This window comes from Neofelis nebulosa, chromosome 17, assembly GCF_028018385.1.
Source record: "Neofelis nebulosa isolate mNeoNeb1 chromosome 17, mNeoNeb1.pri, whole genome shotgun sequence".
In the NCBI taxonomy this organism is placed as follows: Eukaryota; Metazoa; Chordata; class Mammalia; order Carnivora; family Felidae; genus Neofelis; species Neofelis nebulosa.
Genome location: NC_080798.1, coordinates 61,935,105 through 62,073,531, shown reverse-complemented (window position 1 = coordinate 62,073,531; position 138,427 = coordinate 61,935,105). Strand labels below are relative to the sequence as shown.

The window sequence follows — 138,427 nt, the reverse complement described above, 5'->3', positions numbered from 1 at the left end:
TGTGTAAGGAGAAATCCGTTATCAAGTCTCACTGATGATCCTTTGTACACTGTATCCTTTCTTTCTTGCTGGTTCCAAGCCTCTCTTCGGCTTTAACAGATGATGATGAGTCTCGATGGATCTTAGAGTTCATCCCTACTTGAAATTCACTGAACATCTCGGGAACGTAGATTCCTGTCTTTTATCCAATTTGGAAAGTTCTGACCCATTATCTCTTCAGATATTCTCACTGCCCCTTTTCCTCCGTCCTCTCCTTCTGGGACTGCCATAATATGCATGTTGGTAGTGTCCCATCTGGTCCTAGGTTCTGTACATTTTCCATTCCTTTTTCTTCCTGCCCCTCAGACTGGGTAATATTAGCCTATCTCCAAGTTTGCCAATATTTTTCCTCTGCAGCTCACATCTGCTATTGAGCCCTCTAGTGAACTTTTCATTTCAGTCATGTACTTTTCTGCTCCAGAATTTCTATCTGGTTACTTCCTGTAATTTGTTTTCTTACTAATATTCTCTTTGTTGAGACACACAGTTCTTCTGGTCCCCTTTGGCTCTATAGGCACGCAACTTTAAGACAGGTGACATTAGTATTTTTTGAGTAACCCTAATGTCTGGGCTACCTTGGGGACAGTTTCTGTCCATTTCTTTCTCCTGTGAATGAACCACACTTACTGTTTCTTTGCATACTTTGTAATCTTTTGTTGAATCATTAGCTAAGTTTTAAAATGTCTTTTTTCTCATTTACTTTTGTTACTACATTATAGCGCAAAGAACGAGCAAAAATGTTAAAGGAGAACTTTACACGTCAGGTTCCCAAGGAACATTCAGGTTTTATTTATTTTTTTAATTTTTTTAATGCTTATTTACTTTTGAGAGAGACAGAGACGGAATGTGAGTGGGTTAGGGGCAGAGGAGAGAGGGAGACACAGATCTGAAGCAGGCTCCGGGCTCCGAGCCGTCAGCACAGAGCCTGACGTGGGGCTCAAACGCACGAGCTGTGAGATCACGACCTGAGCCGAAGCCGGACGCTCAACCGACAGTCCCCCACGCGCCCCAGGAACATCCAGGTTTTTAAAAAAACTGGATCTCCCACACAGGGGCCTGAGGCGCACGCGGAGACGAAGGCTCAACAACATGAGAACCACAGAGCGCCACAGCTTGCACTTACTTATGTGCCTCTCGAAAATGTATCAACAGTTCTTTTCCTCTAAGAATTCTTGTGTCCCCTTCTGTGTGTGAGGACAGAGAGACCATTCTCTGTCCCTGCGATGTCGACATTCACAAAGGCTGGGTCTGCCTCTCGGGGACAGCGGAACCCACATGAGCAGCCTGAGAGAGGAGGGCAGTTCGATGAGGGAGCTGCCGCAGGAGGCTGGTGAGGTCCTAGGTCATCCTGCTGAGTCTGGGCAGCCTCTAATGTATATCTGGGACGAGAGTCTGGGAGGCCTATTCAAGTTTCTTAACTTTGGTGTATAAGTGGACATGGGAGTCACAAGGAGGAAGAACAGAGAGCACATTCTTTGCAGGAAAGAGACCGGCCTGGTCGGATGAGAACACCTCACACATCATCCTGTGGCCAACAAACGTGCACTCCTATGTGTGACCTGACCCCAGCCCTCACCCCGCACTGGGCAGAACACCAGGGAGATGGCAGATGGCAGCACAACAGTGGGAGGGGACAAGGCTGCACAGCAGAATGTTCCGGGGATGGCAGGGCTCATCACAGTAATCACAGTAATCATTAGGCTTCCAAAGGGCTGCTGAGTAGACGATGACCTGGGCAGGAAGCCCCCTGGGAAAACCCTAAACTCCCAGGGCTTAAACCACCCTGGTGGGGAAACAAGTTTCCTAGTACAGGACCTTGGTTTCAACTACAAAGAAAAGAGAAAAGCAAGGGGAGCCCCCAGGTTGGGAGCTGACGCCCAAGACCGTATAATACAGCAACGGCTCCTCACTGCGGTGGGTCTGTGCTCGGGCATTAGGGAGGCCCCTGCACTAACTCACCAAGTCTAAACCGAATTAAACTAGAACTTCAGATGGCTACAAATCAGCTTTGGGGCTAATCATCTCCGAGGCCTTTGATGTCTCTCAACAGATTCAAAGTTCCAAAGACAAAGGTGGGCACATGCCAGCACTGAATCCTACAACCAGAAACCACCTACCAATCGCATGTAACACCCGAGGCCATCCCCGGCCTGGCCAACACTCACCTGTGAGTGAGCACCGTGACAGCCCAAAGGGAGCACCGCGAGCGTCCTTATGGGGGTCTCCCACCCAGCCCAAAGGGAGCACTGCGACTGTCCTTACAGGGGCTTCCACCCAGCTTCAGTGGGTGTAGGTGGGCTGTGAAAATGGACAATCTGCCTCTGATGTCGGGGCCTAACAAAGACAGAGACACACAGACGGTCAGAGCAGGGTCACTTGTAGCCACTTTGCAAAATCTACAAGGACAGCCTGGGGCTCCAGGCACCTTCCCTGCTTCACACTTAGTTATCTGGAGTCAGGAAGCAATGATGAAGTATCCCAAAGGTCAGGTACACTTACCTCCTGTTTTTTGGTTGTTTTTTTTTTGAGAGACAGTGCGGGGGGGCGGGGAGGCAGAGAGGGAAAGAGAGTCCCAAGCAGGCTCTGTGCTATAAGCACAGAGCCCCACAAGGGACTCAAACTCACAAACTGTGAGATCGTGACCTGAGCTGAAACCAGGAGTCGGAGACTAAACCGACTGGGCCACCCAGGCGCCCCTACGTGAAATACTTTCAAAATAACAATGTTGATAGTACTATCTGTGATACAACTAAAGAAAATCTGAAATGTTCTCTGTAATTCCTTTTGTCCTTGGAAAGGCTCCCATTCAGTGGGTAAAGTCAAGATAATGCACTGTTTCTTCGTCAGTAATGAACTATTTAAAAATGGTGTTGCAATGATAGGATACTTATTTGAAGAAAGATCAAATTTATGCAATATCTCAAGCTATATATCAGAATAAAGTACAAATGGGTCAGAGACGTAAATGTAAAAAAAATAAGTCATAAACATGATAAAGATATGTCCATAATATGAAAATAACGAGAGATTCTTTTCTAACTATAATTCGAAACCCAGAAGTTGCAAGAGACCCATCACAATTAAAGTGTTGAAAGCAAAAGACAAAGAGGAAATCCTGAAGCAGCAACAGAAAAGATTCATCACATAGAGGATAACAGCAATATGACGACTGGTGCCTGGCACCTCATCAGAAATAGTAAAATGAAGGCAGTGGAACAAAATATTCAAAGCAGTGAGACAAGAAAAATTTTTTAAAGTCAAACACGAATGCTATATCCAGAAAAACTATCATTAATCAGAGCAGGGGCACCCGGGTGGCTCAGTCGGTCAAGTGTCCGCCTTCGGCTCAGGTCACAATCTCATGGTTTGCGAGTTCAAGCCCCCTCGTACACTCAGCTCTTGAACTCATTAAAACACCTTCATGACTGTGCTGCCTCTAACATCATATCCATTCCCAGGGCCATGAGCCGACAGTGAGCAAGATGAGGACCACCCTGGGCAGCAGGGCAAGTCCACGCGGGACAGACGCGCTCTCAAAAACGGAAAGGGCCAGGGAAGAGGTGATGTCAGTTGTCAGAGCAAAAGGTGAGGGTGAGCTCTTCTTGTCTACCCTCTAAGTTTTTACAACACCGCGCCAGAAACATGGATGTATCACAGCACTCCCACCTGTATGGTGAAGTGACGTTTCTGCAGGCCCAGCCACACCTGTCACTCCCAAAAGTGGATTGCCGGGAGACAGCAACTAGCACCACCCAAGGGCATCCACAACTTCCACTTTTTCCAAATGTTAATATTAACCACTGCAGGGACCTGATCAAACGAACCACCCCCAGGGGCACCTGGGTAGCTCGGTCGGTTAACGGTCCGACTCTTGACCTCAGCTCTGGTCTTGATCTCTCAGGGTGAAAAGTTCAACCTTTGCATTCGGCTCTGCACTGGGCATGGAGCCTGCTTAAAAAGGAAGAAGTAAAAAAAAAAGAAATCGCCTCCAAATACACAGGTAATGATCTAACCAACCTAACCTTTAGCACAAGGGCATGAAGCCCCAAACCTGAGCGCCATGTGACCGGCAGGCTTGCTGATGTAGATCAGTCAGTCACACCGGCCAGGATGCATCAGAGCCGGGTCAAGGAGGTCAGGGCGGTTGGTGCCAGCCACCACCACGACGTTCGTGAAAGAGGTGAACCCTGGACGTGAGAAGCAAGGGCGCCCGAGGAGGGGGCTCGGCTGGCACCCACTGGGGTAGTGCTGTATCCCCAGACAGCTCTCCTCCTCTCTCTGGTCCTGACGCCTTGTCCTCTTCTGCACACCTGCTCATCCTACTAGGGACCCTGGCCTCCCTGAGCCGCCCTGCACTGGCTCTGCTCTTCCTCTGCTCACTCCAAACAGACTACAGAGGCCATTCAGCGGGGCCAACGCTCCTGCCCGGGGCTGGCTCTGGGGCCCCTCCCTCTGACCCTTCACGGGCAGGACACAAACAGCACACCACTGGCTCTGGTTCTCACAGACCCCATTGCTCTGGCTGAGACGCGTCTCCATCAGAGAGCAGTCAGACGTTCCCCGGCTAACTGGGACCCCCCAGGACCTGAGCCCACGTGTGGACCTCCATCTTGACTCATCACTGGTTCCTGACAGCTTGACACTACCCGATGCCACCCCCCAACCCCTGGGGAGCAAGGAGACTCTCCACGGTGTCAGTGCCCCAGCTACTTCCCAAGGTCTCCATCCACCCAGCCCTAGTGGGCTCACAAGGCCCAGGGAACTGGAATAGTCAAGGGCAGGCAGGACTGCAGAGAACAGGGGCCGCCAGGAGAGAAAGTGGTGGTGTTCCCACCCTCTTTCCCCCTGAATGCTCTCTCCCATCAGCCCCTTGAGACATGAGAACAGAGTACTAACCTAGTTAGAATCACGGTTGGATACGAGCTATGACAAAGGGTTTTGGGACGTCTTGTCTGGGCAGAAAGAATCTAACACAGTAAGCCTCTCAAGCTCTGCTTATAAGGTGGCCCCCAGCTGGCTCTGGGACCTGAGATTTGGGGAGGGTCTCCACTGCTCCCTGATAAGAGGGGCTCCCTAGGCCTAATCTGTTTGTACAGTGTGGTTTTGCTGCACACCTGCCTTCCTCCCGGGAGGCTGGGATTCTGGTACATACTGGGCAGAGAGTGCCACAGGACCAGCCCCCACTGAAAACCTTGGTCAACTACATGCCCACATGTCGTCACAGCTCCATGCCAGGAAAAGTCGGTGCCTCCTGCACGTCCTGCCTCCTGCCAGCTTCCCTGGACCACATTCTTCCCCGCATGGATTCTGCTCTGTGTCTGTCACCAGTCGTGGTCGTGGGTACAGCTACACATGGGGTCCTAGGAGTCCTCCTAGTGAATCACCACACCTGGGGTACTCTTGGCAGCCCCAAGATGAAGACGAAAACTTGCCACGGGACCACTGAAAGCATCTCCAAATTTGAAAAACGTTCACCATGTAGACATTTCCAGTGAAATATCAGCACGCCTGACAAGCTACCAGACACACTGAGCTGGAATCACTTTGAGGAAAAGTCTGAACTGAAAGAAAGAGAGAGATTTTGGTACATGGAGTGGGCTCACACCCATGAGATTCTGTGTCAGGAAGGGCAGCAGGAGAGAGGTTCAGAGGGGAAGGAGCAAGGCTCCAACCACACCATCCTGCAGGCACCAAGGCCTACACTAGGAGACGTGGGGGAGCCCCTCATCTACCTGGTCCACCTCCCCAGGAGGGCCTCACCTCTCCTCATCTCACCACCCCATCTCCACTAACCCCTCCTGCTGGTAGGGAGGGGGCAGTGGGGGGCCTCTGTGGATCTAACATAGCTTTCTCCATTAAGTCTGCCTGAGAGCAGCCTTCCTACAAACAGAACCATCAGGGACGCTCACGCACCCAGGGAGTTGATAGAAACAAAAGCCGGAGGAGGGTCACGCGAGATGTGGCAGTGCCGACAGGACAGGCCTGCTCTCGGCGGCTGTCAGCAGCGTGCACTCACCATCCATCCCTCCACAAGCATCTGGTTCAGTGTGCTCTCCCGGTCACTCTGGCTTCCGAAATGCCCCCGGCCTCGCTTCCTGCCAAACGCATCAATATCATCAATGAACAAGACACAAGGAGCGTTTCTTTGGGCCACTGCAAACATGTCACGAACCTAAAGTAGGAATCCACACAGAGAGTCTATTTTGCTCCTGGTATGAAAACAAAAATGAGTGTTTGTTAACCCAAGTCTCTGCTTCTCTTCTCCGGAACCCAACCCTTATCTCAACATCTGCGGCGTGCTCTGTGCTCACTGCCGGGTCCACACAAAGACCGGGGCTGTCTGACTCAAGGACAAGCGCCCACCTACCCTTGCTGGCCCAATGCCGACAAATGTTTCCAGGAACTCTGACCCATTCACGGTGATGAAAGGCACACTGGCCTTCCCCGCAGTGGCTGTGGCAAGAAGCAGCTCCAGTGCCAGGAGACCAGTGGGCATGGCTCCCTGAAACAGAAAGGTGATGCCGGGCTCTTAAAGGGGACAGATGGGACCCAAAGACAGGCCTGTTTCTGATTTAAACGGGTGACTTCCAGGCGTCACTAACAAGAATCCCGTGAGATGATGCACCATTCTTCTAGTCCGAGGTTCTCCTTCTAATATTTTCTTAGAAAATTAAACCACGTTCACCATAAAAAGTTCAAATACCACAGACACACGAAAGCCCATCCACCTAAGGAGGCCATGTCTTCACAAGAGCTCCCGAGGGCAGGGCTTGCTGGGTCAAAGGGTCTGAATGTCTAACAGGTGCCGTCAAACTGTTCTACAAAATAGTGACACCAATTCACACTCTGGTAACACACCTCGGTGTTCGTCTTATGGATTACCATCACACCTGAAAATTGAAAAGAAATTTAAAGCAGGGAATTTCTACTGCCCCATTTCCAGTCAAGGGTGTGGGTTAGCATCTGGTTACCTCAGAGGAGACCATACAGTGTTTTTTCCTTGAGTCTTTAAAAACAACAACAGGGGCGCCTGGGTGGCGCAGTCGGTTAAGCGTCCGACTTCAGCCAGGTTACGATCTCGCGGTCCGTGAGTTCGAGCCCCGCGTCGGGCTCTGGGCTGATGGCTCGGAGCCTGGAGCCTGCTAACGATTCTGTGTCTCCCTCTCTCTCTGCCCCTCCCCCGTTCATGCTCTGTCTCTCTCTGTCCCAAAAATAAATGAAAAACGTTGAAAAAAAATTTTTTTTTAAAACAACAACAAAGCACTCACGAAGAGGTAGGGGGAAGGAGTCACAAAACTCAAGTCCACAACATGTTCCCGTGAATGTGGGTAAAGGTCACGGTGCGCCATGAATCCACCTCTGCCAGTCGCGTGACCACACGCACAACTGAGAGTCCAGGGTGCATGTGTCCACATCTACTGTAGGCCTTTACGCCCAGGAGGAGCCCACACCCATGTGGGTCCTAATGTCCTCGGCACCACACAGAATGACAGAGACGCCTCCCGCAAGCCCACACACTGCTGGAGGGTCGCACTCCAGGTGAGAGGCCCTTCTTGGTGACCTGACCGCCACACCGCTTATCACACCCACTTTGCAAGCACGTACAAGCAGCTGGACATCCTAAGAAGCAAAGAGAGGCACCCCCTGCGGCACCCAACCACAAAGCCTAGAGGACCAGCAGCTGGGCCAGGTGCTGGCAAATCTCCAGTAGGGAGCACCAGGGCGAGCTGCACCTCTGTCGCACACACATGCTTTCCAGCAAACACTCCCCAGCCTGTAAGACAGGACAGCACCTCCTACCCTCTAGTCCCCAGGCTCACAGCGGTCACCTGTTGCTGTTGTTCAGAACAAACTGTCTAGGGGCGGCCACACTACGGGGAGGAGCTGGAGAAAGCAAGGGTTCCTACAAGGGCCTGTGTCCAAAGAGCGGTCTACACTAGGCGCTCTTAGCCTGGTCCACATAGCCCGGGGATGACTGAAGGGTCTGTGATTCCATTTCCTTTAAGATGCAAATCATTCTGGGAAAAGGACTCGCAGTTTGTCAAGCCATCAAAGGGTCCATGACACAAACAGGCACCAGCAGAAACACACAGCAGCCAGAATCACAATGGCTGTACAACAACCCTGACCCACACCAACCCCACCCCTCTGTCCAGAGCAGGGTCAAGGGCTCACCATAAGGCAGCTGTATCTGATCCCAAACCTGTTTATGCAAGCTGTACTTCTATTTTAATTATGTAATTTTTTTTTTCAACATTTTTTTTTATTTATTTTTGGGACAGAGAGAGACAGAGCATGAACGGGGGAGGGGCAGAGAGAGAGGGAGACACAGAATCGGAAACAGGCTCCAGGCTCCGAGCCATCGGCCCAGAGCCTGACGCGGGGCTCGAACTCACGGACCGCGAGATCGTGACCTGGTTGAAGTCGGACGCTTAACCAACTGCGCCACCCAGGCGCCCCTAATTATGTAATTTAACACTGTGTGAACTAAAAAAAAAAACAGGAATAAAAAAAGGTTGTTTCTTCAAAAACTAAGTTGAAAGCTTTGGAAAATAGAGCAATAAAGGCAAACAGCTAAAAAAAATGTCAAATTCATAGGAAAGAAAACTCTAAGAAAAACGTCATAAGAAAATACACGGTTCTACACTCAGACTGCTATGCTTCTAAGTTCTCACTTCATTTAGAGAACAAAACTGTAGGTAACGTGTGGTTTATGCAGGACATTTAACAAAAGATTCTGATCATTGGCACCAAACTAGACGGACAGACTGGCCTCTAAATGAAAAGCCAATAATGTTTGTGCTTCAAGTGAACACAAACACACTTCAGTTGGGTATGGACTGTTCCTATAATTGCACAAGCTCATAGTTCAAAAAAGTAAACTCACAGAGGTTTCAGTTAAGAGGATCTTCACAATTCTACCCTGGCAAATGCTACTTCCCATGATTAATAAAATACACAATCTCTAGAAAACGCTCAATTGTCCCGTATCTGTCCACACTGACCCACGGTGATCTCTGACTGTGACCTGGAGCTCAGAGCATTATCATGTTTTCTGAAATCAATACCTTTGGAATTTGGGTTCCTAAGTCCTGACATTGCTTGGGATTCTTCAGGAAATTCACAAACTCCATCATCTCCAACCTGGCCTCTTCACAACCAGCTACATCTGCAAACCACACATTGACACTGTACTTTAAGACCCTGGCAGGTGTCTCCCCAGCACTGAAGAGGTGGCCCCCGTCCTCGCCTGCCACGCCCAGCCCCCATCGGGCCCCCTCCTCACAGCACAGAGGAAGATGCCCACTAGGAGAAGGGCGGACACCAGATTCGCAAGGGAAACCTAGAAGATCCAAGAAAACCACTCATCAGTTCCCTCGGGAGAAAGGCTGTGAAGGGCAGACTGATGCTACACAAGGGAGCAGTATCTTTTAAAAACATGTCAGAGCCTGGACACAGCATCCAGCCTTCCCCAGTCCTGAGCCTCTCACCCCACACACATCTGTCTGCCCAGACACCTGAAACTGGGGGTGAGGAGGACGGACCCCAGCACACCCAGCACAGCCCCCTCACAGTTGAGCCCTATTATACTATTTCTTAAGGGCTGCCTGCCTAAATATTTCACCAATCGATTCTTTCCTCCATGAAAACAGAATTTATTTATTTTACTATATATAGTAAATTAGCAGATGCCTACAATATGCTCAAAGGAAGCACACTCCAAAACTGGTAAAAAAAATTTTTTTAAGTTTTTATTTATTTATTTTGAGAGAGACAGAGAGAGTGAGCTGGGGAGGGGCAGAGAAGGAGAGAGACAGAGGATCCCAAGCAGGCTCCACACTGTCAGCACACAGCCCAACAAGGGGCTCAAACCCACAACCCGCCAGATCATGACCTGAGCCGAAACCCAAGAGTCGAGCACTTAACTGACTGAACCATCCAGGCGCCCCTCCAAAGCTGATTAAACACTGAACTGTTCTGTATTCAGAACCACAGACTCCAGACTGGAGCCCGACATTCACCCGTCGCTCTCGGTGGCATAGACCACTGCCGTCTGGTTGGGGGAGTTCAATGCCCAGTTCCCAGTGAGCAGTCTCCAAGTTCTGCTCAAAGGTGTCAACACTGCTGATGTTAAACCATACAAACTTCTGCAGAGACCAAGATCAAAAGCAGCTTTAGGCTCCCCCTCCAGCCACCCCCCCCACCCCCCCCACCGGTGCTCCTCCAGCAAAGCCTGGGTCTGGCCTCACAAAACCACAGGCTTTGGGTCTTGGATGAAACTATAAGAAGCTCCCACAACTGCGAAGGTTTGTCTGTCCCTTCTTTGTGTCCCTGTGCTGTTCTCCTCCCAGCTCTCAGATCATGGTTCTTACATGTTACTTGACAAAACCGAGTCACAGTTAAGAGTCCTACACTAGGCAGGTGTGGGGTGCCTGGGTGGCTCAGTCAGTTAAGCATCCGACTTCGGCTCTGGTCATGATCTCATGGTTCAGGAGTTCAAAGCCCACGTTGGGCTCTGTACTAACAGCTCAGAGCCTGCAGCCTGTTTCGGGTTCTGTGTGTGTCTCTCTCTCTGCCCCTCCCCCACTAACATTCATTCTCTCTCTCTCTCTCTCTCTCAAAAATAAATGAAAATTGTTTAAAAATTTAAAAAAAGAGCCCTACACGGGGATTCTATTCTACTTGGAACACTGCTATTGCTACACACCAATGTGGTAAACGATCCCCTTAACACGGGTTATTAATCATGGGAAGTAGCATTTGCCAGAGCAGAATTGTGAAGATCCTCTTAACTGAAACCTCTGCTGTTGGGTAGTGAAACCAAGAGAGGCATGTTTTTGAAAACACACACACACACACACACACACACACACACACACACACACAGAAAACTACACTTGACTTTTTCAATTCTTTTTTAAAGTTTATTTATTTATTTTTGAAAGAGAGAGGAAGCGGGGGAGAGAGAGAGAAAGAGAAAGCATGCACCAGAGGAGGGGCAGAGAGAGAGGGAGACCGAGAATCCCAAGCAGGCTCCAAACTATCACAGAGCCCAACGTGGGGCCCAAACGCAAGAACCCATGAGTTCATAGCCTGGGCTGAAATGAAGAGTCGGACGCTTAACCAACTGAGCCACCCAGGTGCCCCTACACTCTACATTAAAAAAAAACCCTACGGAGGAACACTCAGCCTTGAACTTACCCCTCACCTCAGATGCCGTCCAGGAGCAGGAATACCACGCACAAACTGTTCACAACCTCCAGCCAGTCCACCTCGGAAAAAGAACGCCACACCTGCAGAGCAGGGCATTCGGCAGCAAACCACGTGCTTCTGTGCTCAGACGTGCTCCACAGACCCAGACTGTGGCTCTACCTCAGCCTACGCTCTGCAGAACAGATCCATTTTGTTTTTCTACTAACATGGATACTTTCAGCCTGGGGTATGAACCTATTTCCATTTTAATAAACAGAAACCAATTCAGCAACAGGAGTTAAAATTTGGTACATCCAGGCACTAAGATTCCACACTGCCTTGGAAATCCAGAAGGCACACAAACAACAGTCTTACACTGACTACAGGGCAGTCCTAAGATACAGAGCTGACTCGGGAACATTCTGTCCACCCAGCCGCAGGTACCACAAGAAAACAGTGCCGGGGAGAATGAAAACGTAATCCCCACGGCCCACAAGCTATTGGTGCAGACATGCTCCTCTGGGAAGCTCTTCAAAGACACAATTCAGGGGTGTGCCCTGTTTCCTTCTGCCATCCACCTGCTCTCGACAGCATCTCAGACCACTACAACAATGCTCCTTCTGGAAAGTAAATAAAGACTTGGGGTTGTGTGATGAGGACGTGTTCCCAACTGTGGCATCTTATGACCACCCCACAAAGCTCAATGCTTCCATAGTACAGCCTAATGCTCGTCAAAGAAACGCCTCAGAGCAGCTGAACATCCCAGCTTTTCTGCAACAGAGACCCCAGAGACTCCACCGACTCTCACATTAAAGAGGCAAGAGCTTGGGACATCCTTACAGCCCCCATCATGTTTCAATCTCTTTTTTTTGGATCACCGCCCGGCTGGCCAGTCTTGCTTTCTCCGACACAATTACACTACCACCTGGGTACACAGCTCAACACGGTGAAGCCCGAGGGGCAGGGTGTAGACCAGTGCCCACCTGTGTAACCTTACTCAGAGCAGGCCAGGGACTTCCTTCTTTATATTCTTATTCACTTCCCATTTTTTGCAAATATACTTTCTCCTCATTTTAAAAATGGGAAGGAAACGTTCTCCCAATTTTAGTTAGGAGAAATAACAAAGCTATTTTACAACAAAGTTTGCTACTTAAGTTTCTGGATACTGTGTTTTTTTTATTCCCAAATGCATGAGGCGCTCAGGGAGGGCTGCGCTTCAGCTTACTTACTTCTGTGACACCCTAAGATGTCATCAGGTGATCTCACAACAGCTGCGGAGGAGCGGGGAGACGGTGCAGCACTCACAAGCTGGACTTTTCCAGCCAACCTGAAAGTCCCTCTGGGTGAGGAAGATCAGGTTTCTGGTCTGAGCCTGGGGAGAGGCTGCCCGTCCCCTGTGCACCACGGGGGCTGAGCGCAGCGCTGAGTGAGGTGAGCCAGGGAGGGAACACGTCCCCGTTCAGTGCTCTAGGCTGTGCCTCAGAACAAACACGTCACTGTCAGCGGTGCCAGAGCTTGAGGGAACTCTGGAATCTGTCCAGAATGCAGACACAGGAGGACCCCCGTCTCACCCCTCCTCCCCAGCAGGAGGCAGATCCTTGGGAGAGAGGAGAGGCAGCTGCCATTCCCCCACCCAGCAGGGAGCAAGGGCCTCTCTGAGGACAGACGTGCAGGCAGACAACAAAGGCCTCAGCCACAGACCCTGGTGGGAAACAATGGTTTTCTACAAACATCATCACACAGATGGAAGTCCGGATCTTAACTGCGTGTTATTTAGGGCGATGGGCAGAGGGGGAGCAAGTCCTCTGCTCCTACCTAAGCTTACACTTAAGCTGGAGGGGCACTCCACCTGACTTCAGCACTCAGAAGGACAAGCCAAGGAGGACCCTGCGAGCACAGCACAAAGCCTGGGGTGGACAGTGCTGGCCCACCCTGCTCAGGGTCAGGGTAGGACCACACTAGGAGAAAAGCTTTCAATCAGACAGAAGATTGGAGTTTACAGAAAAAGAGAATGAGGTCTTAGGAGCAAAAGCTAGTCAATGATGAAGTTAGGCCATGATGTTACAGGGACCGCCACCCAGCAAGAATGTGGGCATGACAGCGTTCAGTGAGGGAGTTACTGGGAAAAGTGAAACTGGTCTTGTCTATACCCCAAGGCTGGGATGCTCAGGACCAGAGCTTGCAGACCACAGGGGTGGGCACGCCGCCATAGGTACCAGCTCCTTCCTGGGTGGACAGACTGTAAGTCCCCTCACCAGACCCCTCACCAAGTAATACTGCATGAACTGCTTCCGGGTGATTTCCTTCCCAGGATCTCGAAAATAGATGTAGGAAAATCCCATAGCAACACCTGCCCCCAAAACAGCAAGATTGTGGAAACCCTGCTTGTCCCAGGGGAATGCCCACCCCCCCCCACCTCCTCCCCACCCCCCCCCCCCCCGTGGGACAAGAGAACACATTTTACTGTTAAACGAGGGTGGTTTCCTTCATGAAACAGCGACTTCTTTTATCAGATATTATGAGAGACATCATCAAATGCTCCCTCCTCACACTCCACCATGCTGTGTGCGTGGTGAAGCCAAAGCCGGGGTCCTTGGGAGGAAAGGCCTCCGCTTGGCACATGTAAACACAACAAACACAGCAGCTCAGCAAAGCACCTGGGAGAGGCAGAAGACCCACAAAGAGCCAACACTTCTGTGGTTATCTCTTATCTGGGTCTTTTAAAATTCAGATGGAAATCTCCACGTTGTCATAATTTTAAGTTTGTTTCTTAGAATCTTTGAATCAGCTTGCTCCAAGAACAAGCAGAGCGACTGCACAAAGTCCAAGCACAGCAGTGACTGGCCCCCTGGGTACCTGATGGGCCTCGTGGGGTCTATGACCGTGACCGGCCCCCTGGGTACGTGATGGGCCACGTGGGGTCTATGAGCGTGACCGGCCCCCTGGGTACCTGATGGGCCTCGTGGGGTCTATGACCGTGACCGGCCCCCTGGGTACCTGATGGGCCACGTGGGGTCTATGAGCGTGACCGGCCCCCTGGGTACCTGATGGGCCTCGTGGGGTCTATGACCGTGACCGGCCCCCTGGGTACGTGATGGGCCACGTGGGGTCTATGACCGTGACCGGCCCCCTGGGTACCTGATGGGCCACGTGGGGTCTATGAGCGTGACCGGCCCCCTGGGTACCTGATGGGCCACGTGGGGTCTATGACCGTGACCGGCCCCTGGGTACGTGATGGGCCACGTGGGGTCTATGAGCGTGACCGGCCCCCTGGGTACCTGATGGGCCTCGTGGGGTCTATGACCGTGACCGGCCCCCTGGGTACCTGATGGGCCTCGTGGGGTCTATGACCGTGACCGGCCCCCTGGGTACGTGATGGGCCACGTGGGGTCTATGACCGTGACCGGCCCCCTGGGTACGTGATGGGCCACGTGGGGTCTATGAGCGTGACCGGCCCCCTGGGTACGTGATGGGCCACGTGGGGTCTATGACCGTGACCGGCCCCCTGGGTACCTGATGGGCCTCATGGGGTCTATGACCGTGACCGGCCCCCTGGGTACCTGATGGGCCACGTGGGGTCTATGACCGTGACCGGCCCCCTGGGTACGTGATGGGCCATGTGGGGTCTAGTCCTTGGATGCACACACACCTTCTGCAGCCGGCTCCACCAGGCAAAGTCACCCTGCTTTCCTCTTCTCCTGCCTCCTCTGTTCCAGCCCCAACATCCTTTGGCTCACCAGTTCCTAAGAGAAAACAGAATCTGACACCAGGTAACAATAATTACAACTTCCTAGAGAAAGAGGCTTCAGAGAACAAAAAAATGCCTTCTAACATACAATCTTCCTAACACTGGTGCCTTCTGGAGGTAAGCAGGGAGCAGGATAGGAAGAGGCTGGGCAGAGCTGAAACATAAGTATTTTGTCCAGAAGTGTAGGAGAAAAGCCTGCTGTGCCCTTCCCAGCTCAGGACACAGGTTAGAGTGGAAAAGACTACTAGACCATACCAACCCCAGACATTTCCAGACAAGATGGAAATTTTGAAAAATTTCTTTAAATCTCCAGGTAATCACCAGTGAATGGAACATACATACCAGGCACGATCCAGGGGGCATTACTGTTAAACAGCTGGCACTTTGGGCACGATACCCCTTCTCAGAACACTGACCCACAAACTAGATGACTGAATCCAGCCTTGCAAGCCTCTTCCTGCAACACACACATAAAATACAAAGCAGTTCAGAGTACACAAATCCAGCCCCATAAGCACCCCTGTCCCACCATTCTGTCGGGTGCAAAGTATGTATTGGGAGAGATGGCTCTGATTCAGGACATGCCCACCTAGGGTTCCTCCAAGTACACTCTGAGGATCAGGAGGCTTGAACGGTCCTAGAAAGCTAGGCACACCCAAAGAAACACTCTCCCCTCCCCATGTAACTCCATCAAGTACAATTTCCAGTTAAAATTTCCAAGAGGTGCTTGAGCACACACAAAAAGACAAGGGGGAGAAACAAAAACGAATAATTGTTATCACGGAGTCTGCCAGGCATTTAGCTTTGTTTGACCTGTATGATATTCGATTTATAAGAAGTATGCATTTGGTCCTCCTGGTACAGAGCTTTAACAACCCTTGGAATTTCCTAGGTGGTAAAGGCGTCTTTGGTTATTCATAACCAGCCTCTTTCAACCACACTTGAGTTTGTGTCAATGATGTGACTTTTGGAAAACCCTTAAGGATGGAGGCAGGTTGCTAGGAGAAGCAACCAAGTGATTAGAAGGTTAGAAGTTTCAGCCCCACCCCTGACTCTGGGGGAGAAGGGGGGAGGGGAGGGGAGAAGAGCTGGAAGTCGAATTAATCACAGCAGCCAATGATTCAATCAATCACATGCCTTTGCAACAAAGCCTCCATATAAACCCAAAAGGGCAGGGTTTGGAGAGCTTTTAGATTGGTAGACAAGAACGTACCCACATTCTGTGCTAAACCCCAAGGGGACAGAAAGCTCCTATACCAGGGAATCTACCAGAACTTGCCCTACATATTTCTTCATCTAGCTGTTCATTCATATCCTTTAACATCCTCTGTAATGAACTACTGGTAATCTAGTAAGTACATTGGTTTCCCGAGTTTGTGAGCAGCTCTAGCAAATTAAATGAACCCAAGGAGAGGGGGTCATGGAAACCTGATTTACAGCCAGTCAGTCAGAAGCACAGGTAACAATCTAGAAGTGGAAGGCCATCTGAAGGCAGGGAGTGGGAGGCGGAGGCAGTCTTTCAGGACGGAGCCCTGAACCTGTGGAATCTGGTGCTAATTCCAGGTACATGATGTCAGAAGTGGGTTAAACTGTAGGACACCCAGCTGGTGTCCCAGAACTGCATGGTGGGGAAACCACCCCCCCCCCACCCGCCCACACATTTGTGACCAGAAATGAAGTCGCAGAGGTGCCACACAAGAATGCATGTGTTCCTGGGGCGCCTGGGTGGCGCAGTCGGTTGAGCGTCCGACTTCAGCCAGGTCACGATCTCGCGGTCCGTGAGTTCGAGCCCCGCGTCAGGCTCTGGGCTGATGGCTCGGAGCCTGGAGCCTGTTTCCGATTCTGTGTCTCCCTCTCTCTCTGCCCCTTCCCCGTTCATGCTCTGTCTCTCTCTGTCCCAAAAATAAAAAAAAAAAAAAAAAAAAAAGAATGCATGTGTTCCTAAGAACCTGGGAAACTGACCCAAAACTTAGGAAAACAATCGTTCCCCTGAGTAAGGGAAAGGTGGTCTCACAGAGGCTTCTAAGGCAGCGATCCATCCATGGCCATGTTTCTCCACAGCCAGGCAACAGGAAATGGAAGGGCCTAAGCAAGAAGCCCAAAAAGTCGCAGGACAAACAAAGCCACAGTCCTGCCCCGTCACATGCACACCACTCCAATAACCCCAAATCAAAGCCATGGAGGCCCAAGGCCTAGGTGACCCGGAAACAGACAAACATATTACAGGATAGAGTAAAAATTTGCATAAACGATAATGTTGCAAAAAACCAACTGCTATATTTGTAAAGCATGTAAACACACCTCCCAACATGCTTCTATGGGCCTCCTCCTATTCCTCACTTACAGGTAACTGAGCAGAAGACGTTCCACAGGAGAACCACACCTGATAAATACCCACTTCACCAATCCACATCACCAAACTGTGAGGCTTCGGATCCGAATAAGGAAGGGGGTGACTTGGAAGCGATGGGCACGACAAGCAAAGGAAAGAGAAGGCCAACACCACACGTGCACGGGCCGCCTGCTTGTCACCTCCCAAGGAGATTAACCCCAAAAGCAGCGAAGGCCTTAAAAATGTAAAACTCTCACAGTTTTAAAACATCAAATTGATGGACACCTGGGTGGCTCGGTCCATTAAAATGCCAAATTGACCCTTGTACCTTTTCTTGGAGTTGCTGCTTTTTCTAAGTCTCTGTTTCTTCTAAAGAATTCCTCAAACCCTTAGGGACAAAATGATGAGGTTCTGGTACTTTAAAAGCACAGACCACACTCACATAAGCAACCATCCTGTAAGACGAGGAAAGAGAGTACAAGAGAAACCAGTTTTCTGCCCTGACTCCTTGCTTGATGCAATCAACACGCACCTACAAGCCTCACATACAGGGTGTCCAAGGGGACACTGAGCACAGTCCTACAGTCCACTGTGAGGGGCAGATATGCTCCAAGCTCTAACTGTAGTCTGCACATCATCTCTGTTGTGCTTCCCAAACATGAGGCTCAGCCTGGCTGTCACTCAGATATGTAGAAACAAAGGTTTGTTCTCATGCATCCCAAAAGATTCGCCTAGAAACTTTATGAGACTTTCTCTTTCACTGTCCTATCAAAACCATAAAGACAGGCTGCAGTGACCCAGAAACGGGAAGACTGAAGTAAGGCTCAATATGGAAACTAGAAAAGGGAGGAGGCACGGGGCATCCTGAGTCAACACACACCCTGTCCACTGGTTCCCCCACTACAGGGGAGACACTGAGGAAGCCTCACTTGGTTCTCGTAACGTTATGCTAATGATGGTAGAAGAAAGATGGGTACCTTTGGGTGGTTTTGAACACAGCCACTAAGAAAATGATGTCAGTCTTGCCCGAAGAGCCAGCTGCTGAAAGCAGGTCCCCTGGAGGCAGTGAAAAGTGAGAGAAGATGAACACCTTCTGCCATGTGATGGGCCATTTTCTCATGGTGGCATTACAGGTGGGAAGGGACCCGGATGTGAGCTAAAGGGCTAGCTTGCTGCCTTTGCTTATCCGCTTAAATGTCCCATTAAAATAGGATTCAAACAGGATAAACAGGAACTAAATTCACTGCAGAAACACATAAAGAATTTTCACAGCTATTGCTGTCAATGCCTCCACTCCCACCCCCACCAATTCCCTAACCATTTCTTGCCTGAGACAATTTTGGCCACTGAAACTATCACAGCCTCAAAAACAAACATGATTCTAAGATTAAGCCACATAAAATTTTAAAACCAAAGGATACTATAATTTATCTTTGATCAACCAAGGATTAGTATTTTTGTCAGGCCAAAGAAAGCAAGTGCTCTTCCAGATCCTGTATTTTCTTCAGTCCTCAAAAAAGAAAATGCCAGTTTTCACCATAAGCTAACAATATTTAACACCAGCTAAGGACAAGACCAAAGACGACTTAGATTTTTCACTATTATATGTCAAAAGCCATTAGAACAAAAATAAGCTCAAGAAAAGCCACCATATTAAGACAACAAAATCTAAGTACAGTCAAGAACCCAATATTGATTATATTGATAAAAAAAAAAAAAACCAACATAAGCAAAGATTTGGATCATCCCCAATATTCTATTATAATGAAAATAGACATACAGGTGACAACACCCGTGTTATTTCAACCATGCTGTCCCTCATGATGAGGCAGGCCATTCCCCACGGTAAATTCATTGCCAATGGTTATTAACTTGCTAATAAGCCAAATTATTCAAACATCCCTATGAAAAGCCAAAGTGGACTCACAAGTAAGGTAAGCTGTAAGAAAGATATTAAAACCAGGGAGAAACCCAAACGGGGAAGCTCAGAAAGGAGATGGACCAGGAAGGGTGATGAGGCTACGAGAACTTCCACACCGTGAATGAACCCGCCTGCTGCAGGGATTCAGCCCGCACAAAGGACCAGAGCCTGATGTGGAGGAATCATGAGACCATGAAGACATCACAAAGGCATTTTACTGCAACAGGAGATTTAGACAAAGGAGCACAGAAGGTGGTGCACCTGCTGGGTAGGTGCTCCTCTGTCACCTCCTCCAATCCTCAACATCAGTCCTAAAAAAGTAGGTGTGACCGTGCCCCCTGCAGAGGTGGAAAAGTTTAGAGAGGTAAGTGAGTGCCTGAAGGCAACTGGGAGCCGGAGGCCAAGCCTCCCAGGGTTTCTGCAGCTCCACGCCAAACAGAGCAGGGCTAGTGGCCTACAGCCCTAGAAGTGCTAAGTACTGTGCTTTAGGCCTCCAAAACTTGATAAAACTCCCAATTCCTTTATTTCAGTTCATGACTTAATCTTCTTCTGACATGGGTTAGGGAACCACGTTAGGTCAGAGGCAGTTCTCAGAGACACAGTCTGTTACTGGTGTTTGGCTGTGATGAGCATACGCAATGCCAAGACGTGGGGCTGGGCACAGTAAGACCCTTCAACAGGCAAAGTGCCACTGTCCTTTTTTTCCCGTCAGATCATCAGCCAGGTTACCCTGGGGTCTCAGACTCACGCAGACACAAGCCCGCCAGGCAGTGGCTCTTCAATCTGCTGGCAGCTCACTTCCTTCAGCACTCAACTATCCCACCCACATTGATATGGCATTTATGCCTCTCCATTCCCTTCTCTTCCTTTTCTACTTCCCTTGTTCTGCTAGTCCCGTTCTCCTCCTTGCACAGCAGGGATGGTGCGGCAAGATCACTGAATGAGAAAATAACTGCATGGAAGCCTCCAGAACATAAGCTTCCCTTGATGAGTGTTAACTGATAGGGTACTTTTGACTACACTGTGGCGCCTCTCCAGCTTTTGCAGGCCCCCCCCCTCAGCCTACAAATCCAAGGAGAGCAGCCAAGGGACAGAGCCCTTGCCTGTGGTTCACTTCTTGACTCTCAACAGATGAACAACTCAGTCTGGGGGGAAAAACCCTCAAAGATCATCCAACTTCCTTCGTAACTGAAACCACTGAGGCCACGGAGGTTCAGTGACTCAGGACACAGCTGTGTCAATTACTGACTTCCACCACGTGTTAACAACCAGAACAGCCTCTGCAATGCTGAAACGTCCCAGGCAAAGGCTCTGCTCTCATCGATAGTTCCAGAAACGGAGCTCACTTGTACCACCTCCAAAATGAATAGGGATAGGAGGGAAAAGCTCATTCCTGAAGACAAGACAGGAGATAAATCCACGGAATCCTTCTTCCTCCTTCACTACTGTCTGGAAACCAAGATGCCTTTCTTGGACCAAAAATCAGAAACCTCACATTTATGCAGGAGAAAAAATTAAGCCAATGTGATCACTGCACCCTGGGATGTATCAACCAATACAGAAACAGAACCTTAAAATACGGAATCCTAGGGGGCGCCTGGGTGGCTCAGTCGGTTAAGCTTCCGACTTCGGCTCAGGTAATGACCTTGCAGTTCCTGGGTTTGAGCCCCCAGCCAGGCTGTATGCTGACAGCTCGGAGCCCGGAGCCTGCTTCAGATTCTGTGTCTCTGTCTCTCTCTCTGCCCCTCCCCTGCCCACACTCTGTCTCTCAAAACTGAATTTAAAAAAAAACATTAAAAAACAAAACCCACGGAATCCCATTTCATAGTATTTAACCAGAGGAAAGGCACACAACCCAGAAATACCTAAAAGTGAAGGCACTGGAGCGAGATGGCCCTGAGCTGCAAGCGGCCAGTTTTGCTTTTACATTTTCTCTTCTATAAAGAGGGTTATGGCAGCGCTTTCGTGCAGGAAGGGTTTAGGACTTAAATGAGAGGATTCGTGTAAAGCCCTTAGCACGGAAGGCTGGAAGCAGTACTAGCTGCTATGAGAGTGGTGAAACCGGGCTCCACACGTGAGAAACACTAACAGCCCGCAAAACTCTTCCACGTGCAGTATCACATCCGGCTCAGAGAGCAACTCTGAGCTACAGCAAGCATTACCTCCGGGCCCAGGAGGAAACGGGCTCGCAGTCGAAGCGAGGTGCCCGAGGAGATGCTGTGGGTTTGCAGGGACTCGTGACTCGAACGCAAATCGCTCCACGAGGGGGCTCTTCGGAGAGGGGACTGAGGAGGCAGAGGAGGGAGCCAGCACTGCGCAGGGCCCGGGAGGCGGCGGGAAATTCAGAAGGCGGCAAGAAGCCGCGAGGAGAAGGGCAGGGACGCGGAGGGCAAGGGACGGCCACCTCAGCCGCGGGGACAGAGCCGCCGGCTGGGGATGTGGTGGTGGCCGCGGCCAGGCCCCTCTAGTCCGTTCCCCCGGACCCCTACCCCGCGACAGCCGGCGCAACCGGGCGGCGTCACCAAGGCGTCGAGCGGAGCCCCCGCCCCCGCCTCCCGACACCCGCGGGCAGAACCTCCCCGCTCACCTGCCGGGCTGTTCCGAGGGCTCTCACGCCTGCCCTGACCGTCCCGCCGCCTCCTGGGCCACCGCCGCACGGCCCAGACCGCTCGGCCGCCGCCCTGAGCGGGTGAGACACTCCCCGCCCCCGCCCTCGCGCCGCTGGGGCGCGCGCACGCGCAGAACAGCAACAAAGCCAGAGAAGCGCCACACCCCCGGAGCCGTCCCCGCGGGCGCTGGAGGCGTCGCTCATGCGCGGTAAGGACTAGGCGCCGGCTTGGGACCTCTCATCAGCTGTCTACCCTACCACCTGACTTTTTAAAGATCTGAACGTGAGCGCTGTCGGGTCCTGTCCACACAGCGGAGCGCAGAAATCCCAGCGACCGACTCGGGCTAGGTGCTATGAGGATAACCAGCGCCTTTAGACTTATTTTAAGTCGGGCATCTCCAAGGACACATATTTCCCGGGTCCTCCACAGGAAGCGGTTCACAAAAGACACCACCAGTCCCTGGTCCGCCCCCCCCACCCCCACCCCCGGCCGCTGCTACCGGCGCCTCTCGTGAGCCCGCTGCCCGGCTACCTGCTGCTTCGATGTCCCTCTAGAACGGAGGCACTGACTCGGTGTGTGCTATGCAGCGTTACTAACTTGCACGGATTTTTTTCTGTTTTCTGGATCCCAGAAACCCACGCCGGTTTTAATGTTCCTGCAGATGTGCTGTCTGGGGGTTGGACACTCTGATTGACACCAGAGGCCTACGCTGCCTGCCTTCCAATCGAGAGTGGACCAGCCTGTTTCTGGCAAAGGGGGCCGGGCAGGCCTTCGGTGACCTTTTTCTCATCTGCCTGCACTTCTTGGCAGCCCCGTTTTCTCTCCCACGTTTTGCAAGGGAGCAGAGAATAGCCACGGGCCTTCTGGCTCCTGAGACTGGTGTGATTTTATTACATGCTGGAAGGGAAAATGCCTGGGAAAAGGTCCCTAAATGCATCGGCCATCCCAAGTGCCAAAAGGGAACGGAAAGCAATTACCCTCGACATAAAATTGGAAGTGTTAAGACGATTTGAAGTTGGTGAAAAGCTCAGCCAAATTGCGAAGGCCTTGGGCCTTGCTGTTTCTACAGTGGCTACAATCCGAGATAATAAGGAAAAAATTAAAGCGAATTCGCAAATAGCTACTCCTTTGAGAGCCTCCCGGTTGACTCGGCATCGGAGTGCAGTCATGGAGACCATGGAGCGCCTGCTGCATGTGTGGCTTGAAGACCAAAGCCAGAGAAATGTGCCCCTGAGTGTCACAGTTATTCAGGAGAAGGCTAAGAGTTTGTTTGATGACTTACAGCGTGAAAGAGGTGCAAGCTCTCCAACAGAAAAGTTTACTGCAAGTAAAGGGTGGTTTGTGAGATTCAAGGAGCGCCACTGTTTGCCCCACTTCAAGATAAACAGCACGGCTCCTGGAAACAAGGACATATATCCAGAAGCACTAAGAAGCATCATTGAAGAAGGTGAGTATACCCCCCAGCAGGTTTTTAACGTAGATGAGACGGGGCTTTATTGGAAGAGAATGCCTGAAGGAACGTTTATTTCTGTGGAAGAGAAAGCTGAGCCAGGCTTTAAATCATCCAGAGATCGCTTGATGCTGCTTCTTGGTGGCAATGCAGCTGGGGACTTTAAGTTGAAGCCCTTATTGGTGTACCACTTGGAAAACCCCAAGGCTCTGAAAGGATACTCCAAGCCCAATTTGCCTGTAATTTGGCGCTCAAACAAAAAGGCCTGGGCAACCAGGAGCATCTTTCAGGAATGGTTCACATACTTTTTTTGCCCAGCCGTTGAAAGATACTGTGCCCAGAATAATCTCACCCACAAAGCGTTGCTCATCCTAGACAATGCCCCATGCCACCCGGTAAATTTGAGTGATCTGTCTGATAATGTAAGAGTGGAATATCTTCATGACAGTACAGCTGACTCCATCCAGCCCATGGGTCAAGGCATAGCCTCCGCCTTCAAAGCTCATTACGTGAGAAGAACTTTTGAGCACATCCTAGAAGCAACAGATGGGGAGGATACGGCCACGATCAGGGAGTTCTGGAGAAACTACAGCATCATGGACGCTGTAGACAACATTGCGCTAGCTTGGGAGGCGCTGAGACCGGCAACGATGAACAGCGTGTGGAAGAAGATCTGGCCTGAGTGTGTTCGGTTCCAGAGCGTTTCCCGAACAGATGACATTGCACAGCTTCAACAAAACATTGTGAGCCTTGCCAAGGATGTGGCTTTCGAAGAGGTTGTAGAAGCCGACGTGGACCAGTTGCTGCGGTCCCACGAGGAGGATCTCTCGAACAAGGAACTGATGCAGCTAGAACAGGAGGAGAGTGAAGATGCCCCACCTGCCCTGCGGCAGCTAAGCACAGGGAGACTCTCAGCAGCCTTCTCACATTTCGAGGCAGGCCTACAGGTCCTTACAAGTGACGGCCCTGATGATGCTTGGAAACTGAAAGTTTCGGGAGCAATCAATGATGCGATCAACTGCTACAGGGAATTGTACAATGAGGAAAAGCGGCGCTCAAAGCAACTATCTTAGGTCGTTTTTCAGCGTGTGCGACCAAACGTTAATCAAAATAAAGCCAGAAGCAGCAAGATGACCTCAGCGGATGAGATCCAGCCACGCCTCTCTACTTCCACATGCTTTACATCTTTGGAAACTCTTGTTTCCGGTATTTTCATTTTGACACCTGAGAGTACCAAATTTTGTCATTAAAAGTTCACTTAAATATGTGCTTTAGAATAATCACGTGCAAGAATACCCAGGAAAATGCTGCTTCAAAAAGGGAAAACTGCAGGGTGCCTGGGTGACTCAGTCTGTTAAGCGTCTGACTCTGGATTTTGGCTCAGGTCACGATCTCACAGTTTGTGAGATCAAGCCCCACGTTGGGATCCACACTGACAGCGCACAGCCTGCTAGGGATTCCTTCTCTCCCTCTCTCTGTCTGTCTCTGCCCCTCCCCTGCTTGTGCGCATGCTCTCTCTCAAAATGAATACCTTTAAAAAAAGAGAAAACTGCAAGGAGGAGACTAGCTCTTCTAAGACATTAAAGCAAACTATAAAACTTCAGTGAGTAAGTCAGTGCAGTAGTCAGACCTGTGGAATAAGTTTGGAAGCCCCGATTTTTTTTTTTAATGGTGGGGGACAACTGGTTAATCATTTGGAAGAAGATAAAATTAGATCCCTGCCTCACAGCATACATAAGACTAAATGAACAGATCGTGGATCCAAAAATAAAAATTGAAACCATACGAGTACTACAAAAACACATAGATGAATGCCTCTTTGACCTGGGTGCTGGGAAATTTTCCATGACTTAAGATCCAGATGAAATAAGAAAAGTTAATTTGACTGTATAAAAATGTAACAAAAGAGCTTTTCCATGGGAGAAACACTACAAAGTCAAAAGCAGCTGATAAATTGGAAGAAAATATTTGCAACATCTCACAGACAATGGGCTAATCCCTGCTATATGGAGAACTCTTAGGATTGAGGAGGAAAAAATACCAGAAATCCAATAGAAAAGTGGACAAAGGATATAATTCATAAATAAATAAATTAGGTCTTGAAACAAAAAAAGTTCAACCTCATTCATGATTAGAGAAATGCAAATTAAAGCTACACAGATACTGTGTCTCACTAATTAGATTGACAGATAATCAAAAAGTATGGCCACACACTCTGTTGGTGATGTTCTGGGCTAACAGGGACCTCCTACATTGCTGATGGGAATGCAAATTGCTACAACGAATATGGAGGGACATCAGACACTCATAAAAAATACATTTCTTTTGATTTAACAATCCCACTTTTAGGAGTATACTCTGAAGACACACCTCCAACAAAAGAAAATACATGTGCACAGATTACTTGTTGCATCCTTGTTTGTTACTGCAAAAGTGAGGAGACAGCCTGAATATTCGTATATAGAAGAATGGTCAAATATGAAATGGTTATTATATACAACGGGATATAATCTAGATGTAAATGATGATAACAGTAATAAAGGAGGAAGAACTCTGGACTGATAGAGAATGGTTTCCAGGGTATACTATTATTTGAAAAAAGCAACGTGCAAAAAAACAGTATGCTATCATTTTTGTGGAAGAAAGAAGGGGGAGGGGCTCCTGGGTGGCTCAGTGGGTTGAGCATCGGGCTCTTGACTTCAGGGCTCAGGTCATGATCTCACAGGTCATGGGTTCAGTCTCCACATCAGGCTCTGTGCTGCAGTGCAGCCTGCCAGGGATTCTCTCCTCTCTCCCTCTCTCTCTGCTCCTCCGCCATTCACACGCTCTCTCTCTCTCTCTCAAAAAACAAACTTTAAAAAAAAAAAAAAAGGGGGGGGGCACGCCTGGGTGGCTCAGTTGGTTAAACGTCCAACTTCAGCTCAAGTCATGATCTCGCGGTTCATGGGTTCAAGCTTTGAGTCGGGTTTCGTGCTGACAGCTGCTTCACCTGCTGTGTCTCCCTCTCTCTGCCCCTCCCCCACTCATGCTCTGTCCCCATCTCTCAAAAATGAATAAATGTTAAAAAAAATTATTTTAAAAAAGGGGTAAACGAAGTAAGAAAATAGACATGTATCATACTCATTTTTGCAAAAAGAAACCCAGAAAGGAGAAGCCAGAGACCAAAGACATTGGTTACCTGATGGGAAGGGGTGGAAAGAAGCAAAGAACGGGGGAGGAAGATATTTGACGAACCTTTTGTAAAGGTTTTTATTTTTTAAAGTGCCTTTAAAAAAATTTTTTTTTTAATGTTTATTTTTGAGAGAGAGAGACAGGCAAGTCTGTTGAACCAGCCAGGCACCGTGGCCTCTTGTGAAGTTCTGACTTTAGGAACCATGTTAATATATCACAACAATAAAATAGGCAAATAAGAGGTGCCCAGGTGGCTCTCAGTTGCTTAAACTTCTGACTCTTGATCTCAAGGTCGTGAGTTCAAGCCCCATGTTGGGCTTTGCACTAGGTGTGAGGCCAATTTAAAAAAATAAAAATAGGGAAATAAAATGGAGTACATGAATGGAACCATATTTCTCATGAATTACATATGCACAGTGAAAGGGGAGAAACACCCAAGTGAATTTTGAATGCTGTGTTTTGACTGTATTCCCTCAACTAAATACAAAAAGGAACTAAAAAAAAAAAATTAAACTCTAGGCTTCTTTTTCACAGAGGCATAGGTTGGCAATGCTGAAGGTACTCTCTGCGTTCTAGGATTGAGCAAATAAATAATTATAGATAACGGAGCCAGGTTTCTGTCAAGGAAGGGAATCACAAATATTAAAAGGGGGAAAGAATCTTGTGGCATTACTTTGAAATTGGGAGTATCAGTGTGAACCCATGTTTTTAATATGTTTATGGAGGACTAGATGTCGATGAAGGGGCTACTATTTCCTGTCTGGTAAAAGGACCTATAAGCAGTCACAGCCCAGTAGGACTGAGCACACCCGACGACCACATCTTGTTTACTGAATTACCACTGTCCACTAACAGCTATTGGGGCTCCTTGAGGAAATGGCTGGTTTCAGGGCTAGGAGTGGGAAAGCGCAAGAAAAACCAAGAACACCTTATTACGCTAGAAAGTAAGCGGTTCCTAAAGAATGACAGAAACATGTCAAAAGGACGCAGGAGACAAGTAGATCAAAGCGTCACTTCTGGGGAATTCTCACTCCACGCGCGAAGCCTGAAGCCTATCAGAAAAACCCGCATTGAAGGATAGTCTTCAAAATTATTAACTTGTGCTTTTTTTAAGTTTATTTAGAGAGAGACTGAGACAGCACAAGTGGGGGAGAGGCAGAGAGAGACAGAGAGAGAGAATCCCAAGCAGGCTCCATACTCGACACGGGGCTCGAATCCACAAAACTGTGAGATTATGACCTGAGCAGAAACTGAGGGTCAGACACTTAACCGACTTAGCCACCCAGGCGCCCCAGTTACCTTGTGATTTTTAAAGGGGTCCATCACGCACCCTTCCAGATTAAAGAAGACTAAACAGACATAGCAGCTGAATGGCAAAATCTAAGTAAGTTTTGTTGTAGGTTCTGTGATGCGTCCATGTTAAGTTCCCAGTGATAAGTGCACTGTGGCCTTGTAACGTCCTTGTTTGGCAGGAAGACACATGTATTTAGAGGCAAAGGAGCATCATCTCTGAAACTCCCTGCCAAATGGTTCAGAAAAAGAAATGTGCATGTGCACAGAAAGAATACAGCAAATGAGGTAAATGGTAATATTTAGGGAATCCAGGGGTGCCTGGGTGGCTCAGCCGGTTGAGTGTCCTACTTCAGCTCAGGTCGTGATCTCGCGGTTCGTGGGTTGAAGCCACGCATCTGGCTCTGTGCTGACAGCTTGGAGCCTGGAGCCTGCTTCAAATTCTGTGTCTCCTCTCTCTCTGCCCCTCCTCTGCTGGTGCTCTGTCTCTCTCTCTTAAAAATAAATAAATGCTAAAAAAAAAATTAATATTTAGGGAATCCAGGAGATAGGTAAATGGGAATGTTTTTGCAATAGTTCTGTATATCTAAGTTTGCCAATATATAAATGATAAAAGAGGGGCTCCTGGGTGGCTCAGTCAGTTGGGCATCCGACTTTGGCTGAGGTCATGATCTCACGGTTTGTGAGTTCTAGCCCCACGTCAGGCTCTGTGCTGACAGCTCAGAGCCTGGAACCTGCTTCAGATTCTGTATCTCCCTCTCTCTCTCTATCCGCCCCCCCCCCCCCCGCCCGGCTAATGTTCTCTCTCTCTCTGTCAGAAATGAATAAACATTAAAAAAAAATTTAATGGTAAAAAGAAAATACCATTTCATCACCTAAAAGAGAGGGAAAACATATTCATCTTACATCAAGTATCCAAAGTATAGCTTTAGTTACTTGTAGTTGGAGGTGTGTGCTCAAATATGCCAAGACCAGGCCCACAAACAGCACTCCCACACCATTCCTCCCTCCCTTCGGCTTGCGCCCATAGAGCTCTCTGGTTTCTTTAGGGTTAGGGTTACAGTCTATCAGAAGATTCCTTATATTCGCTGGGTCATGGCCCCTTTGAGATCCTGGTCAAAACTGTAGATCATCTCTCTGAAAAGAATGTACATATACAGAGGCTTGAATGTAATTTGGGAGAGGGGCAGTTAGGGTTCTCCTGAAGCCCAGGGCAATGGGAATGGTCCTGAGTTGCAGTGAGGGCCCTTCTGTGGGTCTAGCTTGGGAAAGAGATTGCCAGGAGCTGGACATGTGACTTGCAAGATCAGCCAGTTTCCCGCTGATTCCACTGGGTTATGAGATAATCCCTCAACCATGAGGACTCCAGAAGACACAGTTTCTACTTACCGAACATTCTCTGCACGCCAGGCTCAGTGCTCGATGCTTCCTAGAGCCTGAACAACCCCAAGTTATGTGTTTTCATCTTTCATAGACATGGAGCTGAGGGGACTCCACACACTCAGCCCTCTGACACTCATCACAAACTCCCCAAACCAAATCACATTTGGCCCCACTGGATGGGGAAGGCTGTGGGCTTTCACTAAGACTGCAGTTGGTCTGCATGTCAATAAATCCTGTCTTGTCCCCAATTCACCACACACACCAGAGTCTAGAGAACACAGATTTAATGAGACAGCGGCTATGGCATCAGTACAACCAGGTGTCCCTTGCTGCTTTTCTGTGAAGCGCTGGCCGTGCAAACTGGCTCTTTGGTGGGTTCTGGCTACAGTGCTTGGATTCCAAGACCCACACGTGATTTTGTTTAAAGACTCGGTCATCCAGAAGGGGAAGATGGCGATATTGGGGGAGGAGGGAATGGGGGTTGTTAAAAAGAAACGGGGGCCAACTCCTCGTCCAGCAGATGCCAACTTATTAACGCTTTCTATGGACGTGGTGATTGTAACTATAATGATGTGATGTCCATTACACGGTAAAGCCGGGAATGGCCAGTATCCTTCTGACAGAAATGGAAAGCAGTGGTGGAAAATGTGTGGATCTGGGGGTGCAGGAAAAGGGCATCTGGACCTTAAGCCCCTCTTCAGCCCTAGAGAGGAAGGGGAAGCAGGGCAGGGACCTGTTGACCCAACCTCACCAATGTTTGCTTCTCACTGTTACCCCAAGGCAGATCAGAACACTCAGCGAGAGGATTGCCTAAAGCCACCAACGGAGGCTTTTCTGATGGCGCAGAAGAGCCAGGAGGAGGGGACACGGTCTTTAGCCACCCCTCTGATCCTCCAGCAGGCTAAGACGACTTTTCTGCTGGCTGAAGCATCTCCTCTTGGGTTTCCTAGCCAAAGGTGATGGATACCCAAGTGGCTATGTTCCCTGCCCACCCCACCCCCACCACATATGTATGTTAACCATGTGCATCAACAGCTGACCACAGTCTGGGCAAGAGGGCACAAAAGGCTGGAGAGCCACATCCTGAAATGTCCCCTTCCCACAGGACTCCCCCCTCAATGGCAAGGTCTCTAAAGCACAAAACGTCCCTGCAAATACCGAGGTTGACTGTGGCTCCACCAGTGAAGAACCTGTGGCTTCTCACCCTCTGCCTAAGGGTCCCATTTGTCAGCTGGTGTACAGGACCTTCCACATCCTGTGCTCCAGGCTTCCCGCATGGGCTCTAAGATTCCTGCCCAACGCTCCCTTGAGCAAATACTCCCAGCACCTCCAGGCCCCAAGCAAAAGACCACTGGCTGGTGGTCTCTGGGCCGTCCAGAGCCCTCCACAGGCACTGTGGCAGCAGCATGGAGCTCCTCAGGCAGAGAGTTCCCAGAAGAGCCACACAGGCCTACTGCTGCCAACCCCGTTGCCTAAACTAGAATTCCCCCAAGGGCATAGTCCCTGCCCCAAACTGGGAAGCAGGACAGCCTCTTCCAGTTGGACCCCCAGCCACCCAGCCTGGAGCACCAGGGTAGGCTGGGCTGAGCAGCGGCAGGGGGAGTAGGAGGAAGAGACCACGGCCCCCTTCCCTCCACGTTGTACAGAACAGGTAACCCCTGGGCTGATCCTGTCAGAGGAGAACCTAGAGACAGAACCTCAAGAGGCAGGGGCAGAGCCCTCAGGAGACAGTTGTGGACGACCCCAGCCAGAGACAACTAGAAGTCTCCAAACAGACAAGGAGCTGGGGGATGGGAGCCTCCAGGTAGATCCAAATCATCCATTGCAGATTTTCCTCAGGCCAAGTCTGGGTGTATGTAGCCAGCATCCCCAGGGTTTGTTGGCCACTCCCCCAAAGTCCTCTCTGGGTTTTCAGGATGGCCAAAGCCCAGCAGCCTCGGCCCCAAGGCTCTTTGCCACCGGGGAGGTGAGACGCCCTTTGCCCACTCCCCTGCTTACGGAGCCCTGAAGCCCTCACAGCAGCACACCCAGCAAAGAGCCAGGCTGCACCACATCCCAGCAAATGCCTGGGAGACAGATGACGGGCCTCATGGTGCTGCTTACACCCCTCCGGCCCCACACAAGGGAGACGTCCAGGGGCTGCCCCCTTGGGGTCTCCAGAACACAAAAAACACCTTGACTTTGGCAATGACCAGCAGGTTGGATGCCAGAAAGGCTTGGGGTGGGGGTGGGGGTGCCTGCTGCTCTAGGCATCCACATCTGGACCAGGCTCCTGGAAGAGTGACTGCTTCCGCAAGGTGAGCCGGGCACACTTGGGGCACGTGGTAGAGTTGTCATAGTAGCAGTCCCTGGGGGCAGGGGGGGACAGGGGGTCAGCCCTAGGAAAGGTCCGGGCTCCCTGCATGTGAAATTCTACCGCTGAGCCTTCACAGGCTTCCTAAGCCAGGCTCTAACATCCCCCTTCTCCCAAAGGGCAGAAGCCAGGTCGGCACCCAGACGTGTCTACCGGGCCTGCGACCCGGCTCTCAGCGCAGGCCTTCGCACAGGGTCCGCACCTGCCCGCTGGCTACCATCCGCCGGGCGCTCTCACCGCTTGGCTTCCCTACCTGTGCTTACCACCATTGTGCCGAGCCTCCGCCCAGGGCACTGGGGGGGCACAGGGTCCTGGGGACTATTAAGATTCGGTGGTGACACAGCAATGCTTGATATCTGTCACACAGCACACACACTGCTAGCTCAAGGGAATCCATGCCTGCAGCATTTGTTTTTGCTACGGTGACGGCAATCCCAGTTCCACGGTGTCACTGGATGCTAGGACAAACAGCAAGTGCCAGGCAAAAACCCGTGGCACAGAAATGGGGGACAGAAAAGGGGGGTGGCCATCTGAGTCCAGTGTGAGAAGTCACGCAGGGCCCAGCAGGCATCACCTAGTATTCGTAACTGTGCTTATTAGAGAATTAAATTATTTTTCTTCCAACATAGGTGTGTTCTTTTTCCAAACAACCCATTAAGTCTTTTGGTCACAAATGCTTAAGTTGTTTGAATCTAAGTACTTAATAAAAATGTTGGTATTTCTTTCGGCCTAGGGATGTTTGAAAAAAAAAAACACCGGGACACTGAGGGTGCCAGGAACCAGGAAGTCTAGGAACCTCTGGCCTCTGCTACATCTCAGGTCTGGTGGAAAATGGGAGCAGGTCAGACACCGTGTGCACACCTGGGGTCTGGGCTGCAGCACCCTCCCCAGCCCCACAGGTGCTTGTTCCCAGGGGAACTTTGAATTTAGTTCACATCAGGGTCTAACCCCGTATCTAGGATCAAAGCCAAGGGCTTTGAAAATCAGGCAGCAAAGACCTGACCCTAAATGCCCCCCACTGTGGCAGGTGGCCCCCTCACCTGGCCTAAGGGTGGGTCGGAGCCACACTAACCTGTGGAAGACAGCAGAGCACTCGGTGCACACGGACGTGTGGCTGTCGAAGGGGAACAGCACATCACCCTCTCTGCAGAGCTCGCATACGAAGCCCTTGGCCTGACACCGCTGGGGGGCAACAGTGGAGAGTGGGGGGCAGGTCAGCGCATGCTCCGAAGGGCACACTGGGCCAAGCTGTTTTCCCATCCTCCCTGCCCTTGAGACTGGGAGCAGAGGGCGATGCCCCCCGGTCCGGGTTAGGGGGCCCACCTCACAGTCCAGCTTGATGTGCTTGGCAAAGAGTGTGTGGGTCTCTGTGAGCGAGCAGCTGAGGCGGCCCGTGTGCGCATCCAGCAGGTCCTGGACAGAGTACATCTCATCGTTCTCCACAAAATGCTGCCGGTCCTGGAGCTGTGGGTCCCAGCAACCGTGACCCCAATACCAGGTGAGGGCCCCTTCCACTGCCCACCCCGACACTCCCAATATCTGGGCCCTAGGGGTGCTCATGGAAGCAACAGGCTGCAGAGGGTGTCTGGGCCCCAGAGAGCACCCCCTGCACCATCCACACCGGTCACCTTGCTGCTTCCAACACAGCGGGCACACCCCACCTCTGCCCAGCATGCCATACCTCCTCCCGGCCCTGGCCCTGTTTACCACCAACATTCTGCACCTCCTTTCCCTGCCGTATCTTGTCCACAGACCTCAACCCCTGCCCTGACATTCTGCTTATTTTTCTTCCCCACCTGAAGGGTGCTCCCTGAAGTGAGAGCAAGGATCCCTACCTGTTTTGCTCCCTGCTCCCTAGGATCTAGAACAGTGAATACCCCCGAATATTTGTTGAACAAATAAGTGAGCCTGGAAAAGTGTGTTCGTGGTCAGTCTTGCCTGGGAAGGCCTGTGCCTGGTCCACTGCGTGGAGATTCAGGTCAATACCTGCTTCTCCCAGTGTTTCTCGCACGGACGTAATCAGAGAACGCTTTTGTGGGCAGACTGCCTGTTTGCTTACTGAAGACCTCACGTTCCTTGGGAGTCTGGGAGACCCTGTGCCAAATGCACAGCACACATAAGCTATCGACTCGTCTGAAAAAGTCTTGGGCGCAGCGTGTCTTCATTGCCCTGGCTCTCTGTTTCCCATGTGCCCTCCTCCTCCCCGACCCCGGACCCCCAGCTCCCGCTCCAGTGGCCTGACCTGCAGGAGCAGACGTGCCTCCATGGCCTCCTTGCAAGTGATGAAGTATGGCTTCATGAGCAGGATGTCCTGGCGCAGCTTCTAAGGACGAGAGGGGCAGGTGGGCATTCCCGGCCAGGGCGGAGCTGCACCCTGGCACATCTGGGTGGCTGAGGGGGGCTGGCACTCCAGGTCAAGAGGGGACAGGATGCATCCCCTAGGTCACATCCCCCGGGATGGTCCCAGATCTGAGAGCTGCACCCGAGCTCAAGTTTAGATCACAGCGTCCAGGCCAACTGCACTCTGAGATGCATTTATCCTCAGACACATTGTACAAAAAAGAGAATGCAATACATCTCAATAATGTAGTATGTTAATTACGTTGCAATAATCTTTTGGATACATTGGATCAAATAAAATATATTGTTAAAATTAATTTCACCTGCGTTTTACTTTTAAGGCGGCTACTAGAAAATTTCAAATTGCCTCTGGGCCTACTGTCATTGTGACCGGACACTGCTCTAGTGTCTTTAACCCTAAAGATAGCCAAGGGGCCTCACTAGCCCTCAGCAGGCGGCATCTCTCCTCCCAGGACACACAGGGTGGGGTGGGGGGGGGGGGGGGGAGACAATGTCCACCCTGCCCCCTCCAGCCTCACCCTGATCTCCACCAGCTCCTCCACGTAGTTGAAGAGCAGAGGGTTGATCTCGCGGAGCCTGAGGACTGGACGAGACACCATCAGTGCCAGGTAGCGCATGCTGCAGCGGGACACCTGGGGGACATGATGGAGTGGCACCTCCAGCATTACACATACTACCCCCCCCACGCCCCCCCCAGGACCAAGATCCGCTCCCCCCACTCCCCAGGCCTGAGCACTGGCTCTCCGTCCTTGGGGCTACAGTTCCTCCCCACTCACCCTGTATACGAACCCCACCCCTCCCCCCATGCCCCTGCCCCTGCCTTGCGCGGCTCAAAGTCCCAGTTGTGCACAACTCGTGCAGGGATGATAGCCAGGTCATTCCAGTGGCAATGGCTGCAGTAGTACTGGCCGGTATAGTCACACTGCCGGGCCTCGCTGGGCACGCCCCCTGTGAAAGGAAGGGGCCACATACAGGCAAACAGCCACCCTCCAGACCTGACGCAACCTCTTCTGAGCCCCAAGACCTGAAGCAAATCAGGCACCCGGCTACCCTCAGCTTTGTCATCAGTAAAATGGGACAATAACCCCCACCACGGGACTGCTGAGAGGACCCCATAAATTAACATCAGCAACTCTCTGGAAGAAGGCCTAACATATGGCGCACGAGCGACTATCGTGCCGTTTTTCCCGTCCAAGCGGGCTTTCTGTGACGCTGGGGCCGCCGGGGAGGCTGGAGCAGGGCAGCCTTGTGAGTACTCCCACGTGACCTAGGCGGGAGCCCGGTCTGCTGAGCGGGAAGAGAAAAGGCACCAGTAGCAGCCCCTTCTCCCTCCTCCAGGAGAGAGAGCAGGACACCATCCACAGGAGCCAAGCCGTCCTTAGCGTCTGACTGATCCAAGTTTCTCACAGCTGTTGGCCGGGGTACCCTGCCCGGAGCAGCCTCCCTCACCCTGCGCCCTGCCCTCTCCGGGGGCACTCACGCAGAGAGATGGGCGCCCGGCACTCCGCGCAGCGGTAATCCTGGCTGTCCAGCCCTGTCTCGGGGCAGATGTTCAGCTCGTATTCCGCCTGGTGGCTGACTTTGGAGCGCACGCAGGGCTTGGAGATGAGGTTCAAGCACTTGCTATGACAGCGGTAATAACAGCCTGGGGTGGGGAGGACCAGCAACGTGCCTCTCAGACGGGGGAGGGAGGGGATCCTGCAGCCTGGATCGGCCTTCAGCTCTACCCCGATTCCCATATCGACCTGAGAGCTTCTCCAGGCCCCACTGCAGGCCCCAGAACTTGAAAGACCTTGTCAGGCCCCCTCCCAAGCCTTGCCCTGTGGGTGCGTGCGGGGCCTTCGTCCTCAACTCCAGACCACCGGCCATTCCCACCTGGATGCCTGAAGGGCATCAGGCTCGCTCAGTCTACATGGAATTCTCATTCTTCCTTGACAAACCCACCTCCCACACATGGTTTTCCCGCCTCGCGTTTCAATGACTCCAACCTCCCACCTACTGAGACTAAAATTTGTAAATCATCTCAACTCCACTCTTATGCCCATTTCCAGCCCTTCAGGCAGTGCTGCACCTGGGTTCTTCTCCTCCCAAACAGCCCCACCCCGATCAGAGGGCCATCATCCTCCCTGTCCATCTCTGCACGTCCTCCTTCAGCTGGTGCTCAGCTCAGCAGCCAGAGTGATCTCGTCAAACCCTAAGCACGTCCAGCGCCGCCCTACGGCCCCCGGTGCACTTAGAGAAAGTGCCCGGTCGCCTCTGAGCCCACCTCTGCCACCCTCCTCTCAGATGCAATGGCCCAGCCACACTTTGCTCTGCTCCACACTGAAGACACTGGACACACACCAGCCAGGGGATCTAGCCAAGTCCCCCCCACCAGGGGCATTCTTCCCCACATATACTCCTGACTTGCCCCCTGACTTCCAAGTGTTGCTTGAATGCCACGTGATGCCTTTTTATTCCACCCTAAAGTCACACCCATCACACTCCCTGACCTAACGCTATTCTCTTTCCTCACGTTTCTTCAACTGTCTAACACACCATACGCTCGTTCAGAACAGCACCATCCATAGAGATTTTCAGCCATGATGGAAACGTTTTCTTTGCACTGACCAATATGGTAGCCCCCAGCCTCATGTGGCCATTAAGCACTGGTAACGTAGACAGCACTAGTAAGGAACTAAATCGTTACTTGTTTGAATCAGTTTGAGTTCCCGTGTGGCTCGTGGCTACTATACTAGAAAGCCGAACGTGGATGTGAGCCTGATAAAGGCAGGAGTTTGAGTCTCTTGTCCCTTGTTTTGTGCCCAGTATCCCTCAGGGCTCAGCAAATACTGAGCACACTGCAGAGAACTCACCGGAACACAGCCCAGACTATGGCAGCAGGGCTGAAGGTCTCTGCCCTGCCCTGGGGACCAGGACTACCCACCCAGAAGGAGCAGGTCTGGGGCTCAGCCCACCTGTACAGGTGTACCAGGTCTGAATGAGCCCCCAGATAATGGTGTTGCACTTGTCACAGGTTTGCTTCACACTCTTGCTCTTCTCCTTGTAGAAACGGTGCTCGAGGAGGACTCGGATGTTGGGCTCATCCTCGTTGGGGTCCTAGAGAGAGGCCCAGGGAGGGGCCACAGGTGAGCCTGCTGTAACTCCTTTCCCTTCCCATGAGCCCCTGGGGCTAGTTCTTCCAGGTACCGTTTACAGCACATATTGTGAGCTCCCCCAACGTCACACCCCCTTTTCCCTTTAACGAAAGAAATCGCCAATGATGAGTCAGGCCTGAACCACCCAGAGTACAGACTGATTTTCCCAACATCTCCTGCACCTAGGTGCTGTCCTGGGACCATGTTAGGGCCAAGGGTGTGTGAGCAGGAGTGACATGGCCTTCTCCCCCCTCCCACGTTTTTTCTGCTAAGTACAGACTCAAAGTCCCATGAGGCCATCTTGGATTCTCACAAGGACTGGAAGGCCTGGGATCCCCAACACCATTAGCTGCCGTATGGGCTCTAGGCCACCTATAGGGTTTCTACATAAGTAAAATTATACATCTGACTCCTTTAAACCACTGGATTTGGGGGCATCTTTGTTACCACACCCTTACCTATATCCTAGTGAATATTCTAGTTTCTAAGTTCCCAGGGATTCATGAGCCAGTCAGGGACCCAATGGCAGCCAAGCTAAAGAGTGCACACACTCAAGGACTTCAAGGACAGCTATGGGTTTTGGCCTCCAGAATCCATTACCCTTACCAGTGTCCCCTTTGCAAAATCCTCAGGAACCACCCCCACACACACACCCACCAACTCTAGGTAATGAGGTTCGAGGCAGGCCTTACCTCACTTACTTGCTCCAGTAGGTGGCATGTGACCAGGACTGGCCAATCAAGATCAGACTAATAGAGAAATAGCCTCCACAAGGGGCGAGGGCCCCCCCTTTCAGCCCCTCAGCATCTGGAAGGAGAGATTCCTACATTCCCCCCCTCAGCCTCCATGGTAGGTAGGTCAGCACACACCTTCAGCTCCTGGAGTTTCAGCCGGAGGTGGATGAGCCGAACTACGGCATCCTTCTGCTTCTCCGAGTGCTCGGGCAGCTCCAGAATCACCTGCTTGCACTCCTCGATGGCCTGCCGCAGCTGCTGAATGTCAGAGGCCAGGAAGAGACCCTGCCCAGTGAGGGGGGGGGGGGGGCAGGCATCAGGTTGCATCAAATGCCCACCGTGCACGCTTTCCATGTGAAGGTGAAGCCCAGAGCAGACCTCCCTGCTCCTCACTCGCCTAGATGGAGAAACTGGGGCCCAAGGACTTGCTCAAGGCCCAGGAAAGTGAACAGCACAGGTCGGAACCACCCCATGCACCCAGACCCCCAGCTGGACCTGTCTACTCACAGGCCCCTGAAAACCTGATTCGGGATGTTTTTCAAAACACAACTTCCTTCTTTCAGAAATTGAACTGCAGGGCGCCCGAGTGGCACAGTCAGTTAAGTGTCTGACCGGCTCAGGTCATGATCTCACGGTTCATTAGTTCGAGCCCCGCGTCGGGCTCTGTGCTGACAGCTCGGAGCCTGGAGCCTGCTTCGGATTCTGTGTCTCCCTCTCTCTCTGCCCCTCCCCTGCTTGCTTATTCTCTGCCCCCCCCCCAAATAAATAAGTAAACGCTATAAAAAATTTTTTTAAAATAAAAAATAATAATCAAATAAAGAAATCGAATCACTTTTCTCGCTATGCTATTTTGCTTACTTCTACAGAGTGTCCTCTTGGATGAAAGCTGGGGAAATGACAATTGGCCTGTCATGAAGGAGAGGAAGTGGCCTCTAGCTTAATCACCAAGCCCAGAGACACACCCCCAGCCCCAGCACCTCACAAGGACCCAGGGCAAAGGCCCAGCAAAGCCCCTAGTCTCAGGACACTGCTGTCACCACAGAAGGAGACCAGGCTGCAGACTGGGCTGGGGAGCTGAGGCAGATCCCACACCAGGAAAGACAGCTGCCCTCAGGAGCCGCCCTTCGCCAGGAGACCAGGCAAAGAGAAGGTGACACCCCTACTCTTGGATCTCAGTGTGTGACCCATAGGAGTGGCTCAAAATTTTTTTCATGAAATACATATCCGTACCAGTAAAACTTAAAGACCATATTCAAAATAAAACGTCAGTGAGAACTGGGGGCTCCTGGGTGAATCTTTTTTGACTTAAGTTACATTTGAAAAAAAATCTTTTTTCTTAATGTTTATTTATTTATTTTTTGAGACAGAGACAGAGCATGAGCAGGGAAGGGGCAGAGAGAGAGGGAGACACAGAATCGGAAGCAGGCTCCAGGCTCTGAGCCATCAGCACAGAGCCCGATGCGGGGCTCGAACTCACAGACCGTGAGATCATGACCTGTGCCGAAGTCGGACGCTCAAAGGGACGCTCAACCGAGTGAGCCACCCAGGCGCCCCTGACTTAAGTTACATTTGAATGTTACTATGTTTCTCTCAAATAAGAGCTGAAGATACTGGGGCGCCTGGGTGGCTCAATCAGTTGAGTGGTTGAGGAACCAACCAGCTCTTGATTTCAGCTCAGGTCATGATCTCACAATTCATGGGATCGAGCCTGCGTCAGGGTCTGTACTGACAGCGTGGAGCCTGCTTGGGATTCTCTCTCTCTGCGCTTCCCTGGCTCCTGCATGCACTCACTCTCTCTCTCTCAAAATATATAAACCTTTTTTTTAAGTTAAGGATACACAGGGGGCCTGGGTGGCTCAGTCAATTAAGCATCCGACTTCGGCTCAGGTCGTGATCTCACAGCTCCTAAGTTTGAGCCCCGCGTCAGGCTCTGTGCTGACAGCTCGGACGGAGCCTGGAGCCTGCTTTACATTCTGTGTCTCCCTCTCTCTCTCTCTGTCCCTACCCCCTCCCCTTGCGCTCTGCCTCTCTCAAAATAAATGAACATTAAAAAACAATTTTTTTAAGTTGAGGACACTTTGCATAAAACTAAAAGATTTTCAAACTTGATTTTTTTTAGTTTATTTACTCATTTTGAGAGAGAGAGAGTATGAAAGTGGGAGAGGGCAGAGAGAGAGAAAGAATTCCAAGCAGGGTCCACACTGTCAGCGCAGAGCCCGATGCAGGGCTCAAACTCCTGAACCACGAGATCATGACCCAAGCAAAAATCAAGAGTTGGACACTTAAACCAGCTGAGCCACACAGACACTCTGATTTTCAAACTTTTTAAAAAGAAATCATTAGAGCCCTTTAATTAAAACAAAACAAAACAAAACAAAACAAAACAAAAAGTTTCCACGGAACAAAATATCAAACAGAGGAGAATGACCCTGCAGAGCTGAGTGGAGATGGGCAGGAGGACCCCTCCCCTCCCTCACCCTGCTGCACAGCTGCAGGATTCCCTAGGACCCCACATGGAACCACATCTGCCTCACAGGAACCCGGAGCATGAGGAGGGGGAAGGCCAAACACAGGAAGAGCAGCTCCAGGCCCCAAACCCCAGGTCAGTCCATCTCTGGTTCCAAAGCAGGTTTTCAGGGTGAGACTCAGCTGTCATGTGGTCTCAGATCCAAGGCCCAGGAGCCCCAGCTCAGGTGGACTGGGCGGGGAGACAAGGAAATGGCCAGCTCCCCTTGCCTCAGGGGCTCGCCCAGGCCCAAACCTTACCACAGGGCGGGAGAAGTGGTCCTCAGAAAGGCCGAGATCCATCACTCGCTCAGTGCAGTGGAATTCTGGCTCTCCAGGGGGCAACTCAGGCAGGGCCTCTGGAGTGGGTGCAGGGGTGGAGCACAGCAGAGAGAGAAGGAAAAATCAACCTGTGTTTCCACCAGGAGTAAGCTGGGGTGGGAAAGACCCTTGAGATGACAGAAGCCCACAGGAGGTCCTGAGAGGAACCAGGCCCTGCCCTGCAGCTGCCCTGTTTGCATTTGCAAAGGCACCCATATCCTTTACAACTAAGAGAGAGCCTTTCCAGGAAATGAGGTGGGGAGACTCTGGGTGGCTCAGTCGGTTGAGGCTGAGCATCAGACTCTTGATTTCAGCTCAGGTCATGATCCCATGTCAGGCTCTGCACTAAGTGTGGAGCCTGCCTGGGATTCTCCCTCTCCCTCTGCCCCTCTCCCCTGCATGCACACACTCACTCTCTCTCTCTCTCTAAAATAAAAAATAAACAGAAAAATAAAAAGAGGTGGAAAGACACACATAGTGCCAAGAAGAGGTGTACAAAACAGTATCAGAAAAACACCCCAATTTCTAAGGCATACTTTGCGTATGTGTATATGGCTTGAAGGCTGCTAGGCGGTTGAACAACAGAATTCCTAATGGTAGGAGACCTCTGTGTCGCACACGCGCGCCCACACACACCCTGGATACCCCGAGGTGACTCAGTCTGCCGTTCGGAGAGCTCGCACCCTCCTGACCTCCCAAGCTGCTGGCTGGGCCTCTGTTCAGCGCGTTCCAACGTCTCCTGATGAGACCTCAGCTCTGAGCTTACGCTCCAAGTGTTCCTTTAACGAGCATCTGCTATGTGCTGGGCCCTGGGGCACAGCAGTGACAAGACAGTCATAAATCCCTGCCCTCGGGAGTGTGTGTGTGTGAATATGTATTCTGGGGAGAGCACAAGTGGGCGGAGGGCAGACAGAGGGGGACAGAGGATCCACAATGGGCTCTGCTGACAGCAGCGAGGCTGATAGGGGCCTCGAACTCACAGAGATCATGACCTGAGCTGAAGTCGGACACTCAACCGACTGAGCCACAGAGGTGCCCCAGGACTGTGTGTTCTCATGGAGGGGCAGAGATAAGTAAACTAAAGAACAGGTGGGAAGTGGTTTGTGCTGTGGACAAAAGGGAAGTGGCCAGCACGAGCCCAGCTCCACGGGAAAGCCAGCGTGCTCCACAAGAGGAACTAGGAAGGGGGGGGCACAATGTGAGGGGTCGGGTTGCCCACGCAGGCCTCCCCCCAGCACCCGCCTTCAGAAGCGAAGTCTGGGGCCTCCTCGCTGGCCCTCTGCTCATGCTGCCTTGGCACCAGCTGCTTGTTGAAGGGGTTGAGATGGGCCTGCCGGAACCGGGCCAGCTTCTCATCATATTCCATAGCATCCCACCTGCAGAGGAAGAGGGGGGCAGAGATGACCGCCCGGCTCCCACACTCGCCGCATTGCCGTCCCCTTCCCGAGTTCCTGGGGTCTCAGAGGGGATGCCTGGCCTCCTTCCCCTCCCCAGGAGGGGCCAGGTGGGGCACCCCCACACCACAGGTGCTGTCTGCTGCCCGTCCCCAAGCCAGCCCAGCCCCTTCACCCAGGCCCCACCGGCAGCACCCCCTCAGTAACAGCAACCCACTCAGATCCCGCAGGTGGCACAAGCAGAGCTAGGACAGGGGGACGACCCACCCGAGGGCACCCCGCCGGTCGGAACCTAGGCCCCTCGCCTCCCGTCGGCCCCAGACGCCTCGTTCATCCCCAGTCCAGCTGGAAGAAAGGCCCGGCTGCCCCCGTGAGACACCACCTCCCAGGACCCGGTTCCTTACTTCCGGCCCCGACCAGCTGTGCTCCCTTTCTGTCAGAGCAACCCAAAACCACAGCCCCTGAGCGGAGCCACCGGTGAAGACTGCCAGAGGTCACGGTGCTGTACCCTCTGGAGCCCAGAGCCCAGGCCTGCTCGGCCACCCGCAGCGTGGCCTTGGGAAGGACCCACCTTCCCAGGGCCTTCGGAGCTCCAGCTCTCTGCCGGCCACGGAGAGGAGACCCCGGCACCGCTCGTTGATCATCATGTCAGCAGGGTGGCACCTCACTGGCCTGGATTCCCACCAAGGCTCCCTGTGGCCTGAGTCAGGACATGGCCCCACACCCTGGGCTCCCAGGAAGGGGGAGGAAGTTCTTAGTTCACCACCTAGTGCTGCTTCCCCTCCCGAGGGCTCGGTCCAGAACACACAGGGCCGATGGCCTCCGACAGGGAGAAAGGGGCTTTGGTGAGGGCAGGGGTTTCCTTCCTAGGTGGGGCCACATTCCTTAGCCTCTCCCTGCCTCCAGGGTGACAGCAAGTCAGATGTTTTGTAAAACAGCTTTGTAGAAAGTGACAGGTATTAGTTGCTTTCTTCGTGCCATTTAGTCTGAAATAACTTGCAATTATCAAGGATAATCCTGTGACCCCTATCTGCACCCCCTGCAAAAGAAAGAGAACTGAGCCCAGACGGATGGCCTTGGTAAGTCACCCCCCACCCCTGCCCAGTGCTGGCGGCTGTCCTGCATCTGGGTCAGAAACGCCCACAGTGTGAGACCTGTCCTGCCTGTTTGGCCTCTGGAGGGAGGATGTGGGTCAGGAGTTCTGGTCTGGCAGAAACCGGCACCCACTGACTGGCTGCCCCTGGGTCAAAACACGGGAAATTACAGGTGCCATGGGCTTAAGCCTCCTCTCTCTTGTTACCTGAAAGCTTTGGGCGGCTCACACTGGGTGGTTGGGCCCCAATGCCTGGTGCCTCTCCAAATGGCAGGGGCCACAGTGTCCTATGAAGCAGGACTCTGGGGTGCAGGAAGGGCCATACTCCTTCACCTCTTCTCCCCAGGCGGTGACACAGATTCTTTACTTGACCAGACTTTAGTCAGGCTCCCAAAATCTATCACAGGCCCACCTGTGCCCTTCCTGTAAACTCCAATTTTAACAAAACCCTGCTGTTTGAGTTTAGCAAGAGTCCCCCACTCTGTGAGGCCCGGTCAGCCTCACATCTGGTATCACCCCCAGGTGACATCTGATCACCCGGCCTGCCCTCAGCCAAGATCCTGTCGGGTGGGTTTAGCCAGAATCCTCCCCTCACCCCTGACGTCTCCCCCGCATTAAGTTTCCACGCAATGATTTTAAGCTGCTCCTTGGCTATAAACTCCCACTTGCCCATGCCGTATTCGGCGTCGAACTGGGTTCTAGACCAACGGCTCTTCTCCCCTACTGGAAGAGCCCTCAATAAAATCTGTGTTTACTATTTTTAACAACTATCCCGGTCTGTGTTTTCTTTGACTGTGGGGGAGCTAGATTTTTGGCTTAGCATCCCTACAGCTAGATGTGCTCATGTGACTATGTTAAGACCGACAGAATTGAAACAGAAAGATCTCATGAGAATTGTTCTTAAAAGGAGGCACTGCCCCTCTTCAGCTCTAACTCTGGTCACCTGGGATGCCGAGGTAATGTGTGGAGCTAGAGTAGCCACCTTGGGTTGTGATGCAGAAACCCTGAGCTGCTTCACCCCCAGGCTTCACTCAAATAAGACAGACCCAAACTTCCGTTTGGGAGAGGGATTTCTGTCTCTTACATCCCAAACAGACCCTGTCTGGCCGCCCTGAGAGCCTTGTGGTAATAAAACGAATTGGTGCTATTCAAATCCCAGCTCTGCCAGCTCCTAGCTGACATGCATGATCTCCGGCAAATGCCTCAACCTTTCTTTGCTTTTGATTTCTCACGTTTCAAATGGGGATAATAATAGTACCCGCTGCATAGGATTATCACAAAGATTAAATACAGAGGTCTGAGTATCCTGGCCAGCACGCAGCATGCATCCAATAAATATCAGCTACAACTTACCATTATCATTGTTCCTAATGTTATTAAGAATCATATGGCCCTGATTTACATTCTGGGTCTCCCAGTGATGAGCTATACGATCTCATTTTCTTGCCCACAAATAAGGGAGAATACCTACCTACTGGGGTGGGTAGAAGGACCAAGTATGTAGTTAAATAAGGCAGGAGAGCCCACAGCCCAGAGGTGCTCCTAACCAAACTGTCACTGTCATCACATGATGCCCAGCCCAACCCCCAGGAAATCCCCCAGCACTTTAAAATATGGCCAGAGCAGCTCAAAGGGGGAACACCTGTGCTCTTCTGAGCAGCTCTCCTCTGGGCTGGAAGCTCCCTTGGAAAAGCATCTTTCATTTGCCTGCTTACGGGTAGTGCCGGCTCCAGGCTTGGCACAGAGGCCACGGATGGATGGATGGATGGATGGATGGATGGATGGATGGATGGATGGATGGATGAATGGAGGGTCCCCTGACCCCTCAGCCTCAGTCTCTCTCCTGCCAGGTTGGAGAATCAAGCCTCGCTCAGGGCTGCCAAGCACAGACAGGTGATGTCCCAACATACTGGGCCACCGCAGCACACAGCAGCTGACTCGGACCCACACACCGCGCCCCGCGGGGTTCACCCCTCAGAGAGCCCTGCCCCCACACTCAGGCTTGGCCTCCCACGGAACAGGCAGGAGGGAGGAGACTGAGCGAAAGGAAGGAAAGCGAAAGGAAGCCACTAAGCCCACTATCCACCTCTGCCCTCCTCCGAGACGACCCTTCTCTGGCAGAAGTGAGGGGAGGACAACGCGAGTTAGCAATCAAGGGGACTTCAGGATAAAGCTCGGGGTTCGTGACTCCGCCAGCCTCGGTGTCCTGCCTGGGGCACAGCCACCAAAAAGGGTCTAGCGTCACCCCCGCCACAGCTGGAGGGGGGTTGTCTGCCACTGACGCCGGCGGAGTGGCCGCTGGCCGCCTCGGGAACAGGCACCTTCCCCAACTTGGCTCACAACAACAGGCCACACTTTGGGGACCCCCGCGAACCCGCGGCGGGCGCGCATCCATTTCATAGGCGAGGAAACTGAGGCCCGGCGCGGCCCAGCATTCGCGGACAGTGGCACAGTCCTGGGAGGTGGCGCGGGCCCCACGTCGAGGCCGGAAGCGGTGACACCGTCACCTGGGGGGCGGGGAGGGGGCGGCATTCCCCCTCTCGGGTGATAAACGCGTCCGAGCCGCGGAGCACCGCAGCGCGGGTCGCCAACGCCCTCTGCGCCCGAGGGAGGCCCGGAGGGTGCGCGCCCCGACCCGTCGGGTCTGGATCCCGCCCCGGGTGGGGGCGGGGGTCCGGGGCCCGTCGCTCGTCCCCCGCGCCCTCGGGCAGGGGGCGCCGCGGCCGGCCGAGAGAGCCCCCGAGGGCCGAGCGCCCCTGCTCCCCGCACCCCCGGCACCCCCGCCCCTCAGCCGGCCCGCCCCGACTCCCCCCTCCGCCGCTCACCTGACCGCCGCCGCCCTCGCCACATTGGAACCCGCCCGCCGCCCTCGCCACAGTGCAGCCGCCGCCGCCCGCTGCTGCCGCCTGCGGCCCGGAGGCTCATGACAGGCGGCCGAGCCCGCAGCCTCCACGTCCGCCTCCGGGAAATGGGTGAGGCCTCGCCCGCCCTGTTCCAGACGGCGCGGCGCGGTGCTGCATTTTCTGTTCCCTGTAATCACAGAAGTCATGGTTTATCTTTTTAAATGTTTATTCATTTTGAGAGAGAGACAGAGACAGACAGAGACAGAGACAGAGCAGGAGCCGGGCAGGGGCAGAGAGAGAGAGAGAGACGGAGACAGAGCACCAGCAGGGGAGGGGCAGAGAGAGAGAGAGAGAGAGAGAGAGAGAGAGAGACAGAATCGGAATCAGTTTCCAGGTTCTGAGCTGTCAGCACAGAGCCCCACGCGGGGCTGGAACCCACAAACTGTGAGATGGTGACCTGAGCCCAAGTCAGATGCTTAACCGACTGAGCCACCAGGGCTCCCCAGAAAAGTCATGGTTTAAATCGAAACCACAACACTTAATGAAAAAATGGTGGTATTTAATTTCTTTTAAAAAAACAACAACAACAAAGCCCAGTGGTTGAGGGGAAAAGGGAAGTGGGAATCGCTGTGTGAACAGCCACTGCTGGAGGGCACCTGCACGACCCTGGGCGGTGTTCACCGCTGCTGAGGGAGGGGGAAGGGAAGCGCTGCGTTCTGTTCCGTCTTACAGAAGAGGAAACTGAGGCACAGTGAGGCCAGGGGAAGAATCGGTGGAGGATGGGTTAAGGGACGTTGGTGAAGCCTGGATCTGAAGTAGTTGGTATTATTACTGCTTTCTAGGTTTGCCGTGCCCTTGCTTCATTTCTCTCTATAATCCTCACCACTGTCTGATGTCCTCGGTCTCATATACTTAGTAGTAGTATTTAATGTGTGGTTGTTTTTTTTTATTTTGTTTTGTTTTTTGAGAGAGAGAGAGAGAGAGAGAGAGAGAGAGAATGAATGAGCAGGAGAGGGGCAGAAAGAGAAGGGAGCAGAGAATCCAAAGCAGGCTCTGCACTGACAATGGAGAGCCCAATGCGGGGCTTGAACTCACAAACAGTGAGATCATGACCTGAGCCAAAACTGAGACTCAGACACCCAACCAACTGAGCCACCCAGGCACCCCTGCCTCATACCTTTTTGCTTACTGTCTGTCTCTACCATCACCCCTCCCCCCACCAGAAACCAAGGGTTATGGACAAGCATTCTGTTTACTTTCTTCAGGGCTGCTTGCCCAGAACAGTGGCTGGACACAGAAGGTGCTTCCTTACATGGACTGAGGAAGGAATAAGTCCGCGAGTGAGGTCAACCTTGAGTGAGAGAGGCTTCCACAAAGGTATATTAGCACCAGCTGTTGAACTGAATCAGTGTCTGGTAAACCAGGCCTTGGCTGAGGTACTGCGACACAGTAGAGAAAAGACAGACAAGGTCCTAGCGCTCAAGGAGCCAGACAGACAATATGCAAAGATACAAATTAATAAGAGATATGATAAGCACCAAAAAGGAAATAAACAGGGTGACCAGACGGTGGAAAAGGCCAGGGGAGGAGGACAGTAGGCTCCGGGTAAGACCCAAAGGGTAGGACGGTGAGAACCACTGAAGGACTGGGGAAAAGCACAGTGCAAAACACTCGAGGAACCGAAAGATCCAGTGTGCCCGTGGAAAAGAAAGCAGGTCAGTGTGGCCAGAGATTGGTGAAATGGGAAGCCTGGTGAAAGGTGAACTGAGAAGCAAAGCTGTAGCATTTGTACCCACATCGGCTTTGGTTTGTGCCAAGACAGGAGCCACTGGAGGGTTCTTGTTTCTTAACAGCTTTATTCAAGTATAAATCGAGGTCTTGTAGATAAATACCCAGAAGTGGGATTGCTGGGTCATGTGGTAACTCTACTTGTAACTGCTGGCGTAAGCTCCACACGGCCCTCCATCGTGGTTGCACCATTTTGCACTCCCATGAACAGTGTGCAGAAGTTCCAGTGTCTCCACATCCTTACCAGCACTTGTCGTCTTTTATTTTTCTGATAATAGCCATCCTAACAGGTACGAAATGATATCTCACTGTGGTTTTGATTTGCATTTCCCCAATGATTAGTAACACTGAGCATCTTTTTTTTTTAAGTTTATTTATTTATTTATTTATTTATTCATTTTTTAGTAATCTCTACACCCAACGTGGGGCTCAAACTCATGACCTTGAAATCAAGAGCCACATGGTCCTCCAACTGAGCCAGCCAAATGCCTCAACATTGAGTATCTTTTTCTATACATCTTGGCCATTTGTATATCTCCTTTGGAGAAATGTCTATTCATGTCCTGTGTCTATCTTGTAATCAGGTTGTTTTTTTACCATTGAATCATTGGAATTCCTTATACATTTTGGAAACAAACCACTTATCGGATATATAGTTTGCAAATATTTTCTCCAATCCCACAGGCTGACTTTCTACTTCGTTATTTCCTTTGTTGTGCAGAAGCTTTTTGGTTTGATGAAAACCTGTCTCTTTTTACTTTCATTGCCTGTGCTTTGGGAGTTACATCCATGAAATCACTGTCAAGGCCAATGTCATGAAGCTTCTCCCCTATGTTTTCCTCTAGGAGTTCTATAGTTTCAGGTCTTATATTAAGTGTTTAATTCATTTTGTGTTGAGTTTTTTGTGTATGGTGTAAGATAAGTGTCTAATTTTTAAAAGATTTTTAATGTTTATTTTTGAGAGAGAGACAGAGACAGAGTGAGAGCAGGGGACGGGCAGAGAAAGAGGGAGACACGGAAGCAGGCTCCAGCCTCCGAGCTGTCAGCACAGAGCCCCATGCAGGGCTCGAACGTACAAGCCTTCGAGCTGTGAGATCATGACCCAAGCCAAAGTTGGACGCTTAACCAACTGAGCCACCCAGCTGCCCCAATAAGTGTCCAATTTTAATATTTGGCATATGGATATCCAGTTTCCAAATGCCGTTTGTTGAAGGATAAAAATCACAGGATCATCTCAATAGATGTAGATAAAGTATTTTCTAAGACTCAATACCCCATCATATTAAAACTCTCAAAAGTTAGGGGGCGCCTGGGTGGCGCAGTCGGTTAAGCGTCCGACTTCAGCCAGGTCACGATCTCGCGGTCCGTGAGTTCGAGCCCCGCGTCAGGCTCTGGGCTGATGGCTCGGAGCCTGGAGCCTGTTTCCGATTCTGTGTCTCCCTCTCTCTCTGCCCCTCCCCCGTTCATGCTGTGTCTCTCTCTGTCCAAAAATAAATTAAAAAAACGTTGAAAAAAAAAAATTAAAACTCTCAAAAGTTAGGAACAGATGCAACTTAGCTCAACATAATAAAGGCCATATAAGAAAATCCACTATTGCCTCACCCCTAACCCCCTGCAGCCAGAGACTTAGCCAGGAGCACAGCCAGAGGCCAGGCCAGGGCTCCAGGGAGGGACTGGACATTCCCCCGCTCCCCTCTCTGGGGTATGCTGGCGAGTTTCCAGCGTCACTGCAACCACGGGTGACTCTCGCATTTTCTCTCTTTATTAATTTTTGTTCTATAATTTTCCTGTGACATTCAGCCATCCTGGAAAACTGAAGGTTATTACACATATGACGGGTGCTGGAAAGTGGAGGGATCCTGGAGAGAGACTCTAAGACTCTAAGACTGTCACAAATGGTTTCTGCTGGCAACGAATCCAGTCCTCCACCAAACACCCTCAGAGAAGGAGACAGGAACCACATGGAAGCATTCCATATTGGCTCCGGGACCAGGAAGTCCCACTCCACATCGGACCACTCATGTTTGGCCTCCGCGGAGCAGCAGCAGCTTTGCTGGGCTGGCGTCTTCAAATTCAGAACCTTGAATGTTGCCACCAGAGTCCTGCTGTGTGATGCCCTCCTACGCACACCTTAGGGCCCCTGGTGATGAGCTTCCTGGCTGGTGGGCTCAGAGATGAAGACCGGGTATGAATTATGACCCTGCCAGGAGCGGTAAATGACACCATCTCAGTCGAGCACTTGTCACAGACCAAGCATGGTAAACCTGTAAAAATGGCTTTTGTGAATTAGCATTAAGGTTGCTCTGAGTTTGTTCAAGCTGCTATAACAGAGCACCACAGGCTGGGTGACTTATAAACAATTTATCGCTCACAGCTCTGGAGGCTGGAAGTCTGAGGTCGGAGCACGGGAACGGCTGGGTGCCGGTGAGGGTTTGCCGGTGAGCGGTGCTGGTTTGCAGACCGCTGCTGTCTCCTGGTGCCCTCACAAGGTGGAAAGGATGACAGAAGTCTCTGGGATCTCTTTAAAAGGGCACTAATCCCATTCGTGCTGGCTCTACCCTTATGACCCAAACACCCCACTTCCTAGTACCATTACATAAGGGTTAGGACCTCAACATACGAATTGGGGGGGGGGGCCACAAGCATTCATTCCATAGCAGGTGCAATGTTGAGAAACCCTGCTTTTGAAACTCACAGGCTGAGGAACAGTGTTTGCAGTCATAATAGTGGCAACGGGCGTCCAGCTCCCGCCTGGGGTATGAAAGTCACACTGGCCACTGACTCAGGGGAGCCCCAGTGTGAGCTGCTCCCCAACACCCCATATCTACTTTAACTCTGTCCTTCCCCAGGAAATGGGATTCTGGTCAGGTTCCAAGTCCTGGTCAGAGGCCCATGTCTTCACACTGGGCCACAATGACTCGCCTTCAGTTCGTTCAGTGTTGTCTGAGTGTGCCATCCCTCCAAATGCCACGGAAGCCTGGCTCATTCTTTACATGGGAGAACTCCCACCCTGCCCCACGCCCCACTTGCGGTGGCCGCGACGGCTGCGTCTGGTAGTCTCTAGAGGCTGGATCTCAGCAGCCTCCAGTGCATACACTCATGTTTGTTAATACCTAAGCAGGTGGTTTTCAAAGACTTGTGCTCGCACAATGAATCTAAAGTCCAAGCAGGCACCTGATCTTTGCGGCTGGGAAAAGTGCTCTTAAGAGGGGAGATGGCCTGGCTATAAGGGGCGGGGCAGCAGCCGAGGTCACCTCCATTTGGTGCACTCACCTTCCTCTCCTCAGGTTGCTGCTGTCCCCAGGGGTGGTGGGAACGGTGACGACTCAGCCCCCAGCCCCCTCCGTTCAAACTGTGGCAGCTGGACACCCTGGGACAGTTTTGCTTGTCTCCTGCCTCGGTTTCTTCGTCTGCTTCACAGGGTCACGCGAGGAGCACACGAGAAGGTGAAGAGCTCAAGATTGCCTGACCCTGCCTGGCCCAATTGCAGGGGTGCTGAAGAGTCCTAGGCTAGGATTACTGGATTTAGCAACTCAGGCATAATTTCTCAGTATAATCATGCCCTCAAGTGGAAGGTTATTTGTTGTTTGTCTGAAATTCCAATTTAACTAACTGGGTGTCCTGTATCTGTCCTGGCCGCCCTCTCCAAGTGTCAACTAATCTCCTGGACCGAGTACCTCCTGCAGGGGACCAGGCAGAGGGTTAGGGAGGGTTGAGGCTTCTCCCCCATGAGAGCTGGCAGTGTGCCCAGGTCCGGACACCCCGGGTCCTTCACCTAGGCTGAAATGGACAGGCGGACCTAAGGGTGAGGCAGCCAATGAAGTGGCCGTCCCAAATGCCAGCCAATAGGGTCATTCCCACTGAAGGCTGCTGGGCCAATCAGAGCTCTCGTAGGAGGGTCTGCAAGACTGGGCAGCCACTGAGCTGGCCTCTCCTGCGCCCTCATGCCGGTGCCCCTCTGGAGACAAATTCCCTTTACTAACAATAACAGATACACTTAAGAGCTTACATTTGTGGCCTTTATTATGGGCCACATGCTGTTCTAGCCACTCCCCACGCGTGTTCCTGCTTTCTGTTGTTGTGTAATAATCCCCTCGGAAACTCAATGGCATAAAGCATCAGCCATTTCATTATGCTTCGGGAATTTGTGAGTCAGGAACTCACGTAGAGCACAGGGCTGGCTGGTCTCTGCCCCATGTCTGCAGTGTAGGAAAACAGCAGAGGCCTAAATTACTCCTCATAAGAAACTAAAGCTAGAGGTTCATGGGGGAGAGTCAGTTGAAGGAGAGGGGAGAGGGATGGAAAAAAGGAAGCACGAAGCCCTCCCACAGAAGAAGTCTGTGGAGAAGCAGAGATGTGCTAGGGGGCCGGAAGCGATGGGCTCCCATGCCTTCACCTCCCCACACCCCCACTACCACAGTCCTCACAAACTGGCCCTGCACACTGGCGCTAAGCCGGGTTGTGGGCCTTGGGAGAAGGAAGGAAGGGATTGGCCCGAGAGCCAGCCCCACAAAGGCAGGGTGACCCAGGCAGGCCAGGCTCATCGGAGAGATGTGGAGGAAGAGGAAGTTCTTGTGGGTGCAGGTGCTCAGGAGGGAAGGGCAATTTGGGGCCATTTTAAGCTAAGTGGAGACGTGCACAGCCTTGGGCCAGACACATAGCTCTGCAACTTGCCAGCTGGCAAGTGCCCTCACTTCTCGGAGCCTCCATTTATTTGCCTGTGAAATGTGGTAATAATGACATGTTCCTCGTAGCATCATAGTGAAGGTTCCCTGAGGTGTCTTTGTTGAGCTCTCAGGAGGAGGCCCAGTAAGACAGTGGACCTGGGGCCCAGGAGGATCATCTGTGAATGTCAGGAGCCAGAAGGACTTTTCTCAACACTGGGCAGGTGTCTCAACTCTTTTTGGGTCCAAAACCCTTGTAGTTGGACACTGGTCGCCCTACAGCCACAGGAGTGCCACCAGGGGGCGCCTAGGGCCAGCACATTGCTCCCTGCCAGGGGTGTGCCTGGGTGCGGTGGCCACGGCTCCCTAACCCCCACCAGCCCCTTCCCAGGGCCCAAGACACAATCCTCCAACACACCATAGTTTTCCGGGCGGTGGGGGCGGCGGGGGGGGGGGGGTTTGTTCAAAGTCCTCCCTTCCAACCCCCACTGGGGTCTCTGGCTGTCTGCACCCTAACTTCCAGCACACAGGTAAACCAGACAGAAGCTCCGGAGTGCGTCTCCCTGTGGGAGACGAGAGATAGTTCTCAATCTAGGGTGAGCTGCACCTGGTGTTCGGGATGAGACTCCATCTCCAGGACCCCCCTTCCAGAAGCTCCCCAGGGGCTGAGCCTTGACGCACCGGCAGCCTCTAAGCATAGCCCTTCTCAGCCACCGGCCTGGGAGACGATGCCTCTTTGCCCTGCTCCCACACAGACCTCCCCGTCTGCCCCTCCTCACCCCTTCAGACCCAACTTCCCAGAACAAAATGAAATCTCCAGCACCAGGCAGGGATATCTGACAGCAATAAATTTATTAAGTATCCCCTCCCCCAAAAATATAAACACAAACCAGTAAAAAACCAAAAAAACAAAAACAAAAGAAACAAAATAAGCCATAAAACATCAGGCCTGCAGCTGACGATAAAGCAGACACAAAAATGGAGGTGACCTATGGCGGGAAGACAGGACTCACGTGGGGTGGGGATGCCGTAAATACTGGAGGACAAGCTCTCGAGAGCCCTAGGGTGCTGTGAGCAGAGCTGGTGGGGGCAAGCCTGGGGATGGTGTCAGTAGCGACGTGGCGCCAGGGGACAGGCCTCGTGGCCCTGGCCGCAGCCCGGCTCGCCCCTCCAGCCGCTTCACTTGGGGCCCTGAGCCTCGGACTCCTCCTCATCGTCTTCGTACATCTCGCCCTCCTCCTCGGCCGTGGCGTCCTGGTACTGCTGGTACTCGGACACCAGGTCGTTCATGTTGCTCTCGGCCTCGGTGAACTCCATCTCGTCCATGCCCTCGCCCGTGTACCAGTGCAGGAAGGCCTTGCGCCGGAACATGGCCGTGAACTGCTCGGAGATGCGCTTGAACAGCTCCTGGATGGCCGTGCTGTTGCCGATGAAGGTGGAGGACATCTTGAGGCCCCGGGGCGGGATGTCGCACACGGCCACCTTGACGTTGTTGGGGATCCACTCGACGAAGTAGCTGCTGTTCTTGCTCTGGATGGCCAGCATCTGCTCGTCCACCTCCTTCATGGACATGCGGCCGCGGAACACGGTGGCCACCGTCAGGTAGCGGCCGTGGCGCGGGTCGCACGCGGCCATCATGTTCTTGGCGTCGAACATCTGCTGCGTGAGCTCGGGCACCGTGAGCGCGCGGTACTGCTGGCTGCCCCTGGCGGTGAGCGGGGCGAAGCCGGGCATGAAGAAGTGCAGGCGCGGGAAGGGCACCATGTTCACGGCCAGCTTGCGCAGGTCAGCGTTCAGCTGGCCCGGGAAGCGCAGGGACGTGGTGACGCCGCTCATGGTGGCCGACACCAGGTGGTTGAGGTCGCCGTAGGTGGGCGTGGCCAGTTTGAGGGTGCGGAAGCAGATGTCGTACAGGGCCTCGTTGTCGATGCAGTAGGTCTCGTCCGTGTTCTCCACCAGCTGGTGGATGGACAGCGTGGCGTTGTAGGGCTCCACCACCGTGTCCGACACCTTGGGCGAGGGCACCACGCTGAAGGTGTTCATGATGCGGTCCGGGTACTCCTCGCGCACCTTGCTGATGAGGAGGGTGCCCATGCCCGAGCCCGTGCCCCCGCCCAGCGAGTGGGTCAGCTGGAAGCCCTGCAGGCAGTCGCAATTCTCACATTCCTTCCGCACCACGTCCAGGACCGAGTCCACCAGCTCGGCGCCCTCCGTGTAGTGACCCTTGGCCCAGTTGTTGCCAGCCCCGCTCTGACCTGTGGGTGAGGGGGAGAGGGGGCAGGGGGAGCACAAGACTAGTCAGGCCTCCGGTGGCTGCCTGAACAGGCCACTCAGGGCACCACTGGGGACACCCTGTGCCTGTCTCCCTCCGTGCAGTGGGGGTGCCCACACCCGCACGCTCCCTCCATGGCCCTCCATGCCAGCCATGCTGTGTGCTGGGGACTCCACTGCCTGGTGCCCCATGTTAAGGGCTCAAGACAGGAATTGAGGACCTGGGCTTGCAGCTCTCGCTCTGCCTCCCTCGGGGGTCCTGGGTGAGTCTACCCGTTCCCCCTCCCCCCCCCCCCCACAGCCCACCCACCCTCTGGCTGGCCATGCTGGCAGTGTAAGCGATGGCCTCCAGAACCCCAGAATCCCTCACGGCTTGGGGTCTGAATGTGGATTCGAGCCCCTCAGCTGGGGTGTTGAACTCCGGAAGACAGAAATGGGGTGAGGGTCTCTTGATCACAGCAATGCTGCCTGCCCATGAACTTGAATCCTCTGGAGACTGACTCGTGTCCTGCCAGCTCTGTAACAGTCTCGTAAGCTTAATTCTCTGCCTTACACATTGTTCTGCCTGAAATACACAAGTGGTTTCTATTCTCTGCACAGAGCCTTTTCTCTGGGCCCACTGCAACACGGGAAGGTCATTTCTGTCCTGCTAAGTGGCGACTTTGCTCTGTTGTTTCACTGATCTGGATCTGCCTGTGGTGGGGGTCTGCATCAGAGTGTGGGACCGGGGAAACTTACCGAAGATGAAGTTGTCAGGCCTGAAGAGGTGCCCAAAGGCCCCAGACCGGACACTGTCCATGGTCCCAGGCTCAAGGTCCACGAGAATGGCCCGAGGCACATACTTATGAGCTGAGGAGGAAAGGGGTGGGTTATGTGGGTCACACAGGGGAAGGGACGCCTACCGCCCTGTCCCGCCAGAGTCATGCTGTCACCATGAGTGCTCAGACTCTCTGGGACCAGAGAGGTGGGAACCACGTGTGAAACGGGGATCGTGGTCAACACCTCAGACAGCCGGGACCTCATCCTACGTCCACGTGGGCAGGCTGATATTTCTTCAGTTCGCCGTGGACATCATTTTACACCAGTTGCTAAATAGCCTCTGCTCTGGACCCTCCCGGGGCCTCCTGCAGGACCTCCAGGACCCTGCCCAGCCCTGTCCATTCCCCTGGACTGTGTATGTGTCATGTGACCATTACACGTATTTGAATCTCACTAGGGTGGCAGTTTCCAGGGTCCCTTGTCTTTGTTTTGTGAGTCTCAGGTTGCATCTGCCAAGCTGCTGCTAGGCGGGCAGAGATGCCGAGACCCGGCAGTCAAGAAGCCCTCTCCCCACTCCTCCCAGGTCGAGCACGGGGCAAGGTGGGAGCTCACAAGAGGCCTCGTTGTAGTAGACGCTGATGCGCTCCAGCTGAAGGTCCGAGTCCCCCACATAGTTGCCACTGGGGTCTATACCGTGCTCGTCGCTGATCACCTCCCAGAACTGCAGGGGGAAAGGAAGGGTCAGCAGGTGCTTGCGGCCCCCACCAGGCCCTTCCCCTCCCACGGACTCAGCCCTGGGTATAAATTAAGGGGCTTGGATGCAGAGCTTGCACTCACTCCTTTCGGTGACTTTGGAGAAGAGCCCCCAAGCTCTGTCATCTGCCAGAAGATTGTCCTAGCAAATATGCACGTCCACTGTCTGCACGGTGGGCGCGGCCTGCAGCCCTCAGGGTGGTTCCGGGCTCAGCTGACACAGACCCGGGCCCCCAGACTCAGCCCTGCACTTGCTAACCAGGGGCCTGGGACAGCCACTCCTCCATGAAGGGGTAGTAATAATCACCCTCTCGGGATGGTTTTCAGATGAAGAAACTGAGGCACAGAGATCAAGAACTGCCCACAGCAAGTGACAGGGTCCAGGATATGTGTGCCCTTCGGTGTCAGGGCAAAGGCTGTCCAGAGACAGGGTCCGGCAGTGTCCAGGACACCGTCAGCCTCAGCCACCAGGAACCCCAGGGGCCCCGAGTGGGGACTGACTTGCCTGGGGCCCCCCAGCCAGTTCTCAAAGACCGGCCCAGCCCCAACCCCCGGGGCTTCCTTCCTCCACTGCCTGCTGCTGCCCACACTGCCCTCCTCAGACTCCGCTCCTGCAGCTGTAGCAGGGCCCAAAAGCCTAGAGCGGGGCCTGCATTCAGGAACGACACCACCTCTTTCCAGCTGTGTGACCCTGGGCAGGTCTTGAGGATTCTCTGTGCCTCGGGGCCCTCATCCGTTCGGTAGGCCGGATGGTGGAAATAAGGCTTCCCAGGAGTAAAGCGAGTTAATCTGTGTGGAGCGTGTGAGTGGGGGCTTGTAAGTGAGCACACAAAGACACACTCCCCGGGGGAAGGGAAGGCTGCCCAGAGCTCTGCTCTCACCCCAAGGGCATCTCCAAGCTTTTGTGGATACTGTGGGCCCACTCAGGGAGGGTCACTGGTCACACGCTGTGGGACTTCCCGGTGCCCCTCCCCTTTGCTCCCCAGGGTTGGAGTGACTTTCAGAAGATGAATGGTATGAAGGGCTCAAGAAATAACAGACCTCTACACGTGAGAGTCATGTGCTGGCAAAAAGACGGCTCAGTGAAAAAAGCAGTAAGAAACCAGTCTGCTCGTCCTCATCTATATGTAGATGTCTCTAACAGGCACACAGAAGTCTGCTCCAGGGAGCTGTGCCTGGCAGTGTGGTTCTGGGCTGGGGAAGAGTTCTTTTCACTGTATACCCTTGGGGTTTTTGGAATCTTTGTCCTGTGTTAATTTCTAAACAACAACAAAAGTTTAGTTTAAAAAACATTTTTAAAACCCTGATAATTATGGGACGCCTAGGTGGATCAGTCGGTTAAGCGTCCAATTTCCCCTCAGGTCCTGATCTCAGGATCTGTGGGTTTGAGCCCTGCGTCGGGCTCTATGCTGACAGCTCGGAGCCTGGAGCCTGCTTCGGATTCTGGGTCTCCCTTGCTCTCTGCCCCTCCCCCGCTCATGTTCTCTCTCTCTCTCTCTCTCTCACTCTCTCACTCTCAAAAATAAACATTAAAAAATTTAAAACCCTGATCATTATGAACAGTGTTATTATAAAATGCAAGAAAAGTCTTGGAAGTTCGTCCAGGGAAGCTGTGTTTGGAGGTCATCCCTCAGTGAGGACAGGGGCTGGACTTATTCCCTGTTTTGTCATTGTTAACTGTTCTTTTTTTTTAAAAAAAATTTTTTTTCAACGTTTTTTATTTATTTTTGGGACAGAGAGAGACAGAGCATGAACGGGGGAGGGGCAGAGAGAGAGGGAGACACAGAATCGGAAACAGGCTCCAGGCTCCGAGCCATCAGCCCAGAGCCTGACGCGGGGCTCGAACTCACGGACCGCGAGATCGTGACCTGGCTGAAGTCGGACGCTTAACCGACTGCGCCACCCAGGCGCCCCATGTTCTTTTTACACTGTGTCTGTTAATTTTGTAATTAGAAACAAACACACAGAAATGTCACTGAGGTATTTGGGGCCTGATCAGAGCTTCCTACCACTGCCCTCCTCAGTCCCAGGCCTTTGTCAGAGCCTGAGCCAGGGCCTTGGTCCCCAGGGCTCCAAGACACCCCAAACCTCTGGTTTCAGGGACACCCGCAGCCCCTGTAGAGGAGTGATGAGCTCAAGACAACAAGTGTGGGGCCAGCAGAGAGTGATTCAGTCACCCTGCCATCAACATATCTACAGAAAGTTGTTGAAAATGCATCTGTGAGAAGCATGGTCTTCCAGGAGAAGACAGACCACATCCATCCAGCACCAGTCAGTGTGTGCCAGTGACCCCAGCTCTTGGGACCTCAGTTTTCTCAACTGTAAAGTGGACACGATAATAGTACCCACATCACATGGTTAGCACAAGGCCTGATGCATTCAGCAAATGTTGGCTTCACTGAGTTAAAAGGTCTTAGATGCTATTTATTTTTTTAAAAATTTTAAGTTGTATTTCTTTATTTTGAGAGGTGTGGGGGGGGGGGGATGAGTGAGGGAGTGGCAGAGAGAGGGAAGAGGAGAGAAAGAATCCTAAGCAGGCCCCACAGGGTCAGTGCAGAGCCTGAGTGGGGCTCAAACTCAGGAACCCTGAGATCATGCCCTGAGCATGAAATCAAGAGTCGGTTGCCTAACCAACTGAGCCACCCTGATGCCCCTTGGATGCTATTTAATAAATTTTTTTTTAATGTTTATTTATTTTTGAGAGAGAGAAAGAGACAGAGCGTGAGCAGGGGAGGGAAGGAGAGAGAGAGGGAGACACAGAATCCGAAGCAGGCTCCAGGCTCTGAGCTGTCAGCACAGAGCCCGACACAGGGCTCGAACCCACAAGTTGTGAGATCATGACCTGAGCCGAAGTCAGACACTTAAGTGACTGAGCCACCCTGGTGCCCCTAGATGCTATTTTAAAAAATTTTTTTAATGTTTATTTATTTTTGAGAGAGAGAGAGAGAGAGAGAGCAAAGGAGGGGCAGAGAGAGAGGGAGACACAGAATCCAAAGCAGGCTCCAGGATCTGAGCTGTCAGCACAGAGCTTGACGTGGGGCTTTAACCCACAAACCACAAGATAATGACCTGAGCCAAGTAGACACTTAACTGACTGAGCCAGCCAGGCACCCCCCTTAGATGCTATTTAAATTTGTAAAGTCTGGGGCGCCTGGGTGGCTTGGTCGGTTAAGCGGCCGACTTCGGCTCAGGTCATGATCTCACAGCCCGTGAGTTCGAGCCCCGCGTCGGGCTCTGTGCTGACCACTCAGAGCCTGGAGCCTGTTTCGGATTCTGTGTCTCCCTCTCTCTCTGCCCCTCCCCTGTTCATGCTCTGTCTCTCTCTCTCTCAAAAATAAATAAACGTTTAAAAATAAATAAATAAATAAATAAATAAATAAATAAATAAATTTGTAAAGTCATATGTAGAAATAATAAATAAAAATAAAAGTTAAAAAAATCAATATACTTTGAGATAGTGTGGTGCAGTAAAATCACATCACTGATAGGAGCCGATCTCCAAGACACATCTTTGAGGGAAAGGCATATTGCATAATGATGTATGGAGTAAAAAAGCAAACCTCACAAAAGATGCTATATCTCTCTGCAAAGATATACAGATAACATGCACAGGAAACAGGCTGGAAGAACGGAAACAAAATTGTCCCCCAAGGAGAGCAGAACGTGGAGGCAGGAACGAGGTGGTAGGCACCTTGCCGTCATCTGCAGTGTCTCCACTGTTGAGGAGAATATATTAAGAATTGCTTTTGAAGTTAAAACTAATAAAATGTGATTTAAAATAAGGATCTCGGGGCTCCTGGGTGGCTTAGTCAGTTAAGCGTCTGACTCTGGATTTCGGCTCATGATCTCACGGGCAGTGAGATCGAGCCCCGTCTGAGGCCCTGCGCTGACAGCGTGGAGCCTGCCTGGGATTCTCTCTCCCTCTCTCTCTGCTCCTACCCTGCTGGAGCGTGCTCTCTCCCTCAAAAAAATAAACTTCTGAAAAATCTTAAGAAAAATAAGTATCTTATTAGTAAAATATGTAATATAAAATGAAATATAATTTTGTAAATTAAATAAATAATTACGACCATCACTACAGTTGAGAAAACTGCCAGATGGTGTGTGGACCCCAGGGTCCAGGCCGCATTTCCTACCTCAAGACACCGTCACCACCCCCCACCTCCGCCCCCCGTGGCGCTGTCCGTGGTGCTGATCCGTTGCCGCGTCCGCGCCCAGGGGCCGGCCAAGTGTCTGGGCGGGCACAGGAGCCCCAGGCAAGTGGGGTGCAGCAGCTCCGCCAGAGGGAGGGCTAGCCGATTCAGGGGCGTTAAACCCTTTTAGGACCTCGATGTCTTTCCCAGCTTCGAGCACAGAGAGCGTTACCCTGACCCATTTAGGAGGCGCTGGGAGAGGAGGCGGGTGCGAGGAAACCGGAAATCCCTCCCCCCACTGGCCGTCAGGGCCAGGGTCCGGGCCCGCCCCTCCCAGGCTCCGCCCAGCGGCCAAGAGAAGGGGGTGCAGACAAAGGCTCCTGGCCGGCCCTGCACCCCAGGGGAGGAGGGCGAGGCCCCCAGATTCATCCGCCTGTTGAATGGACGCGGTGGCGGGGGGGGGGGCGGGGGGGGCATCCAGATATATCCATGCAGACCTAAACTCAAAATTCCCGCCGTGTCCCCCCTGGGCCGATGCCTCAACTTCCTGGAGCGACCCTTGGGAGGAGGGCGATACCCAATCTCACCACATACCTGCTAGGTGGTGCGCCTAGAGCATCTGGCACAGCGCTCAATACGCAGCGACCATTGTCATGAGTCAGTAATGCGCCAAGCTCACCCTCAGGACAGGAGTGTTCTCTCCTGGCCCCAGTCTCCCTGACTGCCCTAGATCCCCCACAGCCAGGCCCCTCCCTAGAGCAGGGACCCAAGCTGAGTCAAGCACCACCCAAGGACCTGCAAGCCTGCTGATCATGATGGAAAGGAAAAGTTTGCTCTCTCCCCTCACCAGGGAGCCCCAAACCCCCAAACTAGTATGGGATTAGGAGACTGAAATGGCCAGTGAACTGCCTGTCCACAGGGCAGATGGCAGCATCCACTAAGCCCGTACATGGGGCCTAGCCCAGGGGGCTTTGAATACTTTCCGAGACAAGGAGGCCAGAAGGAAAGAGCTTGACAGCTGCCACTGGTCACCAAAGAAAGGCAGCGGTGGGAAAGGGAGAAGCAATCCCCCTCCCTGCAAAACCCATCTCTCCCTGGTTTGAACTGTTAGAAAGGATCAGATATTAATGTTTAAAACAACATACAGTAAGAAAATCAAACCAAAAGGAATAAAAAGTAATGAGCAATCTCTAAGAAGCAGAAAAAAAAAAATCTCCCCGGAGGACACTGTCTGGCACTCAGGCTACTGCCTCTGCCTTTCCTCCTCCCACCCCTGCCCTCCTGGCCGTCCCCCCACCTCAGCAATACCTCTGGCGTGGACTTGCCTTTGCCTGGTGCCTGTCTGTCCCGGTCACAGAAGGGAGGGGTGCATAACTGGACTCACTACACGCCCAGGCTCAGGCAGGACTCGGGACTGCCCTCCCTCCCCCCAGTGACCCTTGACACCACCCCCCCCCCCCCCGAAGCAGATGTTCAGGGCAGGCCTGGCCTCTGTGACCACATTAGTGAGCCCTCCGCCCCTCCCACCTGGCCAGGGCAGCTGTCAGTGACTGCCCCAGGAGCCCTGATTTGATTTGAGGCCATCATCCCCCAGGCCTCCCCCTCCCCCAGTCCCCTTCCTGGGGCAGACACAGCTGTCTCCTTGGGTGATTAGGGAGTCTCCCTTGTTCCACCCCTCCACCCCATCCAAGTCGCCTCCACCCTAGAGAAGTTGCAATTTACATGTCAGCCACGAGGCTGCCCCAGCCCTGTTGTAATTAGCTTTTTGTTCTTGCCTGGTTTCCATGGCAACAGCCTCCAGAGGAACCTTTTCCTAGGCCCCTTCCCCTCCAAGACCTGTCTCCTCCCACAGCCTCCTTTGGGAAACCCGCCCTCCACCGTTCCCACCCCGCGTCCCTGGCCTTGGTCCTGACAAAGCCACTCCTGCCGCCCCGTTTTGTTCTGAGGGGTGCCCCAGTGGGCAGCAGGCCCCACCCACCCAGCCTGAGCCCTAGGCTGGACGTCTGCAGAGCGTGGCTCTGTCTCGCACTTGCTGTGTGACCTTGGGCAAGGGACAATCTCCAGGATGTGACACCTGTCTCCTGGGTTCCACCGGGGAATATAGGACCTCTTCTTCCCCTCAGTCCCCAACATCTGTGAGGTGGGCTAACAACAGTGGAGGGGAGGCGCCGGGCGGTGATGCAGCTGTCCATCCCGGGAGCCCGGCTTTGTTCCCGCGTCCTACCCCCAGACTCCGCGGTCCCGGGGTGGGTACTGCCCACCCAGCTCCACCGGGTGCTCTGACCAGGCTGGGTTGAGCCGAAGGAGAGTCCCGGCCGGACCAAGGTCACCCCGACTTTGTGCCCAACCCTTCCCCCCAACAAAGGAACAGGGTGGGGTCAGGAAGCCCAGGGCTGTAAGAGGGAGGTTAGGGACACGGGGGTGGCCTGGCCGCTGGGAGGACATCCTGTTGCTGGGGGGTTGGGGGGGGGGGCGGGCGGAGTGGGAACACGGCCGACAGAATCGTTACGGCTTTGAAGGGTGACGCCCCACCCAAACCTGCCCACCCATCCATCAGGCTCCAGGCTGCGTAGGGACCCCGGAGAAGAGGGCCACGCCCAGACAGTCCCCGCAGCCGCAGCCGCAGCCGCTGACTCGAGCCGTGCTCCGGCAAGCCAGAGGTGCCCGGGCAGGGACAGAGGACACACGGCGTGCAGGTGGCAGGGCGGGGATCCCGATGCCCCGGTCGCCCGCCCGCCGCGGAGTCCGGCTCGTCCCTTTGTTCTCTCTCGGCTTCGCAGGGGCGAGTGCGACGCGGGGTGCGGCTCGCGGGGCCCGGGCGCCTCCCTGCTTCCCTCCCTCCGGGGCCCGGCGCGGGGTGGGGGTGCGGGGGGCGCGCGGGTCTCAGGGCCCGGAGCGGGGCGGGGGTGCGGCGGCGCGCCTCCTCACCTTGGCCCCGATCTGGTTGCCGCACTGGCCGGCCTGGATGTGCACGATCTCCCTCATGCTCGGTGCGGGCGGCGGGCGGCTGCGGGACACGCGCGTACAGGCCGGGGCTGGCTGCGGAGGCTCGGGCGTCCCCGCCGCCAGCTCTTATAGGCCGGGCCCCGCCCGCCGCGCCCGGCCTGGCGTCACCGGGGGCGGCCAATCGGAGGGCGCCGCCGCAGAATGCGGCACCGGCCTGCACCATCAGCACCGCGCATCCCCACTCGGCCGCGCGCTGCGGCGCCTCCTCCCGCCGCCGCTGGGATCTGGGGGCCCGCGGGGGGCGGGGGGTGGGGTGGGCCGCACACTGAAAGGAGGGGCTGGCGGGCTCCGGGGAGGACAATAGAGGCGCCTCTCGGCTCTCGGACGCCGCCTAGGCCGCCCTCCCCGGTCCCAGCGCAGCGGCAGCCCCACCCTGAGGCTTTGCAAGGACAGCCTTTCTCCCCCACACCCGTTCAGGGACCACCCCCACGTTCCCACCCCAAAAGACCGAGATGGACGCCTCTCAGCTCCCTGTCTTGTGGCATGAAGGGACAAACAAGGTACTCTGAGCTTTGCTGGATCCCTTAGGGGTGGGGGACGCGGGGAAAGGCTGCAGCAGTCACCGAACCCTCCAGAAGAAAGCATGGGGCAGGGCTCAGAAACGCCGAGTCAGAAGGGCGGTGGGTTAGGATGCCAGCTTCTGCAGTGGGGGTTGCGATCCTGCCTCCTCCTCCCCCAGGGGCCTGCCACGCAATTCCAGACGGACCTTGCACATGTCACAGCGCCTGCCATGTGTCCGCTGCTCAGTGAATACCGGTGTCAGGCATGGTCATAAGGACACAAGCCAGTCCAGGGACTGACAGGGTGGGGGATGGCGGGCAGTGGGTTCTGTCTGGTTCACCTCCTGATTTCACTTGTACCCCTAGACCCTTGGTCCAAGTGAGGCCAGCACAACGTGGTGGGGGCGGGGGGAGGGTCTATGCGGTGAGATGGTGTGTGCCTAAGGCAGAGGGGGTGGGGCTCTTGGGGGAAAAACTGGGAGGGGGTCCCCTGGTCAGAAAAGAAGGGAGAGAAAGAAGCAGACGAGCCGTGCGGACGTTGTGCTGCACGAACATATGCCACTGGCTCGATGTTCCCCTGGGGTCAGACATCGTACTGAAACCACCTTATAATAAGGTCCTTCTGATGTTTCAGTAAGAAAATCTTCCAGGGCCTCAGTCACAGTGCCCGGAGGTTCCACAAGCAGTCGGCGGTGCGCCTGTGTGTTCCCTGGGTGTGGCTGTGCACAAGCCCCTCTTTCCCTCCTGAAGCTCTCCAGTTTGGCTAGTCCAGAAATGGGTCTTTTGTTCTCCAGAGACACCCCTCCCCCACAACATGTCCACGATGTGGCTTTCTGTGGTTGGCTTCTGGCTGCCTGGGGCCCCTCCCTGCCTCCCCCCTCCACCACCACACCCCCCTGTTCAGGGGGTCGTTGGTGAGCGTTTGGCTCTTCCCCGGAGCTGGCTGCACCTCCCCGTCTGAGCGAAGGAAGAAGCTTTGCAGCATCCTGCTGGCCAGGACCCATTACCCACATGCCCTGCCTCCCTGAGTGATGGCATCAGGCCAGGCCAGCTCTCCCTCCATCCCCAGAGGGCTCTGGTGCCAGGTTCAAAGCTGACTCACCATCCTGTCTCCCAGCAAAGGCTGGCCCTGCCGGGAACCAGCTCCTGGCCTTGAGGCCAGCAGTCTGGGCTGAAGCTGCCAGCATGGGTGGGGACTGGCTGGGGCAGCGCTGCGGGGCGGCTGGCCGGGGCTGCAGGAGTCCTCGGCGTTACTAGACCCGCCTTCAAACTGGCTGGTACCGTCACTTTGGCTTCCGCCGAACCTGTATGAGGAGGGGGTCGTCTGTACGCTCAGTTTGTGTGGAGCAAACCAGGTGGGCTCTTCAGTGAGAAACCCAGGATCGCGACAGAGGGGGGACCCAAGGCTTTCTGGCACCAGGCAGCGTGGTTCACCCCAGATGTCCACTCCCTTGGGGTGTGGACTTGGACGGTCCTTGGACAGACGTACTCCATTCGGGGAGGCCTTGCCTCAAATACTTCCCAGAGCTGGCTGAGTCCTAACCCCCCCTTCCAGAAGGGCAGTGCTGGGGGGAGAGCAGCCCCCAGCCCCCAGCCCACTCTACACTGTGGGTCCCTCCATGTTGTTCAGAGCAGACATGGAGGAGGGGTGCCATGACTGGGCTGAGAGAGGGATGTGCTCGGGCTGAGGTCACAGATGCGTCACGGGGGTCCAGCTTTGGCTGCAGCCTGGACAGTGTCGAGTCTTGTCACCATGGAGGTGTCTGGGGTGGTGCGGCTGCTGCTCCTGCTGTCCCTTTAGTTGCTCTGAGCTGGGGGTTTGCGCCATGAAGAGAAAACCGGACACGGGCTCAGAGCAGGTGTGAGTGCCCCCCCCCCCTCCCGCCACACTCTCCCCCTGGGCCGGGCTTCAGGCACTCTGGGTCCTTTGGGGCTATGGCTTTTTTTCTTCTCTCTTTCTTTTTATTTATTTTAATTTACATCCAAGTTAGTTAGCATATAGTGCAACAGTGATTTCAGGAGTACATTCCTTAGTGCCCCTTCCCCAGTTAGCCCATCCCCCCTCCCACAACCCCTCCCGTAACTGTTTGTTCTCCATATTTAAGAGTCTCTTAGGTTTATGCCTTTTTTTTTAAACTTATTTATTTTCAGAGAGAGAGAGAGAGAGAGAGAGAGAGAGAGAGGGAATGAGCAGGGGAGGGGTGGAGAGAGAGGGAGGAAGAAACCCAAGCAGGCGCTGTGCTGTCAGCGCGGAACCCCGTGCAGGGCTCCGTCCCATGAAGGGTGAGATCACGACCTGTGCCGAAATCAGGAGTGGGATGCTTAGCTGACTGAGTCACTCAGGGCTGTGGCTTCTTCACCTGGGCAGGCCAGCCACGGTTTCTGGCTGGTTTCTGGGACTCACTTCACCCTGTTCATCACCCTCAACCCCACCCCTGCCCCTCCCCCTTCCTCCTCCCTCTGGCTTCAAGCAATTTCCAGAAAGAGGCAAGACGGATGGTGGAGGTGATGCAGCGAGCACAGCATTTATTACCAGGCCACTTCCCAGCCCTGAGACCCTGGGCTGACACTGGTTCACTGCTTCAGGCCGACAACCCCCGCCTCGGCCCGAGCGGGCACTGGCCGGCGCTGTCTGCCAGATACGTGGGGTGCACACAGATGGCCACCCCCAGCCCCCATGCTCTCTGGCCACCGCTGAGCCTTAGATCAGCCCCGCCCTCCACTGGAGCCCGTGCAGACACGGTCCCTCTGCCTGAAACAGCAGCTCACTTCTTCCTGAAGCAGGCCTGTGAAGCCAGGTCCTGCTGGTCACAAAGTCCCTTTTCCAGAGGCCCTCCCGGGGAGCGGCGCTTGTCATTCGGCCCACACAGAGACTTCACATCCCGACAGGCCACGGGGCGCAGATCCATAGACTTGGCAGCAAAGGTGGGTGTCCTCGCCTGGTGCCCGGCTGGAGGTGGAGCGCTCCAGGGGTGGGCAGAGTCCCCGTCCAGGGGCCCAGGACCCACCTCTAGTGCCTGCGGCCCCGCCATCTCCCCAGCCTCCAGTCTCCACAGCAACTCCTGGAGGTCTGTGCTCTCTCCCTTCTCGGGCCCCAGAGGGTCCATGCCTCCGCACCGCCAGAGATCGGCTCATCCGTCCCCTTTGGCAAGTGCCTGCCCCTGTCGCACAGGAATCAGGCCATGGGATATTCCCACCTCCCTCTGCCCGACACCCTGGCCCCGAGCCCGCAGCCTCACCATGAGCACAGCAGCACCTCTTGGAGCGTCTTCCGGAGCTCCTGGCTGCGGAAGGCGTAGATGAGGGGGTCGACGATGGAGTTGCAGACGATGAGGGTGAGGAAGAGGTTGAAGTTCTTGAAGACGCAGCCACAGATGGGGTGTCGAGGGCAGAGGACCATGAGCGAGAGGTGCAGGAAGAAGGGGCCCCAGCAGAGAAAGAAAATGCCCAGCAGGATGGTGAGCGTGGCCGCGCCCTTGAGGCCCAAGCCCTGGGGGACGGGGCGCTGCCGCTTATGGAGCCGGGCGATGCCCCGGGCGTGCTGGCACGCCCGGGCGAGCATGTGGACGTACAGCACGGCCATGAGCACCAACATGGCTACAAAGAAGCTGACGAGACAGAGCAGGACGGCCGTGTGATCATAGTAGGCGATGAAGAGCGTGCTGGAGAGGACGCTGGCCACCCAGATAGCTGAGATGGCCCGCCACGCCCGGGGCAGCGTGACGATGCTGTGGTACCGCAGCGCGTAGAAGATGGAAATGTAGCGGTCCACGGCGATGGCGCCCAGGAAGCAGAGGCTCGACACCATGGCGCCACAGACCAGCACGTCAATGATGTCGTCCAGCTGCTGCACCACGGCGGCCCGGCCGGCCAGGGTGCCTGCCTCCAGCAGCAGCATGACGGCCGTCTCCAGCACACTGCTCACGCTCACCAGCAGGTCGGACACGGCCAGGCAACAGATGAAGTAATACATGGGCGAGTGCAGGTTGCGGTTCTTGGCAATGGCGGCCACCACCAGCACGTTCTCCACCACGCTCACCAGCCCCAGGCTGAGAAAGAGTCCGTCGGGAACGGACACCTCCAGGCACCGGGGCCCTGTCTGATTGGCGGCCAGCCTGAGGCGCGGGCGCGGGGCGGCTGGGGAGGTGGAGTTGAGGGAGCCCAGCAGCCTCCTCTGGGGGCCCTGCACGGACATAGTCCCACCAGGGAACAGGAACGGGGCCTCAGTCTGTGGCGTCCTGCTCAGCAGTGGTTCTTCCAGCAGGCTTCATCAGTCCCCCCGGGGCCACCCTCGCAGTCACCGTCTCCCCGTCCGGACAAATGTCAGCTCAGGCACAATGCAGCTGGAAAGACCCCAGCCTCCCACCAGAGCGGTCACTTCTCGGCCAGGACCCCAAGCTCCCTTGTACCAACCCTCTAGTCTCTCTGGACCCCCGGCCCACCTCCCCACCTCTTCCGTGGAGGTGCGGTGGCTCGGGTCCGGACATACGTTTTTCTATGCCTCTTGCTGCCTCGTGGCCGGCCAGGCCTCCTGCTTCCCCAGGCCCGGGGTGGGCTGAGGTCCCAGAAAGAATGAAGCCTTTCTCCAGTTCTTCCAAGTCCCCGGAGCCCCTCCTCCTGAGGGCGGCCACATGATGGGCGTGCACCCGGGACGCACCATCAGAGAGCACCCACGGTACCCCGGCCTGCTGCCAGGCAACACAAATGGCATCCAGGGCCGTCCTCACTCCAAGGGCCCTGGACCCTCAAGGGCCCCTTCAGGACTCGGCTGGGGATCTCCCCGGTCACCTGTGCTCCACCATCACTCCCAGCCTGGCTCTGCTCCCGCCATCTGTTTGCGTGTGGCGCGGGGACGGGTGGGGGTGGGGGGGGTCTCCTCTAAATCTACCCCAAGACTTCTAACTCTCCTCCAGGCCCGCTGCAAACACCACCTCCTTCCTGGAGCCATCTCTGATCCCTGACACCCACCTGATACCACTCTGCCTTGGGAACAGCCATTGGCTGTTGACCACCCCCAGCCTGCAACACCCCCATGCTAAACGCGGAGGGTAGCCCCTGCCCCCAAGAACCCCACCCCCTTCACTGAGACCTGCTGCAGGGCATCCCGGTCACAACAGCCTTTTGCTCTGCCTCATCCTCCACTGGGGGAGGGGCAAGCCCCCATTTCCTCTGCGGAAGAAACCACTTCAAGGGCAGACCTCGGTCTGCGACCACGTGGCGCGCTGCCCGAGCCACCCTGCGGGCACCTCGCCTCAGAGTGCTCCGAGCGCTTTCTCACCGAAGACTGCAATCTCTCCTCTAAAGGGCGAGGGTGGGCGGGGGAATCGAACTGTTGGTTGACAGGCAGAGAAAATCCGGAGCAAGAACGGGGAGTGGCTCGTTCTGTGGTGGTGGTGGGGCCAGGAGGGGACCGGGAGGGAGGTCTCGGTGTTTCGAGCGTATCTGACATTCCTGTTGAAGCCAGGTGGCCTCTGATGGCAGTGCCCACACGTGTGACCACACGTTAGTACCCACTTGTATTACTCCTCACACAACTCACAAAGCTCTTTTACCCCCTTTGGTTTGTGCTCTTTATTGAAGTACCTCATACATTAAAAGTACACAAATTATAAAAAGTGCAGATGAGTGGGTGCCCCAACCTCCACACAGCCAGGAAAGCAGCACCCAGATCAATCCATCAAACATGAACTGCACCAGAACCCTTGCGGCATCCCCCCTGCCCTGGGAGCCACCCCCTGACCATCAGTGAATTCTGCGTGTGCTTTCCTGCTTTCCTCTGCTTCGCGCTCAGACACCCGTGCGGGTCCGAGCGGCGGTCCTTGGCGTATAGAGCACCCTGGACGTCTCCCCAGACCCGAGAGGCGTTCCTGTCCCATCTTCTGGTGGACACAGGGAAGGGCTCCCGCGGGGCAACGCCTAGCAACGCACGTGTCTGTTTCTGGCACGAGCACCGCCCCCCCCCCCCCCCCCCCACCGTAGAAGACGAAAAGCCCAAACCCCCCCGGAACCAGGCACACGATGGAACACACCAACCCCCCTCCCCCCCCGGCCCCGGCCCGCCCCAGCTTATGCCTTCTGTGGACTCCACCTCCCACTCTCTCAGCCTGATGGAGAACTCCAAAGGGAGCAAAGGCTCCCAGGACCACAGGGTGGTGCCACGGCCAGTGGGGGTGGTCCCAGGACTCACACTGCGGCTGTCCATCACCAGGGACCAGCTTCTTGACCACCCTCCACATCTGGGGGCACCAACCAAGAGCCTGTCGTGGGAGCAGCCTTGTCCCCCCGCCTCTGTGCCATCACACTTCAGGGCTGTTAGTGTTTCCAGCTCCACAAATGAGGCCTTTGAGATGGACACGCCCTCCCCACCCCCACCCACCCCCGGCCTGAGACTTCAAAGGACAGAAGTCTGAGAACTGGACAGCCTCTGGCGGACAACCAGTCTTCTTCCTGGTGAGGCCTCGAGACTCCCCATCTGGTTCTGATGTGCCTGTTGAGGACTTCACGGGAGGGAGACAGTCAGCGTTGTGATTAGTTATGGTTGTGAGGGGAAGGGTCTAAAGGAAATCACAGATAATCCCCAAGGCCTCTTACAGCAACTCCGACCTCCAGTGCCCCTAAGGGAAACTGAGGGACGGCCAGGGGACAGGTGGTGGACACAACTGTCCCCTCAGAGCACGTGTCAACATGAGACAACGTGCCTGACCCACACGTGAGGAGGCTGTCAAGAGCGGGAACCCCTTGGTCGTCGTGTCCCCAGGAGCTCCGTGTGGGGGCTGGGGTGCAAAGTCCGGTGGGATGCCTGAGCCGAGCCGTGGCCACAGCAGGAGGTAGGGGTCACTGACCACCGGGCCCAGGCCCTGCTTCCTTCACAGAGGTTACCCCCCGAGGGCCAGCCGGGGGACACGGCCGCATGAGCAGACATGTGGGGCGTGCAGCCCGGTCCCCCTGACTCCGGACACGGGGAGGGGGGAGGATCTCGGGAAGGCCTGGCTCAGGCCTGGGTCACAGTGGGTTCTTTGAACTCAGGGAGGGGAATGGCTTCTATGCCCACCCTGCAGTGTCCGCGCCAGAGACCCTGAGGTAGGGTCTGGCTTGGTGGGAGAGGGCACAACGCATCAGCCCCGGGAGGAGCCGATTCACGCTCACCTGGACACGGGGTGGCAGGTCGAGTCTTAGAGCAGATGTTCAGACGTGAGACCTGGCTGTCTTCTTGTCTCCAATAGAAACAAAGAACTGCAAGTAATAACCTAAACCCAACCAGCTTGGCTGAGCACTGATGAGCTGTTAGTCTCTCAGGACAGCAGGCCCAGAGGTGAGCAGTTTCATCACGGGCTGGGGCCAGCCTCTCTCTGCTTCACTACCCCTAGGACACTGGCTCTTCATTTTGGAGGTCACCGACTCCTGGTTGCAAAATGGCTGCTGCAGCTCTGGACATCACCTCCCCATCTGGATGTATTTAAGGCTGGAAGAGGCAGGGTGCCAAGTTCTCCTTGCTTGCCTGTCATTTTCAGAGAACAAACCCCTTCGTGGAGGAACCCAGTAGACTCTTGTCCTATAGGCTGAAGCTTACCGCAGGACACCCTAACAGGAGACCTGTGCACCCAGGACAGGCTGGGATGATCTCACACTCAATCCCACCTACCGGATCCAGTTATGGGGACAAGGAATGAAGAATGGGTAGTAGCTAACAGACACCAACACATCTGTGGGACACATGCCCTGGCCAGGGGTGTTCAAAGCAGAGGCTTCTGTTCACCACAGATGCTGGGAACTCCTGACAGGATAACCTCACGGATGTCCCCAACAGGTGACTGCACAGTGAGGCCAGGAAGAACACTTCCTAGGAAGAGGGACTTCCTAGGAGGCAGGCCTCCGGACCAGGGCTCAGAAGACACCGATCCTGGCCCACCCAGAGCATGCCAGCGGCACCCCGCCCACCCGCCTTGTCTGCTGCCTGCAAGGGTGGGGATCAGGGCTGGGAGGGCACCCAGCAGCCGAGAGCGCCCAGCTCGGCGCCCTTGGCCCTTCCACAGCCAATCGGGCTCCTGAGTCAGAGGCAGCCCTATTTGGTAGCCAGCTGTCAGGCGGGCCAGGCCCAGGACTCGCCCCGGTGATGAGCCCTCCCCCATGCTGTGCTCACTCCTAATCAAATGCCCCCTAGTCTCTGCCGTGTACGTTCTCCAGAGCGGCCAGGACAGCCTTTCCAAAGCCTGCGTCTCAGCCTCCCTCCAGCTCGGGGCTGCCCTGAAGTGTCCTAATAAAACCACTCTGTCAGCGTGAACAGATTCCACACCTGTGGAGCCCAGCCCAAGGACTCCGGTGTCAGCCCCTCCGGCTCCCAGCCAGCCTGTTCCACGCTCCCGGGGCGGGGGGAGGGGGGGGGTCGGGTCAAACACCGGGGCGTTCTCAGCAGGGATGCTGCACTGAAGCCTGTGGGACCTCGTCTCTACTCTGTGCCCCAAATCGTGGAGGGGCAGGGTGGCAACGGAGAGAGCTCACACGGAGCCTGGGCGTGGCTGTGTGTGACCGTGGGTCATGTTCTCTCCTGGGAAACGTCGGGGGCTGTGCGGATCCAGGACCCACCTGCCTCACAATGGGCACTGACCCCAGCCCCGGAAAAGAAGAGCCCAGGCCACACACAGCGTAACCCACTCACATTTATAGGAGACACAAAGGAGGAAGGCGGACAACACATCAGCATTTCTACTCCAGGGAACCGGCCAATTCCGACCAGAACAGCAATCAGGAACATAATTGTACAGCGTTGGGGTGCGGCATCTACGCGGGCTTAGTCCCACTCCCCGTCCCCCTCGGGGTTGTCCTCACGAGCCGCCTCCACGTCGTGGAAGTGAAAGTTGGCCATCATGTCTCGCACGGCCAGCATCAGCCTGTTCAAGCCTTGGTTGTGGTTCAGACCCCCAGCCCCTCCAGCCTCCAGCCTCTCCCCCTGTGGCAAGGAGACTCGTCTGAGCAGGGGTTGTCCTGGGCCCTGAGGCCCAGTGCTCCCAACCCGGCCTGCCCAGGACCCTGTCGAGAAGAGGAAGCTCCCAGACCCAAACGCGCGTGTCTAACAAGACCAGGCCCCAGCACGGGGTCAGGGAGCCGCGTCCGGTGGAGGGGCCGAGGTGGTGGTTATGGTCAGGCGGGCACGTCCCAGCCTCCCGAGCAGGCTGGCCGCTGGCTCCAGCAAGCCTCTCTACCCGTGCACAACCAGTGGCCCTGCCTGAACCCACCCGGCCGACACGTGCCCACATACCTCCATGGTGTAGTTGGGCAGCAACGACCGGAAGAAGAGGGCAATTGTGTTTCCATGGCTGACAGGACTCAGCCTAGAAGAGGAGGAAGGAAGGTCAGAAAGTGCCCCCGAGGGAGGGGAGGGACAGGAAGGCAGCCCGAGCCCCAGCTGGGACACGGGGTTGGACCACCAAGACTCCTGCTCAGCTCTGGGTGGGCAGTGGGCCCCCAGAGGTACTGGTGAGGGCTGCTTAGGCCTCACGGGGAATGGCGTCCAGAGGCGGTGGGCCCTTCAGGACCCGGCTGGTTGAGCTGAGCAGGGAGGAGGGTCACTCTTGAGGAGAGCTGTGCAGGGGTGCAAAGGGGTCACATCAAGGGAAGATTCCAGGGTGTGCTGGAGACTGCCCCCCTGAGAAGACGCCATGCTGTAAGCAGTTCCAGCTGGACTTTTAAGGACCGGCAGCCTCTGCTGGGCAGAGCCCTTCGGCCACTCCTCAGGTCGGGGCTACAATGTCCAGCCAGTCCGCTTTCTTTCTGAACCTTCCAGTGTCACAAATTCCTAACTGTCGTCTTACTCTACTTATAAATTCAACTGGGAACTATTTCCCTAGAAGCACGTAGTCTAACTGTTTTAGCACAATTCAGTTAAGAAAAAGCCCTTCAGGGGCACCTGGGTGGCTCAGTCGGTTAAGCGTCTGACTTCGGCTCAGGTCATGATCTCACAGTCCGTGAGTTCGAGCCCCACGTCGGGCTCTTTGCTGACGGCTCAGAGCCTGGAGCCTGCTTTGGATTCTGTGTCTCCCTCTCTCTCTGCCCCTCCCCTCCTTGCACTGTCTGTCTGTCTGTCTGTCTCTCTCTCTCTCAAAATTAAACATTAAAAAAAAAAAAAATCCTTCATCCTACATAATGTGCTCTACTGAGATCTGGAAACCACACGCTTTCCCGAAATGGGCAAATCTGCCTGTGACTTCCAGATCTACAAGACTGTGCTCAAGGCTCTTGGTAAGTCAATCACTCAGCTTTAAAGACTAGAGGAGAGAAAAAAGAAGCTAGTCCACGATGCAAGGCTAACCACTGTCCACAAATCCACTGTAGACTTGGGCTCCGCTGTGCTCTCACTGCAGCCCTCCTGGCTTGGCTGTGTGGGTCTTCTTTACTTCTTGGAATGTGCCCTGTGCCGCGCTCCTTGCACAGGGCCTTTGCACGCGCTGACTCTTCTCATGTACCAGCGACATTCCCTCCCCCTTTACTTGTCGAAGGTCTATTATTCCTTCACACGGCAATGACCACGGCCTTCTCTGAGAGTCATGTGCACCACAAGTTTCTCACCGCAGTTTTGACTCCACATTTAAGCCTCGATTCCGTAACGAACATGTTTCCCCACTGCCCTGTGAACACTCCATGAGGACACAGGGAATGCCTTACTCTTGGTTAACTGTTACTGTTACCTCCAACACCTGCTCTAGAAGCTGACCAAAAAATGCTCCTGCTGTCGACAAACAAGTGAAAGAACACGCCTGGCAAAGCTGACCCGCGACCCCAAACCACACGGTCCTCTGCAGGCCTGTGTCTGCGGGAGGCAGTGAGCCCTAAAGCACTGACCTCAGAGCTGTACAAGCAAAGGAGCAAAGCAGGAGGCGGAGAGGTACCTCTCTGGTCTGACGTAGGAGTAGATGGTGTCCAAAGGAGGCAGAGGGTCAAAGCCCATCACAGACTGCGTGGTCACATCCTTCAAAGGGAAACAGAACTGCCGTGAGCCCCTGCCTTCCCCTCTGCAGAGTTTCAGCCAATTCCAGCCCGGACCGGCCTCTCTGCTAAGAGTCCATCAGTCAGACAGAAACGGTCCCCGGCCGCGAGGCTATGCGTACCGTCCTAAGCCACGGGGTGAACGGGCAGGGAGAGCCTTTCTTCCACGGGGACACTCACTCTGCCCGTTCAGAGGGCTACAGAGGACACCCGTGGGCAAAAGTGTGTGTGCTGTAGGGAAGGGACAGAATCATATGGTCACTTGTGTCAGGAGCCCCACTTTAGCGCTACGGGACGCAGGCTCCAGGGCCCCGAATGGCTGGGTCACTGCTCTGAGCCCTGTGAGGTCACAGCTCCACCTCTCAAATCCCTGGCTGTGAGGGGAAGGGCCCGGCATGTGACAAAGCTCCCACCCCCAGCCCCTCTGCCTTACCGGGGGGAGGGCGGCAACGGCTTCCTTGACCTCAGACAGGACCACGTGGCGGTGGATGTTTCTGGGCGCACGCTGGTACAGCACCTTCCGCCTAGGGCCGGGAGTAAAGCGGCAGCACGTGGAATGGAGCCCGCACCGGCCCTGCTGCCCCGTTTGTGATGGCAGCACCCGAGCAGGTGGGCCTCGTCCCACGAGGATCCTGAGGCCACCTGCCGCCCTGTCACCCCTGGCCCCAAGCCCACCTGCTCTCACATGCTTCCACCGCAGGGTCCCCAGAGTCCACCGCCCGCAGAACCTCACGGACGTTCTCCTCCAGCCAGCTCATGGTGGCCGGCTCCTTCCAGAGGAAGTGCGACCTTCCGAGGTACAGGCTCACCAGCTGGCTCAGGGCAGGGGGCTGGCTGCGGGAGAGCGGAGCCCGTGAGCAGACTCCACCAGGGCGAGGCCTGCGTGCACCCACCGGCGCCTATGGGCAGCGTCCGGCCCCGTCCAGCAGCCGGGGGTGACAGGAGACCGCCCGGAGGGGCTGCCGACCGGGGCAGGCAATCACCCGGAGTGGGGCGGGGGCACACACAGCGGTTACTTCTATCCAGGGTACGTGTTTTTTTTTTTTTTTTTTTTTTTTTTTTTTTTTTTTTTTCAACGTTTTTTATTTATTTTTGGGACAGAGAGAGACAGAGCATGAACGGGGGAGGGGCAGAGAGAGAGAGGGAGACACAGAATCGGAAACAGGCTCCAGGCTCCGAGCCATCAGCCCAGAGCCCGACGCGGGGCTCGAACTCACAGACCGCGAGATCGTGACCTGGCTGAAGTCGGACGCTTAACCGACTGCGCCACCCAGGCGCCCCAAAAGTATGAGTTTTTTAATAGCAACATAAAATAGAAAAGGAACATGTACATGCACGCACAGAGACGCCGGAAGAACCGCTGTGGTTCACAAACAGGGTCTGAGGGTGGCTGGCTCCCACACTGCACGTTTTTCTGTCATTTTCTAATGAGAAATTTGGAAAACGTAGTACGTGCCATGCAGACGCATGAACCACGCTAATAAGTGTAATGATACTAACCCCACCCAGCAGCTGCGGGCACAGTGGGCCCCGTGCCCTGCTCACTCCTCACCAGGAAGGCTTGTGCTCTAGGCCGCAGGCTGCTCACGCACCGGCCAGCTCTGTGCCCGACCCTCGAGGCGATGCCCCACCTGGACCCGGGACCCGGCCACCCAAGCGGGAGAACAGCCCAGCCGCCAGTCTCTAGCAGAGAGCACCTGCCAGGCCCCTCCCAGTAGCGGGGAGAGAGCAGTGACAGCCAGACTCCCAGGGTCTGCCCCCAGGAGCGCCCCCACGACTCACACACAGGTGGGCACTGTCCTCCCAGGGCCCGTCGGTCTTTACCTTATCTCAGCGTCCGGTCCGAAAAAGCTGTGAGTGGCGACAGCGGCATCTGGCCGCACGCTGCAGTACTCAAGCAAAGGGAGGAGGGCTGCAGAGAAAGCAGGGCCCCCATGGGCACGGTGACACCAGGGTGAGGCCAGTCTACCCACACCAGCCTCTGCCACCTTGGAGGGGGTCGTGCGTCCTGCTGCCTTCCCAGTGGCCCGGTCTGCATCTGAGGGGTTGCACCCGTGCCCCCCAGGCACACGCACAAGGCGTTCTAACCACTGACATCACAGTCTCCCTCCACAGGCTGGTGGGGAGGCCGGCCTGCAGGGTTCAGGCCTGGGGCAGAGCCTGTCTCTCTCCCTGAGCAGCGGTGGCTTCCCCACACAGGAGGTCACCTGGAGAACCCCGTCTTCCGAGTGACTTTACAGGCGGCTCACACCCCGATCCCACACAAACAGCCGGTGCCCACGAAGGGCCTCGCCTCATAACTTCACGCACCTTGATGGGGAAGGGTCGGTTGTCCTACGGCCTGGCCAGGCAGCCCCGTGTGAGCACGGATGGAGCGGGGCGGGGCCTGGACACACAGGCAGAGCTTGAGAACACTGTCCAGTGGGCGCCCCGAGTAACATGGGCCTCAGCCCTGCCCTGGCTGCCTCCTCAGACCTTCACCATGCTTGTTTTAGACCTCCTGCTCTGTGTTCTCCCCAGCACCTAGTACTACCTGCCACTCTCCCCGCCCAAGGATGTGAGCCCCAGGAGCGGGGACCCTGGTCGCCTCCTCTCCCGGCCTGGGACACAGCAGGCTCACTGAGGTTAAGGGGTCACCTCAAGAGCCTGGGCTGCTCCTCCAGCCGGGGGCTGTGGGGACAGCGTGCATAAGTCCCCACAGCCCGTCCCCGGGACTCGGCCCTCTGTGAAAATGCACGTGGTAGGAGGACTGCACTCCAGCGGGACCCTGACAGACCACACAGCTCTGTCTCCACACAGACACCAGCCCACTACTCTAGGATGCCTGGAGGTTCTCTGGGCAATCCCAGGACAACCCTGTCTCCGACTTATTCAACCCAGTGAAAGATGGGATTTGAGGACAAGAACATAAAGCCGGGGCCCCTCCTGCACGTTCTGCTAAGATCCAGCAGCTCACTTATCTCTCTAGAAAGTACCACACGGTGGCGCCTGGGTGGTTCAGTCGGTCAAGCGTCCACCTTCGGCTCAGGTCATGACCTCACGGTTTGGGGGTTCGAGCCCCGCGTCGGGCTCTGTGCCGACAGCTCAGAGCCTGGAGCCTGCTTCCCATTCTGTGTCTCCCTCTCTCTCTGCCCCTCCCCCGCTCATGCTGTCTCTTTTTCTCTCTTAAAAAGAAACTTAAAAAAAAGAAAATACCACGCCTTCAGAAAGTAAGTTTTTCTCAAACAGTCAATATCAGAAACTTATCCTGAAGCCCCAAGACACCTGAACGCCAAAGTCGCTTCGGACTCATTTTCTGCTTTTGAACTGTAACTAAGCCTTGTCCAAAGGCCCTGAAGACACGCCCTTCTGTCAGTGGAGTGTGCGCGCTGGGGCCCCGCCGCACCCACCTCCAGGGAACATGGTGAGCGCCTGTCGGATCAGGAGAGAGGCCTGTTCCCTCGCAGAGCTGAGCTCCTGCTCAGGGAGGTCTGCTTGCTGACTCAGCAGAAAATAGGCCAACGGCACAGAGAAGGCAAAATTCGGGAGCTGAGACAGGTTTCGGTGAGCCTGAAAGGGGCGGAAAAACAAAACCTGGAGCTCTGCCAAAGACAAAAGACTCAAGACCCACGGCTGCTCCAAAGTCACCGGATGCGCCCGTGATGAACACAAGTGTCGTGCTGGCATCTCGTCACTTGGCATAAACGAGAATTTTGTGTTACGTCTGGGGGCTTCCTCGGGGCAGAAAACAAGCAAAAGGCCCTGGGAGGGTAGAAAACTGCCTGGGATGGATGAGAGGAGGGGCCTGGGGGGGAAGCGGAGTCAGGTGGGGTCACAGCCAGATGCCTGCCCTTGTGACGGGCTCGGCTCTGAAAGCAGCCAGCCTGTGCTCTGTCACAGCGGAAAACTGAGCGAGCCGGGCGGCAACGAAGAATGTCTCTCCTGCTGCCAGGACCCGATCAAGTCTGCTCTCGTGGCCGAGCACTTTCCTTGCCTTTCTCCACATGGGTAGGGAACAGACAACACGTGACGTGCCGTTTCCTCCGCTAAAATGGGACTGTGGTCTCCACGGTTATATAACCTTTCTTCCTCAGCCCTGTTGTGGGGGGATGGGGGTGCTCCAGGAACTTCTGTAAACTAGATCCCCAGAGGCGGGACTCCTCGGCCAAGTTGCCAAGCGACACAATTCAAATGATCTACGTAGTCATTTTTCAATCGCACACGAACGCGTGGTGACAAGATTCCAGCTCGGAGATCAAGAAGGTAAGCTGTCGATTCCCTGCCCGCCACCCCCGCCCCCTAAAGGTGGTCAGGTTCACACATCCCCAGGACAGCAATGCCCAACAGGAACACTCGTTCTCTAGCAGCCAAATTAAAAGGAAAACAGGTGAAGTTAACGTTTACTAATGTCCTATTTAACCCAAATTCCTAAAATAGCATCACTTCCGCACGAAATCACTATGAAGGTCTCGTGCCCAGTCTCAGCCTCAACGTCAGGCTGGAGGCAGAGCCCGTCTGCAGGGGAAACGGGCGGCAGTGGAGACAAAAAGGGAGGAGCACGCGGGGTGTGGCCAGAGCCTCCCCACTGCTTCGCGGAACCGCCCTGGGGTGCACAGACCCTGGACGGAGAAAAGCAGGGTGGGGGGGATCTGGCCCCGCATCACGGCACACACGCACGCCTACCTCCCACTCCTGGAAGAGGCGGATCAGGTAGTCGTAGTTGCGCGCTCGCAAGGCCAGGTGGTCGATGAGCAGCAGCATGCACAGAGGGTCCTCGTCCGGCTCCAGGCTTCCGGAGGCGGCCCAGGGAGTGGGTGGGGGGGAGGCGAAGGGAGACAAGGGGCAGAGTGGGCCGGCGTGGACATCCACGGGCCCAGGCCGCGAGCACACGGGCGCCAGAGGCAGGCAGGCACCCACCTCAGGATGAGCTTGCAGAACTCCAGCGCCGTGCGGGGACAGCCGCGCTTCTCCAGGAAGCTCATCTGCTTGTAGAGGGCCAGGTAGAAGCTCCTAGATCCAAGACAGCTCCTCGTGAGCCAGAGCGGCAGCCGCCAGAGCCGCACTGCCCGGAAGCCTTGTCCAGCACCACCGCTGCCCTCTGGTCCTTGGCTGCGCTGGCCATTTCCTGCGCGGCCTAATCACCGCGAGTGTTCGCAAGTGTTCCTGTGTCTGCAGAGAAGGTGACGCTCTGCTTGTTGTTTGCGGTTACGTGTGTGTCCGTGTGGAGAAAAACCAGCTTGCCTGGGAGTTGCAACCATCGTGTTTTTTGTTTCCTGCTGTTCGCTTCAGAGGACAGGTCAACATCTCCTACTGTAATTACCACCTTAATTTGCCCTCAAACCTCAACAGTTGCTAGGGGCACTGCTGCTGGATGCATCCAGTTTTGGGACTTGAATCATCCTGGTAGGCTGTTATTTGCATCAATAACCAACACCCTGCCTGTGGATGTTAGTATTTTATGACCTGTTTCTGGGAACTAAGAACTTAACTGGAGAGACAAGACTGACACAAACAAAACCAGACAATCTGTGCAGTCGGGGTCAGCATGCCCAGGATGACTACCAAGGTGCGGAGGGCATCCAGTGCTGGAGATGACCACAGACGCTGGAGGCCGCGAGGGCGAGGGCACCAGACAACAGAGGACCCTCCCCCCCCCCGCCCCGCCCCCTGCAGCCCCATGAGGGCAAGAAGCCAGGGGGTGAGGTCAACAGGGAAGCCACTGTGGCTGTCCAGGCTCCATTAGTGAGGGCTGGTGCCAGAGTGGGGCTTGGCGAGAAGACTGGCACCCAATCATGACCGGTTAACACCGGGAACAGGATCAAGCCAAGAACAAGCAGCTAACTGGCTTAGGAACTGGAAGGTATGGCTGCCCGCAAAGCATTCCAAAGCATTCTAAACTCATGTGGCACAGATCCTATCGTCCAAACATACAAGGGAAACACAATTACAGCCCCCAACATAGTGGAGTCGCTTATCAGACTCACTTGTAAAAAGACAGAAGTAACCCCAGGCTGGCCCAATCGGTGCGTCCGTGAGCCCAGCCATCCTGCATTCAGGTTGTACACAGTGAGATGCCCCAGTGTGAGCTGGCAGGTGGGACGCCTCAGGGACAGTCCTCTGCCATCTCCCGTCGCAGGACAGCTTCGACACACCTGTCACCGTGAAACCCACCTGTTCTCGGGTCTGCGGTAATCCAGCCGGCAGGTCCCGCTGGTGAGACTGAACAAGGGATGAAAGGCACACTCCATGCTGTAGAGCGCTCTCTCTGCAGGCCACACAAACACCAGGGGAGGGGGTCGGGGCCACCGTGTGGCAAGTGCAACCTCACCCCCCCACCCCCCCGGCTCACAGAGAAAGCTCTCAGAGGGAGGAGGTCACACGGCGAGGGTTTGGGAAAAGGCGGCGCGCCACAGATGTGACCCTGGGGATCACCGAAGCCACTCTGTGCATTTGCTTCACCCAGAGACCACTTGTCGGCCCCAGGGTTGTATACAAGCACACGTGCTCACAACACCCACAGGCACACGACCACAGCAGCTTGTTCACGTGATCCAGGAAGTGGAAACGCGCCGAGTGTCCCCCACATGCCGGCAGGCACACAAAACATGGGTCTATCCACACTATGGAGCATCACTTGGCCGTACGAGAGGGGAACTCTGAAGACGTGAGTCACAGGATTCCACTCACAGGCAACGTCCGGAACAGGCAAGTGCACAGAAACAGGAAGCGCACCGGGTGGCCAGGGGCTGGGGGTGGGGAGGCGTCAGGTGACGGGCAAGCGTTCTTTTAGAGGTCACGTAAATGACCTAGAATCGGTGGTGACAAAGCTGTACGACTCTGCCAGAACCTAAACACCAGCGAGTCATATGCCATCAACGGCAGCATCGTATGGTCTATGAACCGTACCTCAGGAAAGCCGCTGTTGAAAAGATACCCTGGCAAACCCTGTGTCCCCGCCATCACTTTATACAACGCCTGTGCTCCGCCAGCGAAGGCGTGTGCGGGTGCGGAGGAACGGCAGGGTGGGGTGCCCACGCGCCCCCTTACCTACGAGGTCTCGGGCCATCTCCTGATCCTCCTGAAAGCGGCAAGCGTCGCTGAGCTGCAGGAGCGAGTCAACGTGGTACGGGCTGGTCTGGAGCAGAACCTGTGAGGAGGGGGACACTGATGGGGCAGCAGGTGGTGCCCCTGGACAGCAGCCGGCGAGGCCCCAGCCCCAGGCAGGCCTTTCTCTCAGGCACGTAAACCTTGTGACAATTTTACCAGCGGTGGCATCCACGATACCCTCACCTCAAACCAAGCTCATAACCAGGCCTGTGGTGGGAACCGGGACCTCTGTGCCCCGGGACCCCCATCTTTACCCTCTGCCACCCCCCCACACAAGCAGCCCTTGGAAGATGAGGCGAGTCCTCGGAAGCATCCTGCCGTGGCCCTCAGCCCCCATGACCCGGGCGTATACTGGAGGTGAGAGGAGCCGGGAGGGCAAGGTGCTTCTGGGCGGAGTGACACAGGCTGGGCCCCACGCCCGGGGCACCCTGGGTAACTGTGGGGAGGGTGTGGGCTGGCGCGGACCCTCTCGTGGGGACACACGCACCACGATGTTGTTGGGCTCCATAGACTCCACGGCGGCCAGGAACTTGTGCTGTGTCTGCTGGTACTCCTCACTGTGCTCAAACGCAAAGAAGGAGAGGCCTCTCTTGGACTCCAGCAGCCGCATCGACAGACCTGGGGAGAGTGCAGCGTCAGGCCCCGTGGTGTTCCTGGACAGGAATTTCTGCATGCACCCAGCATGAGTCCCTGTCACAGTGTTTGCTCTCCCAGGATGCCTGGGGCTGACCGCCCACGGCTCGGTCCACACTGGCACCACGTCCCATCTACGCCTTTCCTAGGAAGATGTCCCCCCCCCACCCCGCCCCCGGGGGTGTGGATCGATCATAAATGTCCCAGGACAACAAACGTGAGGACACACACGGCGCCACCCCCATGGCATCTGGCTGGGCCTAAACAGCGGTCAGAGCCCAGATCCAGGAGGGCATGGGAGACCGTGCAGGGGCTGCAGCCAGGCCTCTGAAGCGACGGCAATCTACACCCCACGAGTGGACGGCCTTTCTCTTTGTACCACGTGTTGGGTAGAGGCCCAGTTTCTTCTGAGGAACCACTTACCTCCACAGAACAGGTGAGTGGTTCCAGGCTACCCTCGACTCAGTCCCTTCTGACGGCCCCGCCACAGAGCCAGGAGCTTTGTCTGTTCAAAGTGGCTCGGGGGCTTCTGCTAGCTAAGTGGGGGTGTCCTCGCTGCCAGCACACAGGAATCATGCAGAACCCCAGAGACACAGAAGCAGGGCGTGGCTGTCACACGCTCCCATCACAGTGGGCACCCCGGCCCCTCCCCTCTGTCCCGCCCGACCGGCCCAAGGGCTCTAGGATGCTCCTCCTTTTGGTGTCATGATGTCAACCACAAGCACACAGCAAGCCTTTCTGCACTGTGGCTGTTTCTCTTCAGATACGCGTACTTATTAGATGGCAACAGAACATAAAATACGACGCTTGAAAGATGAACTTGATTGCCTCCTGTGGTACAGTATTCACAGGAAAAAAGAAAAAGGTAGACAGAAGCTGCATTGAACCGTATTTGAGAAAACACGCAGCTGGCGTGTGTTGGGGGTGGGGGGGTCCTCTGTCCTCCAGCACGAGGCCAGGGCGCGCGCTCACACGCCCGCACGCTGGCTCTGCACAAACAGAGCAGCGGCCTGGCCCAACGGGCGCAGATCCTCGCGGCCCGGTGCCGGCCCTCACCTGGTTTGGTGTACCGTGGCCAGGTGCTCTTGGGGGTCGTCAACCACGTACACTTGGGGTACACACGCTGCCGTTGCCTCGGCCTGGGGAGAACGGACACGGTCACGGCTTCATCTTCACTGCCTGGTCTCTGAGGGACCTCGGAAGCAAAACCGCGGGGAGGGGAGGGGAAGGGAAGGGCACGGACAGGACAGAATGCAACAGCACTAACAGAACATCAGCGGTGCCAAGCCAAACTAAACGCCGCAATCTAAATAACCAAACAACCAGAGACAGAAACAAGAGCTGGAAGTTTTTAGAGTCTAGCAAAATGGCAGGAAAGAAAGGTAAAAAGGAAACAGAAGTTGAAAACCAAAAATAGAGATGAGGAGGAGAGCAAGCCTGTGGACGCAATTCCCTGGGGACCGGGCTGGACAGATGCACCGCTGGCTGAGCACAGAGGACAGAGGGCAGACCTCTGTGTTGAGGCGGGTCCTCTCCTCGCCTCTCAAGATGCCAGCGATGCAAGAACAGGATTTGAAAAGGGAACAAGGGGAACCACGGAAAGAAGTGGTGTGGGGGGGGGCATCAGGACACTGACACCAACACACTCCTGGGTGAGAACGAGCCAGACAGCACCAGTGGGCAGCAGGGGAGGGAGGCTGAGCTCCCCGAGATGTGGCCCACAGACTGCCCTCATCCCTCAGCCCGGTGCTCCTGCCTCGCTGGGCAGGGACGTCTCCGGCGGTACCAGACTGCCCCCCACAAAGCGGTGGTTGCAGGGAGGCATTTCTGCTCCATCACTGACTCTTTCTTGAGCTGAGTAACGGGCATGTGGACATGTGTATGTGATTCTGTATATTTTCCCGATAATATGAACCATTTCGTTAAGAAAATAAAGATGAGTAAGAATCTGGCCTGCATTAGAAACAGGATAAAAAGCAGGTTTCTTATCCCACCAAGAAGGCAGAACTGCAGGAGAAAAAAACATGGTGCCTCAAAAGCACAGTCATAGTCTGAAGAACACTCAAATGACTACCTCTAACATGTTGAGTGTCTGGCCCTGAAACTTTTGCCAGGTTTATTTTTGCTTCTCAACCAGCATCAAAACCAACGTGAGGTTTAGAACCTGGGATAAGTCTGATCTTTGTCCACTTAACACTTCTTAGCGGTTGGCATCATGCGGTAGACGCGGTAAGAAACGCTCTGCACGAAGGCCTGTTGGCAGGACTTTCTGTAGGAGGTGTGGGTGTTCAAGTTTTCAGACGCTCCAGCACGGAGCCCAGTTCTGACCGGGAGCTTGGTAGGGTGTAAATAGGGAATTAACTGGATATGCAGAACTGCCTGGTCTATGGAAGCCCAGGGACAGCCCGGCCCTGCAGTGAGCTGTCCGCACAGAACAGAGAGGAGGAGGCAGGGAGGTAGGTGGGGGAGGCTCTGCTGGAGGGCAGCGGGGGAGACAAGAGCAGCAGGAGGGCGAGTATGCCGTATGCGTCTGTCATAGGAAGCTTTCCGAGAAAGAGCTGTGCACAGGCCATCTGCACGTTCTGAGACGGCCACCGGAGAGGGACAATCACAAACACACTGAGTGTGTCTGCACACAAGGGGTACGAGGGAACCGTGGCTTTTCAGGGAAGCCTTCGGTGGGACTTAAATTTTTAAACAAATCAATACTCTAAGAAGTATAATAATACTATAAAAACAATAAATGTAATTACATTAAGTATCATTTGCACAGAAACAAGACCAGGCATAAGTGTGAAGAAAATGGCAAAGACAGGCCAAGCACATGCAAACAAGTGGAGCTAGGCTGGGGAGAGGCACGATGTTCAGACCAAGAGGAACATTTTATGTATGTATTTATTTTTTAAGTTTCTTTATTTTGAGAAAGCACAAGTGGGGGGGGGGCGGAGAGAGGGAGAGGGAGAGGGAGAGGGAGAGGGAGAGGGAGAGGGAGAGGGAGAGGGAGAGGGAGAGGGAGAGGGAGAGGGAGAGGGAGAGGGAGAGGGAGAGGGAATCCCAAGCAGGCTCTGCACTATCAGTGCAGAGCCTGGCGCTGGGCTCAAACTCATGAACCGTGAAGTCATGACCAGAGCTGAAATCAAGAGGTGGACGCTTAAGCAACTGAGCCACCCAGGTGCTCCCCAAGAGGAACATTTTTAAGTGAAAATGTTTTTCATCAATATTCCACAAGAAGACATAAAGTCAGAAACTCCTGTGTCCTGAATAACCTCACACCAGAGATAAAACCAAAAACCATTAGCAAATAACAAGAAAAGTCCTCCACGTGTATATTATGACAGAATCTAAAACCCCTAACTCTATGACAGGTCAGAGGAGGTAGAAACACTCAGGCGGTGGGTAGGCTAAGGCACACAGGTATTTGGAAGGCAGCGGAGAGACTCAGTGCTAACACCACAGGGGAATACCCATTCCTGTGCAACTGCACTAGAAAAGACCACACGGATGCAGGAAGAGTGCAGCCAGCACACAAGCCGGCACCTGTCCCCCGGGGCGAGGACATTCCCCTCGTGCACCGGGCGTGAAAATGGTGCCTGGAATCCAACCATGAAGAACCATGCGGTGTGAGACGCCAGCAGAGCCCTGTGGTTCCGGGGAACGAGGAGTGTGTGCTGAGGGGCCCCAGAGAGGGGCAGCAAGCTGTCCTGACTGGTTATCTTTGGGGGTGTCAGAGGAGACAATTCTGAATTGCCTCAGTTTTTTCTTTTATAAAAAGCATTTAATTCTACATTTAGAAAACACATGGACAGTACTTGAAAAGACAAAGCCTCTGCCAGTGTGGCAGCTCCTGGTCAGAACGGACTCGGTGCTGGAGCGTTGGGAAAACTGAACACCCACACCTCCTAAAGAAAGGTCGGCAGAGCATTTCCTCCTGGGTTTACCACTAAGAACTATTAAATTAACAAAGATCAAACTGATCCCAGAACCTAAACCTCGTGTTGGTTTTGCTTGCTAAGAAACAAAAATGAAGTTGGCCAAGATTTCAAGGCTAGAAGCTCAAAATTTTAGGACTTCCAGAATCCCTGTAAAACGCTGGCTCACAGGCTAATAAAGGCAGTGTGAGGGTTGGAGCCCAATGGCCATCAAAAAGGTCAAACACCAACTTCTCCCCAGCCCCCTTCAGATCCCTCAGAACCAGAAGTCCTTAGGGTTTCCTTCTGTAAGGCCCTTTGCCTGACCTCCCCCAGGGTCTAACCGACCTGGAGAAACTCCCTCCCCCTCCCTGAGGACCCCCCCTCCCCTCCCCCTCCCCCTTCCCGAGGGTCTAACCCATCTGGAGAACCTGCCTCCGCTCCTTGGGAACGCAGCCAGTGTTGATCTTACCTTTGTTCCCCCAGGACAGCTCGAGCACCAAAATATCTTTTCAGTTCTGTGTCTGGATTCAAGTGTCTAGAGAATTGAAAATTTCACGAACAGAAATGAAATTGAGTTCTTCTACACTGAATCTGGGAATTCTGAAAGGTCACATAAAACGCAGCAGAGAGAACAGCTATTCTGGCAGGAAGACAACTGGCAGGCCTCCTTTAAAACCACGCTAACCTGAAGCAGAGGCAGCCGGTCCTGGGGCCAAATCAGAGCAGCCTCAGACCTGCGACTAGATCAAGGTGTGCTCAGTGACTCAGGAAAAGAGATGCTTTTTAAACACTGGCAACAATCTCTTCAGTAGGGGCAGGCTTTTCATAGGCATCTATGAGGACAAGACAGGAATAACTTGTCCCAGGATGACCTCTGACTTCAGCACCTTCCGAGAAAAAAACACTCCCAGAGATCTACAAAGCTAAGTGACGGGTCCTTGGAAACAGAGGGGTCTCCCCCGCGTTCTGTCCCTGCCCCTGTTGCCTCAATGTTTGGCAATAAACCTACATCACTTTTAAATCAAGATAGTAAGTTTCCTTCTTTTTGAAATATTACCTTCCCTTTGCAAAGAGTCTCTGTGTCAGCCGGGGGGGGGGGGGGGGGGAGGGGGGCGAGCTAACCTGTGCTCCACGTATAGGACGTGCTTCTTGGAGCTCAGGGGGGGCGGGCCTGGGCGGCTCAAGCCACTGGCATCCTCAATCCTCTCCAGGAGGCGATCAATATCTTCCAGCCCGTTTTCCTAAAAGCCCCAGAAAAACATCTTACTCACCACACGACCTGACTTGAAATGTAAGATCAACAATAAAATGGTTTTTACAAAGAAGCAGCATTCTATTGGGTCTACTTCCTGAAAGACAGTATAATCCGAACACCGCACTGCACGTGTATTGAGAAAAAAAGGAGAGATGCTTCGTTAGAGGAAGCTCAGGATGGGCGAGATCATAGAACCAGAAGGACTCTTGAAATGATGAAGTCACAAGCCTACACTGCTCATCTTTCGGATGTGCCCGCCAAGCTCTTCAGGTGGGACTTGGGCTGTAACTGCCAGTGACAGGCACAGAAGGCCACAGCCTCCTCAGGACACACAGAATCAGGTGATGAGGGCCGCAGGCGATACTGAAAACAGATTTTCTGACAACTGACTGGACCTGGAGGCTTACACCTCAACATCTGATTAGTCAGTCCATCAGCACTAGAGAAAGGTCGGGGCACATGGGCAGTCCACTGACAGAGGCTGCACCATCCAGAGAGCATCATTTCAGATGTCACCAGAAAACAGAAAGCACAGAGGGAGGTCTGACCCTCAAGGAACAAAGTGAACAAACATGAGTGAGATTTGGTAAGTGACCTTCCCTGACCTCCGCGTTAGATTCCTAACGGGAAGGAATCAAAATATCAAATGAAAATGAACTGCCCTGAGAAACAGCCAGATGCACATACCAGAATTTCTCCTGTAGTGTTTTTCTTATTTTTCTGTTTCTTTTTCTTCTTTCGGAGTTTGCCACTTATATTAGACTAACAAAAGAAGCACATTTTAGTCAATGAAAGAGACAATAAAACCTTACATGCTGACAACTAAAGCAGCAAGCTACAGAGGGACACGGGAACACAGGCTTGGGTCCCCTCCCTCCCACCCTGAACGTCCTGTGAGCTCATCTGCTTCAACAACACAGACCTCCCAGTGGCCCACAACTCTGGTTCCCTCCAAGTTTCTCCTTCTTGACAGAACTCATGGCTTCCCAGGACCTCAAGAGGCTCACAGGGTGTGAAGCATCCACCCACCTGCCCTCTGCCTTCATCTTTCACTTTCTCAACCACTCTCCCTGCTACGCTCAGCCACTCTGGAGACTGGGACCCCGCACTGCACTGCCCCACACCCTTGGTGCCTCTGCCCGGATCGCTCTCGCCCCTTCACCTGGCCACCTCCTTCCCCGCAACGTGAAGCACTACACCACCCCAAGCTCAGGCAGGTGCCCCTCTCTACGCCATGAGTCAGGGTCCCTCCAGCTGCACTTGTCTGTCCTCATCTGCCGCTCTCTCGACCAGAGGCCCCAGGAAGGCAGACTTGTCCCCAGAACCCGGTAGGCTGACAAAAAGCACTTACTGAGTAAACAAGCAAAAGATCTCCTGAGGGACCCTCTCCCGCAGTGCCGTCGTGCACACCAGCCACACCCCAACACTAACCTGACCTACGTACTTCTTCAAGGCACGTCCACCCGGGGTCTTGACCACCTGACCAGAGCTCCAGACACACAGTCACAAAAAACACACCCCCTGGGGAGGGAGAAGCAGACCCTCCCAGAGTGTGGAGGCCACTCTTGTGCCAAGAAAACTTGACTCGGGGACGCTGTGTGGGGCCTCCTCTATGCCCACAACTCGTCTTGAGGGTGTCATGCAAATCTTATCAGGGGTCCCAAGGAAAAGTGGGGACAACTGGGACCCAGAAAACGACAGCAGAGGGTGTATCTGGCTGGCACCTCCTAGTCCCCACACCTGCTCTGGGGGTGCTGCTTTGCCAGCCATTTCTCCAGCTTTCTTGGCATCTGCACCTCCACTCTGGGATCTCCTTCTGTTCCCTGTGAGCAGACACTCGGGTCTCTCCCCATTCAGCACTGGTCCCTCCTCAAGGTCCTCAATGTTTATCTGGAAGACAGATGGGAGAGAACAAGGGTGTTACGGGTGTCCTGGTCACAGATTCCATGGTGATACTGAACTGTGTTAGAGACAAGAGAGCAGGACAGGGCGGGGGTGGGGGGGGGGGGAGGCGGGGAGACACGTTCAGGATCACCCTGAGGTCACAGGAGGAAGAAACGTAAGTCTGTGTGCCTAGCAGAGCCGTACTGCTCACCTTCTGAACAGCTCTGGTTCACGATTACTTTAGTCAATAAACCCCAGAGAATGCTGGGCACCGTGTGGCCCCATGGGGTCTCTGTCTTCAGAGGGGACATAATGAAGAACCCCCAAACGTTACAACTTACCTCCCTTATGGAACAGAACCCTAGCACAAAGATTCGTATATACATTTGTTCTGTCGATGCATTAATATTCTTTCCTCCTACTGGAGACACTAGGTAGCTCATCTACAGTAGCAGACAGGACAAGAACCTGGGAGAAGAAACAGTACCCAAGGACTGACCCACCTGGAAACTCTTCCCTGATAAAAGTAACACACGATAATAAAAATAACTCAGGACGGAACCTTACCTAGTAGCGAAAAGGAAGGATCCACATATGCACACACTCCCGCACACACTAAACACTCACACCCTGGAGGCGAGACAGGGGCAGGGGTGGGTACAAGTTACAGGGGAAGTTCTGGCCCTTTAGCCAGTCAATGAACAAACAGATAAAAGAAGTTAGCAGGAATACTAACTATGCTTCATAAACCAGATGAGATGGGATGGACCCAATCTAGTACACTGAAATACATAAAATACACAAAAATAAAACTGTATGTACAATTTAGAACCTCTGAAAAATATAAAGCTAAAAAATAAAAATAACATCTATTTTTTTCATTTACTTATTTATTTGTTTGTTTCTTTATTGAGAAAGTAAACACGAGCAGGGGAGGGGTAGAGAGAAAGGGAGAGAGAGAATCCCAAGCAGGTTCAGCATCGTCAGCAAGAGCCTGACGTGGGGCTGGATCCCACGAATGGCAAGATGATGACCTGAGCCAAAATCAAGAGCTGGACACTCAACCAACTGAACCATCAGGCACCCCAAAATAACATGTTTTAACCCCCACAACCCTGAGACAATTTCTTGTTAAACTTGAGGTCACACCGCAGCCAGTGAGTTTTTCAGTGATGGTTCTCTTTTGGCCTACCATCTCAGCTGGGAAAGTGTCAAAGAAAAGAACACGGGAACAAATTTTTGGGTCCTTTGGTTTTGCTTTCTTTACCAATGGAGCCTACCAAGGACACAACCCAGAAGTACGTGATGACAATCTGTCTACAAATCCATATCTGACTCAAAAATGCTGGACTTCTAGCACAATAGTTTCTGTCCCCGCGTCGCCGATACTGTGGCGATTCCTACTGCAGACACCTTCTTTTGAGTGGTGGCATTGTGAAGCCAGAGGCCCATGTGTGGTCTGGTTGGTTTGGATGTTGGAGCAAAGGAAGAAAACTAGAAGGTGGCCTCCTGGGACATTTCCTCTAAACAAGTGGGGGATGCACTGGGGAACTGGCACCTACACTTTCTCCGGTATTCAACGGAATTCTACCCCTAATGCCTCTAGTGAAGCCGGGTGCTGGTTTACTTCAAGTCACGTCCGCTTCCTTAAAAAAATTGTTTTAAGAAAAAAAATTTTTTGAGACAAAGAGGGTGCATGCACACGCGAGAGCAGGGCAGGGTCAGAGGGAGAGGGAGAATCTTCAGCAAGGTCCGTGTCCAACGCAGAGCCCGACTCAGGGCTAGACCTCACTACTGTGAGATCACGACCTGAGCCAAAATCAAGAGTTTGACGCTCAACCAGCTGCGCCACCCACGTGCCCCAAGAATTTTTTATTTTATTTTTAAGTAATATCTACACTCAGCATGGGGCTCAAACTCACAACCCCAAGATCAAAAGTCACATGCTCCACTGACTGACCTAGCTAGGAGCCCCACTAAGATATTATTTTTTGAGCCCCTTCCGGAAACTTGAGGTGTTCGGAGAAATTCAAATGCATAAGCTCTATGCCAAGCTAAGCTTCACCTGAAATATTCTGGGTCTGTGCGCACATGTGCAAACCTCCAACGATGTACATACTCAGTCTTGTTTCTTTACTGGAAAGAGTTGCTAACTGCGCATGATTCATTTGCTATTTGTATCAGCAGGCACCAGCACTCAAGGACTCTCCACCCACCATCCTGAGATAAATCTCATTTGGTATCCAAAAGCTGGTACTTTCATCAGTTTCACGGTCTCAAATGGGTAACAATTTCAAGAGGTTCTTGTTCACTACACACATATTCTCTGCTATTCCATGGGGATAAGGCTCGATCGATACTTCAATAAACACCGGGTGGGAATTTCGTCTTTTTGGGGGGAGGAGCACGGAACCAGAGTATAATTTATGTGGCTTGAAACGGACGCACAGTATGAGTTTTGGAAACTGCGTAAGTATGTAACCCACACTCTTACCAAGATGTAAGATGCTCCCATTACCCCAGAAATATATGCCTCCTACCATCTCCAACTAACATTTCCTGCTGACTCTGGCAAACACTGCTAAGATTTCTTCCACCAGAGATGGCCTGTGCCTGTCTTAGAACTCGGTGCAGAAAGAGCCAGAGTATGCCTTCTTTTGTGTCTAGCTCCATTCACACAGTGTATGTGTTGACGCTTATCCTGCTGGTGCCCATATTACTGGTCACCAGTACTCCTTTGTGTGGACGCGCTACGTTAGCTTACCCATCAGGCAGAGGAAGTCGCTTCAGGGTCTTCCCATCTGCGGCTGTTTGGATGAAAGCTACTGTGTGAGCGTTTCTGCAGAAGTCTCTTGAGTAAGTATGCAGAGGTAGAATCACTGGGTTGTAAGACACAAGATTTATGTTGAGGGGCGCCTGGGGGGCTCAGTCGGTTGAGCGTCTGACTTTGGCCCAGGTCATGATCTTGTGGTTTGTGAGATCGAGCCCCGCATAGGGCTCACTGCTGTCAGCGCAGAGCCCCCTTCAGATCCTCTGTTCCCCTCTCTCTCTGTCCCTCCCCTGCTTGCACGGTCACTCTCTAAGAAAAATTACTTTAAAAGTACTGTTTCTGTGGGGCGCCTGGGTGGCTCGGTTGGTTGAGCGTCCGACTTCGGCTCAGGTCATGATCTCACAGTTCGTGGGTTTGAGCCCCGCGTCGGGCTCTGTGCTGACAGCTCAGAGCCTGGAGCCTGTTTCCGATTCTGTGTCTCCCTCTCTCTCTGCCCCTCCCCTGTTCATGCTCTGTCTCTGTCTCAAAAATAAATAAACATTAAAAAAAATTAAAAAAAACCAAAACACAAAGGATCAAAATCAACTCGATATCAAAGATGACACGTGTTGAACACCAACTCAAAGATCACTGAACAATTTCAAGTCCTTATTCCAGCCAAACAGCAGCAGCCTAATCACTGAAACTTATTTTGGAAGAAGTTTGGTTTTTTATTTAATTTTACGACTTAGATGCTTATTTCAATTACTTTCCAGGCATGACCATTATATTGAACATAAAAACAGAGACATATGCACATACAGTTAACCCTGTAACAACACAGGTTTGAAATGTGCCGGTCCACTTATATGCAGAATTTTAAAAAAGAGAGAGAGATGATTTCTAATCTAAAGCCAAAACAACAACAACAACAACAACAGCAACAAAATCACCCAAGGGCTACTTGTGAGGATAAATCCACGAACTAACAACGAAGAATGTCTCCTGCTCTGCTTCCCTCTCTCCAGGAGAGCACTTCTAAGTGCCCCGGAAAGGCTTCTAACTAAACCACTTCAGGTCACATTCCTACCGTGGTTTTCAATTTCATTTAATACCTACATTTGCAGAGTGCCGTCTGCCCAGTGTGGGCTAAAGGCTACACACGTTATTACTTCATTTATCACTCATGAAAATCCCATGAAGTGAGATCATCGCCAAGAAACAGGGAAACTGAAGCTTATGTTAGATATCTTGTCCACGTTCTCACAGCTATGGAGAGATGGGGCTGGGATCCAAACCTAGGTCCTTCTGACTCCAAAGCCTGTGTACATACATTCTGGCTGGAGACAGTACATGCTGGTCCGCTCAGAGGAAATGCTAATTCATGCAGTAAATTTTCTGCATACCTGGGTGCCAGACACAGGGTGGTGGGGACATGTTAGGGAGCAGCAAAGTCTCTGTTCCCACAAAGCTTCTACTTCATCAGAGAGCAAGGAAGGAAAGTAACACCAAATAGAAAGAACCGACAGAGAATCTGTACGGTATGTTCTATGATAGCTGCCAGGGAAAACTGAGAAAGAACAGAAGAAGGGGAATGGGAATGTGCAGATCACTCCACTTTGAAAGCAGGTAGGAAGGGTAGGCAAGACTGAGAAGGCGTCCTCTGAGCAAATCCTGAGGAAGGAGAAGTGAGACACGGGACATCTGAATACAAGGTGTTAAAGGCAGAGGAGACAGCAAAGGGGACAGGTCACTATGGCTACAGCAGAGCGAGCAAGATTATAAGGAAATGAGGCGGCAGAGCTCATGGGGTAAACGAGACCAGCGTGGGATCATTGGGGGGGTTGTGAAGAAAGGAGGGCTGAGGTCAGACGTATGTCTGACTGTAGCTGCTGCATTCAGACAGGTGGCAAAGGAACAAGAAGAGAAGGACTGGGCCGAAGGATGACGGTGATCCAGGCCAGAGGCAACAGTCCCCACCCAGGTGCTACCGGACTTCAGAATGGTCTCGTATATTGTTGAGAGAGAGAAAGATCAGGGATACCTTCAGGTTGCTGGCGTGGACAAGAGGAAAAACGGAGATAGAGAAGGCTGGAGGAGGCAGAAAGAGCAGTTAACAGTTGGACACACTGGGTTTGAGATGTCTGTGAAAGGTCTAAGAGGTGACAGACGTTGAGTTGGAGGTATGAATCCCAAGACCAGGAAGGACATCTGAGCTGGTGACACCAGTGTCAGAAAGTGGAAGGGAACACACAAACAGCAGAGTCCTGAGCAGGTACAGACCTTGAGTCCCTCTGACATGATGTCATGGGGAGGTCCACATCAGAAGTCTTTTCCTCCATTCACACAGGTAAGCATCTGCCATTTTTTTCATTTCTCCCAAACACTCTGCCCCCCTGTCCATCTACCCTCCTTTCTTCTTCAGCAGGAACATTAACTTTGCTTCAGAGACGAAAACCATGACATGGTTAAGGGTACAAATTTTAGGTCAGAAGGCCTGGGTTTACTCTCCAAGTGTCACTCAGCATGTCATTTGCACGGGAGGGGACTACAAGATCCCCTTCCCAGACTATGAGAATCATATGACGCAGCAGCGGCCCCTGCAATGTTCAATGTCCTCCAAAGAGCAGCTGTTGGTGTTAAGGGCTAAATCTTGGGGATATGGGGGAAGAGAAAGCACAACCAGATAAAACGTCCATGGAAATGGCTGCCTACAGCACAAATTGATTTCAGCCCGTGGACAAGTGAGATGAGAAGGAAGACTTCGGTATTTTGAGAGAAGTCAGAAAAGTGGCAAATTTATGGACACATGATGTGACGGAAATACTGGGCAGACTCAACCGGCCGTGTTTCCAACTGTGGGAGCTGGGAGATGAGCACGTGAAGGTTAATACTACTTTTATTTTTGTACATGTCTGAAATCTTTTATGATAAAAATGCCAAAAAGGAAGAAAGAAATGAGAAGAAACAGGTAGAGGGGAAGGAGTTACTTTTCATCTCGGAATCGGAACAAGTGGAGGGAGACTGGAGAATATGAAGAAAACGCTTCGTCCCAACTCCCCCAGAGACTACAGGGTGAGGCTGTCTCTCACCTTAAGAGGGAAGGTCAATAATCTCTAAACCAATCTCCCAGACTGGAAGCCCACACGCCCCACACGCCCCGCCATCTTATGATGGGTGTCTAACTTGCCAACTTTCCATAAAGCAAGCAGCAATCACAACACCAAGAAAGAGTCACTGGTTTCTCCGATCATGATCTTCAGACCTACTGCTGTTTGTTCAACCACTCGGGCACACCGAGGAGAGGATACAAGGTGAGCAAAACAGACACGTTACCCGCCAGAGGTCAGAGAAGCAAGAATAAGGCGATGCGCGCACATGCCAAAGTACAGACTGAGGCCAGCTAAAGAAACCCCGGTGGGCGTTTACTCCTCAATTCACATCTACGGTGTCATTTCTGTGTCAGACACTTGCTGTGGGTGCAGAGATGAGCTAAACACCATCGCAGCTAATGCAGCGATGAGGAAAACACCAAGTCCTGGGTTGTGAGAAGTAAACAAGAATGTCAGCAATGGCCCTGCAACAGCTTAACGTAGGCAATGTTGGGTCCTGAAATACAGCGCCCAGACCTGGGGAAGTGAGGCCCCGCCCACTGTGATGCGGACCCGCCCTTCTACGTCAAGACCACGCCCACCCTGCAGCCCAGACCCCCCCGACAGCCCCGCCCAACCCGCCGTGGCCCCGCCCACCCCATCGCCTGCTCCACCCACTGGCCCCTGGCCCCGCCCCCACCGCAGCCCAGCCCTGTGTGCCCCGCCCCCTGACGTCACGACCCGCCTGGCACAGCACCCCCTCCCACCACCCCCACCCCAGGCAGCCCCGCTTCTCACCAGCTCGAACCGGTTGTTGACGCAGACGCCTTCCTTCCCTGCGCCCCGGGGGCGCCGGCCGCCTGTTCCCCGCTTTGGACCTTCTTCTTCCGCATCATCGTCATCATGGAGGGCAAACTGCAGGGCACCGGGCCCGAGGGGCTCCTGGCCGCGCTGTTCCCCCCTCAGCCTCCGGAGGGCCCGGCGCGACATAGGACCCAACGGCCGCTGACGTCCGGAGACCGGGAGAAGGAAGAGCCGAAAAGAGAACGACCGGCGCGCCTGCGCACTTACGGCGCGCTGGCGCGAGCCCGAGCTCTGGCGTCTGCGTGCTGCGGTCCTCCGGAACTTCCTCTCCGCCAACAGTGGCATCTAAGAAAGTGCGGGCGCGTCCGGGCGAGTTCTCGCGCGAGTTGGGCGCCTCCGCGCGGCAGTCCTGGCTGCCCCGGTGCTGGGTGTCCCTGGGTCTTCCGGAGGCGGGCCCGGGACCGACGTCCAGCTGGGACGGGGATGGGGGCTCATGGGCTCCGAGCCACCTGCACCCGGGGACCTAGACTCTGCTCTCCGAGTGCGGGCTGGCTGGGCGGGAGGAACCCGCAGGTGGGGCTAGGTGAGGCGACGGTGCGCTCAGGTTGGCGTACTGCCGCGTGGTGTTCCAACCGGGGCGAGGCACAGGTGACAGCTGGGCGACCTGGACGGTCCTAGTGCCCGGTCTGCACGTGACTCCTCTCAGTCTGCCTCCACAGCTGCAGGTGGGACATTTTCCTCCTTATTAAAAGTAAGCAATCCAAATCGAGGAGCTTCCCAAAGCTGCGGACGGATTTCTGGACATCCGCCTCCCCGGGATAGACTGAAACCGAATGTTAGGGGCGGTCCTGGAAGTTTGCTTTTTGTTTTCGTTAATGCGTCCCGGGTAATTCTCCTGTTTATCTACGTATGGGAATCTGGTTTAAGGTGGAGGCTCGCCACCCTTACTGTGTTTCATAACCTCCTGGGGAGATTTTTGCAATAAAGATCAAGGACATACCCCTGGAAATTCCGAAATGGCGTCAGGCATTGATTAAAAAAATAATAATAATAATGTTTATTTCTGAGACACAGCGCGAGCAGGGGAGGGGCCATGAAAGAGGGAGAGACAGAATCCGAAGCAGGCTCTAGGCTCCGAGCTGTCAGCACAGAGCCCCACGTAGGGCTCTAACTCACGAACTGAGAGATCATGACTGAGCTGAAGTCACCTTAACCAACTGAGCTACCCAGGTGCCCCTGGCATTATTTTTTATTTTAATTTTTTTATTATTTATTTTTTTTTTCAACGTTTTTTATTTATTTTTGGGACAGAGAGAGACAGAGCATGAACGGGGGAGGGGCAGAGAGAGAGGGAGACACAGAATCGGAAACAGGCTCCAGGCTCCGAGCCATCAGCCCAGAGCCTGACGCGGGGCTCGAACTCACAGACCGCGAGATCGTGACCTGGCTGAAGTCGGACGCTTAACCGACTGCGCCACCCAGGCGCCCCTATTTTAATTTTTTTTAACGTTTTTATTTATTTTTGAGACAGAGAGAGACAGAGCATGAACGGGGGAGGGGCAGAGAGAGAGGGAGACACAGAATCGGAAGTAGGCTCCAGGCTCTGAGCCATCAGCCCAGAGCCCGACGCGGGGCTCGAACTCTCGGGACCGCGAGATCGTGACCTGAGCCGAAGTCGGACTCCCAACCGACTGAGCCACCCAGGCGCCCCCTGGCATTATTTTTTAAAAAGCTCTTCAGGGAATTAAAATGTGCAGGCAAGATTGAGAACCACAGAGGTCTAATGCAGGAGCAAGACGATGTGGTGTGAGTTTGTTAGAAGAGAATACAGGCACCCTTGAGTGTGGGGGTGGCACTGTACTAAATTCTTACCTCCTGGGGGGTGGGTATCCCCACCTTTTAGAGGTAAAGAAACTGGGATTCAGAGAACGACTGGCCCAGGTAGAACCTGGATTTGCTGCAGGTTGGTGGGTCTAGAGTTCAAATGAGGAAGGACCAAGAAAGGGAGGCCGGAACGGGGTGGGTCATGCCCTCTCGGATCCCCGTCTCTTGACGGGTGAGCTGCACGCATCTTGCCTCCCTCATAAGACTGCATGTTCCTCTCTCAGATGGGAATTGAGTCTCCAGAGACACACAGAGGAAGACAGCACTGGAGGGCACATGGCTGCTCTCTCAAGCCTGCCCCATGCCCCTCCTCCTCCATCCACTCCCCTGGAGTACCCTAGAACTTACCCTCCTTTCCTCCCATAATTCCCTCCCATAATCACCTCCCATAATCCCACTATTAAAGGGTTATGCCCAGCATAGGTGGACCCTCCAGGACACCACTCTCTCGTCCATTCGGATTGTCCAGGGCCAGGCTAGTTATTAAATAGATTTTTTGTCACCCCTGAAGTGATGTGACCAATTTATACAGGTTTTTTGCCCCGCCTGTGGATGGAAACTTAGGGAGTCTCACCTTGCAGGAGCTTTCTCCTTTGCCTTCCACAGGAGTGCGGCCAGGTGACACTGAGATGGCAACATCAGGCCCAGCTTGAGTGGTGCCCTCCCTGAACGTACGTTTCTGCCTGTGCTACCAAAGGCGTGGTCCTCAGTAAGGAATTAGGTTGTGACCAGTTCTAGAGAAAGCGACCTGTGTTTGTCACAGTCTGAGTTAGGCGGCTCGGCGGGCTCATGGCACCGTGTTCAGTGCCTGGGGTCCCCAGGCGGCGAGCCCTGCACTAGCTCCATTCCGACTTCACCTTCAAGCTTGCCATTCAGCCCCACTGTCCCAAGACGGGTTTTTATTCCAAATAGTCCAAACGTAGGTTAGAACTCTGGTTTCCCCTACTGGGAATGTGTGCCTGCACCTGTCCCCTGGCCCGTTTCCTCAGCTGTGGAATTAGAACAATGAGGACCGTGTTCACCTCCCAGGAGCGTCTCCCCATGGAGGGTGCTGCACAAATGTCAGCTTTCCCATTGCTGGCTGTGTGACCATGGGCAATTCTTTACCTTTCTGTGCCTGTTTTTTTTTTGTTTTTTTTTTTTTAATGTTTATTCATTTTTGAGAGACACACACACAGTGAGAGTGGGGGAGGCACAGAGAGAGGGAGACACAGGGTCCGAAGCAGGCTCCAGGGTCTGAGCTGTCAGCACAGAACCTGATGTAGGGCTCGAACCCACAAACATCATGACCCAAGCCAAAGTCGGGCGCACAACTGACTGAGCCAGCCAGGTGCCCCTCTGTGCCTGCTTTCTTATGTTTAAATGGGAATAATAATACTCCCGGCCCATGAAGTACCTAGAACAAGTGTTGAGAGCTGGCTGTTTTTACTGGCTGTTTTAATTTAGTGTCATTGAATGTCCTGGACCCCAGCTGACGAAGTACCCTCCCCTGTAGGCCCATCTGTCACAAGTCCTGTGCCTCAGGGCCTCCTCTGGGCCAGTGCGGCAAACATTAGAGCCTGGCATTGGATAGGCCTGAATTGAGATCCCAAGTGAGCTGTGTATCTTTGGCAAATTCCTTCCTCCGTCTGGAGCCTTGGTTTCCTTATCTGGAAGGCAGGATGACAACAGAACCCCCCCCCACTTCCCCCCCCCCCCCCCCACAGATTCATGAGGCAGGCAGAGCACACAGGTGCAAACCTAAAGGAATCATGTGCCCAGAGAACAGGCGTAGCCATCTGGGGATGAGGCCACAGGGTCTCCCAGGCTGGCAGGTTACAGGCCTCAGGCTGAGCCGAATGCAGCCCTGCTGGCCAGAGGACCAAGACGCCAGATTGTGAAGCTGGGCATCACGGGTAGGAGGGGCCTGAGCGCCCCCATCTCATGCTGGGCATCCTGAGACGCCCGTGTGTGCCCAGTGCGCACCAGAGGGCGGGCTGTCCCTCAGAGCCCAGCTTCCGCCCTTGGAGAATGTGCCCACCACTGTGGCTCAATAGTCCTCACTCCACACCCCAGACAGAAGGCTGTGAGACCACCTTTATTAGGCCAAGAGTGGCCTCGTGTACAAATTTACAGAGTTCCTCCCTGTACCGGGACGCCCAGCATCGCCAGGTCCCTGGAACCGGCACCATCTCTGGACCTCTGAGTCTGTGCGGATGGCAACACCAGCCACGTGGCATACTGGCTGGGGCGTGGATGCTGGGCAGGGAGCAAGGGGTGAGCTTGGCCTTGGGCCTTCCGAGTGGAAGGGCGTGACACCCACCAGGAGAAGATCAGCCCACTCACGGTCTTCCCCAGTGGCTCTGCTGCCCGGGTTCCTGCTCAGAGTGCAGAGGCCAGCAGGATGCTCCCGTCTACCCGGGAACCACGGTGTCCTGTCCCAACCTGGACATCTACCCAGGGAGGGGAAGCTGCCGTGTTCTCATCCTTGGGATGGAGGAAAGAACAAAAACGGGGGTGGGGGTCTCTCCAGAGCCCCATCATCTGGAATCCACTGTTGTCTCTCCAACATGCCCTTCCCGAGTGAGAAAAACCCACTTCCATCCCACCCCAGGTCTCCCAACAGGAAACAGCCTCCCCCAGGGAGGGTCCTGCAGTGAGCCTGACCCCAAATACACTCTAGGGCCAGGACAGATGTATATAAATATATAGGCTGTGTGTATATATTGTATAAATGTATCTATATATGTATATATGTACATGCACACGTAGGAGGGCAGGCCAGCAGCTGTGCCTCAGGATAGGGAGTTTCTCAGCCAGGTCCAGGACTAGCCTGGCTCCTCCTCAGAGGTCTGGCCACCTTGAAAAGCCTCTGGCTAGATGTCGCAGGAAGGCTGAGAGCCATCACTTGAAGTTGAGAGTCCAGGTGTTAGGGATGTACAGGGACTGGGTCTGGCGGGTGCGGCGAGGCGTGGTGTTGAGGGCATCCACACTCTTGCGGCTGGAGCGCACTACGTCTGCCACGAAGCTGGTGCAGTCACTGCAGACGTCCTTGAGGACAGAGCCGTGGGTGTAGATGTGTGGGAATGCCTCCTCCACACTCGGCCACTGGGGCCCCTGCAGGGATCTGGAGCAGGACGGAGCCATCAGGGAAGTCTCCCTCTGGTTCCCTTCTCCATGTCCACAGCCTACCCCCCCCCCCCCACACACACACACACGCATCCTTCCCACCCACCCCCCGCCCCCAGCAAAAGCTCTTCCTCAAGAGGATCTGACCACCCGGTTCAGTTTCCAGCTCACACTACTTAGCCCCCAGAGCTCTCTGAGACATCCCTTTCTGGACAAGTGCCTTGGATTTCTGTGTCCTGGCAGTGTCCCAGCAAACCACCCCAGCTCCTGTATTACTCTCGATGCCTGATCACCACAGTGACCTCAGCAAAGGGCAAAGGAACGCACTGGAAGGCATCTCTTCTCTGGGTCGGCGTGGTTCTGGTAGCTGACACCCTCCGAGGACTCTCAAAGCCCAGCGTGTAGACAGGAATGTGTGCAAACTTCTTAGAAGGCATCTTCATCTACAACACAGAGGGAGATGTGGACAAGGCTACCCCAACAGAGATGGCGAGGGGCACAGCTGCCTGCTCTGGGCCTGTGGGGTGGCAGGGGAGTGTCTGCAGGGTGACGTTGTGACCGTGTGTGCTCTCTGGATGCCCACCCCATGCCGGCCACCTGAAGGCATGTGTCTCCTCACTCGTTCCCCACACCCAACCACACGCTGCTCATCCAGACAGGCGTACCCAGAGGGCCCGCCAGCATGCCCTGCATGCAGTAGATACTTGATGAGTTGGAGGTTGCCCAGTGCTGAAACCGCAAAACGCAAAGGGTTTGAAAACTGGTGGTAAAACCCTTTTCCAGCAAGCCATGGTTTCTAGGCGGAGGTGTGGTGGGGTGACAGAGTTCGAAGTGTGATTACCCTTCTACGTTTGCACACCTGCATGTACGCAGACGCGCCCAGACTGCTACAAAAACCTTTCCGGAAACACTCAGGGGAGATGTAGCGTCAGAAGGTAAGAGTCCAGGGGCACCTCGGTGGCTCAGTCGGTTAAGCATCCGACTTCGGCTCAGGTCATGATCTCGCGGTCCGTGGGTTCGAGCCCCATGTCAGGCTCTGTGCTGACGGCTCAGAACCTGGAGCCTCCTTCAGATTCTGTGTCTCCCTCTCTCTCTGTCCCTCCCCTGCTTGCTCTGTCTCTCTCAAAAATAAATAAACATTAAACTTTTTAAAAATAAAAGAAGGTAGGAGTCTTAGAGGGAAAATGAAGGGTTTTTCTTGGCAGTAGCCTGCTCACATGGAACGTTAAAAAAAAAACAACACCACCTACAAGGGTCTTTAAAAACTACAGTCTTGGAAACTGTAGGGATGGGTCTTGTGTGGAGGAAGGAGATAGACGAAGTGACTGGTGCACGTCTGACCGGCCAACAGGAGACAGCAGAGCCTCTGTCCCCCGGCTCTGCCCTCCTGGACAAGCCAAGTCAACCACAGGACACCTCAGATACCTGGGGCCTCGCTCAGACCCCAGACGATCCTCACCTTTATGCTGCAGGAAGTGCAGACAGCCCTGGAGGGAAAGAAGAGGGACGCGGGGTCAGCAGTGAAGAAGCCACAGAGAGACCATTCCCACCAGGCAAACTGCCCGCCCTTCGGCTAGAGACCAGCTACCTCAGTGCTTTACGTGTTTTACCCCCCCAAATCTTTTCTTTTTACTTAGGCTGCATCCAAAATATTTCTGCCCCTCACAGCTGGCTTTTTCTCTGCAACATTTCGGTCTGGAGCTTTCTCACGCCCTCTGCACTTGCGTGTGCCTGACGCCTCCTGCCACAGAGGCACCATCTGAGCCAGAGGCGCCCCGAGCAGTCAGTCTTAAGCAGTGATTGACATCTTTTGAATCCCCACTGCTGACTTAAAACACGAATGCCTTCCTGTACAAATTCAGACACTAGAGAGAGCCGTGACTGCAAATCATAAAGGCCACCCTCAGTGGCAGACCCTGGTGACGCGTTTCCCCTTCTCTAGATCTAAGTATGACGGACAAAGATACACGCTTAAAATAAAACAAAAATAAATGAAGTGGGGTGTTATGCATACTATTCTATAAAGATACACCTGGGGTTCTTCTCTGCATTAGGACAGATGGTCCAAGTTCATTTTTTAATTTTTTTTAACCTTTTTATTTATTTTTGAGACAGAGACAGAACATGAACGGGGGAGGGGCAGAGAGAGAGAGGGAGACACAGAATCAGAAGCAGGCTCCAGGCTCTGAGCCATCAGCCCAGAGCCCGACGCGGGGCTCGAACTCACGGACCGCGAGATCGTGACCTGAGCTGAAGTCGGACGCTTAACCGACTGAGCCACCCAGGCGCCCCTCAAGTTCATTTTTTTAAAGCAAGGGACTGTGCTGTCTTACATGGATGTCTCATAATGGTTTTGCCACCAAGAAAACTCTAGGTTAATTATATTTGATTTCACTGCGGTCAGGAAACTTACTTGCCATGACTTGAATCCTTCCACGTTTTTGAGACTTGTTTTCTGACCCAGAATATGGTGTATTTTGGTAAATATCCCACGTGCACATAAGAAGCATGTACACTCTGCTGTGGTTGGCAGAGTGCTCTATGGATAGCAGATCAGGTTGGTTGTCAGTGTCATTCAAATCTTCTTAGTTTTTTTCTGTTTACAAGTCCTACCAATTATTGAGAGAAGGCTATCGAAATCTCTCACTTTAAGTGTGGATTTATCTATTTTGCCTTGCAACTTTATCAGATATTTACTGCATGTATTTTGAATCTCTGGTTAGGTATGTGAAATGTTCAGAAGGGTTATTTCCTCCCTCTGTCGTTAGGAAAGGGACTCCTTTATCTCCAGTAACGTCTTTTGCCATCTACTTTGATATTAATGTCATCTTTCTTTTGACTGGTATTGGCATGGCATATCTTTCTCCATTCTTCTCCTAACCAACTTTTGCCTTTTTATATAAAGTACATGTCTTAGGGGCGCCTGGGTGGCTCAGTCCGTTAAGCGTTGTACTTCGGCTCTGGTCATGATCTCACGGTTCGTGAGTTTGAGCCCTGAGTCGGACTCTGTGCTGACAGCTTGGAGCTTGGAACCTGCTTCGGATCCTGTGTCTCCCTCTCTCTCTACCCCTCTCCTGCTCACACTCTGTCTCTCAAAAATAAATAAACATTAAAAAAAATTTTTTTTATCAATAAAACGTAAAGTACATGTCTTAGGTGCCTGGGTGGCTCAGTTGTTAAGTATCTGACCTTGGTTCAGGTCATGATCTCAGGGTTTGTGTGTTTGAGTCCCACATTGGGTGAGCTTGAGCCCCACTTCTCTCTCTCTTTCTCTCTCTCTCTCTCTCTCTCTCTCTCTCTCCCTGCCACCTCCCTCCCTCCTCCACCCTCTGCCCCTCCTAGGATTCTCTCTCTGCCCCTCACTCATCTGCGCATAAATACATACATACATGAATATGTAAATACACACATACATCCATAAAGAAGTACATACATACATACATAAAGTGTGTTTGCAGGCAGCAGTCTTGCTTTCTTCACTCAATCTGGGACACGGCCTATTAGTCCAATTGTTTAGACCTTTCACAGTTAAGGTAATTATGACACAGTGGAATTTAGGGCTGTTGTTTTGCTGTTTGTTTTCTTTTGGCCCTATTTGTTCTTTGTCCCCTTTTCCTTTCTGCCTCCTGTATTAATCGACTATTTTTTATGATTCCACGCTATTCCTCTGTTTTATTGTTTTAGTGGTTGCTTTCAGACTTACACTACACTCCTTAACTCTACCTTCAATAATATCTTACCACTTCACGTAGAGCACAAGAAGTCTCCTATAGCATGCCTCTGATCCCCTCCTTGGCCTTAATGCTACGGTTATGATACTTCTTACAGATGCAAGTCCTACAGTACCTTGCTGTTAATTTTTTGGCATGCCTGGTAATCATCGATTGGATACCAAGCACTGAATTTCACCCTGTTGGGTGCTAGATATTGATTTACCTTGTAAAAAGTTATAACAAAATACTCTTCTATGTCATCTTCGTACTTGCTGTTTCCGGTGCTCTCCCACTCTTTCCATTTGCTATCATTTTCCTTCTATGTGAAGGACCTTGTTGAAAATTATAGTGTGGGTCTACTGGTAAAGAATTCTTTTGGTTTTTGTATTTCTGGATATGTTTTTATTTGTGTCTTTGTTTTTGCTTGTTCGTTTGTTTTATTATTATTTTTTTTAAGTTTACTTATTTTTGAGACAGAGACAGAGCATGAGCAGGTGAGGGGCAAAGAGAGGGAGACACAGAATCGGAAGCAGGCTCCAGGCTCTGAGCCATCAGCACAGAGCCTGACCCAGGGCTCGAACCCAGGAACCGCGAGATCATGACCTGAGCTGAAATCAGATACCCAATCGACTGAGTCACCCAGGTGTCCCTGTTTTATTTGAGAAAGAGAAAGAGAGAGAGAGAGAGAGAGAGAGAGAGAGAGAGAGAGAGAGAGAGAGCGCGCGCACTTGTGTGCTGCAGAGAGAGGGAGAGGGAGAGAGAATCTCAAACAGGCTCCAGGCTGAGCGTGCTGGGTTCCATCTCAAGACCTGAGCTAAAATGAAGAGTCAGACAACCACCTGAGCCACCCAGGTGTCCCTTGTCTTTATCTTTGAAGCATACTCTTTCTTGGTTTAGGGTTTTAGATTGACAGTTTTTCAGTCCATCAGAAACGCTGGTTTACTCTCCTCTTGCTCACGTTATCTCAGTGAGAAGTCTTTATTTGCTGGCTGATTTTAAGAAATTCTCTTTATTACTGGTTTTTAATCAATTTGATTAATATATGGCTTGATATGATTTTATTCATGTTTCTCATGCTTGGGATTAAGTTTCTTGTAAGTTTATATTTTTCATCAAATTTGGAAAACTTTTTAAGCTATTATTTCTTCAAATACTTTTTCTGTCCCCCCCCCCCCCTTTTTCTTTGGGGACTTTAATTACATCTATATTAGGCTTAACATTAACCCACAGGTCACTGAGACCATTTTCACTTTTTAAGTTATTTTTTCTCTGGAGCGCCTGGCTGGCTCAGTCGTTAAAGGATGGGACTCTTGATCTTGAGGTCGTGAGTTTGAGCCCCACGTTGGGTGTAGAGATTACTTAAATAAGTAAAACTTTTTAAACATTCTAAAAAAAAAATAACATTTTCTCTCAGTGTTTTCATTTTAGGTGGTTTCTATTGCTTGGTCTTTGAGTTCACTAATGTTTTCTTCTGCACATTCTTCTGGATGTTCAATCCAGTGTAATTCCAAACATTCATCCAAACATTCTAGTTCCAGGTCTAGAACTTTGTGTCTTTTTATCTTTCATGCCTCTAACTTTTTGAACATATGAAATAGTTTAGAACTTCAGAACTGCTAATTCGAATGTCTGTGTCAGTTCCGGGAGTCTTTCTTTTTTCTTTTCTCTCTTTTTTTTTTTTTTTTTTTAAATAGTGAGAGAGAGTGAGCATATACGTGCATGTGAGCAAGGAAGGGAGGGGCAGCGGGGGAGAGAGAGAATCCCAACCAAGCTCCACACTCAGCACGGAGCCCAGTGCAGGGCTGGATCCCATAAACTGTGAGATCACAACCTGAGCTGAAATCAAGAGTCGGATGCTCAACCAACTGAGCCACCCAGGTGCCCCAGTTCTGGGCGATTTTGACTGATTTTTCTATCATGGGTCGTATTTTCTTGCTTCTTGACATGCCTGATAATCTTTGATTGGATGCTAGACATTTTCTCTTGCTGAGTGCTGGATAAGATAGTTAGGAATAGTTTGGTCCTTTCCAAACTATTTCCAAGTCTTGCTTTTATGAACTTTTAGGTCTGGAACAATGCTCAGTCTGGGGGCACTTATTCCCCACTAGTGGAACAAGACCTTCAATGGTTCGTGAATTACAACATTTCCACCATGGCTGGTGGGAACACACACTATTCCTAGTACTGTTCCTTGAAAGCTTTAGCACAGGGTCAGTACACTTTTTCTGTAAAGGGTCACAGAGCAAACATTTTGGATATGGCTAAATGAATAATAAACAAATGGGTGTGGCTTTGTTCCAATAAAACTTTATTCACAAGGCAAGTAGTAGGCCAGATTTGGCCTGGGGGCCAGAGTCTGCCAGTACCTGCTTCAGGATGATTCTTTCCCAGCCTTCAGGAGCTTCCTTTCCTTGTATGTGCTGATTGGTCCCCTACTGAACACTCCAGGACAATCTCCTGCAGGCCCGAGGCTTGCCCTGGGGACAGCTCTCCCCCGGCTGGAAATCTGCACTAAGACCTCTGGCTGCCTTGGTCCCTCTGGCTTCTGAGCTTTACTGCCTCCAGTCAAGGAGCTGAGTGGCCTCTGGGCTGTGACCTAGAAACTCCAGGCAATTGAGGCCATCCTTGGGCTCACCTGCCTCCTTCCTGCTGTTGCCCGATAGTCAATATCTTGAAAACCGTTGTTTCCTGTTCTTTGGGTTTTTTACTTTTTATGGGTATTTTTGGTTGTTTCAGGTGGAAGGTGCCTGTTCTGATGCCTGTTACCCTACCTTGGCTGAAAATGGAAGCCCCTTAGCTATTAACATGAACTTAAAAATGAGAAATTAACGTTCTGTAGTTGCACTAGCCACAGTGTGTGAAGAAACATCCCCACAATCACAGGAAATTCTACCGGACAGTGCTGGCTTAGAAACCTTACTGCTCCTCCCGTGTTACTCACAGCCAAGGTGCTTACACAGGCTTACCTCTTGCAAAAGAGACAGGTGGGTGGCCAGGAGAACAGCGGGAACTTGGCTCGGCAACAGCAACAAATCTGTAAGCAAAGGACCAGATGAGTTAGTCCTGCGTGGTGAGGGAGCAATCCAGGGTCCAGGCTGCCTGGCCCGCCCTCAACCCAGGGCTCCTGCCTGCTGAGGGAGCAGCTGGGTCCGGGCCACCTCACCTTCCCCTTCCTGAGACTGCTGACGAGCTCCTTGTTCTGCAGGAACTTCTCCATCTCAGCCTTTACCAGCACACGGCGCACATCCATCACTTCCTCCACGGTCAGAGCAAGGCTCTCCGCGGGGTGGCTGAACTCCTGGGGATAAAAGGGTCAATGGGTCAGTGCTCCTCAGGCCTTGAGGGACGAGGCCTTTCAGGAGTCTGTCCATAAGGGTCTCTCTTCTCTGAGGACTCTGGAATCTTCCTGGCCTCAGTCTACCCAAACCTAGCAACTTCCTAAAACACCCCAGCCTTCACCTCATCTACTGCTGGGACCCACACACGCTACTCCTGTCACCCGGCCCGCACCCAGCCTGCTGATGACCACATCCCTCTAGCATCCCCGCCTCTGTTCACGGTGCTCTCCAGACCAGAAACATCTGCCTCCCACCTCGTTCCCCACCTGCAAACACACACCACCACCGGTCGCAACCATCCAGAGGCCCCAGGCCCACCTCCTCTCCTTCTGAAGCCCTTCACCACAGAGCTCTCTCTCCCCTGGCGGCTGAAGGCCCTAGGCGCCTCCTGCATGCTGCCTGACTCGGTGCTCACCACCAAGCCTGCCCATCTGTAGGTGGTACGTGTCCCACCTGCCACAGCCACCTACCCCTTTGGGCCACCACAGTGACTGTGCCTCATTCTGCCCACCCTCCGGAGGGGTTGCTCAGCTCCTCTCCTATAAAGTGGGGTGTCTTCCAGCTTCATTGAGAAAACACACAAAGTCCTTAGCGCCACGCCTGGCACCCCAAATTATTAGCTCCGGAGATGAGGCATCATGAGGGGTGGCCCCCCAAGAGGGGGCCACAGAGATGGGGGTTGGGATGCGTGGTTTGTTTCTTTCACATTGCTGGTGGATTATCCTATTTAGGGTTGCTCCTGTTGGGAGCGGAGACCAGCAGGTTGCTCATCAGATTGGCCATGAGTACGTGTTCAGGGCAGAGATGGGTGTGGAGGTTACATGAGGTCTGACAGCCAAACGTCTCAGAAAGCACTCCTGACATCTGTGCCAAGAAGACACTTATAGGGGTGCCTGGGAGGCTCAGTCAATTAAGCGTCCAACTTTGGCTCAGGCCATGATCTCACGGTTCATGGGTTTGAGCCCCGCGTCAGGCTCTGTTGTCAGCAGAGAGCCCGCTTTGGATCCTCTGTCTCTGTCTCTGTCTCTCTCTCTCTCTCTCTCTCTCTCTCTGCCCCTCCTTCATGTACTCTCTCTCTCTCAAAAATAAATAAACATTTAAAAAAAGTAAGAGTGGAGCACCTGGGTGGCTCAGTCGGTTGAGCATCCGACTTCAGCTCAGGTCATGATCTCACAGTCCGTGGGTTCGAGCCCCGCATCGGGCTCTGTGCTGACGGCTCAGAGCCTGGAGCCTGTTTCAGATTCTGTGTCTCCCTCTCTCTGCCCCTTCCCCGCTCATGCTCGGTCTCTCTCTGTCTCTCAAAAATGAATAAACGTTAAAAAATAAAAAAAGAGTACACTTATGGGGGGTGCCTTGGTGGCTCAGTTAGTTAAATGTCCGACTCTTGGTTTCGGCTCAGGTCATGATCTCACGGTCCGTGGATTCAAGCTCCGTGTCAGGCTCCATGCTGACAACATGGAGCCTGCTTGGGATTCTCTCTCCCTCTCTCTCTGCCCCTCCCTGCTTGTGATCTCTCTCTCTCTCTCTCTCTCTCTCTCAAAATAAAGAAATAAACTTAAAAAAAAATACACTTATGGGACTTGCCATTTTAAAATGGGCCTCCCCACCCTGAATACTTAATTAAAGGAATACATACGTGTCCCCCAATTCCTTGACTTCCCTTCAAGAAGTGGCCTTCCTCTTTCCCTGCCGCCCTGAGTTAAGCAGGGGCTTGAGTGCACTCACGATTCAGCCCCACCCGTACCCACCGCCATGGCCGAGGGAGGCATCGCTGCTTTACAAGAGGGGGTGAAGACCGCCCTCACCCATGGTGGCCCAGCAAGTGGACTCTGAGGAGCTGCCAAAGCCTTACACGAGGACCACACCCATCTCTGAGTGTCCACGCGGTGGAGGCACCTCGTGCTGAGCACCAGGTCAACCTAATTACTGGTGATGACGACAAGAAGCGAGGGGAGTGGGTCGGCCTCTGTAAAAGTGACAGGAAAAACCCCGTACGGTGGTCAGTTGTAGTTGTGTGGTGGTTAAGGACTACGGCAAAGAGTCTCAGGCCAAGCAGGTCATCAAGGAATGCTTCCAATGCAAGAAATGAGCAAGTAAAAAACTTGGTCCTTGTTCCTCCCACAAAAAAATAAAGAAAAGTGGGCCTTAATCCCCCTCCCCTGAGGATGTACTTAGCGACTCACTTCTAATGGACAGAGAAAGCTGGAGATAACAATGAGTCACTTCTGAGACTTGGTCGTAAAGACACTGGCTTCTGCTTTGCTGTTTCTCAGACCACCAGCTCTGGGGGAAGCCAGCCACCATGCTGTGAGGACACCTGAGAGCCCTGTGAAGAGGTCCACGTGCAGGGGAAGCTCGGCCTGCCGGCAACAGCCACAGGAGAAGCCACCTTCCAAGTGCCCCCTGCGGGGAGGTCCTGAACCAGGCCGCCCAGCCGAGCCACTTCTGGATTTCTAACCCTCAGAAGCTCTGTGAGATAATAAGTGTTTGTTGTTTACAGTTTTAAGTTTTGGGGTAATTTTTAATGCAGCAGTAGATGATACAGAACTTGGTTGGGGAGTATCAGTGGTAACACTACCTTATAATTTTAGGGCACTTTTCAAGGCAATTTTAACGTGTGTTCTCATTTAAGCCTCCTGACAAAACTTCAAGGAAATGATGGTAACGACATTGTTGACATCCGGATGCCCTGTGCTCACCAGGCACTTCACCTGTCATCCCTCTGATGAAAGCATACGCCAAGGCTCAGGTCCAAGGATGGGGGGCGGGACTCAAAATACCAGCAGGTGTTAGCTCCTCCCAGTTACAAGTCAGATAAAACCCAACGCTGAGAAAGCCCAGATGCAGAGAGTAAGCAGCGTAGTGCCAGAATCATGACCCTATAAGATGCTGTCACATCTTGCTGCCTTCGAGCACAGAGCTCCAGTCTCCCATCTGTCCTAACCCCCACAGGGAACTAAGAACTTCAGATGTCCCCAGTCTCCTTAGCAAGGTCCTTTCTTTGGCCTTGGGGCTGCAGTTCCCAGAAGTCCCAGAAGGGAGCAGCAAAGACCAACCTCAGATTTGGTGGTTCTGGAGCAGACCTAGCCACACCCACGGAAGGAACTGCCCCACCCCTGCTGGGCCGTGTCCAGGGGAGAGGTGAGGATAAGGGCCCAAGAGGCGCCCCCACCCAGCACCCTGGACAACAATGCCTCCATCACTCACCAGCCACAGATGATTGGTGTCTGGGGCTGCAGAAGCCTCCGGCCGGTCCTCTGCTGAGCCCAGGTCACTGTGTGGTAGAGAGCTAGGGTCAGGCTGGACCTGGACACTTACAGGGAAGGAACCTAGAGTAAGAGCACAGGAGCCCTGTCAGGACAACCAGGCAGACACTGTGTGGGAGGGCTGTGCCCAGGGGGTGATGGAGACGGCTGGTCAAGCAGTAGGGGGCCATGGGGGCAGTAATCAAGGAGAAGGTCATGTAGAGAGCAAGTCAGTGTGGCAGGCTCAAGGGACACCTGCAGGGGCCCCATATCTTATCCCGGTGAACGAGCCAACATCAGGAGCCGCATGGCCGCCAAAAGTGAAGGCAGATGGCAGCAGTCATGCAGGAAGACGTCACTAGTGCCACTCACTGCACTTCATGCAGAGAGGGGTGGAACAGGACCTGAGAGGCAGCTCTGAGTCTTCAGGACACTTGTGGGGGGACAAGGACAGTGAAGTATGGAATTGGCCTGGCCTGGACCTCTTCACTCCAGAAAGTGCATCAGCTACCAAGCTGGGCCACCTTGAGGCTGGCAAGAGAACAGGGTGGCTCAAGATAACGCTGAGAGCAGAAAGGGTGGCCTGGCCACGTATAGTAGGAAACAGTGGATGGGGGAAGATAACCCCATGTCCCGTCAGCACGTTGTGGAGCACAGCCCTACAACAGTGGGACGAACTGACCCTGTGTGGCCAGTAGGATTTTTCTGTCCTCTGTGCAGAGCAGGGAAACAAGGTGACAAGTCAGGTTCTAGAGTGGGGTGTGTGGCACGACCCATCTGGTTCACTGCAGACAAGTTTTCACTGATCAGAAAAAAAAAGACTAGAAGGACCTGTCAGTCATCTATCTGTCCACCTAGCTATTTGTCTATCCATCCATCCATCCATCCATCCACCCGTCATCATCCATCATCCATCCATCCACCATCCATCAATCCACCCATAATCCATCCATAATCCACCTATCCATCTTCTGTCATCCATCTATCCATCCATCATTGACCCATCATCCATCATTGTCCATTATCCCTGTCATTCATCTACCCACCCATCTATCATCTATCTATTCATCTACCCATCATCCATCCATCTATCCTTCTACCATCCACCCATCCATCCATCTTTCTACCATCCACCCATCCATCCATCTTTCTACCATCCATCCATCCACCTATCCTTCTACCATCCATCCATCCATCTATCCATCCATCCATCCTCCATCCGTCCAATTTTCTTTTCATATACCAATATATTACTAGTAATGATCCCTGAGTACTAGAGTCATGCGAATGTTTTAAAGTTTTTTAAGAAGTGTTATTTATAATAAATGTGGATTACTAATTTAATAAGAAAGTTTTCAAGTTAAAAAAGTGGGGGATGCCTGCCTGAGGCAATGAGGTAAGTCTGGGCTTGAACTTTAAACACCCTTCTTGCAGGTATGACCTCCCTATACCCTCTGGATGCTGCCTCCTCAGGAAGACAATGGGACCAGGCCAGGACATGGTGCCCACAGAATAGAGTCAAGGGAGAAGGGGGTGAGAGCCACCACTTGCCCTGCTCCTGGGTGCTTGGCCTCCAGGTGTGCATGCTGCCCGTGCGGGGCCGGGATGATTCCAACCCTCCTTGGGGCTGAGTGCCTGGCTGCAGGCCAGAGGCCACTTCGCTCCGGAGCTGGACCAGGTCATGCTCCGAGAAAGAGCGGTCCCGCTTCAGTGTCACCTCCCCACACGGAGACTCTTCCTCCTGTGGACACACCAGACCCAGCCCTGACCACCAGCGCCTCCTGCCTGTCCCTGGACTGAGGCATAGGACACAGGGGGTGCTGCTGGACCCACTGAGGCCATGGGGTCATCCTCTACTCACTGCCCAGCCTGACTACCCTCTAGCATAGTGGAAGGCAAGTACCTCGAAAACCAACCCCTCCGCTGAGGCCTGTGGAAAGTCCTGAAGGTGACAGGTCGGGTGTCAGGTGCGGCCCACCAAGAGAGCTACTGCCCTAGGTCTCCCTGAGCTCAGCGGGCAGTGAGGGGATGACAGAGGGCCACAATGAGACACACTGGCTTTTCACATCAGCCAGGCGGCTGCTCAGCTTCCCAGCCCCAAGATGATGAAACACGCCCATTCCAGCCCTTTTTGCACTATGGGAATAGGTGGCCCAAGGCCACCGTTCCAGTCACCCGTCTGAGCCACCAAGATGGGGAAGTGTTCCCAAGTCCCACCATGTTTGCTCTCGGGACAGACCCAGCCCCACAGCAGGACGGCAGCTCCAAAGAAGAGTGCTGCCCTCAGCCCTTCTCACTTGCCGCCCTCCTCCTCCTCCTCCCTGGCCTCTTTCCAGGACTCCGTGGGCTCTGACCTCAGATGTGTTCATCTCCTCCATCTCAGCCAAGGTGGGCGCCTTGAGCAGGACCCGGGGCCGTGGGCGTTGGGTGTTGTTCCCGGCGTCCATGACAGACAGGTTGATGCAGGAAGGGGACTTGGTGTCCCCAGAACAGGCATTGAGGATGCAGGGCAGAGAGCCAAACCCTGGGGGAGGCAGGGAGGTAGGGCAGGACAGGACAGTGAGCGGGGGGAGGGGGGAGAGGGGAGGCGGGGGAGGTATCCCATGCTCACCCCGGCCACGCCAGCGCTCGGCCCCCACCGGGCGCAGCCTCCGCTCCTGCTTGATCTCCTCCAGGATCTTCTCATGCAGGGTCCTCTGCTTTTGGGGTAAGGGGCGAAGCCTTCTCTCTGAGACCTGGAGGGAGTATGGCTCCATGAGGGAAGGGGTTGGCACGGACACAATGGAGCGGGGAGGAACCCTGTGATACAGCCACGCCTATCAGTAGCCGGCTAGCAGGGGGCAGACGGGAAGGTGCCCTATGTGCTCTTGGGGCAGGTCCATCTCGGGACCAGCCTGCCAGCGCCTCCCTCAGTGGAGACTCCAGTCTGCCCTGGGGGAGGGGAGGCCAAGAGTGGAGGCCACGCACAGCTGGTACCTGTTTCAGCGGAGGCCGGGAGCGGATGAAGTCCAGGATGAGTTCATGGGCATCCTTCTTCACCCTGGGAGGGATATCTCCATCGACCTGTTGGGGAGGATGGGGAGAAGACCAAGGCTAAAGGCTTGATACCCACATGGGCTGGGGCCGTGGGAGGGCTCTCTCAGCCCTGAGCAGGGCCAGGGCCTCACGCCAGCCCTCCCCTCAGGGGCTGCGTGGCAGGCGTAAGGGCAGCAGTGGCACCACCGTGTTCCATTCTTCACGTGGAAACGAAGGCCCGTGACACCCCAGACAGGGTCGCCAAAAGAACGAAATAACTGGCATATTTAGAATTTGTCAAGTGAGGGGTGCCTGGGAGGCTCAGTCAGCTAAGCGTCTGACTTCGGCTCGGGTCACGATCTCATGGTTCGTGGGTTCAAGCCCCGCGTCAGGCTCTGTGCTGACAGCTCGGAGCCTGGAGCCTGCTTCGGATTCTGCGTCTGCCTCTCTTTCTGCCCCTCCCCTGCTCTCTCTCTCTCTCTCTCTCAAAAGTAAATAATAAACGTTAAAAAAAAAGTTTTTTAATTTGTCGAGTGCAGCCAGCACAAGGCAAGAGCCGTGTAAACATAAAATGGGGCAACTCGCAGTCTCAACTCCTGCCGCTGGTCCTCTGGAACCCTCCATGCATCCCCTCTCCCTCCCTGCCCTTGTCACACTGTGTCCCTGATGTCACACCGTGTCCAGTGAGTTATGGGAATAAGGGCCACGTCCGCCTGTGCACACTTAAACACCCGGCTCAGTAGCCACAAGCGGGCAGAAGGCCGCTGGCAGGCCCCTCCCCCGCCAGCTCACCATGACCTTGCGCAGCTTATAGTTCCTGGCGCGGATGTCCTGCATCAACATCTCGAAGGGGGTGAGCTGGAACTCGGTGGGCAAGGGGTTGAACTCTCGCTCCTGCACCTTCTTAAGCTTCACTCCATGGCGGAGCTCCCGCATGAGCTGGACCCACAGCCGGGCCTGGCCCCCCGAGAAGACGAAAACGGCCCTTAGCTCTAGCATGGCTGCCCCAGGCCCTCCAGGCACAGACCCGGGGGTGTGGGGGCTGAGCCCAGTGCTCCGGGTCCGGAGCGGAGCCATATCTTACCCAGTCTGTGTGTCCCAGGTTGTCAAGCTCCGCCAGAGGCTTCTCTACCTGCAGTTCATCATCCCGAAGCTTCTGCAGCATCTGCGCGTCCAAGAGAAGGTAAAAGAACGGTAGCCGCGGGGATACGGGCCCCTGCTGGTCTGTCCGTCTGGGGACACTTCCTTCCCAACGCACTACTATTCCACCAGCTGGAAAAGGGACAAGCGGGCATTTTGGCCAAGGCTTTGGGCTCAGAAGGATCTAGAGAAACCAAGCCATTGGCTTTGGAACCACATGGGACACTTGGTATCCCATCAGCTGTCTCCAGCAGCTTCTCCTGGGCAAGGGCAAGGGTGAGAGTGGAACACTCGCCTGGCACCCACATAGAACTTTCTGGTTTGCGAAAGAACCTGCACCCTTCTCTCACCTGATCCACACAGCCCAGCGAGGCATTGGGTCCTCCAGAGATGGCGGATGCAGGGGAAAGCCCTGTTCTCCCCCATCTGTGAAGAGTTCCCTGTCTTCCTTCAGATCCAGCTCCCAGGGCACATACGCACCCACCCTCTTAGAACACCCATGGTTGCTTCTTCTCGACACGTGATCCCAGCTGGAGTTTTACATTTATCTGTTTCTTTGATTGCTGTCTGTACTATTGGCTCCAGAAGGCCAGAACCTTGTTTATGTTTCTGGTTTTTTCGCACCTTAGTATTCCCGCTCCTAGCACAGCATGATGGACGCTAAGTCTTAAACAACGGTTGAAAGAATGAATGGATGGCTGGATAGATGAGTGGGTGTGTGGACGGACAGCTGAATGGGTGGATGGATGGGTATAAGGGTAAGAGGCTGAGTTACTCAGCAAGTCCTGGGAAACAGACATGGGTACGTATTTAATGACGTGGGGGAAATGCGGCCATCGTGGTGAGGGCGAAAGAAGGACATCAAGGGTTGTCGGGTAACTGTTCTGTGCTGAAAATTTGGGAAGCTGCTACATTCACTGCCTTCATTGCCCTGGATCTTGGCAGCAGCTGGAGCCTCTGTCCTCACCAACTCTCCTACCCTAGAGAAGCATCTAACCTTTAGCACACAGCTCCCACCCCATCCCCCCAACTAAGACAGAACCGGTTACCCTAGCTTTCACCGCAAGCTACTTGCTAAACTGCTTTGGGACGCTCTAGAAAATGCTGCCAAGTCTCAGAGCGGCACAAGGTGTGTAATTCTAAAAATAGACCTGTGCGTGATGTGGCAGTCCCTGTGGCGAAGGGCATGAAGGGTGGGACTCTCATCCCTCCTGTAGTTTCTACCCCTGTCCCTGCACAGGCTGTTTCTTCCTAAAATGCCAGCCCAGATGTGTCCCACCGACAGACCTTCCTCTCACTCCCCATCACTACCAACTCCCTGGACATCTCCTGGGTCAATTACTTGGAAGTCTAGAGATGTTTGCTCCTGCTAAAGAAAGAGCTTCTATTGTCTGCATAAGGAATTGATCTTAGCAACAGAGCAGGTGACTTCAGAGCAAGAAAGACAAAAGCATTAAGACCCATCCGGGGGTGCCTGGGTGGCTCAGTCGGTTAAGTGTCCGACTTCAGCTCGGTCGTGATCTCTTAGTTTGTGGGTTTGAGCTCCACATCGGGCTCTGTGCTGACAGCTCAGAGCCTGGAGCTGCTTCGGATTCTGTGTCTCCCTCTTTTTCTGCTCCTCCCCCGCTCGCACTCTCAAAAATAAGCAAACGTTAAAAAAAAAAAAAAAAAAGACCCATCCACTAATTGGTGCATTAGAAGAACATCTCCAAGGGGCGCCTGGGTGGCTCAGTCGGTTAAGCCTCCAACTTAGGCTCAGGTCACAATCTCATGGTTCATGGGCTCGAGCCCTGCATCAGGCTCTGTGCTGACAGCTCGGACCCTGGAGCCTATTTCAGATTCTGTGTCTCCCTCTCTCTCTGCCCCTCCCTAACTCATGCTCCCTCTGTCAAAAATAAATAAACTTAAAAAAAAAAAAAAAAAGAAGAAGAAGAAGAACATCTCCAAGATGCCAAGGAGGAGTGGGGAGGGGAGATGGGGAGTGGGCAGAGGAACTACCCACCCTTGGGCCATCAACTGGGCTGCAGATAAGGGCCCAGTGGTGCAAGCACATCTCTGACTTGTCCCGGGCTGGGTCCCAGGCCCCATCAATCAGAACAATCCTGAGAACCTCCTCAGGCCCAGAGCTTCGGGGAAGTTGGTCAGGGTGGAACCAGGGACCAGCATCAGTCAATTTCAAAAAGCTTCTGCCATTGCCCTGACCTCTACAAAGTCTGCAGTTTCTCATTCGTGACTGCTGATGGGAGGCAGGAGTCCCTGTGCCAAGACCCCTGCTTCGAGGAAACATGTCAGGTCCCACCAAGGGGAAAGCTGGAAAGTTGAAGAAAGACTGTCAGCTACTAATTCTGAGACCACGAAGAGACAGAACAGGCCTGGGGAGACCCCAGCTCTGCCTGTACGAGCTCTGGCTTGGGACAAGGGGACACCTTTCCGAGCCTCTGTTTGCTTACCTGTAAAAGGCAACCGTCACTGAATTTCCTACCTCCCCCAAACTCCAAACACCTGTGTGCACTGAGCTGCAGGAAGCGGTGCCAGTTAGCACCCGTTTCCAGAAAAAACCAGCACAGGGGAGGACAGCCAGCCCCATGGGAAGATAGAAACATGAGGAGGCAACAGGAAGAAGGGCCCGGGGCCAGAGGCTGGGAGCACGTTCCTTAATGTCTCTGAGCCTTAGCCCCTTCCTGTGAGAAACCGGTTACGAAGTAGGTGTGAGGGTTAAATTAAAACCTGCAGAGCATTCAGGACGGTGCCCACACTGATTGCAGACAGCGAGGCTAGTTTATTCAGAGTCCTGCACTGAGGACTTCCACATCCTTTGGAGAGACAGAGGGACCAGTGCGTTGGGGGGGGGCGGGGGGGGGGGGCGGCGGGGAGTGTGAAGAGGACCACAAAGGTACCTCGGTGGCCTCCTCCCCCTTTCCTGTGATTCCTCCCACTGGCGCACCAGCTGGGGAGGCCACTGGCTCGTGCCCCGCTGCCCCTCCACCTGCTCCACCCCTGGCCTTCAGGGAGCCCCCCCCCACGGGAAGCCCCGCCACCCCCCGCCCCTCCTTAGCACGTGCTCTCCCAGTCACCTCCTTGGCCTCGCGGACCCTGGCCAGGAAGGCCCGCAGCTCCAGCGTCTCCACGAAGAGGGCGCGGCACACGGCCTGGTAGTGCGCCTGGGCGCCCCGCGGGTCCGTCAGGCGCGCCGCACAGAGCCGCATGGCCTGGGCGAAGGTGCGCACGGCGCGGGGGCCGCCCTCCGCCTCCTCTTCCTCCTCCGGGCCCCCGTAGCCTTCATCCGCAGCCCCGCAGCCGCCGTCCTCACAGTCGTTGTTGGCCATGAGGTCGATGAGCCGCTCCAGCTGTGGGCTCAGCTCTCGCTCCTGGCTGTCGTCCAGGCCCCAGTCCAGCGCGCGGTAAATGGCAAAGCCCAGGGACTGCACCATCTGCAAGACAGGGGCCCAGAGCGTCATGGGGGGTGGGGGCAGGGGGGTGACTCACAGGATGGTGCGGGGCAGGGGGGGATAGGCAGGGGGAGGAGAGCAGCCGCAGGGGTCACGGGACAACCCGCCCAAGGTGACAGCACAGCACAGCCTCTAACAGCCAGCCGGCCACACGGCCGGCCGTGTGCCAGGAGCCAAGCTGACACGCCCACGACGGCCCAGCCGCTCCCCCAACAGCACGGCCCCCGTGGGAAGCAGGTGGGCAAGTCGGCTAGGGCTTACAATCAAACATGCCGTCACCACGAGAAGCGAGGGCCACTCCTCTCCCAGGAGGGAGTCTAAGGAGGAGTCTAAGCAGGAAGAAGGAAAGACACATCCACACAGGGCGGGTCCTAGAAGGCCCGAGCACCCAAACCTGGGATGTCTGAATGTCTTCAACTGGCACATGGCGACCAAAGCCGACCCATCCTCACAGCGGGGTACCGGGCAGAGGCCCGGCGGATCAAACCGCACATGCTCGTCTACACCCACGGTAAACACAGAGCAGAGGAACCAAAGCCTCCTTGCTGCGCGCTTCCATTTATACGAAACTCTAGGTGAGGCTGATCTGCAGCCACAGAAGGCAGGGCAGCTGAGTGCTGAGGTGGGGACTGGAAGGGACACAGGAGCTTCTGAGCCAATGGTACCGGTGACACGGTGTGCACTGTATTTGCCAGAACTAATCAAGCTCACTGAACGCAAAACAAACCCCAGTCAATGTGATTTGAAAAATACACAACCTGGGGCACCGGGGTCACTCAGTCAGTTGAGGGTCCCACTCTTGATCTTGGCTCAGGGCAAGATCTCGTGGTTCGTGAGTTCGAGCCCCGCGTCGGGCTCTGAGCTGACAGCGCAGAGGCTGCTTGGAGTTCTCTCTCTCCCTCTTTCTCTGCCCCTCCCCTTCCTGTGCTCCCTCTCTCTCTCTCTCTCAAAAATAAGCATTTAAATAAATAGACAATCTAATTAAATATTAGCTTTTAATGTGACATACCAGTATATTTTATTTTATTTTTTTTAATTTGAAAAAAAATTTTTTTAACGTTTATTCATCTTTTGATACAGAGGGAGCATGAGTGGGGGAGGGGCACAGAGAGAGGGAGACAGAGAATCCGAAGCAGGCTCCAGGCTCTGAACTGACAGCACAGAGCCTGACCGGGGCTCGAACTCACGGACCGTGAGATCATGACCTGAGCTGAAGCTGGACGCCTAACCGACTGAGCCACCCGGGCGCCCCAATGTACCAGCACGTTTTACATCAGAGGAGAAGGTTAGCACCCTTAATAAACACTGCTAGAATAGTTAACTACAAATTTTAAAGTATTGACACTTGAACTCATGAAAAACGGCATCCTCTCACTTCAAAATATTTTAAACTCCACATAAATTCAATGTGTATAAATGTAACCCAAAAAAGAAAAGAACAAAACGATACTGGTCCCTGAGTGAAGGAGGGAGAAGGAGGGGCTACCCCCGAAACAAGTGTCACAGTGACTGCAGGAGCCCAGCCAGGCATGGCTGGGGCCCACAATGCTACTGTTTGTGAATGCTTGAAATTCTCCATAATTAATTCTTTTAAAAAAATTTTTTTAACACTTATTTATTTTTGAGACAGAGAGTGAGCATGAACAGGGGAGGGTCAGAGAGAGAGGGAGACACAGAATCTGAAGCAGGCTCCAGGCTCTGAGCCATCAGCACAGAGCCCGATGCAGGGCTCGAACTCACAGACTGTGAGATCATGACCTGAGCCGGAGTCAGCCGCTTAACCGACTGAGCCACCCAGGCGCCCCATAATTAATTCTTTTAAAAGCGTATTAGCGGGGCGCCTGGGTGGCGCAGTCGGTTAAGCGTCCGACTTCAACCAGGTCACGATCTCGCGGTCCGTGGGTTCGAGCCCCGCGTCGGGCTCTGGGCTGATGGCTCAGAGCCTGGAGCCTGTTTCCGATTCTGTGTCTCCCTCTCTCTCTGCCCCTCCCCCGTTCATGCTCTGTCTCTCTCTGTCCCAAAAATAAAAAAAAATAAAAAAAAAAAAATTGTTTAAAAGCGTATTAGCATGTTAAAAAATGTGTGAGTCTTGCAGTAGGGAAACCTCTTCACTCAGCACTTCTCAATTTTACTTGGCAGGAAACCCTACTTTCATGGACCACCATTAGTAACTGGGGAATCCGTGTTCTCTGGAGGGCATCGGCCAACTGTCACTCGTTTATCTGTTCAAATGCCATCCACACCGGACACTCCCTGCTCACAGGAACACAGCCCTGAAAAGGTCGGGTCGGTTCGCACAGCAAAGCGCCACACACAGCTGAACACAGAGGACGCGGGCACCTCCAGGGTCCCCGCTTCTGCTCTGCACGGCTTTCATATTTCGACATCTTCCCTTTACGACAAGGATACAAAATGACAGTGGCTCTTCTCATGTCATTAACTACTCTGAGCCCTTTGTTACTTACCTAGGGGACAACGTAACTCACAAGATAATGGCTGCTTTCTAGGTAAGGAGGGAGGCACAGGACCTCAGGGCACTGCTAGCAGCGGGCAAAGCTGGACTTAGGACTGGGGATCTGCTGGCGGCCGTATGCCAAGACGGAAGGCCTCTTTGTGGCTCGTGGAGACACGCCCTCACCTTCCACCCCCAAGTCCTCTGGCATCTCCTCTCGCTTCCTGCATTGCCACCGCCTGGGGCCTGGAGGGTGGGGGGGCAGCCCAAGCAGAGCTGGAGGAGGACACATGGGGAGCCAATGTTGGGCAGGAGACGAGGACAAGACAGCCTTCTCGGTCCTGCAGAAGTGCCTCAGGAAACACCCTGAGCCTGGAGGGGGCCAGCGTGGGGGGAGGGGCGGACCTGTTAGGAAGAACAAGGCTCCAAAGGAGCAAAGTTCCAGCCTAAAGTCAACACCCGTCTCCGCCGCCCCCATGCCCACTTGGAAGCGGTCCTACCTCTGCTTTAGGCAGGCGAGGGTCACAGACCCAGCTCTTAAGTCACCACCCAAAATCATGAGTTGGAGGGCACAAGGCTAGGGCCAGGGGGAGTCCTCTGTGGCATGAGATCTCCAGAGAGTACCCTAATACCCACCAGGACTACAGCTGCCACTGGTTCTTTCTTGGCCCAGAGGTAGGTGCCAGGAAGGAGCCGATGGTGGAGGTTCACGCCCACTCAGCTCTAGAGACCCTGCTGACCCCAGGGCGGCTCTGTCCTGGTCCCTACCACATGGAGGCAGACAAAGGGGCCAAGTAGGAAAGTCCTCCGCCCCGGTGCAGTGCAGAGTATCACCGCAACCCAGCCATGCCTCTTTCTCCTCGTAGCTGGCCTAGAGTTAGAGGGTTAACTCCAACATGAGCCTCTTATCTGATAGGTGCTCTGTTAAAAGCTTCTCTGTGCCCCAGCCTGGTCCCTGGAAACTTTCCCTGAAAGGCAAAGAGCCCGTACTTTCCCATAAGGAAAAATCTGGGCAGCCAGCCAGAGTCTCAGAACCTAAGCCCGACCTGCCCGGAGTTACAGGAACTGAACAGGCTCCCAGTAGCCACAGGAGGCCAGCTTTACCCCAGTGCCAGTAGCAAGAACCTGGGTTAACACAAGCGGCCGCCCTGCCATAGTGGCTGGGGTGGGGCTCTCATGGTTCATCTCTGGGCCCCCCAGCACAACAGTCCAGGTTCGACCCCCACGTACAAAGTTTGTGTGTATCTACCTCGTAAATACTTTCAAACTTGATAACAACAGGTCTCCTCTGGAATGCTGGGTAGCGGATACAAACTCACTTGGGGACTCTGGGCCATAGGGACAGCCCTGGTTGCACCATCTGAAAGGCAGGGGAGAGTGTTCCGGGCGGTGGATAAACAAAGTATCCAGAACACTAGGAGGGCAGACAGCCCTCCCAGGAATGGAGAGGAGTCTTGAAAACATGTTCTTTTTTCCAAAACAAATTACAGAAAGCAACATATAGTGACAACACCAGACCGCTTCAGAGCTCCGGTAACCACAGGCAGTGTGCTGCTGGGAAGGGTATCTTATCACTGACATTTTTTTTTTTTTTAAGATTTTTTTTGGGGCGACTGGGTGGCGCAGTCGGTTAAGCGTCCGACTTCAGCCAGGTCACGATCTCGCGGTCCGTGAGTTCGAGCCCCGCGTCAGGCTCTGGGCTGACGGCTCAGAGCCTGGAGCCTGTTTCCGATTCTGTGTCTCCCTCTCTCTCTGCCCCTCCCCCGTTCATGCTCTGTCTCTCTCTGTCCCAAAAATAAATAAAAAACGTTGAAAAAAAAATTTTTTTTAAAAAGATTTTTTTTTTTTTTAAGTTTATTTAGTTATTCTGAGAGAGACAGAGAACAAACAGGGGAGGGGCAGAGAGAGGGGGAGACACAGAAGATCGGAAGCAGGCTGTGCACTGACAGCACAGAGCCCGACGCGGGGCTCGAACTCACAAACTGTGATACCATGACCTGAGTCGCAATCAGACACTTAACTGACTGAGCCACCCATTGCCAGCATGTAGGGGCGCCTGGGTGGCTCAGTCAGTTAAGCGTCTGACTCTTGATTTCGGCTCAGGTCATGATCTCTTGGAACCAAGAGACTGAGCCCTGCGTCAGGCTCTGCACTGACAGAGTGGAGCCTGCTTGGGGTTTTCTCTTTCTCTCACTCTCGGCCCCTCCTACCTCGAGTGCTCCCTCTGTCAAAATACACATTAAAAATCTTGCAAGCATGTAGTAATAAGAAAAAAGAGGAAAACTCTGGGATGACTTTATTACTGTTTTTAAATTCTCCACAACAGAATATGTAGCCTCTTTTGGCCTGTGACCACCCCCCTAGCCTTGGTGTAACACTGTACTTAATATATAAACACACATTTGCATAGAGCTTTCTTAAAGGCGGTGGAATGATAAATATCAAATTCAGGACGAACTCCCCGGGGGACAGGTGGATGGGACAGGGAGACACAGAGAGAAGTGCTCCTGGGAAGATCTGAATTCTGGCTCGGGCAGGGCTCCTGGACATTGGCCACGGGGCTGGTTTTCCTGTTTGCCCCCCAGACCCACTCCGCCTGACACTCTGCACCCAGGGGCTCTCGCCTACAGACCACATCACCTTTGCTCCCTCCCCCGGCCGGTGTGAAGCAGAGCCTGGAGTCAGGGCCTAGAAGACAGGCAGACGGGGTATCATCGATGCCCTTCCCCTTCAGGCTTTCCTGGCTTGCCAGGTTCTGCACCACCCTGGTGGGCTCTCTGTCCTCGCCTGTCCACTCTCTTCATCAAGTCCTTTCGATTAAGGTCTTTGAGTATTTTGTCTGTGTCCCACCTCCTGGGAACAATCGTGTAACTTTATATGCTTTCTAATTTACATTATATGACACATGTTAGTTTTAATGTGTACCAAGTAAACTTAAAAACTGTTTTAAAGGTACCTGGGCTTCTGAGCTGGCTGGTGACAACACCATCGTTGTGGACTCTGCAAGAGGAGATAACAGGCAGTCAGGACACGCCTCAACATCCCCGGGAACCAACAGATGGACTGCCCCCCCACCTTCCCCCTCAGGGACACACGGTGTACCCTCCACACTCTCCACTGGAACCCCCGAAAGCTTCGACAGGCCAAGCCGCCACTCATTTGGACAGACACCTGCGGACCCATCTTTGGGCCTGGATATCCAGGTGAGGGGCCAGAGAGTGACACACACCCCCTGCCCCCACCCCACATAGCAGTCACACCCCAAAGTGACCACGCAGTGGGGAGCAGGGTCCCCTGGGGAAGCGTGCTTGGAGGCTGGAGGCAAGAGAGAATGAGTTAAGCCTCCTCCTTCGTAGGAAAGACCTCATGGTCTGAAACTCACAGTCTGAAGCCATGTGCCCCTGAATCATAGCAGAGTTAGATGAGAAACCGAGGCTCAACAGAAACAACAGATTTTGCTCTGGAATCGCTAAGAGCTGAGCTGGGTAAGTCAGCATCCGGCCGCTACCTGCAGATTTAGAGATTTGCCCCCAGACTGTCAGCGCCTCCGTCAGAGAATCAGAGTCTCTGGGTTCAAGCCCAGGAGCTCAATTCAGCACTGTGTATTTTATTTTATTATTAAAACATGGCACCGAATTAACGGGTTTACAAATGCTCATCTGCTGTAATCCGTACACAAGCCAGGAGGTAGGTGGTTCTGTTACCCATTTCACAGATGAGGAAACCGAGGTCCAGAATGTCGAGCTCATTTCCCGGAAGTTGTCACAACTAGTAAGTGGTTAGGCCAGGCCAAGGGGCCCCGGAATCTGCCCCAGCTGCTCCCCCACCCCCCACCCCACCCCCCGGGTCCCTCAAGATGCCAGGCTGGATGAAACAGAGAAAACCCACCTACTTCTGCAACCTTCCTTGAATGAAGCATGCAGGTGGAATCTGTGCTAAGAGATGAACTTGAATTGCCTTAATTCTTTTTGGAATGAGGTAGGGTATGAAAAAAAAAAACATACACCATGAAATTCTCTGCTAAGTGAACCTGCTAACTCCACAAATATTTTCAAAATGCCATTAAGAACTAGGAAGATTGCCAAAGATAGAGTTTGTGTTGAGCTGATCCAGTAAAATAATGGAAAACCATCCACTCCAACATCAAGAGAGTGGAAAGTGAGCAGCAAGTGGCAGACTGTGGCCTGCGTTTGAGAGTTCCATGAGTGTTTGTAGCTGTGATTGGATTGGGGCAATGGAAAGAAGACGACAGGCTCAGAACAGAGGCGCTCCCTGGAAGAGGCCAGGGCCCTGAGTCATCCTGAGGACCAAGAAGGGGAGGGGGGGCCAGCCAGCCCTTCAGTGCCCTTTGCAGACCGAGCACCATTCAGTCCTCTGGTCAATGGGAAGCCTTCTGGTTGGAACAATTTTAATGCCTGTGTCCCTGGTTTAAGCAGTCCATATGTTAACAAAAGTACACGTTTAGTAATCTAACTGTACTTCACGTTGTAAGGACTTGGGGAGTCTTTGGGTTTTGATGAGAAAGCTGTCCCCTTGGGAGGTTCAGGGCAGACACTGTGTCCAGCTCTTTGCTGCACAACTAACAAATGATTCATTACGGCTTCAATCCACAACCACCACATACACGTTGGTGCCGTGACTCCCTCCTTACGGATGAGGAAACTGCGACTCAGGCAGATTGAGAAGATTACACAAAACCACACAGCTAAAAAATGACAGAGCGGGGACCCCTCCCAAGCACTGCCAGACCCCAAAGTGCACCCTCCTGAACTGCCCACCCAGAACACCCAAATATGACTTCATGGAGCTACGGTAACTTTGTCGCCAAGCCGATCACATAGCATTGTACAAACCACCTTTTCCTAATTTCAAAAACCGTCTTGGCGCGCCTGGGTGGCTCAGTCGGTTAAGCATCCGACTCCTGGTTTTGGCTCAGGTCCTGATCTCACAATTCGTGGGTTCGAGCCCCACATTGTGCTCTGCGCTGACAGCTCACAGCCTGGAGCCTGCTTGGGATTCTGTCTCCCTCTCTCTCTGCCCCTCCCACACACACTCTCTGTCTCTCTCTGAAAAATAATAAACATAAAAAAAACCCACAACTGTCTTGGAGGGAAAGCAGTGAGACCCAGACAGAAGCAAGAGGCATCTAGGACTGAAGTGTTCTCCATGTCCATCAATGTCTCATTGAGGTAGGGCTGGACCCAGGACACATGGTCTCCATGGTGTTGCCCCCCCACTGGGTGCTTCTCCCTCCCTGCCAAGAAGAGCATCCTCACCAAGATGTACAGGAAAAGAAAAGCCGATGCGATTTCTTGTGTATAAAATGACGAATGAGGAGAGACCAAGACGCTCAGGAGTTTTCTGGGAAATGATCATGTGTCACAGTAGCGTAGGGTGAAAGATTATCTGGAGAAGTCTGTGAGGCCTTCGCAGGCTAGAGTTCCCAGAGGAAGTGTCCCCCCCGCAGCGGGTGGGGTGAGTGGTAGCACAGGTGTCTGATAGCCTCACCCCTCTGTGCCTGAGTGGGGAGTATGGGAAGGAGTTCAGCCCAGATTCCCACCTGTGATTATGACATTGAGGGTCTTGCCTCTGACCTCATTTCCTTATCTACAGATGGAGGCGATACCTGCCCAAGCTAACCCACGGCGTCACCCAAAGAACAGGTGAGGCACACAGTGTCACCTCAAAGAACAGGTGAGGTAACGAACGGATGCAGACACTTCTGAGGGCGCAATAGCCTGTGAGGATGTGCACAGCATCACTGTGCTATGATGACCATGGGACCGCCAGGACCTCCCGGCCAGTTTCAGAACAAGGGCATCCTGCCTGTGACTCTCTTTAGGCTTGAGGTCAGGACAGGGAGTGGCCATGGAGGAGACACCCTCTTCAGCCCCCCAGAAGGAGACCGCACACGTGCGGGGGTCGGGGGGAGGCCAGCCAAAGCAGCAGCTACACTAGGCCTCCCAGGCTGGACACCCCCCCCACACACACAATGAGGTCCCTAATTATGGACAATGAATGCAGACTCCACAAAGGGCAGGGTCCAAGCTCAAGCCCAGGGGGCCCCTGCCTTTCCAGATCTCAGGCTGTTTCCTCAGTACCCCCGTGCGGCTAAACAGCACGGTGGGTAGACCAAGGCCCTTGCAGGGCCCACACTCAATGCTGGTGGAAAATGGTCACGATCCCAAGGAAGGCAGCCTGCAGCATCTCTTAAAACTTCAGCCCTGGGGCGCCTGCGTGATTCAGTCAGTTGAGCATCTGACTGTTGGTTTTGGCTCAGGTCGTGATCCCAGGGTCATGGGACTGAGTCCCGTGTTGGGCTCTGAGCTGAGTGTGGAACCTGCTTAAGGCCCTCTCTCTCTCCTTCTGCCCCCTCCCGCTCATGCGCTCTCTCCCTCTAAAGATAAGAAATAATAATTAGGTTCCCTGGGGGGCTCAGTCGGTGAAGCGTCTGACTTCAGCTCAGGTCATGATCTCACGGTTCATGGGTTCGATCCCCGCATCGGGCTCTGTGCTGACGGCTCAGAGCCTGGAGCCTACTTTGGATTCTGTGTCTCCCCCTCTCTCTGCCCCTCCCTCGCTTGCACTCTGTCTCTCTCAAAAATAAACATTAAAATTTTTTAATAAACCAATAGATACATAAATAAATAAAACTACCACCCCTGCTTGTCTTGATTCAGCAGGTGTGCTCAGGTGCCATGACACCAGAGTCTACTCGTGTGGTGCCTCCCTAACAGCCAATCACCGGACACGTGAATATCCCCAATCACCCTAACAGCCAATCACCAGACACGCGATATGATGTCGGCACAAGGGGGCACTGGACAGCCACCGACATGGAGGAGGTGTCCTTGGTAATGAGACAATCGGAGCCCCTGGGGGGGGGGGGGGCGGGGAAGAGTTGCGAAGGGGCGCTATTTGCCACACGCTGGCCAACACGTAAAACACACCGGGCCTTCTCCTACTGTGAGAAGGCTGGCAGGAGATTCCCACCGCGCTGCCTTCACACTTTCTGAAATTGGAACGTGTGCTACGGCATTAAGAAATTAATTTCCGTGCACGTGACAGTGGCAAGAACACAGCACCCACCTCGCTCTCTCACAATCCAGGACGGGAGCTCGTGGTCCGGAGCAAGTCCCTGGCTCTCTCTGAGCCTCCTTGGAGTCCTCTTTCCAAACAGCTATCAGCTACCACACAGGGGATTATACAGATTAAACGAAAACAGGGCCTGCTGGCTCAGTCAGGGGAGCACTGGCCTCAGCGCTGAGAGTTCAAGCCCCATGTTGGGTATAGAGACTGCTTAAAAATAAAGTCTTAAAAGAAATGAAAACACACATGGTATCTGGCACCTAGTATATGCTTCCATAAATGCTTGTCTCAATGTCAAATTTTAAAACTTAAATTAAGTAATGCTTCAGATCAAGCACTGATGTCTAGAAACGAGCTGGCAGCAACCAAAGCTAAGAGGAAAATGCCCGCTCAAGACTGGGAAGTTGTGTGTTTGCTCAGCAAGCAGAGAGCTCCGTGGGGCAACGGCGCCCGTGTCCCCCGGCCTCCGTTTCACTTCCGCCCGTGCTCACCTCCACAGGCTCCGGCTGACAACCACCTGCTTCTCCGCGAACTGACACCGCAGGGTGGGGTGTCCTCGCCCAGCAGCAAGGACCCAGGACCTATGTCACCCGAATCAATTCCAGGAAAGACCCGAGTCAGGGAAATGCGTGTGGGCCAGAGAACTCCCACAATGCAAGCGTAAGGATCAGTTAACCCTTGCATTTTCACACAGTCCTGGTGAGGGAACGGTCAGCGTTCCTCTGCTCCTGCAGAACTTCCCCACCCAGTGCCCGCCAGCGCGCCCTGGGGATAACGCCAGGAAGGCCCCACTCATGGCCACAGCACACGGGCCGCAGCCTTGAAATGCAGTACCTTCTGAGGCGTTCCTCCCCGCTCGCCTAAGGATGGCTTACTTGAACTCCCTGAGTGCTCTTCAGGGATCCCCTCATGTAGTCCTCCCCGCTGCCCCACTGCGTAGCCTGGGAAGGGTGAGGAACTTGGCCAATGTCACCTGGCTGAGATCCAATCCACGGCTAGCCTGGCTCTGAAGCCAACACCCAGACCGTGTGTTGTCCCCCTCGCTCACTGACCATCCCAGTCACCTCAAGTGAAAGGAGTCTTGGCCCTGGGGGTGTCCCAACACAGGGTGTGGCCTGGGGAAACCACACATGGTCAACTGGGGGTCACAGAGTGGGTCCTGGAACCAGCAGCAGCAGCATCATGGTGAGCCTGCTGAAAATGCAGATCTTAGGGCCACCCCAGCCCCAGGCAGTATCGGGCTCATCAGGGTGGGACCTAGCAATCTGAGGGTCTGTCACATCCACCACTGGACTCAAGTGAGAACAGCCCCTGTAAAGCATTAGATGGAACATAATTCCAGAACCCGTGTTCTGATGTCACTGATGATGGAATCCAGGTGACAGAACAGTGACCATTCTACCCATGTGACTTTCCCCTCCACGGTGGGCCAAATAATGGCCCCCAACCTGTCCACATCCCAATCCCCGGGACCTGTGGACGTGTTATGTTAAGTTGCAAGGGGACAGGGGTAGCATTTGGGAGTAAGGCTGCTAATCTCCTGACCTTAAGGCAAAGACATTACCCTGGACTTCTGGCTTCTCCAACTGTAACAGAATAAATTCGAGCTGTTTTGAGCAGTGAGCTTGTGTAACTTGTTTACAGCAGCCAAAGGAAACCCTTGTGCCCTGCTTGTAAACCGTTCTGTCTTCTCTCCTTTGCAGACCCAGATGCCCTCGACACCGAACAAGTGGGGTTTCCAGGTGGAGCTAAGACAGTGACAGGAGCCCCGGACTCCACGCATGCTGATTTGCCTAATTACTGGGCTGCCGTTTCCAGGCAAGTTTCCTCCTTGACTAGGTCCTTATTGGAGGTCAAACTCCCTCTGAGGAGTCAAACAGGATCAGAGCGAAACCCTGGCGCCTTCCTGCAGCTGATACTCACTGGCATATTTGTTCAAATGGCCACATCCCAGGACCAGACCAACCAATACCACAATGCTTCCTTTGTGGGAGCCACTCACATACTTCCGGCCCCCACAGGTCACCCCCTGGTGCCCAATTGAGAAGATAGTTGATTCCATCACAGGGGACAGAGAACCCCTTCTTTGTAAAGACCTGGGTGGTGGGGGTTGCAGTGGGGGTGACCAGGGCCCTGAAGGGGGCAGAGACCCTGGGGCTGTGTCTCATGAGCCAATCTCGAGGTTGCACAGGGACCCCAAAGACACCTCGACAGCTTCAACCTCTCCTAAGAGCACAGGGCAGAGGCTGCAAACGGCCAGTTAGGTACTGGGCGAGCCAAAGCGGCCACACAGGCTTCTCTTGGTCATCTGTGACAGCCAGCCCCAGGCTCACAGATGTCTGGACAGAGAGCATGGCTTATTGGGGGACGCCTTCCTGTGAGGTAATCTCTGCTCAGAGGTGAGACTGAATCAGGAATGCGATCTACAAACACCTGGCTCACACAGTCACACCCAGGCAGGTGTCCTTCCCAGCGCTCACACCCTCCCCAGGTAGAGGCCAGGAAGGTCACAGGGCACATGGACGATGTTTTACATCACCGAGAAATGCGCACGGGACCCTGACCAGGTGCACTCTACAGATCCCCTTCCTCTTCCGAACACTAGGACCCGAAATCCTGTGAAGGCACTCACGGGCGCCTGGAGGGCTGCTGGGCGAGGTACAAACAGAGACGGGAGACTCACTGCCACTCCTGTGGCACCCAGTGCTTTACCACACCAGGCACGTCCAAGGCTTCGCACAGCCCGTGAGGTGCAAAGAAGAGGAGTAACTCCCCGAGGCCAGGCCGCAGTCCTCACTCCCAGTCCTGCCCCCACCCCTCCCCACTGGGTGACTGGGTGCTTCGTGAACAAGTTTTCTCATCTGTGCAATGGGGATCAGAACAGCGTCGGGCGTAAACACGAGTGGGCCCAGCACATTCTTGCAAGAGCCTGAAAATGTCAGCCGCTGCCACCCTGGATTGTAAAGCAAAGTGCCCACCTGTCCCTGGGTGGCTGGGCTTCATCTCCACACCGCGCCTTGCCTGGGTGACCCTCACAAAGCATAACCAAGGCACAAAGAGTCCCCAAATGCCAAGGGTCCTGTGTGATAGCAAGGGCGGGCAGCACAGACAGCACTGGTGGGAGAAGGAGCAGGGCCTGAGAGTTTCAGCCAGAAATATTCTGACTGCGAGGAGACTTGTGACGAGGGAAGCAGGATTTCATCTTTCCAACCAGCTCTCACTTCTGCCCAACCAGCTCTCACTTCTGCCCAGCATATCAGGGGACAACATCACTGGACACTCATCCACCTTCATCTGTGCGAATGCCACTTAAAAAAAATACAGGCAACGAGGCACCTGGGGGGCTCAGTCGGTTCAGCGTCCGACTTTGGCTCAGGTCATGATCTCACAGTTCATGGGTTCAGGCCCTGAGTCGGGTTCTGTGCTGACAGTTCGGAGCCTGCTTGGATCCTCGGTCACCGTCTCTCTGCCCCTCCCCTATTCACACACACATACACACACTCTCTCTCTCTTTCTCAAAAATAAACATTAAAAATAATAAAAAATAATAAATAATAAAAAAAATACAGGCAAGCTAAAGAGACGGTCCTCAGTCACTCAGGAGGCGACCTCCCAGTGAGGTCTATGGAGTCCAGCTTGAACACCTAAAGCCCACAGGACTAGGGGGCCTCCCAAACCAGCGGCCCAGAACCAATCCTAGTGGCCACGGATCCCACCCTGTGGGAAAGGGAGAGGACGCACTGGGCCAGGAGACCGGAAGGAACATCCACAGCAGGGCCAGCAGCCCCCCATACTTGTGCAGAGCACTGCAGAGACAACGAACGAGGGGGCATCTGTGTGTGTGTGTGTGTGTGTGTGTGTGTGTGTTGTGCCTGTGTGCACACACACTTCCTGGGCCCAAGGCTCTGTACTGTTGTTCCCTCACTCGTCCTCACCCCTCCCCAGCATGTGCTACCAGCACACCAGTTTATGGAGGAGGGGGGCACTGGTGACGGTGAGATGCCAAACTCAGCTGCTGCTCTCACTGCCAGGCCGAGGTGGAAAAGAGAATTCCAAGCCCAAGGCACCTGGGGGCCTCGGTCAGTTGAGTGTCTGACTCTTGATTTCAGCTGGGGTCTTGATCTCATTTTTGAGCCCCACATCAGGCTCTGTGCTGGCAGCGCAGAGCCCACTCGGGATTCTTTCTCCCTCTCTCTCTGCCGCCCCCTCCCTGTTCACACTCTCTCTCTCTCACAAGAAATAAACATTTCTGAAAAAAAAAGAATTCCAAGCCCCATAGAGCTCATGACACAGGACACCACCATCCAATGCACGACAGACTATCAATCATTCCTGTGTTTGAACCTCAGGGCTGAAAATGAGATGAGTGGGAGGGCCCTGGGTCTGTGCAGTGGTGGCCACTCCGAGAGCCCTACCCTGGGGGCAGGTGCCAACGCTATGGGGGCCATGGGGGCAGCTGGCCTCCAGGCAGAAGAGGAAGGAGCAAGAAGGGGCTGGAGAGGCAGATGGGGCCCGGTGGACAGGTCACGTGAGGCGCCCAAGCCGAAAAGTAGGGCCTGTGAAAAGTTTTAGTACCAAAACTGACAAGAAAAAAAAAAAAAAATCAGAATAATAGGGCAGTGTGTACCTTAGCATCCACAGGAGGGGGAAGGTGGGAGGTGATGAGCTCACTCCCGTCTCAGACACACCTCTACCCACATTCATGTCCCACCTTTGCCTGCCCAAGAGAATTATGGTGGTGGACAGCCCGGTGCCTGGAGAAGTGTTTCCCGAGCAGTGGTAGGCCAGAAAGGCAGATGGTCTTTCCATCGAGGTAACAGCCAAACATGGGGAAGGGAAGCAGTCATTCTCCTGGGGGGAAGTGCCCAGGACAGCATCAGGTGGACAAAAGCCACTAAAAGCATTCCAGGGTCACAGGATCACTGACCAAGCTGCACTTAGGGAATTAGCTGTGCCTCGGGGAACGGCTCCACACAGGCATTCACATCGATGCCTGACAGAGTTTCCTGCCTCAATTGAAAAAAAAAAAAAAAAGGAACCCTTTCCCCATCAAGAGGTTTTAATAATGGCCTCTTAAAAATAACTTCCCATGTGGGGCGCCTGGGTGGCTCAGTCAGTTAAGTGACCAACTGACTCTGTTTCGACTCAGGTCATGATCCCATGCTGACAACTGGGAGCCTGCTTAGGATTCTCCCTGCCCCTCCCCCCCCACCCGCTCACATGTGCTCTCTCTCTCTCAAAATGAATAAACTTAAAAAAAAAAAATAACTTCACGTTAACACATTTTCCCCACTTAAAAAAAAAAGTACTCCAAGCAGTTATGAAGTCTTCAGACTAAAGGTTAGGATTTGTTTCCACTTCGCTGTTAGAGGCGAGATGTATGCTCATACATTAATCATTCCCCCAAATGTGGTTTATTTTTGCGGATTCCTTTAAAGTTATTTTAAACACTTACTTAAGGCTAGATTTACCAGAACTTTGTACCGAGGGACCAGGTGAGGTAACATTAAAAGATGCTGATTTTCCCGATTGCTTTTTACAGCAAGAAATAAACACATATCCTTCAGTGAATTCACCACTCAAGTGCCAGCGAAATGTTGGATCAGCCACCCTTGAGGGCAGTTGGTCTAAAGTTTCAGCTGATTCAAGAAAGCTCAACCAGACTGAAGAGAAAGTTCAGGGCAATCCACTCTCCCTTATCTTTACAGACCAGCACGTCATATCTCTTATCCGCCTTTATGAGACACGTTTATGAGCGAAACCAAAGACTGCGTTGAATGGAAAATGGAACTGGGTTTCCTGATGTCCTGGGCTAGTAAGTCTCCACAGAGAGGCCAGGTGTGACCTGAAACCCCAGCCTGGATCTCTGGCCTGGTTGTGGGTGTAGAGGCAGCAGGAAGTAGGAGCTGACACATCCTGGGAACTGCAGGGAGCTTGGTGACTACCAACAACGTTAGCCATCAAGGTGCATGTTGGAGGACCAATGAGAAACACGGCTTGACTCTCTCCCAGTTCTCACACAGAGCTGTACTTCTCTGTGAGAGCTGCGCTCTCTGCTAACCAGCTACCATTCTGTACCTCAGTTTTCCAATCTTTAAAATCAGAGGGTCAGACCAGGCAGGCCCCTATAGTCCTGTCCCGCTCTGTGGTGCCAGGAGCCACATCTTGGGTTATACTCTTTTTTTTGTTAATTCTTTTAATGTTTATTTACTTTTTGAGAGAGAGAAAGAACATGAGTGGGGGAGGGGCGGAGAGAGAGGGGGAAACAGAGGATCCAAAGACGGGCTCTGCACTGACAGCAGATATCCTGACGCAGGCCTCAAACCCATGAACCACGAACCATGAGATCATGACCTGAGCTGAAGGCAGAGGCTTAACTGCTTAACCGACTGAGCCACCCAGGCACCCCATATATTGTTATCTCCAGGGATGGAAAGGGACACAGGGAGGAATCTACAGCTTCAGGACAAAAGCTCTTTGTGAATATGCAGAGTCTGGCCCGCCCCCCCTCCCCCCGCCCCGCCCCAACCCCCGCGGGAGGGCGGGGATAAGGCCATCCAGCAAGGGCAAGCCTCTCAGGCCCACCTATGGAGACCTTGCATGCAAACATCAAGAGCTGGAGGCTGAATCCAAATCCTTCCTCTCTCTGTACAGCTTTGGGGAAGCCTGAGCCTCAGCTTAAATGGTAAAAGGGGAATAAGACCATTTGAGTGTCTACTCACTGTTTTCACCTGTCGAATATCTTGGTGCTTTGTGTATGAAATACAGAAACTTGCAAATGTCTCATAGCAAAGGTGTAGAGGGAGGTAGGAGCGGGGCACAGGGCTGAGAAGGACCTTGGGAGAAATAGAGTGATGGTCGCAGGGCGGGTTCAACAGACCCTCCTGTGACCAGAGCAGCTATAGCTCCTATGCAGCTTTGTGCTGGTCCTTTCGTGTCCTCCATGAGGATTCGTGCAAACCACAGTCTCAGGACTAGAGAGGGCCCAGCTCTCCTCCAGCACACACAGCGGGCCTTTGTGTTTCCTACACAGTATTAGCTTTTGGGTTAATATCACCCAACATTCTAGGGGTGCCTGGGTGGCTCAGTCACTTGAGCGTCTGACTTCGGCTCAGGTCATGGTCTCCACAGTTCATGGGTTCAAGCCCCACGGTGGGCTCTGTGCTCACAGCTTGGAGCCTGGAACCTGCTTTGGATTCTGTGTGTGTCTCTCTCTCTGTGCCCCTGCCCTGCTTGCGCTCTCTCTCTCAAAAATAAATAAACATTAAAAAAAATTTTTTTTTTAGTTACCATATGCTCTAGACCAGTAGTACAGTTCTCCAGGGAAGAAAATACATTATTTTTTTTCCTAAGAAAGAGGCTAAAAATCACTTAGATTCACTATTTTGAGTAGACTTCAAATATCTTTCAAGGGATTATTTGTTCTTGATGATTAAGAGCAGGAAAACCAAGCAGACTGTTCCCAAAATTTTACACACTCTTCTTGCTATCACACCCAGGAAACTGGTAAATTCAGCAGATTCCAAACAAGACACAGCTTCCTCCTTAGACCTTCATCTCCACGAAAAAAAGCTCCAAGAAGACATTCATTCGTTCCTATCCAGCGTAAGGCATCTGCAGTCACCCATGCAACAAGGGTTCCACACCAGGAATCACTGGATGAAAAAGACTGAGGGCTATAGACCCCAAAGCAGAAGGAACCAGCGCCAGGTGGGGAGAGGTGGGGGTAGGAGAGGCAGAATTGGGTCTATGGAAGGTACTCAACCATCAAAAGCCAAAATCCTTCTCCTGTGAGTTAAATAAGCGAACCGCAGGCTGCCCACCGGCAAGCAGAGGATGGTCGGCGGAGGGTTCTAGGAAAGGGAGGGGGTATCCCAACACCAGGTGAGAGAGAGAAGGATGGGGAGAAGCCATCCAGCAAAGGAAGGGTGTGGAAGGGTGCGAAAGGGGGCTCCGGCAGGGGTTCAGGACTCGGAGGGTGTGGAAGGGGGCGCCGGCTCCAGAAAGGGAGGGTGCAGAGAGGGGGCTCCACGAGAGGGAGGGTGGGGACGGAGAGGGCTCGCACCCAGCAGAGGACGAGAAAGGACAGGAGAGGAGAGGTGAGAGGAGGAGAGAGGAGATGGGGGGGAGAGGGGAGAAGGGGGGGAGAGGAGGGGGGAGGGGGGAGAGGGGGAGGAGAGGAGAAGAGAGGAGGGGAGAGGAGGAGAGGAGAGGGCCGAGGAGAGGGGAGGGTCGCAGCCCATCCCCCCACACCCCGCGCGCGCGCTCCCCGGCCCCCACCCCCGCCCCCCGGCGCGTCCTGCGCGCCCGGCCACACCCCCGCGCGCCCGCCGGCCCTCACCCGCGGCCCCTGGCTCCCGCCGCGCGCTGACCGAGCCGTCCCGGCGCAGGAGGATGTCGGCCGTGTCCCGGATGCGCCGCCCGCCGCCCGGCGCGCCCCGCAGCCCGCGGCAGCCCTGGAAGCACACGGCCCACGCCTGCTCTTCGTTGATGGGCTGTTCGTATGCCTTCAGCACCTCCTCCAGGGACAGCTCCCACGGCTCCGGCCGCCCCGCGCCCCCGGCCCGCTCCCCCGCGGCCGCGTCGCCGCTGGAGCTGCCGGCCCGGGCCATGGCCGCCCCATTATCGCCTCCTGCGCGCCCGGCCGGTTTCCATAACAGCCGCGCCGGGGCGGCCGACGCACCCGCCGAGCGCGGGGGGCGGGTCCCGCGCTGCCGGCCGCTGCTTTGTCATCCTCGGGCGGCCCCGCCCCGCGCAGCGGCCGCAGGTGAGGGCGGGGCCGGCGCGGGAGCGAGGGGGGAGGGGGCGCCGGGCCCGGTGGCGGGGGGGGGGGGGGGCCGCAGGGCGCAGAGGGGAGGGGCGCGGTGTGGCGGGTGGTGAGGGAAGCTGGGAAGGCTGCGCTCCCGGCCCTGGGGGACCGAGCGGGCCAGGCGGAGTGGGGGAGGTGCGGGGTGGCTGGGCGCGCAGAGCCGGGGCCGGAGGGAGGCGCGCTCCCCAGGCTCTCTGACGCTTGTGTAAGGAGGCACCCCGTCCAAGACACTGCAGTGATTGGGGGCCTCGGGCACTATTGATGCTGGAATGCGGGAGACAGTGAAGAGGCATGTGAACCCCCACCCCCACCCCGCACCAACACACATCCGACTTTGGTTCGGAGGAGCAAATGCCTGCAGTGGCCTCTGTGGGGGCCGGCTGGCAAGGTGACCTCAAGAGGTCACTTACTACAGAGCGATGTGAGCCAGGGAGACCCCGCGCTATGAAGTATTCGATGAAGGACTCTGTAGCAGGAGACCCAAGTCTGGATTAAATGCTCGAGTGTCTCCCTGAAAAGTAAACAGAGGCGGAGCTCTCACTTGAAAGTTAGCTGTGCCTGCAATTCTAAGCCAGCTCACTCACGGGAGGGGCGGCACCCAGGCACACAAGTAACTTTACTCACGCAAATCCCGAGACCTCCTGAGCCATAGTTGTAACTGGGTCAGGATAGCAGGGTCCAAGTGCAATTGGAAAATAGTTGGCCTTAAGGCGACTGGTCCCAAACCTGGATCCCTGGGAAGAGGGGATCGCCACAGCAAGGTGGCAATTAACACTTTGGGGAAAGGGGATGGGCACTTGGTGAGGGGTGTAGGCTGCCCCCTGGGGCCCTAATGTCACATCATCCCATCTGGATGTATAATTTTCGAACAGAAAGGAATTTGATAGAGATGAATTGTGCCAAAAGTTTTTACATTCAACAGCTGGGCAACTTTCAGTTCACCAAGCTTACACAGCCAAAAATAACAGCATTGGTGCTTTGTAGAAGGAAAAGTAGAGACATGGAGTGCAGGAATAGCCTATCTCCTGAATAAATTGTGC

General features: G+C 53.7%; 6 protein-coding genes and 2 long non-coding RNA genes across 25 annotated transcripts; 2 read left to right on the top strand and 6 right to left on the bottom strand.

Moving 5' to 3' along the window:
• Positions 1–804: 804 nt before the first annotated feature.
• LOC131499219 (AFG3-like protein 1) lies at positions 805–22,632 on the bottom strand. The gene is made up of 6 exons (XM_058707052.1): positions 22,551–22,632; positions 21,821–22,057; positions 9,108–9,208; positions 6,407–6,541; positions 6,056–6,211; positions 805–5,595 (listed from the first exon to the last, which is right to left on the bottom strand). Exons 1-6 carry the CDS (start codon positions 22,630–22,632, stop codon positions 5,539–5,541), a joined length of 768 nt encoding a protein of 255 aa, XP_058563035.1. The 3' UTR covers positions 805–5,538.
• Positions 13,675–19,628, bottom strand: LOC131499532 (uncharacterized). Of its 6 annotated transcripts, none has more exons than XR_009255934.1 (4): positions 18,290–19,628; positions 14,464–15,437; positions 14,230–14,417; positions 13,675–14,182 (listed from the first exon to the last, which is right to left on the bottom strand). It is a non-coding gene; the product is annotated as an uncharacterized LOC131499532 (long non-coding RNA). The 6 variants fall into 6 exon arrangements; XR_009255933.1 differs by having other exon boundaries at positions 13,675–14,417; positions 14,464–14,557; positions 14,652–15,437; XR_009255932.1 differs by having other exon boundaries at positions 13,675–14,417; positions 14,464–14,745; positions 14,793–15,437.
• Positions 21,987–25,848, top strand: LOC131499528 (tigger transposable element-derived protein 1-like). The gene has a single exon (XM_058707598.1). It carries the CDS (start codon positions 22,737–22,739, stop codon positions 24,363–24,365), a length of 1,629 nt encoding a protein of 542 aa, XP_058563581.1. The 5' UTR covers positions 21,987–22,736; the 3' UTR covers positions 24,366–25,848.
• A 556-nt stretch (positions 25,849–26,404) lies between these two features.
• On the bottom strand, positions 26,405–45,962 carry DEF8 (differentially expressed in FDCP 8 homolog). Of its 6 annotated transcripts, none has more exons than XM_058707602.1 (12): positions 44,750–45,021; positions 41,790–41,923; positions 40,488–40,585; positions 37,857–38,006; positions 36,808–36,949; positions 35,331–35,495; positions 34,671–34,798; positions 34,369–34,482; positions 33,732–33,812; positions 32,813–32,953; positions 32,562–32,671; positions 26,405–28,265 (listed from the first exon to the last, which is right to left on the bottom strand). In XM_058707602.1, exons 2-12 carry the CDS (start codon positions 41,911–41,913, stop codon positions 28,190–28,192), a joined length of 1,329 nt encoding a protein of 442 aa, XP_058563585.1. In that variant the 5' UTR covers positions 41,914–41,923; positions 44,750–45,021; the 3' UTR covers positions 26,405–28,189. The 6 variants fall into 6 exon arrangements, with proteins under 6 accessions (XP_058563585.1, XP_058563588.1, XP_058563586.1 ...); XM_058707605.1 differs by lacking the exons at positions 26,405–28,265; positions 44,750–45,021 and adding exons at positions 29,404–31,484; positions 45,860–45,962; XM_058707603.1 differs by lacking the exon at positions 26,405–28,265 and adding an exon at positions 29,404–31,484 and having other exon boundaries at positions 32,813–32,902; positions 44,750–45,012.
• Positions 45,963–53,162: 7,200 nt separating this feature from the next.
• On the bottom strand, positions 53,163–68,577 carry LOC131499218 (tubulin beta-3 chain). The gene is made up of 7 exons (XM_058707051.1): positions 66,991–68,577; positions 66,521–66,715; positions 63,406–63,475; positions 63,174–63,317; positions 55,972–56,080; positions 55,339–55,449; positions 53,163–54,584 (listed from the first exon to the last, which is right to left on the bottom strand). Exons 1-7 carry the CDS (start codon positions 67,944–67,946, stop codon positions 53,509–53,511), a joined length of 2,661 nt encoding a protein of 886 aa, XP_058563034.1. The 5' UTR covers positions 67,947–68,577; the 3' UTR covers positions 53,163–53,508.
• Positions 68,578–70,718: 2,141 nt separating this feature from the next.
• On the bottom strand, positions 70,719–96,902 carry TCF25 (transcription factor 25). Of its 2 annotated transcripts, none has more exons than XM_058709126.1 (18): positions 96,140–96,902; positions 89,357–89,506; positions 88,304–88,378; positions 87,484–87,602; positions 86,831–86,896; positions 83,507–83,589; positions 82,305–82,435; positions 81,758–81,857; positions 80,882–80,975; positions 79,628–79,720; positions 79,394–79,499; positions 78,121–78,280; positions 76,556–76,643; positions 75,407–75,565; positions 75,165–75,255; positions 74,635–74,714; positions 73,008–73,080; positions 70,719–71,249 (listed from the first exon to the last, which is right to left on the bottom strand). In XM_058709126.1, the coding sequence occupies exons 1-18, from the start codon at positions 96,488–96,490 to the stop codon at positions 71,208–71,210; spliced, it is 2,061 nt and encodes a 686-aa protein (XP_058565109.1). In that variant the 5' UTR covers positions 96,491–96,902; the 3' UTR covers positions 70,719–71,207. The 2 variants fall into 2 exon arrangements, with proteins under 2 accessions (XP_058565109.1, XP_058565108.1); XM_058709125.1 differs by lacking the exon at positions 70,719–71,249 and adding an exon at positions 72,396–72,698.
• A 3,190-nt stretch (positions 96,903–100,092) lies between these two features.
• Positions 100,093–137,291, bottom strand: SPIRE2 (spire type actin nucleation factor 2). 6 transcript variants are annotated; one of them, XM_058706783.1, is made up of 15 exons: positions 136,920–137,289; positions 124,446–124,489; positions 118,663–119,019; positions 115,533–115,613; positions 115,241–115,405; positions 114,410–114,496; positions 114,045–114,168; positions 113,788–113,957; positions 112,985–113,174; positions 111,396–111,517; positions 108,014–108,148; positions 107,817–107,884; positions 102,597–102,624; positions 101,465–101,580; positions 100,093–101,135 (listed from the first exon to the last, which is right to left on the bottom strand). In XM_058706783.1, exons 1-15 carry the CDS (start codon positions 137,188–137,190, stop codon positions 100,913–100,915), a joined length of 2,181 nt encoding a protein of 726 aa, XP_058562766.1. In that variant the 5' UTR covers positions 137,191–137,289; the 3' UTR covers positions 100,093–100,912. The 6 variants fall into 6 exon arrangements, with proteins under 6 accessions (XP_058562766.1, XP_058562770.1, XP_058562771.1 ...); XM_058706787.1 differs by having other exon boundaries at positions 136,951–137,059; XM_058706788.1 differs by lacking the exon at positions 136,920–137,289 and adding an exon at positions 129,096–129,120.
• Positions 127,124–130,382, top strand: LOC131499075 (uncharacterized). Of its 2 annotated transcripts, none has more exons than XR_009255714.1 (3): positions 127,124–127,183; positions 128,173–128,343; positions 130,282–130,382. It is a non-coding gene; the product is annotated as an uncharacterized LOC131499075 (long non-coding RNA). The 2 variants fall into 2 exon arrangements; XR_009255713.1 differs by having other exon boundaries at positions 127,125–127,183; positions 128,170–128,343.
• Positions 137,292–138,427: the final 1,136 nt, after the last annotated feature.

Excerpts from the sequence above, each read along its gene's own strand:
- LOC131499219 (XM_058707052.1), bottom strand. The coding sequence starts at position 22,632 with ATGAGAAAAAGGTCACCGAAGGCCTGCCCGGCCCCCTTTGCCAGAAAC. Across the intron at positions 6,542-9,107 it reads TAGGAACCCAAATTCCAAAG|GGAGCCATGCCCACTGGTCT; the intron begins GTATTGATTTCA and ends TTTCTGTTTCAG. Across the intron at positions 5,596-6,055 it reads TGCTTGTGGAGGGATGGATG|ACTTTTCCTCAAAGTGATTC; the intron begins GTGAGTGCACGC and ends CTTTCAGTTCAG.
- LOC131499528 (XM_058707598.1), top strand. The coding sequence starts at position 22,737 with ATGCTGGAAGGGAAAATGCCTGGGAAAAGGTCCCTAAATGCATCGGCC.
- DEF8 (XM_058707605.1), bottom strand. The coding sequence starts at position 41,913 with ATGGAATATGATGAGAAGCTGGCCCGGTTCCGGCAGGCCCATCTCAAC. Across the intron at positions 32,672-32,812 it reads ACATCAAGCTGGACTGTGAG|CGGTGTCAGGCCAAGGGCTT; the intron begins GTGGGCCCCCTA and ends GTTGCCCCCCAG. Across the intron at positions 31,485-32,561 it reads TGCTCTGCTGTCTTCCACAG|GGACTGCTACTATGACAACT; the intron begins GTTAGTGTGGCT and ends CCCTGCCCCCAG.
- LOC131499218 (XM_058707051.1), bottom strand. The coding sequence starts at position 67,946 with ATGTCCGTGCAGGGCCCCCAGAGGAGGCTGCTGGGCTCCCTCAACTCC. Across the intron at positions 63,476-66,520 it reads CAGGCCTGCTTCAGGAAGAA|ATCCCAGCGGCGGCGGGAGG; the intron begins GTGAGCTGCTGT and ends GCGGGCCCCCAG. Across the intron at positions 56,081-63,173 it reads GCAACCAGATCGGGGCCAAG|TTCTGGGAGGTGATCAGCGA; the intron begins GTGAGGAGGCGC and ends TTCCCCCTGCAG.
- TCF25 (XM_058709125.1), bottom strand. The coding sequence starts at position 96,490 with ATGCCACTGTTGGCGGAGAGGAAGTTCCGGAGGACCGCAGCACGCAGA. Across the intron at positions 78,281-79,393 it reads GCCTCTTCCAGGAGTGGGAG|GCTCACCGAAACCTGTCTCA; the intron begins GTAGGCGTGCGT and ends CGCCCCTTTCAG. Across the intron at positions 75,256-75,406 it reads GTGGAAGCATGTGAGAGCAG|GCGGAAGGTGCTGTACCAGC; the intron begins GTGGGCTTGGGG and ends TCCCGGCCCTAG.
- SPIRE2 (XM_058706783.1), bottom strand. The coding sequence starts at position 137,190 with ATGGCCCGGGCCGGCAGCTCCAGCGGCGACGCGGCCGCGGGGGAGCGG. Across the intron at positions 115,406-115,532 it reads ACCTGGGACACACAGACTGG|GCCCGGCTGTGGGTCCAGCT; the intron begins GTAAGATATGGC and ends TCGGGGGGCCAG. Across the intron at positions 107,885-108,013 it reads GCAGTCTCAGGAAGGGGAAG|ATTTGTTGCTGTTGCCGAGC; the intron begins GTGAGGTGGCCC and ends CTTTGCTTACAG.